Raw genomic sequence first — 144,179 nt, 5'->3', positions numbered from 1 at the left:
GGAGCATACCGGTTTGGACCTGCAACAGCCTCAGCATTGAATCCTGCCTCCTCTCATCACGCTGCCGCCACATTTGAGCTTCAGCCCTGTCTTCAGCCCGCCACTTACTCTCTTCAGCCCGCCACCTCTCCTCCCGGTCATTTTGTGCTTTCCTGCACTCTGACATTATTTGCCTCCACGCATTCGTCTGTTCTCTGTCAGTGTGGGAGGACAGCATGAGCTCGGAGAACATTTCATCGCGAGTGCATTTTTTTTTCTTTCCAAGCTTCACTAGCCTCTGGGAAGGAGAAGATCCTGTGATCATTGAAACACATGCAGCTGGTGGAGAAAAAAAAAAAGGGACAGCGGTATTTAAAAAGACACATTTTATAAAACAGTCGCTACACTCTTTCAGGGTAAACCTTGCTGTTAACATTACATACATAGCACATGTGCTTTCGTTACAAGGTCGCATTTTGCCTCCTCCCACCGCGTGACTACCCCCTCAACCTTCCCCCCTCCCTGTGGCTAACAGCGGGGAACATTTCTGGTTAGCCACAGGCAAACAGCCCAGCAGGAATGGGCTCCTCTGAGTGTCCCCTGAAGAAAAGCACTCTATTTCAACCAGGTGACCATGAATTATATCTCACTCTCCTGAGGATAACACAGAGAGATAAAGAATGGATGTTGTTTGAATGCCAGCAAACATACACTGCAATGCTTTGTTCTACAATGATTCCTGAGTACGTGTTATTGGCCTGGAGTGGTCAAGTGTCCTACCATGAAGGACGCAATAAGGCTGCCCTCCCCAGAAACCTTTTGCAAAGGCTTTAGGACTACATCTAGGAGAACCGCAAATGCCAGGGCAAAGTAATCCTTTCACATGCTTGCTTTTAAACCATGTATAATATTTTAAAAGGTACACTCACCAGAGGTCCCTTCTCCGCCTGATGGGTCCAGGAGGCAGCCTTGGGTGGGTTCGGGGGGTACTGGCTCCAGGTCTAGGGTGAGAAACAGTTCCTGGCTGTCGGGAAAACCGGTTTCTCCGCTTGCTTGCTGTGAGCTATCTACAACCTCCTCCTCATCATCATCTTCTTCGTCCCCAAAACCTGCTTCCATATTGCCTCCATCTCCATTGAAGGAGTCAAACTACACGGCTGGGGTAGTGGTGGCTGAACCCCCTAAAATGGCATGCAGCTCATCATAGAAGCGGCATGTTTGGGGCTCTGACCCAGAGCGGCTGTTCGCCTCTCTGGTTTTCTGGTAGGCTTGCCTCAGCTCCTTCAGTTTCACGCGGCACTGCTTCGGGTCCCTGTTATGGCCTCTGTCCTTCATGCCCTGGGAGATTTTCACAAAGGTTTTGGCATTTTGAAAACTGGAACGGAGCTCTGATAGCACGGATTCCTCCCCCCAAACAGCGATCAGATCCCGTACCTCCCGTTCGGTCCATGCTGGAGCTCTTTTGCGATTCTGGGACTCCATCATGGTCACCTGTGCTGATGAGCTCTGCATGGTCACCTGCAGCTTGCCACGCTGGCCAAACAGGAAATGAGATTCAAAAGTTCGCGGTTCTTTTCCTGTCTACCTGGCCAGTGCATCTGAGTTGAGAGTGCTGTCCAGAGCGGTCATAATGGAGCACTCTGGGATAGCTCCCGGAGGCCAATACCATCGAATTGTGTCTACAGTACCCCAAATTCGAGCCGGTAACGTCGATTTAAGCGCTAATCCACTTGTTGGGGTGGAGTAAGGAAATCGATTTTAAGAGCCCTTTAAGTCGAAATAAAGGGCTTCATTGTGTGGACGGGTGCAGGTTTACATCGATTTAACGCTGCTAAATTCGACCTAAAGTCCTAGTGTAGACCAGGGCAAACAGATCTGTGCTAGTGTAACCCATATGTTTTGATATAGTATTAACCTTGAATCTAAATCTTCAGTTCTTCATTAATATTAGCAAAGGTTCTGTTCTTTCAAAACTCTTTCTTTCATAACATAGATGATGAATGGATTACTTTACCTCACTTGTATAGATTAAATTGCTTTAACAATTACTAGAAATGAAACCAAAAACATACACTGACAGTTGTTCACGGTCAACATAAAAATGAGATACATGAAAGAATTTTTATTCAAATTGCCTCGAAGATGACATTGTATTAGGCAAACCCTGAGTAAAATGTCATATACAGGTTGAACAGTATGATAGTATGGAGAGGCAGAATCTTCCTTGCACGTGGGGGTGGTGTCTACAGCATCCCTACAAACTGTCTGTAGAAGCTGAAAGAGGCATACTGCTTCTAGAGAATAGCAACAAAAATGATTAAAGGCCTAGAAAACATGACCTATGAGGAAAGAATGAAAATATTGGGTTTGTTTAGTCTGGAGAAGAGAGGACTGAGAGGGGGCATAACAGTTTTCAAGTACATAAAAAGTTGTTACAAGGAGGGACACAAATTATTCTCCTTAATCTTTGAGGATAGGACAAGAAACAATGGGCAGTTTAGGTTGGACATTAGGAAAACAGTTTCTAACTGTCAGGGTAGTTAAGCACTGGAATAAATTGCCTAGAGAGGTTGTGGAATCTCCATCATTGGAGATTTTTTAAGAGCAGGTTAGACAAATATCTGTAAGGAATAGTCTAGATGATACTTAGTCCTGCCATGAGTGCAGGGGACTGGACTAGATGACCTCTTAAAGTTCCTTCCAGGCCTACAATTCTATGATTCACTCCCTTTTGGGGTTTGTATTTCAGTGGATCTATGCTGTTCATGGAGTTAGTGACCATGTTCCCGCTATGACCTCAAGTCATTCCCCTCTTCTATGTTCTAACACAGAAAGCCAATAGGGAGCTCAAGTTCATGGCACACTAGGGATTATAGGGTCTCCCTGCAAAGGGCACCAATTAGGTGTGTGTGTGGGGGACACTGCCACCTCCCGCCCCAAGTTTCATACAGGAGGTGTGCTCCCAGGCTGAGCTCTTAACTGCATGATGTGGAATGTGAGTTCTGCAGCGAGGTCCTTCTCCCAGCTTGTGTCTCTCAGGCAGGGAGTCAGTGTTTTGTTTACAAACAGAGGCAAGGTGATTAAGATAAGAAAAGCCTGGAAATTAAATTAAGGATCTGGAAGTCTTTAGATGAACCTGTAAAACAAGAAGCCCTCTGAAGGTGTGTGTGTGGGGGGAACGGGGGGGGGGGTTGAAGAGAGAACACAGGGATTCCAAAGAAATATAGCCAAGCCCTCTGAGCCAAGGTTACATTCAGAAAAGAGGAAGATGTGAGGGGCATAAGTGAAAAGAAAGGACCAAAGCCCAGGGAAGGGACAGCAGTGGTATAGAGAAGTTCCCACTCTACCTGTGGTACTTACGTGGCCCCATTACCTTAGTATCTGGCACCTCACATCATAGCCCCTCGGTGAAGTACAGCAGTGCTGTTATACCCACTGTAGAGATGGGGCACTGAGCACAGAGAGACTAACAGCCAATTTTGCAAAGGTATTTAGGCACCTAGTGGGACTTGCAAAAGTGCCTAGAAGATTTGGTGCTTTGTAAACCCCACTAGATGCCTAGCTGCACTTTTGGGTGCCTAAAAACCTTAGAAACTCTGTCCCTGTAATACTGATCTGAGGTCATACAGAAAGTCCATGGGGGAGGGGGTGGGAAGAGTAGAACTCAGGTCTCTCAGACCTAGCTCTGTCTGCTGGACCAGCCTTTCTCCCTGCTGCATGCTGCAAAAAAAAGAGGACTCTGATGGATAGGAGCAAAATCAAGAAGGCCAGTTCTCTGAGACTCCAGCAATTGGTCCCAGATGATTGGGAAGGACGTCATGGTTGACAGAATGAAAAGCAGCACAGAGGTCAGGCAGGATGAAGAAAGAAAGAGAATTAGAGTCAGATGAGAGAAAAGCACTTAAACACCAGTGGGTGGCAGGTTCCGCCCCAGTCTGAGTTGTACAGCAATACCTGCTGTGCAATTTTAGATTTTAACTGAAAACCATTTTGTTTTGTCATATTTTGTCCTGAGTATGAGAAAAGTAAGAAAGGAAAAAGTGTTGTATGAGTATCAGATGTGATTATACATCAAATTCTTAGGGTTTCAGTTGTATTCAGGCCAATTACAGAACAAAGAACAGAAATTGTATCCACAGAGTCAATAAAGTCGACAATTATAGTCATGATTGGTATTATTCACGGGGCATGATCTGTGTGCTCAGCACTGTTCAGAATATGCCAGAAAATGTAGTCCCTGAGCCAATGCATATAAGATGTGTAACTCTGAATAAGATGGCTCAGATATTTAAGTATGTAGTGCATAGTTATCGACCTCACATGTTCACTGTGAAGTTTATATCTACAAGTGGCGGCACTGATGGCAATAGAAGTTTTACTTGATTAAGGACTAGAAGGTTTGACCCTCCAACTTTCTTTCAAGTGGAAGACCTGCCCAGAGCTCCTGTGCCTGTTTATTTTCCCTTCCGGCCCTGAAATACCTCAGAAGTCTTAATTTTTTTCGCAACTTTAAAACATGGAATTTTCTTGTTGTTTGATTTAAAATATTCTCCTGTGAAAACTCCAACTCAATCACTGTAGTGTTGTGTTTAAGACCCTTCTGGAAAGTAACTAGCCTTTAAGCAGAAGTGAAAGCAGTTTTGCCAACTTTGTCATGAGTCTCATGATAATTATTGTTTTCCTTAAAGCCCCAGCTCCTGGAGTCAACTGATAAGTGATGATTTCAGCCTTCATTCTTAAAGAAAAATGAAGTTTCTAGCTCTTGTGGCTGTAGAGAAAGCTTCAAAATGTGACCCCAGTGCACCTTAAAGGCTAAAAAAGCAGAATGTAAATTTAAAAAACACCAAATCTATTATTTTTAAATAATCTCATTATTTTAAAGACAATCTTGTGATTTTTGAGGAGCGTGACTCGTGATTTTTGAACATTTGGGATTGGAAATACTATGAAAGTGACTTGAAAGGGTCAGTTTCACTCCTGTTTAAAGTAATTTTCTAGTCTATTATTTGTAGTGAGGGTAACATCCCTAGAGCCCCAGGCAGGTGCAGTGTAAACTTGCCCTAATACGATGTTTCCAAAAGTTAAATGGTCTATTCTAAGCTTAACGGACTGCAAAAACGTGATAGAGAGTAATCTAGATTTTTCTACAGTTGTTTCAATTGTTGTATTCAAGAATTAGTAACAAAGTAAAAATATACATTATTTTTTAAACCTAACCTGTGTCCCTTAAGTGAATTGACACAGGATGTCAGAACACGTTAGTATTAGACCTGAGTGGGTCTAATATTTATTTAATTTTCTTTCTTTATATAGGAATTAAAAATCATTATCCAACAGGAGCACTGTATCTAAGTTATTATCTGAAAAGAACAAAAGTTTTCAGGTGTCCAAGTTGCCTTTGGAATCATAATTAAAGTTGCCCTCCCCCAACTAAAATCTGACATGTTTTTTTGACATGTTTGCGGTCTTAGGTTTCTGAATAGTTGCCACAGAATTTGCCCCATTATGATTGTTTTGAAAGGTTTGTATGGTGCACAGAGTTCACAGAAAAGTAAAAAACAAACACACACAGAAGAAGGGACAGAAAGTCTATTGGCTTCTATCCGAGGCTCTGGGCTATCACCTGGGACTCATTCTTAACCTCTTTCACCTCTTGGCCTGGAGGAGTGGTAGGAGAACCCAGACCTATCCAGTCCTCTGGGAAACCAGACCTATCCAGTCCTCTGGGTTCCAGGCCAGAGTCCCTATATGAAATTTTGGCATCAATTTCTCTCAAATCCTTAGTGTTTCCCTGGCCTATTTCCTACCATGTCTTGCTTCCAGGCCATTCCTATGGTCATCTTCTACAGAGGATCTAGTTTTCCAGACAGCTTCTCGCCACTCTGATGCTTTAGAACCCAGCTCCTTGTAGCTCCTCGGTATCTCTGGCAGCTGCTGGGCTGTATTTCAAATCATTATTTCCCTACTTAAGATAGGCGCTCTCTCATACCCTCTCCCCTAGCTCTGTGCCTAGAGCTGGAATTGTGATTTGGGGGGGGTGGGTTGGGGGGAGAGGAAGGTTGACTGCTCTTTCAGACAGAGCTCTTCCATTCTTTCCCACCCCAGGTCTTCTCCATGGAGCTGGGGTTTAGATCAACTCCAGGTCCTCAGCCACCTTGGTCTTTAGCTGGATCCTTTCCTCCAATTAGTTGTCCATCTTGGAAGATTTGGTTCAATTCAGTTCAGTCCAGCCAACCTTCTACAGCTTATGTTTACCCTGCTAGAGGGAGCATATATGCTGGTCACCTTCCTAAAGCTCATCCTAATTGGCTGGGGAGAGAGGAGACATGCCTCACCTGCTCTGCAAGGTTTCTGGTTCAGAATCCTAAAAGAGACCAAAAGGTGATTCCACCCAAACACTACTTATTCCTGGGACTGTTTACTCTTTCCCAATATATCCCAGTCGTAGATCATACCTGCCAAAATCTTAAAAGGTTCATGCTCTATGATGGGGATAGGCTGACCCCTATACTGCACTACTCTTAAGGGGATGGATTACCACATCACAGAGGTCATTTCAGAAGATAGAGTTTTCACATTACAAATTTGCTCAGTAGTTAGGTGTGGCATGATGAGGAAAACAAAAACAATAAATTTTATCTACAGTTTCACTACTTTTTATCATAGTATGTGTAGCCCTTTCTTTGATCAGGATATGCAGGTAGATGTAACATTGCCATAGGGATGGCTTTTAAAGGAGCAGAAATCAACTTTAAGTTTAACTAATATAAATTGGGGTACTATCTACCCACCCCCAACACAAATACTAGGCATTTTAATAAGTTCAAAGCAAGGTTGAATGGCCTTACACCTTATTATGAAAAAAATCAGTGCTTATTATGAAAAAATCCCCTGTTATGTCCTGGCTCAGTCCCTCTCTCTGAATAGAGAACAGTCTGTTATAAACAGACTCCACACCTGAGCTCCAATTGCTTATAAATCCCCTGGGTCTGTGCCTAGCTCTGGGTCTCTCAGGCACACAGACCCCATGCCTGACATCCTTCATGGGTAGTGACACCATGCAGGCCAACCACTTAATTCACAACCCTCCTGATCCCGCAGCTGCTTAGACCCTTTCTCCACAGTAAACCTGGCTGTGGAAACTCTAGTTTTGGCTTAAACATTTCAGGGACAATATAGCAGGAAAGCAAGGACCATAGGCTTAGCAAGGAATTTTCTTAACCACAGATACTTTACTCTTAAATAGGATTAGAGTTACAGATCTTTGAAAAAAACATTCTGAGTGCAACCTTCAGGAGTCTGATTTTACCTTTCCATGTGTCCTGGGTTTGGGAAGCATCTTTAGGCCAGGCAGACCTTTCTGGCTTCTTGGTCTGGTCTCCTTTCATTTGGCATTGATCTGATCTCTGGCTTAGAGAAGCAGACACCTTTTACAATTGTCTCTCTCCCCTTCTTGCCTATGTACTCCAGATTGAGGAACTGCAGCCCCTTACCCAAGCCAACATTCTGTGTAGAGAGTTAATTGTTTTTTGTGGATGGGGTGGTAGTTGATAGACAATCAGAGTGGATGGCTCTCTCATTGTTAGCCCTCTCTAAGCATAAGCACTCTATGTCCAGAATAGACTGACCTTGTCAGGATTAGACTGGTTTGGAACAACACAATGGAGGTCACAATATAAAGTGAAGGTTTCAATGACGGTTACAATTCCAAAATGAGTCACAGAACATGGAGATCACAATTTGACACAAATGTAAACACCCCCCCCCCGGCATTCTGTCACAACCTATCCCTTTAGCCTAATCCCTAGGATTCAGTAATTCTCTGAATCTCTGCCTGTGAGGAGGAAGGAGGATGTGAAGATTTAAGATCTCCCCTTCTGCCTACAAGCTAATAAGGTCCACCAGACATGTCCCAGGTCTAATTTATGTTTACATTTGGGACCTGGCACTTTCAGTCTCTTATCGCCACTGGATACCAGCTGCAAGATGCAACAAAGTAGACATATATAATACTACTTAACATTGTATTCCAGTCTATTCCTTTTAATTTAAAAACTGGTATCTACAGGATGCCATGAGGAAGGCGAAGTTGAAAACCAGTCTAACCTGATAAAGCCAGTCCCACTCTCACTGCCGTGGTGTTGAAAATTAGTCTAATCTAGATAAGGCCAGTCCCAGTCATGCCAAGGTGGTGTTGAAAACCAGTTTAATCTGACAAAATCAGTGCTATCTGCCTCGTGTACACTTTGCCCATTTAATCCAGATAGTAAAAAGTCCTTTCCTGTTCCCAAAACAAGTGTTCTGGTCAGATCCACATAATCCTGAAAAGGCAGCATGGTGTCTGAACTATAGAAAGGGAAGATGGGACAGCAATAGAAGTATTATGGCTGCTGGACACCAAGGAGGGTTTTACATGCTGTGGGGTCATTGTGAGATCAAATCAGCTCCCTTGTCCCTTCTTCCAGTATGCCATGGGAGCAGAGAAAGCTGATGCACATTCCCCATCTATATTTCAGGCAGAAGTAGCAGCAAACTGAGCGGAAAGACTCTGGCACAGCTGAGTTCAACTGCTCACCGCTCCTCCACCCCTCCAGACTACAAAGTTTTGGCACTCCCCATTGTAATACAACCAAACTTTCTCCTCATCCCTACTCTGCTAAAATAGGGGGAAGAGAGCATTTAATTTGACTCAGTGCAGGGTCTCTAATTATGTGTGTTACTCTAATGCTTGTATACAAATAGAATATAGAATAGAAGGTGGAACATATTCACATTGACATTGGTATAATGAAACATTACGTAGGAAGTGATATAACTTCCATTCCACTTGTCTACATTCAAATTTGTGAACATTTAACAACACATCACTATTCAGCATTTGCCCTCAGTAAATTTTTGCTGTGATCTTAATTTCTCCTGTTGCACGAGGCAATCTTTTTTATGACTGTCTCTACAGAATAATTGATGTATTTTAAGTACTGTGGATTAAGAGTGCCCACTAGTGTCAGTTTCTATTTATTAGAGCTTTTTGATACATTTTCAATAATTGATCCCAAGAAAAATAACCCATTGGCAGAGAAAGCACTGGAAGGAACAAAAGCTGAAAGTTTGTCTTCATTAGAGCTTGTTCAAAATATAATTTTAAATGAAAGCCAGACTGGTCTTCTCTTATGCTGTGTATACGAACATATCCAAGAAGAGTGTGCATTTTGAATTAATGATTATGTTTGTAAGTCTGCACTGTCTAATAATTTCATGCCTGCCTTTTGGGACCTGAAGGTGAATTAAATTGTGAGTTATAGTTGATTCCTTGCCTCTATTGATATCCAAACCATCAAATTCAGTTTAGATGCACAAGAAAGAATCTCTGAACAACTGAAGTAGGGTACTTTTATACATACAATGGCCAGTGTAATGAGCTTCAGAAACAAGAGAAATCGATCAAACAATTCTCTTTATTCTCACGTTAGGTCCTTTTTTCCACTTTGTTAATAAGAAATAAAGCACATTCGTGGATGTAGTCTTGTACTATAATTTCAAAAGCATTATGTAGTCCTTGTGCTACAAATATGCAACACTTATATAATTTGTGAGCTATGAAAATATCTCCCAAATTAGTGAGGAATAAAATAAACTACAAAGGAATCAGCTTAATAATTATGTAATAATTAAAAAGCTATATCCCTTTTTAAAGAAAAAATCACTGTGATTTTCTACTGAACTTTGTTGTCAGAACTAGGTCACTGAACATTACAAATTCTGCTAATGTGATTGTAGACTGAGCAATCTGGGAGGTTCCGGCCCATCCTAAAGCTACATCCCATGCATATGCAGTTCCCAATTACTTCAACTGGAGCTACGCAAATGTATTTGAGAGTGGGATTTACCACTGTATTGCAATATTTACTTGATATGGTTTTGCAAGGTACAAAACAGAGGACCTAATCATGCAGTTCTTACACAAGGAAAATTCCCATTGAAGGACTGCAGGACTGGCCATGACTATATTCACTTTTCAGCAATGGGACATCATTTTACAGTGCTCTAGACAAGTGCTGTACTATTTTTTCAGGCAAAACACTAGTAGCTCACATTGCATTTTTGCACAATCCCAGTATTTCTGATGTTCACAATGACACAAAGATGATGCCTATGGATTTCAGATGCATACTGCCATTTTCTAAAAGCTATGTTTGGTAAGTAAACATACACCTTTTAGAGATTAATCATCTGTGGTTCATGCAGAATTCTTTGAGGCTAACTTGATTTTAAAATGTTCTGTGTCTAGATTCAAAAGCAGGAATGACTGAACTTGGAAGAAATTAGGCTATTACAAACTATTTTTCTCTTCCATATGCATGCATGTAATTAATTAAATTAAATTAAATCTTTTGTTTTAACCAAGCGCACTGTGTTCCTTTCCATCTCATCTTAGATTCTTACTGACCCTGACCCTTACGCACACTGATCCTTATATGCACTGCATGGGGATGGGTGCTCGCAGGAATGTCTCTGTGCACTCTCCACAATGAATACCTTCAAAAAGATGGGATGCCAGATGGGGTGGCATCTGAGTTACTACAGAGAATTCTTTCCTGGGTGACTGGCTGGTGAGTCTTGCCAACATGCTCAGAGTTTAGCTGATCACCATATTTGGGGTCGGGAAGGAATTTTCCTTCAGGGAAGATTTGCAGAGTCCTTGGGGTTTTTTGCCTTCTTCTGCAGTGTGGGGCATGGGTCACTTGCTGGAAGATTCTCTGCACCTTGAAGTCTTTAAACCATGATTTGAGGACTTCAATAGCTCAGACATAGGTTAGGGGTTTGTTACAGAAGTGGGTGGGTGAGATTCTGTGGCCTGGGTTGCACAGGAGATCAGACTAGAAGATCATAATGGTCCCTTCTGACCTTTCCCCATTCTGGCCAGTGATGAGGTTTGCTGAGTGAACAACTGGTTTGAGCCACTAGCAAAAGTGGCCAAACAGAGGGCTGCCCTGAATTTCTGAGGCGAGCAAATCTGCCAATAAGCACAGGACCCACCAAGGCAGAGGAGGAACTTTGTCACAACTTATTTTATCTGTTTGTGTTTGTGTTTTGCTCATAGGCAACTTTAACTGCTTTTATGGTGTTTTTGTTCAAATTTCAATAAAATCAGATAGGAGGTTGCTTAAGAGCAACCACCTCCCCACAAAAAAGCAAGATAAAATAATTTACCATACCCTAATACCCAAACATTATCTAAAACTCTTTCACTGTCAGACACTAGGTCGACACAGGAGAGTAAAGCCTGATAAAGAAGGAGTTGTACCATATTTGTTCCCTACAAAAACTGTATCTGTTTAATGGACACAGTTGCACTTCTGAATTAAGTTTAGATTAAAAAAATACTACATGGAGTAGTCAAGATCTTCTGTTAGAGGGCTTTCCCTTCACCCCTTCCCCTGGTTCTTGTCATGCAAGTAGAAAGCAGAAGACAGAAAGTCCGAAGTGCAGGCAATGCAATGTTTAGTGGGGTTAGTTTCAAGCAACCATATCCATAGCTCTACATGCTGGCAGAGTCTGTTTCCTGTGTTCCGTTCCCAGCTCTGACACTGCAGAGCATTTACCTGCAGTCCCCCTTCCCACCTCTAACACTGCAGAGCCTTGCCTGTTTCCCATTCCCACTTCCTTCTTCTTAGAAGGCCTAAATATACTTGCAATGCACACCCTTGGTCCCACCCCTTACAACTTATGGTCATGTTCTGTTTTTGGGGAGCCTAAGTCTGGGGTCTTTTTCCCACCTCTTTTGTATACCATGGGAGGGGTAGGGAGTGAGGTTGTGTTCTGGCCAAGGCCAGACCTCTTGTTAGCTTTCAGTGTTTCTTATGCCTCCCCACAAGCTGCCCTTTACCCCTCCTAACTGGTTGCTTGACCTTGGCTTGACAGAGGAGCCAGGCAGCCTTCCAGTGTATTCTCGTATATTACACTCCCACCATACCCCGTAACACTTTTAACTCCATCTCTTATCTCTTTTCACCCCATCTGTTTGTGGGCAGTGTCTTTGTTCTTCACACATATTAGTAAAGATTTAAGTGTCAAACCAAAATTCTACATCATGCTAACAAACAATCCTATATACTAACATCTTCCATTGATGCAAGGTTCCTCCAGGAGCCGGCAGTCCAAACTATGTTCCATATTATATGTTTCATCATAGTCACCTGTTTATGGGTCATTGAGGTAGTTCCGCTTCCACATAATGACTTTTGATCTGCCAACTCTTGTTGGCATAGACATATTCTTTATTTATATTACAGTGGTAGGTGTTCAGCAGGATTCAGAGATACAAATAATCTGACAGATGCCATAACATGACCACTGCTGCTATGGCCCTCTTTATATCTGGTACAATGTTTGGATTCAGAAGGCAAATGCAAACATGCATATGTAGTGCAAATGCTAGACGCCAGATTGTGGCATTCACTCTCAAGTCCATGACTTGAGAGTCCCCAGTACCCCAGTGTGAATACCATGGCTTGTGGGTATAAAAGAAACTGCCATGAATAAAATTAGTTTGGAAATTAGAAGAAGTTTTCTAGCCATCTGAGAACAACTTCCAACTAGGAGTAGTGGGGACAAACAATCTAAGTGGAATCACAGATTCTACTATGATAGAATAGACTATCAGGGTTGGAAGGGACCTCAGGAGGTCATCTAGTCCAACCCCCTGCTCAAAGCAGGACCAACCCCCAACTAAAAAATAATCCCAGCTAGGGCTTTGTCAAGCCTGATCTTAAAAACTTCAAAGGAAGGAGATCCCACCACCTCCCTAGGTAACGCATTCCAGTGCTTCACCACCCGCCTAGTGAAAAAGTTTTTCCTAATATCCAACCTAAACCTCCCCCACTGCAACTTGAGACCATTACTCCTCGTTCTGTCATCTGCCACCACTGAGAACAGTCTAGATCCATCCTCTATGGAACCCCCTTTCAGGTAGTTGAATGCAGCTATCAAATCCCCCCTCATTCTTCTCTTCCGCAGACTAAACAATCCCAGTTCCCTCAGCCTCTCCTCATAAGTCATGTGTTCCAGACCCCTAATCATTTTTGTTGCCCTCTGCTGGGCTCTTTCCAATTTTTCCACATCCTTCTTGTAGTGTGGGGCCCAAAACTGGACACAGTACTCCAGGTGAGGCCTCACCAATGTCGAATAGAGGGGAACGATCACGTCCCTCGATCTACTGGCAATGCCCCTACTTATACAGCCCAAAATGCCATTGGCATTCTTGGCAACAAGGGCACACTGTTGACTCATATCCAGCTTCTCGTCCATTGTAACCCCTAGGTCCTTTTCTGCAGAACTGCTGCCTAGCCATTCGGTCCCTAGTCTGTAGCGGTGCATGGAATTCTTACATCATAAGTGCAGAACTCTGCACTTGTCCTTGTTGAACCTCATCAGATTTCTTTTGGCCCAATCCTCTAATTTGTCTAGGTCCCTCTGTATCTTATCCGTACCCTCCAGCGTATCTACCTCTCCTCCCAGTGTAGTGTCATCTGCAAACTTGCTGAGGGTGCAGTCCACGCCATCCTCCAGATTACTAATGAAGATATTGAACAAAACCGGCCTCAGGGCCGACCCTTGGGGCACTCTGCTTGATACTGGCTGCCAACTAGATATGGAGCCATTGATCACTACCTGTTGAACCTGACAATCTAGCCAACTTTCTATCCATCTTATAATCCATTCATCCAGCCCATACTTCTTTAACTTGCTGGCAAGAATATTGTGGGAGACCGTGTCAAAAACTTTGCTAAAGTCAAGGAATAACACGTCCACTGTTTTCCCCTCATCCACAGAGCCAGTTATCTTATCATAGAAGGCAATTAGATTAGTCAGGCATGACTTACCCTTGGTGAATCCATGTTGACTGTTCCTGATCACTTTCCTCTCCTCTAAGAGCTTCAGGATTGATTCTTTGAGGACCTGCTCCATGATTTTTCCATGGACTGAGGTGAGGCTGACTGTCCTGTAGTTCCCCGGATCCTCCTTCTTCCCTTTTTTAAAGATGGGCACTACATTAGCTTTTTTTCCAGTCATCCGGGACCTCCCCCGATCACCATGAGTTTTCAAAGATAATGGCCAATGGCTCTGCAATCACATCTGCCAACTCCTTTAGCACTCTCGGATGCAGTGCATCCAGCCCCATGGACTTATGCTCGTCCAGCTTTTCTAAATAGTCCAAAACCACTTCTTTCTCCACAGAAGGCTGGTCACCTCCTCCCCATGCTGTGCTGCCCAGTGCAGTCGTCTGGGAGCTGACCTTGTTCGTGAAGACAGAGGCAAAAAAAGCATTGAGTACATTAGCTTTTTCCACATCTCTGTCACTAGGTTGCCTACCTCATTGAGTAAGGGGCCCACACTTTCCTTGACTTCCTTCTTGTTGCTAACATACCTGAAGAAACCCATTCTTGTTACTCTTAACATCTCTTGCTAGCTGCAACTGCAAGTGGGATTTGGCCTTCCTGATTTCACTCCTGCATGCCTGAGCAATATTTTTATACTCTTCCCTGGTCATTTGTCCAACCTTCCACTTCTTGTAAGCTTCTTTTTTGTGTTTAAGATCAGCAAGGTTTTCATTGTTAAGCCAAGCTGCTCACCTGCCATATTTACTATTCTTTATACACATCGGGAGGGTTTGTCCCTGTAACCTCAATAAGGATTCTTTAAAGTACAGCCAGCTTTCCTGGACTCCTTTCCCAGTCATGTTATTCTCACAGGGGATCCTGCCCATCAGTTCCCTGAGGGAGTCAAAGTCTGCTTTTCTGAAGTCCAGGGTCCTTATTCTGCTGCTCTCCTTTCTTCCTTGTGTCAGGATCCTGAACTTGACCATCTCATGGTAACTGCCTCCCAGGTTCCCATCCACTTTTGCTTCCCCTACCTATTCTTCCCCATCTGTGAGCAGCAGGTGAAGAAGAGCTCTGCCCCAAGTTGGTTCCTCCAACACTTGCACCAGGAAATTGTCCCCTACATTTTCAAAAAACTTCCTGGATTGTCTATGCACTGCTGTATTGCTCTCCCAGCAGATATCAGGGTGATTGAAGTTTCCCATGAGAACCAGGGCCTCCTGTAACTTCCGTTGGCAACTTCCGTTAGTTTCCGGAAGGAAGCCTTGTCCCACTCATCCTCCTGGTCCGGTGGTCTATAGCAGACTCCCACCATGACATCAGCCTTGTTGCTCACACTTCTAAACTTAATCCAGAGATTCTCAGGTTTTTCTGCAGTTTCATACTGGAGCTCTGAGCAATCATACTGCTTTCTTACATACAATGTAACTCCCCCACCTTTTCTGCCCTGCCTGTCCTTCCTGAACAGTTTATGTCCACCCATGACGGTAGGTTAAAGATGAAGCTTGATACATTTATGAACAGCTCTGCATGATAGGATTGTATCTGAAAGCTGGGAAATGGACTCAATGGCTCTGGAGGTCCCTTCCAGTCTTATATCCCTATGAGACCCTGCAGACTGTACTATCATTTAGAATGGCTCTTTTCCAGTCACCATGCCCAGCTTCACAAATGATTATCTCCCCACTTCCTTCCTGTCCCTCCTGAAACCATTGGGAGTAAAAGGGGAAAACAAGGAACCACTCCTTCATAATACTGATCGGGGATGCACTGAAGGAGAGATCCCTGTTCTCACTCAAGTGCAGGAGCTGCAATTGTGAATGCCATTTTCACAGCGTATAGAAGGAGGGAGTGGCTCCTTGTGTGTGTGCCCTTCCTGTGAACTAAATAAGGACTTGTAACAATCAGGATCCTAACTTCTAGACATGTATCTGAATAAGACTCCAGAGTTAAGACTTATAGTTCCCTGTTAGTTGCATCATATGAAACACAGTACTTTATCAAAAAGTAAATTAAAATATGTTATCACCACCCAAGACAAATTATAACCAGCTTTTACTGGGAAGTTGATTGTAATTTACTTTTTCTGTCCCTCAGCAAATTAGTTATCCCTAAAATGTTTATGCTCTAATTTTCAACATAATTAATCTATTAACCACCATTTGTATTAGTAGATTATTGCAGAAATATTTGATGCCATGCATACCAACAGCAATATATTTTAGGAACGTGGATGCTCATTACCACCACCCCACACCCTCAGGGGTAATGGACTAATGCTGCAAATTACATTGACTACAAATAGTTTTAATGATCATATCTCAAGTTCAGTGAATCTATTTCTTAATGAGACATTTTCATTAGTCATGATAATCTGCTACACAATGCTGTAACATCATATAAGAGCTGCTGATTTCTTTTCTTAAACTTTCCTCATTCTGAACTCTATAATGGAGACACTAATTATTTGTTTAAATACATACAAAGCATCAGCCATCCATAGCACTGCTGTGGCAAAGTAAGTAAAATAGGGAGGGTAATAACTTTATTGAAATAAAATATCTGATATGAGGTGTGAAGGGGCTTGTCTACTATAGCTTTGTCTAATCAAGCATGATTAACAGTTCTTGGGTAGGTTACTTGCATATTTATGGCTACGTTTGAAAAGCTATGTTCATAAAGTGGGACTTTATATATATGGAGGTTGGGTAGGAGTACTCTTTTTGAATAAAGAAATCCCATATTAGTAGATTTCAACTGAACATTGATTCTGATTAGGCAACTAGTAGAAGTATGATAGAGTGGTACCTTCAAAGTAAAGTGACTTCGGGCCACACTTGAAGGAGCGTATAGGCACCTAGGTGCTTTTGAAAATCCCATTTTGGTGTGTTTGGGGCTGAGCTGAGATACAGAATCGCAGACACCAGTAAAAGAGTATATTCATAGAACAATAGAAAAATAGGACTGGAAGGGACTTCAAGAGATCATCTAGTCCAGTCCACTCATGCAGGACTAAGTATTATTTAGACGATTCCTGACAGGTGTTTGTCTAACTTGGTCTTAAAAATCTCCAATGATGGAGATTCCACAACCTCCCTAGGCAATTTATTCCAGTGCTTAACTACACTGACAGTTAGGAAGTTTTTCCTAATGTCCAACCTAAACCTCCCTTGCTGCAATTTAAACCCATTGCTTCTTGTCCTATCCTCAATGGTTAAGAAGAACAATACTTCTCCCTCCTCCTTGTAACAACTTTTTAAGTACTTGAAAACTGTTATCATGTCCCCCTGAGTCTTCTCTTTTACAGACTAAACAAACCCAATTTTTTCAATCTTCCCTCATAGGTCGTGTTTTCTATACTTTAATAATTTTTTGTTGCTCTTCTCTGGACTTTCTCCAATTTGTCCACATCTTTCCTGAAATGTGACACCTAGAACTGGACACACTATTCCAGTTGAGGCCTGATCAGCGTGGAGTAGAGTGGAAGAATTACCTCTCATGTTTTCATTACAACTGCTAATACATCCCAGAATGATGTTTGCTTTTTTTGCAATAGTGGTACACCGTTGACTCATATTTAGCTTGTGGGCCACTATGAATCCAAGATCCCTTTCCACAGTACTCCTTCTTAGGCAGTCATTTCCCATTTTGTATGTGTGCAACTGATTGTTCCTTCCTAAATGGCGTACTTTGCATTTGTCCTTATTGAATTTCATCCTATTTACTTCAGACCATTTCTCCAGTTTGTCCAGATCATTTTGAATTTTAATCCTATCCTCCAAAGCACTTGCAACCCCTCCCAGCTTGATATCATACACAAACTCTATAAGTGTACTCTCTATGCCATTATCTAAATCATTGATGAAGATACTGAACAGAACCGGACCCAGAACTGATCCACTCATTTTGCCCTTCCAGCATGACTGTGAACAACTCATAAGTACTCTCTGGGAATGGTTTTGCACCCACCTTACAGTAGCCTCCATATAGGTTGTATTTCCCTGTATTGTACAAAGACAGTTTGTTTTGAGTATGTGTAGATTGATCTATGTGTTTTGGTAGAACCCTTTAAGAGAGCTATCTCTCTAGATCTCTGAGGTACTTATTTGGCCCCCATTACCACAGTGTCTGAGCACATCAAAATCTTTAATGTATTTATCCTCTTAACATCCCCATGACATAAGGAACTACTCTATTAATTAAAGAATAACATCTACTAGAAAATTGTGTACACACAACACTGCTTGCAAAACAAACAAACAAACATACAAACAAACACAACAGCCTTGTCCAGCTTCTAGATTTTTCAGGAAGTCTATTGATATTTTAGTGCAGCTTGGTAACAAGCCAGTATCTTCTCTAGAGCTAATTAACACTTAAGAGTGGGGGATTTTGAAAGACTATATCAGTTTTCAGTAGACAGGGAGTCCATGAAGGATGTGAATAGGAGAACCAAAACAATAGAAGTGAAAGTGAGGAGTGATGAATGTGGACTTAACAAGGAAAACTGGGGAGGAATAGATAGATTTCCTTCTCTTCCCCATGCTCTATTAATCCATAATACTATCTTTAATCTCTATCAGTAATTTTCCTTTCTAGCTTTTCCTTCTGTGAAATTTGGCCTTTTCTAGCCTGTCATTTTTACTTTAACCATTTACTTCCTTACTTCAGTCTCTCCCCTTTCTCTATCCCTTACGACTAATTGTCACTAACTGACACTTAGGATCCACTGTCGCTACATTCTGGATCTGTCTCATTGCAGGCTTCAGCTAGGAGCCTTCATCATCTATTCTGGTTTACAACCTCACTGCTGCTTCCAGCTTTCTCTCTTTTCAACATCTCTATTATTATCACACTGCTATCTCTTTCACAGAGGGAAGCAGCCATTTGTTGGCTGGTCAGCTGACAGGAAAATAAGGCAGCCCTGAGGCCTTCCTCAAGAAAGAAAGAAATTAAGACAAGACTTTCAAAAAAATAGTTGCCTACAGTTAGACATGAAGATTCATATTTAGGCACCTAAAAAGATGGATGATCTTCAGAAATTCCAAGTATTCAGCAGCTTCCGTGACTTCAGATGAAAAATGACAATTGTTATCTGTGTATCTCATGATTCCAATCCCCAAGTGTAAGCAGATACTACTGCAGAAATCCCATAGTAAAGAAGCTTGAAACAAAAGGGAAATTAAGGATAGAGTGAAGATTGCTGATTATATACCGGGTTCTTTAGCATCCTGAAGAGATAAAGAGCTTTCATGCTGCTGGGAGCTCAGCACCTTTGTATACTTACAGCATGTTACTGTATTTTACTAGCACAGCTCACAAAGGGCCTAAATATGAACTTAGAAGTCCAACTTGGCCTTAACATATATTTTCTCCTTCTTACAAATATAAAAGTTTTAAGTAAGAAAAGAATCAAAGCTCCCCCCCCCCACACACACACACACATACTTTCCGTGGGAACTCTGTGTGCTTATATCATTAAGTAAACTTTTCCAAAGAAAGAACCTGCCAAATTGTAGATGATATTCCATCTGCCTAAAGACTAATAGAATAGTTAGTAAAGCTCTATAATATGTCTTCCTTGTTAGTATGATTCCTACAATGTGTCCTTATGTTCTTTGTGGTTTCCATTTAGTTGTTTTGATTCTGTGCCAGACTGGTTTCAGTGAGATCAAAAGATTATAAATTGCTAACTCCAGACTTGATTGAAACATAGCAGGCCACAAATCCATGGCTTTTCTTACATCAAATATAGGTCAGTTTCATTATTTACTTTGTTGTTGTGTCTCTTTGTGTTAAGTGGTATTGAGAGAAAACAAGCTAGTTTACCTAGTCCAATACAATCTTTACTCACGTCATGAAACCCTGTGTTAGAAGTGTTCATGTTATGTATAGCAGAATATACTAGTTATGCATGACATGTCTTTTCCAAAAAGCTAGCATGTAGGCAAAAATATTAATACTAGTTCAAATTATATCACAGAGCTAATATGTGTCAAAATTAGAGCTGTGCAAACAATTGATTTTCAGTTCACTGGATGCTCAAAAAAAGTTGAAAAAATATTTTTGGTTAAACTGTAACCAACATTCTTCTGATTTTTCTTACCTTTCCTCATCACTGCTTCAGTTTCCACTCAGGAACTGTACCCCAGTTTCCTTTCTAAGCTTTATCTCCCTCTTTTTGGTAGGTAAATGATGCCTCAGTTTCCCTTATTGTAGAGTAGCTTGACTGTCCAGCAAAACTAAAAATTTTCCCCATCCAGGTCAACCAACGAATCCAGAATAAAGTCATACAAAACTGTTCTTCGCAATAGTCTCTATGCTTAGTAGTATTTCAGCCTTCCTCCATCTCTTCCCTAAGGCTCAATATCTTTTCCTGTTGATATAGGCCCAGACAATTTCATTCCCCCTGTTGGGTTCACAGTCCCTTACCCTGTTGATACAGGGCTTTTCAATCATTTTCCATCTTTGAACTAAACAGGTTCTATACATGCCAAATCAAGAGTCCATTCCTCACCAAGGTTTTCCCTGGTTTTTCCCCAATGATGCAGAAGTCCCCACACATTGTCACTGGAAGCTGCAACCTGGGGTCTCCATGCAAACCTCACACCCTAGATATTTGCTTACTTTATCTTTTTCAGACTTTCTTTCTTTTCCAGTGCCTGTTTATAGCCATCTGTCATGGGCTTCAGAGGGGTAATCCAAACCAGTGAGCGATTATATCACCACTTGCCCTGCAGCCCAGGGTGTCTTACATTGCTTTTGCTGCTGTAGCTCCCAGCCCAGGATACTAACAAACAGGCTTACAAGCAAGGAAGTGCACCATGAATGTCTGTGTGCTAGACACCCTGGTTCAACCGGCAGCTCCACAGCCCCATTCTGGCTTCCATCAGAATTGGTTACAACCAGAAAGGTAAACCTAACACACTCCCAGTCCTGAATTAGCTCCAAACTGTCTGCTCTGTTATGTCCAGCCCTCTCAGTTCAGAAAAATAATAAGATGTGTTTCTTTAAAGACACCAAAACACATCACAGCTTATTAACCTAATTTGGGTAAATTCACCCTTCCCTACAAACACAGCACTGAGTTGGTTTATAGTAAAAAAAAAGACAAACATATTAACACCAGAACATATGTTAAGTGATGCCAAGTAAAAGGAATCAAGACAGAAAGGGTTACAAGTAAAAGTGAAAACACAAATCTGAAAGTTTAAAACTTAATCTAGCAAGGTATAGGCTTTGTTCAAGTGGTTTCTCTCACCAATATTCCTTCTTCCTAGCCATGTCTGATTTTCCCTCAGTCAGGATCTTCCAAGGAAGTACAAGATGCTGTCTTCCCTGGTCTTCCTAGGTGAAGGTCTTTGCCTCAGCAAGTTTGTCACCTATTTTCAGTTTCCAGAGACATCCCTACCAGCCTCCTTGGTTGAAGGAACCATCTTTGTCAGATTGCAAGAGCTCTGTTCCCTTGTATCTGTTTAGTGATGGATGCCAAAGATGGCTACTGTCTTTGCCTATATCTTCCAAAGTTCAATGACTTTGTTTCAAGAGGCAGGATGACCTCATGTTGTTTTTTCCCCTTTCCTGTGGGATTCCCATCTCCCTGCTGATTTCTATGTAAAGAGGGCTTCCATTATTTTAATTCCACTATGTTTAAAAATTTTATGTAGGAGACACATTGATAGCTGCCTTCTCCACCTTATTCTCCCAGGTTGGCCACACTCTTTAAAGCATAATATCACAAATTATCCATATTGCCTCATGTAGTGTTAATGCATACATTTCACAACAATATTAATCACCAGTGAGTCATTAGTTTTCAGAAAAGACCTCACTCTAAACACTTTTATAATAAGTAATATTGTATACAATCAGTTGATTCAATTACTCATCACTTGAGGTTTAGTCCCCCTAACTTTACAGACCAGTGTACCTTTGCAATGTATTCTCTGAAAAGACAAACCCAGACCAAGCTTCTGTCTCTTCCTGGGGCATAGATGCCACTTGTTGGATTGATAGCTTTGTATACTGGATATGTAAATGGACCTTGTGATGTAGTGTCTATCCCACACACACCCTACAGGGTTGAATGCAGGCCAGATGGGCCAGTTAACCCATTAGGCAGCTGATTAAGGGTGCTCAGCTGAAAAGGAATAAGCGGACCATATAAAGCCCAGGAGTTGAAAGGAGAAGGGGTTGCTGGGAAAAGGCAGACACTCCCAGGGAAAAGGGAGGAATGAGTACAGACTTCAGTCACTCCCCGGAAAGAGGGAGAAGGCTTTTGGGAAGTGGTGGGCCTAGGACAAAAGGGGGAACCCGTAGCAGGAAGCAGCCAAGGGACAGAGCAGTAAGGCCCAAGAGAAAAGGCTGAGACTACTGAACTGAGGGTCCATGGGCTGGAACCTGGAGAAGAGGGAAGGCCTGGGTTCCCCTACCAGCCACTGGGTGAGTGGCACTGAGGCAATGAGAGGTCTGTGTAGGACTATTCAGGAGCTAAACTCCCATGGAAGGGGAGAACATGGACAGTGACGTGGCTGGAGGGCTGAGCTATGAAAAGGATACTGTGGTTCCTTAGGCTGCTGGAGGAGCTGGAGTCAGAAGGAGTGATGCTGTGAAAACTGTGGCTGGAGGGTGTCGGACTTGAGCTAATCCCCAGAGAGCTAGGAGAAGGTGCCACTCTGGCAGTGTGTGGTGTGCCCCGTGACAAACCTTTATTGTCTCTGCCTGATGACCAGGCCAATCAGAGAAGCAAACACATTCATTTGTTTGTGGCAGACCTGTTTACCAATTCCCCCGGACATGCCTGATTTAAACACACTTTAGTCATAATTTCAGTTTATATCTATGCTTTTAATACACATCACATACATACACCACACAAGAATATTAATGATCAGTGAATTATCATTTGAAAACTACCTCACAAGGCATAGTTTGTACAAAGATTATTACAATAGTGTGTAGGGTGTAAATACAGGGGTGTTAGGCCCTCCTTAGGTTGTGTCCACAGCTTTTGTTTGTACTAGAAACTCAGCTTTGCTTATTGTGCAATGCTGGAAGGATTAAATTTATTATTTTGCGATAGATTTGGCAGGTTGACCTATTTGTAGGGGAATATTTTTTACATTTTTTATTGCAGTCTAAGGTTTGTCTCTTCTCTAATGAGTTTGCTTCTTATACAAAACTATTTTTTTCTTCCCTCATTGGGTATTACATGTATATAAAGTTTAAATATTTAGCAGGTGAGAACTGAGCTATGTAGCCACAGAGTTCCTATTAATGTTACAGGAAAAATATGTTCCAAATTTTTTTATGTATCCTGGAGAAATTATACCTAATTTTGTTGGAAGCAGAATTGCTTAATAAGATTCTGGTCATGAAAATTTCTTCATATGGTTATGCTTACCAGGCAGATCTTTTAAAATGTAAACTTTTTGGAGTAAAATTATCACATTGAAACCCCTATACCTAAGAATAGTTTTTTTTTTATTTTTGTGTCTTTCATGCTCCCTTTAACTTTCTACCCCTCTCTGTCCAGCAATTTATCCTTCTTTTTCCTTTCATGAAGTTTCTAATGGCTTCTGTATATTGTTGTTTCTGTCAGGCTGCCTGTCACCTGCCATGTTGAAAATCATGCGAGAAATTCAGGCTTCATGCAAAGGAAAATAAGTTGCTCAACAATAAGTACAGGAGGCCTCCAAAATAAGAAATATTTGAGTAGTATAATAAATGTGCTTTAGGTAACTCATCATATACTGAAGCAGTGGGCTTCAGTTTGGGAATGATAACATCCATTGTTAATATGGTTTCATTTGTTTTTAAGAATATTTTCTTTAGTTTCACTTCACCAAGAGCTCTGTTTTCCAAAGGAGACATCCAGACATCTCTTTTTCATGTAGAGGGACATTAATTGCATTTATACTCTACAATGCCTCTGCATTTCTGAACATGCTCAGGATTTATGTGAGATGCTTATTTCTGTGATGCATTTGCAACTTAAAACAACAAGCAAGAGAGATGATGTTCAATGTGTGAAAGGCTTGCAAATTCTGTACATGCATAGGTTGAGTTAATAAGCACACTGTGATTCTTTTTTCTGTGTGATCTTCATTAAGAGTTCACTTTCTTACACTATAATGACAAAGCCTCAAGATCAGATTCTGCTCTCAGTTGTACCTATGCAACCCCATTAATATCTGTGGGGTTTTACAGGTGCAACTGAGGACAGTATTTGGCCTTTAGTTTTGACTTATGATATAAGATACAACATTAAGTATTTGCCTTACCAGAAGGGAGGAAATAGGGTTTCAGTATATGTTGTCTCCCTAGTGTTCAGCTTAGTCTCTGTGTGTGTTTTTTCCCACAAAGCATAACTGACCTTTTATAAATTGCCAGTGCTTCTAAATCTTGTTTTTTGAGATGGTATGTTCATAGTCCCACTCGTAGGAAGAATCTTCACCAGAGTTGAGCTTCAAGACCTTCCTAGAAGTGGGCACTTTAAATAAATAAATAAAAAACCAAACAAAAAACAAAAGACAGATTATTCCTAGCAGTGCCACCTGCCAGAGGCAACTTCACAGATCAATTCAGACTGTAGCAAGTGCTATTTATCAGTTAATCTGGTGGGTATTACTAGACACTGCTTTTTAATAAGGTTCCTGAAGCTTAGGGGTGGTGGGAATTAGGGGCAAGGGAAAGGGAAGGCATACAGCAACACATCTAAGAAGGGTGCATATGGAGAGGCAACACTCTTTAAGAACTACAGTTAAGGCAAGAAACCTCTCTTTTTTCTAATACAAGGAGAAAATGAGTTACTGAAAACTATATTGCTATTTCAGAGTTTAGCTCCATTGCATTTCTCTGTTTTGCAGAGCTCGCTGATTCTACATACTCTACCATAGATCTAAGTTTAAATGGACAGAAATACATGTAGTATTAGACAACTGTTTAATTTATTAATTATTATTATTTATTATTATTATTTATTTCTGTTAAGACAGCTGCTGTGATCTCTTGAAAAGGGGAGGAAATCACCATGTTTCTGGAGGAATGCTTCTTTTATATCCTTCACTCTTTCACACTTTCCCAGAATTTTACATGCAATAAATATGGGCACAATTTCTGCAAATTATGCAGCTTTAGTTCATTTTTTTTAAAAAGTCGTCTGCCAAAGTTAAATCCACCCATGGCGAAAAGAAAAAGGTGCAGCCATTCTTTGTCCTACAGCAAGATGGAAATTAGTCTAAATTCATACAGATCAGTATCACAACTCCTCCTGGAAGGGGCAGTTTCCTCTCAACTCTTGCTGCTGTGGTCAACGTTCTCTCAGCCCACTCCCAAACTTCTAGTAATGCAGGATATAAAGCAGGGCGTAAGTAATTAGTTCAAAGGCATAGGAAGTAAGCAAGTGTTAGTGTATGGAAAATCAGGTCCATAATAGCTATCAATACAGATATATCATAAAAGCTCAATGGACTTCACAAGTCTTGGAAAAGCAGTTTAGCATGGTTATAAATATCTGTGTCTAACCTCTGTCACCTGGATATTCTAGTGTTGCCGTATGCCAAGAATCTAAGCCTCAAGCAGACATCCTAACGAGAGTGCACACTGTGACAATCTGCTAGGTAAGCTACTATATGCACAGAGATTTCATAATTTTTATATGTGTGCCCTGCCTATGAATAGTAGAGGTCTCTTTTACTCCTATCTCATCATATTCAGGAACAGACCCATATAAAGCATCTAAGAAAAACTCTGAATGATAAAAACTTCTTCTTAGCTCCTCTTGTATAAGCCATTTTTGTTAGTGTAACTGAATTTGCTGATAAGCAAACATCCCTTTTTTTATTCTGAGATTATTAAAACTTCTCTTAATGTAATGCACAACAGAATTGTTTTGTCCATTCTCCATTCCTTAGGTAGCAATATCATTTGCTAGATAACTTATTTTTTCTGCATAATCTTTATTATAATAGTAGCACCTTAGCATGAACAGGGACATAGGAAATATTCAGCCTCATCTACTTGTTATAAATTAGTAACAGTAAAATACCACGGCCTTACTTTAATAGCAGATGCTGACACAGGAAGGTGTCCCAGTGATTAAGGAGCTAGTTTACAGTTTGGATGATACCATTTCAATTAATTGCTCTACCACAGACTTCCTGTTTTACCTTACGTAAATCACTTAGCATCTTTGTGTCTTAGTTCCCTGTCTGTAAAATGGGGATAATCACAATTCTCCACCTCACCCAGTTGCTCTACAGTAAAGATTATGAAGTGCTCATATATTGCGATGATGGGACTATACAAGTACTTAAAATATAAACTAGGGAACTGTTCTTATGCCCTCCTCTACAGACTGAGTAAATGTGGGAGAAGAATGTCAGGGGAAGATTCTTTACAATATACAGCTGATTGTATCATGTTATTGCAGTCATACAGTGTAGAGCTTTCAATTTCATGCTACCATCCAATAACTGCTCAAGACAAATACATTCTATTGTCAAAATATATATGGAGTAATCCTGCTCCCATCCAAGGCAATGGCATAGTTCCTAATGCTTTTGATGACAGGAGAATTGTTCCTATAATTAAAAGAGTTGGTTGAGGATAATAAATACTATAGAGTAAGGAGTTTGTTGAATATTTAAATTATTCACCTATATTAGGTTATTTGACATATGTTCTTCATCCATTTATACAGCTATACAAGTATCCACAAAGAGCCTTTGTCAAAAAGGGTAATATGTGATTGATCCTGCATTTGATTAATCCTATTATTAGCAATACATTGAGGTTTTTTTTAATACACATTACATTAATTGGTAATCAACATGTGAAGACCACAAAGAATTTTAAAACATTTTACTCGCACAAAACTACCTGTGAGGTAGAGGTAGACAAATATAACCCTGTGTATTCAGCTATTTAAAATTCCTGAAAACTAGTGGAATGTTATTTGAATTGTTTTCACTTATCTGTTCCTGTCATAATGCAGTAGCAAACATTAACATGGTAAATACTGTTGTAACTAAATAACGCATCAAAGAAATCTTGTGAAATGCTAATGAAGGACTTAAGGATTTTAACAGAAAATGCTAATTTGAAAGCAACTGTCCATTATGTATGTGGTTGGAGTTAACAGTCTAAATGCATTCCTCACTCACCATCATCAGAGGAAAAGCCCACATTGGTAGGAACATTGTCAGCTTGCTTCTGTGCTAAGATACTACAAATATGGATTCAAAGAAAAGTCCTGTCCTCTGGACAATTTGGATTCTAACAGGGCAGAATAACTGAAGGAGAAGACAGAGATCCCCAGAGTTATTCTGGGAAGCCCTGAACTACTTTTGGGAAACAGGCAGTTCATTACATCAATGCCACCATTTGAAGTTACAAACTGTGATTTACCTATTATATTTTTCCTGTTTTAACCTCTCAGTAACTCTCATTCTTTTTCTTAGCTAATAAATCTTTAGTAGGTTTACGTTAGAATTGGCTGCCAGATTTGTCTTTGGCGTAAAATCTGGAGTACCAATTGATCTGGGGTAAGTGGCTGGTGCCTTAGGACTGGGAGCAGCCTGATGTGGTGTGATTTTTGGTTTATGTGACCATTTTGTAATAAAGTTGAGTTTTTCTGGATGGCAAGATAGACTAGAGAGGCTAAGGGGGACTGTCTGTGACTCCAAGGTAAACTTGTATACTGATCCAGGAATTCACATTTGCTACTGGTTTGGTGAAAGCTAATTATAGAACATACCACCAGTTTGGGCTGTCTTCCCCTTCCCCTGTCTTCCCCCTTCCCTGACAGTCTGCCCTGAGATAGGCACTCATGGTTGTGAGCTGTGGCAGTGTGATAATGACTAACTAAGAAAAGGAGAATGCATTACACGCAAATAGTGCTTTGGATAAAATACCCAAATCATGCCCCCTTCCTCCGATTGCAAACACTGTATCTCTTTTTATGGAATTCCCAAGATTCACACATAGGATACAAATAAAGCACCACTGTTCTCACTGATCATGTTTAACTTCTTTTTCTCCCTCTCTCTGATTTTGTGGGAATTTATAGCATCAGCAAAATTCTGCACACAGCTCTGCCAGATTCAGCAACATTCCTATTAGTCCAGATATGGATATCTTGTGAACAGTTATTGCTGATTAGGTAGAATTGTGTGGTGGTTCTGTGATATGGATGAATACCCACTGTGAACCAGGATAAATAATAAATGAACTACTATGTTATGATACTGGCAGGAGTTGACATTTTGACTGCATTATACGCAGGGAAGAGAATAACATCTAGTGGTTAGAGCAGAGAACTGTGGGCAGGAACAACTGGATTTCATTGCCAATTCTTGTTCTCTTACCACTGGATAACTCACATAGGTCATTATTTTGAAAAATGGCTACTGATTTTAGTTGTCCCACTTGAGACTCCTGAGATGTCTCAAGTTGGGCACCCAAAAGCTGAAATTAAGTTCCCCATATGTCCTTTCTCCTTTCTAATTCCCTCCCTCACATACCCTGGTACATACACTCACACAAACCTTCTGTATAATCTGTCATAATATGGCCCTTTATTTTTGTAATTTATAAGCAAATGAAATCCATTGTATTTCAGAGGTATGTAAGGATTTCATTATGTATTTTCTGCAACTACAGCAGTCCCATCTCAAATCACCATTATTCTTCATTTACAAGGACAAATTCAGATTTGGTATGACTGAATGCAATTCCAGTAACTTCACTATAAGTCATATGAATTTCACCAACAATCATTTTGCCAGAAGGATTGTCCATAACAAATGAAATTTTTAGGCTTGTTAGATAGCTAGCAATTACAGTCAGCACTATTCTCAGATACAGCTCAGTTTGGTGTTAGTATTCCTCATTTCCCAGAATGACAGTAAAGGATATGGCATTGTTTTTTGGATGAGAATTGTCATAGGTAACAAGTAACTTGTGAGTCAGTGGGTATCAAACATGTTACAGAGGTCAGTTACCTCTCCAGAGATGCAAATTTTAACACACTGTGTCATAAATAACTGGTTAGGATGGGAGGAACATATTTGCCACTCCTGTTTTCCCCTGCATTGAATCTTTCTTGTATAGTTGCACCCTTGGTGTTGAATAAAAAACACTAATATCATAGATGTGTCCATGATCCAGTCATTGGTCACTGGATTCAATTTTAGCTCAAGGCTTCAGCTACCATGACAGGAATTGTATATTTGTGTGAAATCAAAGATTTGAGTGAGGATGAAGGTAAAATAAATAAAGCTTACTTAAAATGCTGCACAACCCGTCTCTTGTCTCAGACATTATTACAATTCCCTTTGCATAGAATCATAGAATATCAGGGTTGGAAGGGACCCCTGAAGGTCATCTAGTCCAACCCCCTGCTCGAAGCAGGACGAATTCCCAGTTAAATCATCCCAGCCAGGGCTTTGTCAAGCCTGACCTTAAAAACCTCTAAGGAAGGAGATTCTACCACCTCCCTAGGTAACGCATTCCAGTGTTTCACCACCCTCTTAGTGAAAAAGTTTTTCCTAATATCCAATCTAAACCTCCCCCACTGCAACTTGAGACCATTACTCCTCGTTCTGTCATCTGCTACCATTGAGAACAGTCTAGAGCCATCCTCTTTGGAACCCCCTTTCAGGTAGTTGAAAGCAGCTATCAAATCCCCCCTCATTCTTCTCTTCTGCAGGCTAAACAATCCCAGCTCCCTCAGCCTCTCCTCATAAGTCATGTGTTCTAGACCCCTAATCATTTTTGTTGCCCTTCGCTGGACTCTCTCCAATTTATCCACATCCTTCTTGTAGTGTGGGGCCCAAAACTGGACACAGTACTCCAGATGAGGCCTCACCAATGTCGAATAGAGGGGAACGATCACGTCCCTCGATCTGCTCGCTATGCCCCTACTTATACATCCCAAAATGCCATTGGCCTTCTTGCAACAAGGGCACACTGCTGACTCATATCCAGCTTCTCGTCCACTGTCACCCCTAGGTCCTTTTCCGCAGAACTGCTGCCTAGCCATTCGGTCCCTAGTCTGTAGCTGTGCATTGGATTCTTCCGTCCTAAGTGCAGGACCCTGCACTTATCCTTATTGAACCTCATCAGATTTCTTTTGGCCCAATCCTCCAATTTGTCTAGGTCCTTCTGTATCCTATCCCTCCCCTCCAGGGTATCTACCACTCCTCCCAGTTTAGTATCATCCGCAAATTTGCTGAGAGTGCAATCCACACCATCCTCCAGATCATTTATGAAGATATTGAACAAAACCGGCCCCAGGACCGACCCTTGGGGCACTCCACTTGATACCGGCTGCCAACTAGACATGGAGCCATTGATCACTACCCGTTGAGCCCGACACTCTAGCCAGCTTTCTACCCACCTTATAGTGCATTCATCCAGCCCATACTTCCTTAACTTGCTGACAAGAATACTGTGGGAGACCGTGTCAAAAGCTTTGCTAAAGTCAAGAAGCAATACATCCACTGCTTTCCCTTCATCCACAGAACCAGTAATCTCATCATAAAAGGCAATTAGATTAGTCAGGCATGACCTTCCCTTGGTGAATCCATGCTGGCTGTTCCTGATCACTTTCCTCTCATGCAAGTGCTTCAGGATTGATTCTTTGAGGACCTGCTCCATGATTTTTCCATGGACTGAGGTGAGGCTGACTGGCCTGTAGTTCCCTGGATCCTCCTTCTTCCCTTTTTTAAAGATTGGCACTACATTAGCCTTTTTCCAGTCATCCGGGACTTCCCCCATTCGCCATGAGTTTTCAAAGATAATGGCCAATGGCTCTGCAATCACAGCCGCCAACTCCTTTAGCACTCTCGGATGCAACTCGTCCGGCCCCATGGACTTGTGCACATCCAGCTTTTCTAAATAGTCCCTAACCACCTCTTTCTCCACAGAGGGCTGGCCACCTACTCGCCATGTTGTGATGCCCAGCGCAGCAGTCTGGGAGCTGACCTTGTTAGTGAAAACAGAGGCAAAAAAAGCATTGAGTACATTAGCTTTTTCCACATCCTCTGTCACTAGGTTGCCTCCCTCATTCAGTAAGGGGCTCACACTTTCTTTGGCTTTCTTCTTGTTGCCAACATACCTGAAGAAACCCTTCTTGTTACTCTTGACATCTCTTGCTAGCTGCAGCTCCAGGTGTGATTTGGCCCTCCTGATATCATTCCTACATGCCCGAGCAATATTTTTATACTCTTCCCTGGTCATATGTCCAACCTTCCACTTCTTGTAAGCTTCTTTTTTATGTTTAAGATCCGCTAGGATTTCACCATTAAGCCAAGCTGGTCGCCTGCCATATTTACTATTCTTTCGACTCATCGGGATGGTTTGTCCCTGTAACCTCAACAAGGATTCTTTGAAATACAGCCAGCTCTCCTGGACTCCTTTCCCCTTCAAGTTAGTCCCCCAGGGGATTCTGGCCATCCGTTCCCTGAGGGAGTCGAAGTCTGCTTTCTTGAAGTCCAGGGTCCATATCCTGCTGCTTATCTTTCTTCCCTGCGTCAGGATCCTGAACTCAACCAACTCATGGTCACTGCCTCCCAGATTCCCATCCACTTTTGCTTCCCCCACTAATTCTACCTGGTTTGTGAGCAGCAGGTCAAGAAAAGCGCCCCCCCTAGTTGGCTCCTCTAGCACTTGCGCCAGGAAATTGTCCCCTACGCTTTCCAAAAACTTCCTGGATTGTCTATGCACCGCTGTATTGCTCTCCCAGCAGATATCAGGAAAATTAAAGTCACCCATGAGAATCAGGGCATGCGATCTAGTAGCTTCCGTGAGCTGCCAGAAGAAAGCCTCATCTACCTCATCCCCCTGGTCCGGTGGTCTATAGCAGACTCCCACCACTCTTGTTTCACACACTTCTAAACTTAATCCAGAGACACTCAGGTTTTTCTGCAGTTTCGTACCGGAGCTCTGAGCAGTCATACTGCTCCCTTACATACAGTGCTACTCCCCCACCTTTTCTGCCCTGCCTGTCCTTCCTGAACAGTTTATAACCATCCATGACAGTACTCCAGTCATGTGAGTTATCCCACCAAGTCTCTGTTATTCCAATCACGTCATAGTTCTTTGACATCACCAGGACCTCCAGTTCTCCCTGCTTGTTACCAAGGCTTTGTGCATTTGTATATAAGCACTTGAGATAACCTGTTGATCGCCCCTCATTCCCAGTATGAGGCAGGAGCCCTCCCCTCACAGACATTCCTGCCTGTGCTTCCTCCCGGTATCCCGCTTTCCCACTTACCTCAGGGCTTTGGTCTCCTTCCTTGGTCTCCTTCTCCTTGCATTTTAAAGCTAGTTTACTGTTGAATGTGGTAAAATGGTTTCACCTCAGACAAAAATCTGCTGGTAGTTTCGTGAGGCTCCTGAGCACTGAGAACAGATAGAGAGTGCTCCAATGACAAAAACTTAAACTTAGTGTATTCTGGAAAATTTCTTTCACTAAACCAGATTTACACAACTTTGGGATGGCTCAAGTGAAAGTGTAGTTATAGAAAATGTGCAATAAAATCCATCTTAGTTCTTCTATCTCTTCTCTGCTTTTTCAGAGCACTGTCAGCATCCAGAAAGCAGCTGTTACTTAAGAGCTTTCAGTTGCTTGTGCTTTCTTTCAATCATATTACAAAAGTGTGCCCAAACTTTACTGAAGTATATTCTTGAAATGCATACATAGTTAGTTACACAGTGTACCTAACTTTCTCTGAGTCATAGTGTCTTAAATCAAATCAGGCATATCTGGAACTAGTATTCACAAAATGCATATATTGAAATGGATGGAGTCGTCATGACATAGTAAGTCTCAACAGATATTTTAATATTATTATTTGTATTATGGTAGTCTCCTTGTGATAGGTGTTATACAAACACATAGTGGGACACAGTCCCTGTTCAGAAGACCTCACAGCTGGAATAGAAAAGACAAACAAAGGGTGGGAGGGAATATAGAGGCATAGAAAGTCACACAGCAGAGCTAGGAAGTGAACACAGTTCTTTTGAGTTTCACTCTAGGGCTGTCATAAATATAAAGGGAAGGGTAACAACCTTCCTGTATACAGTACTATAAAATCCCTCATCGCCAGAGGCACAAAATCCTTTTACCTGTAAAGGGTTAAAAAGCTCAGGTAACTTGGCTGGCACCTGACCAAAAGGACCAATAAGGGGACAAGGTACTGGGGTGGGGTGGAGAAAGGTTTTGGTCTGTCGGTTCTGTGTGCTTGCAGGACACAGATCAAGGAAGTAAGCAATCCAACTCCATTAGCATTAGTAAGTACTAGCAAGGGAATGCATTAACTTATTTTTGTTTTGAATTGTGATTTTCTCTGTGCTGAGAGGAAGGAGTATTCCTCGTTTTCTTTTTGTAACTTTAAAGTTTGGCCCAGAGGGAAATCCTCTGTGTTTTTGAATCTTTTGTTGCCCTGTAAAGTTATTTTCCATTCTGATTTTACAGAGGTGATTTTTACCTTTTTTAAAAAAATGAAATCCTTCTTTTAAGAACCTGGCTGATTTCTCTATTGTCCTAAGACCCAGGGGTTTGGGTCTGTGATCACTTTGTAACCAATTGGTTAGGATATTATTCTCAAGCCTCCCCAGGAAAGGGGGTGTAAGGGCTTGGGGGGAGTATTTTGGGGGAATAGAACTCCAAGTGGTCCTTTCCCTGGCTCTTTGTCTAAATCACTTGGTGGTGGCAGCGTACTGTTTAAGAACAAGGCGGAATTTGTGCCTTGGGAAAGGTTTTAACCTAAACTGGTAAAAATAATCTTAGGGGGTCTTTCATGCAGGTCCCCACATCTGTAGCCCAGTGTTCAGAGTGGGGAAGGAACCCTGATAAGGGCTCTGGACATTGGACCATGCTGCCTGTCTGAATACAAGGATCTATTGAGCTCTTTAGAAATTGGGCAAGATGCCCTCTGCTCACATGGAATTTTGTTCATGTTACATTTGTCAAGTTAAACTATCAAATGCTAAACAGTAAGTGTCAATCACCATGTCTTCTCTTCTAAGCCATTCCCTAAACTCAAGGGCACTCAGACATTTATGAAATGCTATTTAGTTCATTTTGAGCTTGGAGGATATACTTTCAAAGGCCCTTTTTTATGTGTCCATGACTTGCTCACCCTGCAATTCCCAAAGTGCATGCATGTGCAAAATTCATATATATACAACATGACACTTTCACTAATTTCCCCCTATATTTGCAAAAAAACCCAAACTTGTGTATGAAAATAAAAATTCTTTATTTTCAAACACTTCTGAATCTTGATGCATTTCTTGTTCTAAGCAAAATGAGAATATAGTGCAGTAAACATGATTTACCTGATTTAAAGAGACAAAAAGCAGGTTTTGTTTTATTATAAAGCGCTCTATTTGTGCTGGCACAAACCTAATAGCCCCAATGTCAATAAGACTTTTTCTGTGCTCAGGGTGAAAATAGACGTTGTTACTGAATTAGCTCATTTTCCAATTAGCATAACTAAATGAAGCCCAATATCTTCAGGAATGGCTATCTCTAACCGCAGTACTCATATGGCCTCCGACCCCATTACTATAGTATTTGATCATCTTACCTCACCCTGTGAGGTAGGGAATAATTATTATTATACCTATTTTACAACGGATGAGCTGAAGCACAAAGACAGTAAGAGTGGGACTCACAAAGGTGATTTTGGCACCTAACTGCAACTTTAGATGTCTAAAACCAACATTTAGGCACCACTGGCATTCACAAAGCTACTTCTCAGCTGCTGACTAACCCCCTGGCTGCTAAAGTCCATGTCTGCTTAAGTTTCCACCATTAACATTTCCATTGTGCCTATATTTAGGAGGCCAAGAACATCCCCAGCCACTGAAATCCTGACACTGTACAGCTGCTTGGCACCTAACCCCACGGTGTTCATAAACGAGGTGTCCCCCTTGCTTATTTCTTCTTCAGGGCCAGGGTACAGTAGATGTACTCCGAGCAAACAAACCCCCCACAAAAGACACCAAGCAGAAAGTGTTTTCCCCTCCACTCCCACTCCCATAACCTTCATCCTAGTGGTTCATGCCCTCACCTGGAATCTGGGAGACCCTAGTTCAATTTTCCCCTTTGTATAATGTGGAACATAGATTTCAACTTGGCTATTTCTTTCCCCAGGACTCAGGAGAGGGTCCACATCCCTGGCAAAAAGGTGATAAGGGAACTGCCACTTCCCCTTCCTTAGTTTTTTTTCTTGAAAAAAGGCTGATCTGGCTTAGGAGAGGGTTCACATCTGAGAATCCTCAGTGGAGACAGATGCCTTCCTTCAGCCTGGACATAGGCAACTAAATGAGGGGCTAGTTTTGGCAGCTCCCCATTCGGCAGCTGAATTTTGTGAATCCCATTCTTAGATGCCTAACTCTCTCCATTCATATGTAGCCTAGACACCTAACTCTGTGCAGTGAATTCCAGTAGGCAGCAGGGTGCCTTAAAGTTCAGTATTACAAAACTGAGGTTATATCTGCACTACAAATGACTTTGGTATCACTTACATCGCTCAGGGATGTGAATAATCCACACCGCTAAGCGACATAAATTACGGCGACCTAAGCACCAGTATGGATAGCGCTGTGTCAACAGGAGAGCTTCTCCCGCCAACATAGCTACCGCCTCTTGTGGAGGCAGGCGTTATTAAGAGTTAATTTTCAGGTTTCCTTTGGGATATACACCTCCCATAATTTTCTTGGGCCTGAAGCTTTGAACAGGCTGTGGTGGACCTGTAACCTCCCTTAAAGGGCTAGCACACCTTTTTACAATGAATCTAACTATTTCTAATTTTTGAAAGAAGACAGTTCTGATGCATTGAGAGCAGAAGTGAACGAGTTAAACAGATAAAAGACAAATTTCTTTGAAACTGTAAGTAAATTTTCCCCCGATGTATGTCTCTTTAAAATCTTCAATAAAATAAGTAAAAGATAAAAATAAAATATTTCTCTGTTTTCAAAGCATTCAGCTTCACATTACTAGACATTTAAAGTTGTCATTAATCAGTGTAAACATAATTTGTCAGGTTTTTTTCTTAAACCATCTATGCTAAACTTCATTTCATTCAGCAGGAACATGAAAGTTTTATCAGGGACATTTGACAGTATACTAAACTTTGAAATGTCAGTTCATTGCTGCTGTGCTTTGTATTAACTTTGGTGACTTAACACTCACCAGATGAATGATAGTGGTTTCTTTATGTCTAAATCTTTGCTAATAAGTGTGAACATTTAGATGGATCAGAAGACTGCAGTAATTATTTGGTTTGCCTGTACCAAGATTTATATTAATTCCAAGCATGATCCTGTCACATAATACTAGAATTTAATTTCAAGAAGGATTATATATAGATTAGCTGTCCTATTAAGAAAACACAATCCCAAATTTATGTGTGATATATCACAGTGTGAAACCATCTTTCTTTATTAGGATTGCACATGATGTCCTATAAAATGTAGGAATTAGATACATTGTATTTAAATATAATTCAAATATGTCTACAATTTGTTAAAGGGATTTCTGCTTTCACAGATTACAATAAACTAATAATGTTGGATCTGGATGTAAATGGTGAGACTAATGTAAGAAGAAGTATAATTTATAATATGTTGATCAAGCATCTGTGATGCATGCCTTAGGTTCATAAATGTTGGATTACTGAAATATCATTTATTATGAACTGGTAAAATGTTGATCTATTGCAATCAGCTAGCACAGAATATGACAAGATGAATTCTGGAATGGATGAAAGTACAGCCTATCTGCCCCGTTGGTGTTCTTACCAACTAGCACCTCACACAAGGATTGAGTCAAAAGGATGGTTTTAACATCTCACACCCTTAACACTTCATCTCATCTTTAGGGACAGGGCTTTGTGCCCTGGTTTTGGAGAGGAAATCTTGGAGACCAATTGTACGAGAAACTGACTGCTCCTCAGGTGCACTGAGACCTCTCAACTCCTGTTGATTTCCTGGAAAGTGAAAGGGCTCATCAACACTGCTGAGGGACTCAGCACTTTGCAAGATTCAGCCCGCAGGGTAGGTTTTTCAGAAGTGACCAGAATGGCCCTAACTCTCATTCTGTCAGCTTCAGTGGGTGTTCTGTGTCATTTACTTCAAAGAGGGTGGCATAAGACTAGTGCTGAGCACTTTTGAAAAGCATGGTCAATGACCAGAAGTGGCATGGACTAGCCTTGCTGAATACTTACCCAGGGTGTTGACGCAGGTTTGTATTTGGCATGGCTAGCTCATGCCACCATGCACTGCTGCCCTTTCTACTGTGGCTGCACTACTACTGTTAGTGTGCTAGCTCAAGAAGACTTAGTGTGAGTAGGTCTAAAGAACTGGACTCACACCCCTACCTCTTAGTATGTATGTGTCTTTACTCTAGCAGTCCCCAGACTTCTATTATATTCTTCATCCTGAATTTAGAATGATTGCAGTGCTAGTCCCTTTTAACACCTGTTTGTCATTTCTGAAAGCCTTCAGCCGGGAAAATCAATCTCATTTTATGTCTTTTCTGTGATTTTTTCTTTTTTTATCTTTTTCATTTTGTTTTATGGCAAGTGCCTAGAAGACCATTGATGGATAGAAACCTAAATAATAAGATTAGTAGTAGGATAGTAGGAGTATTTATTAAAGTGTATGAAGAAAACAGCTGTGATGAACACCAAGATGAAAGACAGAAATTTAATGATTTAATACAAACCTATCTCTGCAGTTTTTACTTAAGCAAAATCCCCAGTAATTTCATAATCCATTGTTTATAAGGCCTCGTTGCAGTAAAAAAAAGTAGATTATGTGTCCTGCCAGAAAGTTTATAAGCTTGGTAGATAATACATAGATGAAGGGTGGTATGAAGGGAATGGGTTGCAACACAAAGAATATGATTAAGCTAATATACATCTTAATAATTCCACAATATTTGTCTAGAGGTTTTTAAATTAATTTGCTGTTGTCTTAGTCAAACTGTTGGATTGGGGCAGAGATGGGACTTCAGTCCTAATCCTGCATTTTGAAAGTCAATTGGAGCCTTGCCACTGTCTTCTATTGGTACAGGATGTGCATGGAGTAGGAATCGGAAAGTGGTATAGAAGAAGAAAGTTAGTTGTGAAGCTGGGATGCAGTGAAAGGAGATCACTACAATAATTTTAACTTTAAAAAGGACAGCAGAACTGGACTCTGTATTCATTATGTTGGCATGGGCACAATATAAGGAATGAAATGTCAGTACTTGCATAATTTATGGCATAAGTTACAAAGTAATATTTTTAGTTACTCATTCTTATAATTTTTCAGAATTATTTTTCCTTTCACTTTTATGGCGGGCAGACCTTAGAGATGTTTGTGATTTTTGGTATTTGTTTCCAGTCAGCTCTGTGATGATTATGTGCAGTATGAAAACTTTGTGTGGCTGTGGTCAAAAGAAAATGAATATATAATTTCAACACTGCAAAAGTACTGGGAAAAGTAATTGTTTATTAGCTTGATCCTCAAAATCTCGAACGGACCACAAACATTATTTTAAGCCCAAGTTCGGATACGTGCCTCTCCTATTTCTCTTCCTTGGGCACTAATAGGTTTCCTACTTTTAATGAAAGGAAAGAAAGATGAGTTAGTGGCTAAGGCACTTCTCTAGGACTGCAGAGCAACTGTTCTATTCCCAGCTAAGCTATAGACTTTCTGTGTGACCTTGGACAAGTCATTCAGCTGGTTGAATTACCTCACCTATAAAAGCGTGTAACCTCTACTTCCCTCTGTCACAGGCAGGGCCGGCTCCAGGGGAGGGCAAGCAAGGCCATCAGCCTGAGCACCATCTTCCAGGAAAAACTGAACTGCTGTGACACTCAGATTTCCCCCTCTTCCCCAATTGGCTGTTTGTTTGTTTTTTGGTTTTTGTTTGTCTCTCTCTTTGTTTTTTTCTCTTGGGTTCTAGGATGGAGTGTCAAAAAAATTTTATGCTCAGCTGACAAAAGGGCTCTGGCCGCTCGTGCTCACAGAAACATTGTCAGTATTAAATCCAGTAATGAGTGTGAGGTGCTCAGATACTCCAGAGATAAGTGCCATAAAGATTCAGAGATCAAGAATGAAGGACTGGCAAATCTTACGGCAATAGTTGCTGTCTTCAAATCTCAAAAATTGTAAGTCTTCTCGGACATTAGAGTGAGTAAATATAATGAATTCTATGATATTTCTCTCAACTAGATGTAAAGTGAGCTCCCATTCAGAGCACAGCAGAGAAAGTGTTAGACTTCTGCTAGGGTGAACTGTTTATAGAGATTGTTTGAATTTTTTTTCCCCCATGGAAAATTTCAGTGAAAATGATGTTTTATGTTTTGTCAAAATTTTCAACAGATTTTTGTAGAAAAAATTAACCCATCCCTCCCTCATCCAAACTCATTTTGGTTCTCAGCAAAGTCTAAAATATTCAACCCAAACATTTTCAATCAAAAACCACTAAAAACCAAAACCTGAAAATATTTCAGTTTTCTAAAGAAAATAAGCACACATTTTCAAGGACAATTTTGGAAGGGAAAAAACACAGTAGTTTGGTGGAACACCAAATGTTCTGACAAAGTGACAATGGGAAAAAAATTGACAATCAATCTCTTCAGCACCTCCTCTGAAGGAAGCAGAGGATACAGAAGAAGAGCCAGGCTTTAGAGGCCGAGCATGACCCCGTTACATGCACACCCTATTACTTTCAATTACAGACTAACGAGACAGGGAAGTCTGGATGAACTTCAACCCCAAAATATCTTGTACACCCACCTCCCTCTCCAGGCCCCAAAAAGCAGTAAAGTGAAGTCTGAGTGTGCATGCCCAGTCTCTACAGGTGGCTCCTAGCTAGAAGGGCATTGGAATAAGGGTCCTAACAAAAGGGGTGGCTCTGAAAAAGAGGCAGTTTGTGCAGAGGTGTTTAAGGGTTTTCCAAGGAGCATCTGATCAATTGGCTAGTTGGGGTTGTGTAGTAGTAGTATTGCATAGTATAGTATAGTATAGCAGTGGAAGGGGAAGTAGTAGCAGTAGTATAGCATGCAGTGGAAGGGGAAGCTGGCTAGTTTCCCCATCAGAGTGTGGAGCATTATAATTGGGGTTTGGTGGTCTATGTGAAATGAGTTGGTGATCCCAGTGAGTCTGAGAAAGAGGTTCATATTACCTGCATCCCACCCCAACTGACATTGTTATCTTTGCTTGAAGTATCAGCAGAGACACCAAGAAGTGACCGAAAATAAAAGGTAAACTATTCTTCTTTCTCTTCGTGGTGATCCCTGAAGTATAAAGCACACTGGCAGAGTCTTGTGGGGATCTTGTAGTGCCACTGATCAGGCTGTGCCGGTTCTGTGGAGTGAATGCCAGAGCCCTCCAGTAATGTGAAAAATGGCGCCTTTTACAAGCATTATAGTCACATTTAACCCCATTAAAACACTCATATTTGCTGACTGTCCCTGCAACTTAGGATTGTGACCTTAGGAAAAGTTGTCAAGTGGCTTCAAAGTAAGTTTCATTTTGTAAGTGCAAATCACATTTGAATGACATCCATTTAATGTTTTGAACTGAATGTAAATAAAGCAAGTACATGACAGAATATTCAGGATCACTGATACATGCATGATGCTATTTTACCAGAGATACTTAGTTTGTGACTCTACATAATATACGTCTGAATCATTCTGTCATTTTTCATTTCTGCCAGCTCAGCTATTCAACAGAAGTATAGAATTTTTTTTAAAAAAAGACAAAATAAATGAAAACTGTTTAACCTTAATTTCTAGTATTCAGGATTTTATTTTTAAATCCCCACTCAAAACAGCTCACATTGTGACTGCATACCAATCATGCTTGTGTTGCCTGCTGTTCCAGAGCAATGTCTGAATGTGACAGACACACAGAGTTTATTTATGTTTCTCCTCAGCATAATTGGTCTCAACAATGCATCTTCATCTTCAGACCTAGATTGTTGTGTATTGGTTCCGAAGGGAAAAAAAAATCTTCCTTAGAGATAGTGTTGTTATGCAGACTTGTATCAACAATAAATGAAAACTCATGGTTCTAATGTCAGTTGCTGAAAGTCCATTATATAGAAAATCTAGTTTCCCTTCTTTAGTTAGTATTATTTGATATTTGCATTTAAGAGTTTGGGAAATTTTTAAAATATTTATTATCTCTTCCTCTAAAAATGACTTAAAATGAATTGCATTTACGGCTTTGTTTGCTTTTCTGATGTTCACCACAAAACGCCAAAGGCTCTTAAGCAAAGTAAGCTGTCATGGGATAAGAGGGAAGGTCCTCTCATGGATCAGTAATTGGTTAAAAGATAGGAAACAAATGGTGGGAATAAGTGGTCAGTTCTCAGAAGGGAGAGAGGTAAATATTGGTGTCTCCGGGGAGCTGCACTGGGATCAGGACTATTTAACATATTCATAAATTATCTGGAAAAAGGGGTAAACAGTGAGGTGGGAAAATGTGCAGAATACAAAATACAGTATACAAAACTTATCAACATAGTTAAGTCCAAAGCAGACTGCAAAGGGATTTCATAAAACTGGGTGACTGGGCAACAAAATCGTAGATGAAATTCAATGTTGGTACATTTCAGAGTGGTAGGCATGTTAGTTTGTATCAGCAAAAACAATGGGCACCTTGTATAAGGCAACTCCCATCCTTTCATGTGCTGTGTATTTATACTTGCTACTGTATTTTCCACTCCATGCATCTGATGAAGTGGGTTCTAGCCCACAAAAGTTTATGCCCAAATAAATTTGTTAATCTTTAAGGTGCCACAAGGACTCCTTGTTTTTTAATGTTGATAAATGCACATTGGAAAATATAATCCCAACTATATATATATAGAGAGAGAGAGTTGTTGGAGTCATTGTGGATAGTTCTCTCAAAAACATCCACTCAAAGTGTAGCAGCAATCAGAAAAACAAACAGAATATTGGGAATCATTAAAAAAGGGATAGATAATAAGAAAGAAAATATCATATTGACTCCATGATCCACCCACATCTTGAATACTGCAGGCAGATGTGGTCACCCAATATAAAAAAAATATATAGTGAAATTGGAAAAGGTTCAGAAAAGAGCGACAAACATGATTAGGGATATGGAACAGCTTCCATCTGAGGAGAGATTAATAAGATTGGGACTTTTCAGCTTGGAAAAGAGACAACAAAGTGGGGATATGATAGAGGTCTATAAAATCATGACTGGAGTGGAGAAAGTAAATAAAGAAGTTTTATTTACTCCTTCTCATAACACGAGAACTTGGGGTCATCAAATGAAATTAATAGGCAGCAGGTTTAAAACAAATAAAAGGAAGTATTTCTTCATACAACACACAGTCAACCTGTGGAACTCTTTAACAGAGGATATTGTGAAGGCCAAGTCTATAACAGGGTTCTAAAAAGAACTAGATAAATTCATGGAGGCTAAGTCCATCGGTGACTGTTAGCAAGAATGACCAGGGATGGTGTCCCTAACCTCTGTTTGCCAGAAGCTGGGAATAGTCAACAGGGGCATGCCACTTGATGATTATCTTTTCTGTTCATTCCCTCTTGGGTACCTGGCATTGGCCATGGTAGGAAGAGAGGGTACCGGGCTAAATGGACCTTTGGTCTGACCCAGTATGGCCATTCTTATGTAACTGTTTCTGGTTAAATTATTCTCAGCAATCTCTGGAACAAAAGAGCATTCTCAGAGGTTTAGGATGTTCTATGTTTTTTTTCTTTTATGTGAAATTTACATTTCTGCCAAACTAGCAAATATCTGGGATGTTTGGTTTTTTTTGTTTTAGGCTTCTTCCTCCTATATTTGTGGAAAATGGAATGTAAGATATACTGACATTTTGATTAATAGTAACCTATGCTGATAACTTCCTACATATGGAGGCAAGAATACAAATTGTGGAAAAAAAGGAATAGATGCAATACAAGTTGTATCTAACCTCAAGTAGGAAGAATCATACAATCTTTAAGGTCAATAGGAAATTGCTGATTTTGCAAAAAAATATCTTTGAAAATTCTTTTTAAAAAATTGTCATTTATCTCTAAGAGGTCCCATTCAATCTTGCCTGTAAAATTTATGGTATTAAACATACTAATGACTGTAAGTGGCAATATTTTTACATGGCCACATAAAAGAGATTTATCATTAGGAATGTCCTCTGCATGTAACAGGAGTAAAGGAACTGATGCTCTATATCATTGTCTTCTGCTGGCTATTTTAGAGTACCATCTGATCTCACTGAAAACTAGTAATTTCCTGTCTAGTCTAGATAGGGAATATATCTGGTCAAAATACAAAGGAATTTAGGTTCTTTTGAAATGGAGGAATAAAAGTAGGACAAAATGAAGGGGCTTGATCAGAACACAGAAAGCCCTATTAAAAATAGTCCAATTTAATAACACAGCATGATTTTGGTAAGAGTCTAAACAGTAGAGGGAAGGGTTATACTATAACAAAAAGTGTTGAAAGTTTTCAGTAATTGGTTGTTCTTTATTTATCAAGGAATAGCTGCACAAAATATTTTTAAAAGAATACTTTTTGGGTTCTGTTATTTGACTTCTTGTTTTTGAAGCTTTAGAATACACTCAAGTCACATTTTCAATCTTATCTCTGCAACCAGGAGGGCTAAAATCTTACTTTTTCTTAAATGACAGCTCAGATCACACAATAACACAAATTCCAGGATCTGGGCTTTAGGAAAAACTCTAAGAGCTGGATTCACAAAATATTTAGGCACTGAACTTACAGTTTAGATACATTCAAGAATCAGACCCCCATGGTATTCACATAACCCCAGCTCAGCTATATCCACTGCAGCAACCTTGTCCACATGTTTGTTCACCCTATCAGAGAATTCTAATAGATTGGTGATGCATGATTTACATTTATAAAAGCAATGTTGTCTCTTCCCCAATAAATTGTGTTCATCTGTGTGTCTGATAATTCTGTTCTTTATTATAGTTTCAAGCAATGTGCCTGATATTCAGGTTAGGCTTATCAGCAAGTAAATGCCAAGATCACCTTTGGAGCCTTTGTAAAAAAAAAATGGCTTTTGTGATTCTCATTCTGAGGCACCTCTCTCTCCCTGTTCATTATATAGAAGCCTAGGCATCTAACTCAGGCATTGTGAATTGCAGTGAATTTCTGGGTGTGTTAAAATTAGGTGTGGCATTTCTTGGTCATGCTTAAGGGTTGGGGTTATTTGTTTTTGTTTGTTTTGTTTGTTTTGTTTTTTTGTTTTTTTTGTTTTTTTTGTGAATCTAGCTCTAAATGTCATGAGACCCATGATAAATCTGCAAAAGTTGGTGACACAGAATTTTTTTTTTTTACTGTCACTCGGTATCCATAACATAAAATGCTTTGTGTGACATTTACATCAGTAATAATACACTATGGCAATGTATATAACATATAATAATCACCATATAGGAGATAGTGAAATAATGTGATTCCGCATCCTGAATCTATAGAAAATCTAACTTTCTGATAGTGTCACAATTCAAAATGGGCAAAAATTTTCAGACAAATAGTTTATTTGATGAAAAATGCAGTTTTTGTTGAATCTATTTGCAGATTTGACACAGTTCTGGCCAGTCACAAAATGGCTGGGAGGAGAAGGAGGTGCTGAAGCCCACACCTTCCTCACCTCCCTGAACTGTATCCTTTAGTCCCATCGTTAGGGCACCCAGCTGTGCTGCAGCAGACCCACTGCTTAAATTCCTGCAGGCTTTTTAAATTAAACAAAAATCTGAAAAAAATCAAATTTGGTTTGGCCCAACTCATTTTTTTAACTGCCATCAAACCAAACCAAATATATATTTGGGTTATACTATCTATCTATCTATCTATCTATCTATCTATCTATCTATCTATCTATCTATCTATCTATCTATCTATCTATCTATCTATCAGTTATTTACCCAGCTTTTGCATCACTTGAGCAAGCATAGCATAGACAACCAGCTCCTCTCTTCAGGAACAAATTCCTATCACTCCACCTAATCTCATTGTGCCGTCTGCACTCTAACTATCCTCATTCAGACATCCACAGAAGAGTAAGAGGTACCTAATAAAAAAGAAGAAAAACACTTAGCCATGTTAAACAGTCTAACACTTGAAAGCAGGGAGCAACATTGTCGTATAACCAGTATTTTGTCAAAAATGAAGCAATAAAATACAAATATTTCCTAGATAACTGTCTAGGCAGATATTATAAACTTACTAATGTTTCCTTCATTAATTCACCATGCCATGATTAATTTGTTTAGTTTCCATGTCAGTAGCTGACATATTGCATTCCACAGACTGAATAGCATCTTTGGGGGTTGTAAAAATGCCTCCTCCAACAACAATCCTTAGTGTGCTGGGAACAATAAGACAGAATTAAAGTACAAAGACTTTTTTTAAAACTCTGATAAAAGCTCAGCACCTTTTCACTAAGAGTGCAGAATAATCAGGGAAAAACCTGCCGGATGTATCTTCCTACTTTATTTTTTCAGCTCATTTTACTGCTCTTAAAATCAGATTTCTGTCATATTTTAAAGTGCAGGTTCATATGGCTATAAATAGAGATTTCCAACTCCCAGTCAGAAGAGGGATAATGCCATTAAATTGAAGAAGGCATGGTAGAACCAGTGGATCTAAAACTTACAATAAGTATTTCCATACAAATTCATCCTACATGGTTCCCTCAGGGCATTGCAGAAGTCTTGCAATACAATTTTTACCTTTCATTTTATTGCCCAATGGATCAATCTAGGCTTTGAAGATTTTTATTTTCCTTTTATAACTTTGCTACTGTACGTGAGAGAAATGGTATACTATTTTTATTGTAAAGGGTTTCTATCCTGATAAGCTTTAAAGTATTTTTGTGCCAATATGAAACATTTCAAAGAAAAGTTATTTGCCCTATCTCAAAATTCCTAAACATAAAGCATACAGTAAAGCTTCCTTCTTTGTGGAAAAAAAAATGACTTGGTCATAGGTTCTCCAACTTATTTTTAATTTTGCTGATGGATGATGATTAGCTATTGGTTGTGAGGGTCTTTTAAATCATTTACTTTTATAGGACTTTGTGCCAAACTTTCTGTAAACTGCTGACATAATGTAATCACAAGACCTTTTCACTCAGAAGAAGCCATGTTAGTTTCCTCAAAGCTGATCCCTCTTCTGTATTTTTGATATTTTGGGGGATCATGGATGTACAGCCTCTGTGACAAGCAAACATGGAATATTTTCTATAAATTGCTGGCTTAAGCATGACATTGAAGTTTGCTATGGATGACCCTTTGATTTGTCTTCCTGCATGTGAAAAAGACTGCTAGCAAGCTCCTTAACTATTCCAGCTTCTGTGCCAGAAGAGTCCAGAAGAATGAGAGCTGAAGAGGTCATGAACCCCGTTATTATAAGTATCTGATTTTTCTTCCTTTTCCTTTTGTTTTTATTAGGAAACGTCTCAGCCTTTTTCTTTAATTTTAGGGTGTGAAAATGACATTGTATGCATGCAAGTGTGTCCATGTGGGGAAGGCACCAGGAAGAAAGTTTCCCAAATTTAAATAATCTTAAAATATAGTCTCATGCAGATACTCATTAAAGTGTGTTCTATTTTCTGTGAGTCCTAAGAAAATTAAAGGTATCAGTTGTAAACTGACAAACATCCAGTCATCAAATTGTTTTGTTAAAGGCTGTATAGCAAATCTCTGTTAGGAAGTCAGAAAGGGGAGGAAAGGTTAGGCATCACACAAGAATTGCAGTCTAAGTAGGAATCTTTGTAATTGAATCAGAGGTTTCAGTTCAGACAAAAAATAATAATTTGGTTTAATTATCAAAAGATTTAACCAGCTCCAAGTTCTGATTTGATTGACTTGGGTGAAATTCTTTAGTGGACTTTGTAACCAAATGGACAGCCATCTCTTCAGGTCCTTTTTTAGGATTTATAAGGATAGATTATTTGGAGTATTAATCTGGTGATTTAACTAATTTGATTATTTAATTCCAATCCTGTATTGAACTAATTTGTTGATTTGACCTTGATTTGGTATTTGCATTGTTTTATTCTTTGTTCAGTAGTGTTAATAGTAGTTTAGCTTTAGTTATATGTTATAATTATTTGTTTTCTTGATTTTACTTTTAATATAATTAATAAAATGTATAAAATAGATATTCAGTCACATATCTTTCAATAAGCAAAGCAGCTCCAGAATCACTGAGGGCATGGGTGAATATTAGCTAGTCAACCTAAAAGCCTGCCCCCTCCCAACCAATTAGTTCTCACATATAGGCCAATTGTCACTTACTGTGAACACCAAATCAGATATATTTTCCTGTGTAGATGTAAATTATGAACCCAGGAGTTGAAATTGTATTATCTATTTTAATTACTGTTTCTTACAAGTCAAACCTCATCAGCTTGTTGGTTTTCATTTTTCATCCTGAAAAGTTTTAAACTCAAATGAACTCGATTTTAGATCTGAGATGGTTGTAGTAGCTGCTGTAGCATCTTGGAAGGTGTATAAAATGGAAAGTTTGCTCTTTTTAGAAAGATTGCTTGTTCTATCCTTTGGGCATTATTTCCCAATCAGAAAGTGAAGGGGAAATATTTTTCTCTGCATCTAAAAATCACCTATGTAGGATCATCAAGAATTCCCCCATAGTCTGAGTCAGTCTTCAACCTGAGGAGAAAATAATGAATATCTGGTTGAGCTACGAACAAAACTTTCAATGCCATTTTTTCACTCATATAACATTAATAAAATCAAAATACCACTGGTAGATGTTACTTCAAAGGGGAAAAAAAGGAGAAATATCTCTAAATAGTATTTCATAGTCACTCACCCATATAACAAAATAAAAACAACTGAAGGCCTCAGGGAACTAGCTAAATGGAAAAAAAAAAAACAAAGCAACACATTTTCACAAATGGAAACAAAACAAGATATTAATTCTAAATGAAATGAGATTTTCACTTTCTACTGAAACATTATTTCAAAATGAAAATGTTTATTTTGTTAAGCAATTTCCAGTGGAAAATTGAAATTTGAATGTTCAGTGGGAAGAAAGCCCTGTTGAGTCAGTGTGTCTGTCAGCACATTTTTAGGGGAGGGAAATAATATGCTAAACAAAATAAACATTGACAAAATGACATTTCAAAAGAAAGTGAAAAATCTCATTTCATTTAGACTGAAAGTATTATTTTTCTGAAAATGTGAAACAGTTTTGATATTTTGTTTTTTTTTTTCTCCCCTTCTCTCTTTTTTATGTGTTTGTGCCCCCACTGTGCTCTTTTTCTCTAATTTAGACATCACTAAGGTGAGGACGAAATTGGGACAATTTGGGGGTGAAACATCATTGTCATGCTTGTTTTCTGATACTTTATGTTTGGATTTGTGGTGGAAACACAAGCATTTTCAGCAATGCCCCTTTGCCATGTACATTGGCCAAACTGGACAGTCTCTACGCAAAAGAATAAATTGAAACAAATCTGACATCAAGAATTATAACATTCAAAAAGCAGTAGGAGAACACTTCAATCTCCCTGGTCATAAAAAGTTTACAGTAATGAGAATTATTCTGAGAAGATTTTCTGTGGAATGATGATATACAAGATAATTTGTTCCTCTAATCAAAACGTTATTTATTTAGATTCAGTCAGGCACTTATGCTAGCTGAATATCAAATATCTTCCATTAGGAAGATAGGAATTGATGTAATAAATCGGAACACTGTGTCATCCAGTCAAGTATCCTATCTTTGTCAGTGACCAATACTGATATTTCGGAGGAAGATAAAAGAAAAAAACAACTGCAAATGTTACCAGACAAATTGTGCAGTAACTCACACTGCAGTAACAAGGAGTTCAGTGGCTCCTTGTTGTTTTTGTGGATACAGACTAACATGGCTACCCCCTGATATGTCACACTGGAGTGGAAGAGACTGACCTCCAGTAAGTGATGAAAACTAGGTTCTCAAACATGAAATGTAACAATACAATTTAGCTTGATTATAAATATAATTATCTGACATGCTTTGAGGTGCTGTGCATTGAACCTGCCAATCCCCTTACCTGAATTGTTAATGGATAACAGGTGCTGGAAGTGGTAGGATGGGAAGGGTTATGTTTTATTAGACACTATGCAGCACAATTCATGTTGTAGTGAATTCCCCAAGTGATTTTATTGGGAGACCACAACTAACTGGGTTTTGTAGCACATCCACCATTGTAGTATGGGAGCACAGAGATCCTTTAGACAGTCTGCAAATTGTGTGGTTGCAGGGTGCAGGATCTAGATTGTGTATGTGGGGGGTCCTAAATAGGGAGAGCCCTAGAGAGAGCCAAGTGTAAGGAATCATGCATGTTCCTTATTCATGAGACTGAACTTTGCAGAGCACAAGCAAAATGGAAGAGGAGCTACATGTGCTTTTCAAGCAGTAGAAAGACATGATTGATGAGACATAGCTTCTGAGGCAATTTAGGCTGGCCTCTTGACTCTCTAAGAAGGTCCCCTTTCCAAATACTTCTCCACTGCTGCAATGGAAGATAATCTTCCTTTACTGAAACCCTGGACCCTACCTCATTGATGTTTGCTGGTAGAGGTTTAGCAGGCCCTTGGCAGCCCAGGAAGAAAATTGTCTGTAAACTGAAGGAAGGGTTGTAATGATTTCCCTGTCTCTGATGGAATTGCACCTTCTCTATGTCCCTGCAAAATGATTTGTTCCAGGGACCCAAAATTAATTTGGTAAATGTAGGAGGTTGTATTTTTAAATGAATCTGTTTGCATCAAATGGCACCGCACACACAGGATGTCCCACGGACCTGCCTAGATGTCTCACACTTTGAACAATTTTATACTACCAATATTGTAGTGGTTGCTGAATTTGCTTGTTAAGTGGTGTTGCTTCCTGCATTGGTAATGAGAAAGGGTTTTGTTTAACAGGAAAACAAATGAATATATTCCCCCATCCATCATCCTTTCTGTCTGCAAACACATGCACCCGTAGTGCCAAGATTGAATCATGAGCAAAGGAGAACATTTTGTGGGACCGTAGCAGGTTGCAACCCTTGCTCAGATTATTTCTGCTGGCCCTTTAAATGACTTCCTCCCAACTCCACCCAGACTGGCTGTAAATCCTCTCAAATAAATAAAGTTTGAAGCAAAATATCTTCATGACAAATTGTTAATTTCTCCCTTGGCATCTGTGCTGGGTGCATGTGTTTCCCAGTGCTTCTCCACAGTTTGGAGGCCGAGTGAAAACAGTCTCCTTGGCCTCGGAGTGCTTAACAGGCAGTCCTCCTTTTATTGTTGTTTGTCCTGTTATGAGGGAAGAAGTAAATTATAAACTGTTCTCCTTCCCAGAACTTGTCCTAATTCATGTGACAAACATAGAGCTCATAGCAATATTTACAACATTATTGCCTATGTAATAATTTACTGAACCCTAAGTGACCTGATCAGTCAGGGGAAGTTATGTTATGTTGGGGTTATTAAAAGATCCTGTCCCATAATTTATATTGGACGTAGTGCAATGTTTATTATGCACCTATAATGGTCAGATCAGTGGGGTCTGTACAGGAAGGCAACACAATGGCTTCCCAGATAAGAACAACTTAGCACATGCTTGAATGATAATGACATCATTACATACTTCTAGGGCAAAGTAACACAGCTGTTTTACCAGGCAGGGAGGCTAGAGGTCAAAAGAGCTACACATAAATTAAAAAGTGTTTTGATCCCTGCAAAAGGGGATGACTTGTCCAGGTGCTGGCAGTGAGCTCTGCCAGGGAGACAAGCTGACAGAGAGAGAGAGAGACTCTATGGAGGGAGCTGAAAGAAACTGGGCCTTCCCAGATCCAGAGAATGATAAGTCTTAGGAATAAGCGAGATATGTGTACAGTGTGGTTTACTGATTTTAAGATACATTTTCTCTTAAATACCCCCCCCTCCACCCCCAAATAAATGATACTTTGTTTTAAGGAGTCTGTCTGGTCATTGCTTATCACTGTCACTGCCTTGTAGGGAAAAAAAAAAAAACTTCAGGGTCTCTGAGCCTAAGTCAGAGCTGGTGAGGTAAATCACAGGGAATACCAGGGAATGTTAGGATATAGATATTCAGGCCTGTCTGTAAAGGCCTATACTCTAAGAATTTAGGTGTATTCCTATCACTTGGCTAGTTAGAGGTATAAAAGAAAGAATCAAAATCACTGTCTGCCAGTGTAAGGGCCTTCTCTTACTGTGACAGTCTGAGGCCCTGTTCTTAGGCTAAGGCCTTTGGCTAAGAGACAGAGGCAGCCATAAGCTGGGAAGTGACCGGTCACATCCTCACATTCCAAACTAGTCACATTGAAATAAGGTGCTATTGGGCTGTTAGGAATTTAATCCTGTCCTTATAGTGCCTATCACCTCCAGAGAAAGGGAAGTGCCTAGAAGCTGTAAAAGGAAATTGAGGTTGATAGTTTTCTGTCTGGTAAGAACTCACTTATCAATAGACACAGCTGGGAAACTCTTATGTCTTTACAGATGTAGTTGTGAAATCCTCACTTCTGTATTGTTTTGTCATTATAGTTCCCACTTTGCTATTGTTTATTGGCATGGTCTCTGTCTGGTTCTGTGATTGCTTCTGTCTGCTGTATAATTAATTTTGCTGGGTGTAAACTAATTAAGGTGGTGGGATATAATTGGTTAGCTAATCCATGTTAGGATTGGTTAGTTAAATTTTAGTAGAATGATTGGTTAAGGTATAGCTAAGAATATTACTATATAAATTAGGGGCAAACAGGAAGTAAGTTGGGATTCGAAAATAAGGAAAAAAGGAACTTGTATTTAAGCTTGCTGGAAGTTCACCCCAATAAACATCGAATTGTTTGCACCTTCGGACTTCGGGTATTGTTGCTCTCTGTTCATGCGAGAAGGACCAGGGAAGTAAGTGGGTGAAGGAATAAGCCCCCTAACAGGGAACTGTAACCCAGGGCCTGGTTTGAGTGTGGGAGAATCATGTGATTCCACCCCACATAGGTGACAAATAAAGGACTGAGTTCTGGTAGAGAGGGTGCTCTTGGTAAGGTTAAAAGGAGTCAGAGGTGCAGTTCTCTTAGTAACTTGTGATAATTGACTCAAAGAGAGGGAAGCCCTCCCCTCCCCTATGGTAAAAGGAACAGTAGACTAAGGTGTCCTGACAGCGAGAATTATCCCAAACTGAGGTAATTTGCTTTCTCTCTGTGTCTGCCTCTGTCATTCTCAAGGTTTCTGTCTGCCCTGGAACTCCTGGATTGGGATAGCCTGGTCCCACAACAGCCTCCAGCTTTAAAGGACCAGTATATCCCATTACAGACCCCTTGTTAAAATGCTGGTAGCACATCACTGATCTAGCTGGCATTTCTCCAGGTAGATTTCTTTTGGACTTTAGCCACCATCTCAATTTCTGCTTCAGCTCCTTCCTGCCATCAAGTTTGCTTACAGTGTGTGGAAGTATAACACTGTATAAGTATAACGTTGTATAAGGGGACATGCTGGATACATTGTATATGAGAGGGCATGCCAAAACATGTTACAAAGTATCTGAGGGAGCACACGTAGGGACAGTTAGCTTTTGAATGGAGAAGCAATTAAGATAGAGCCAGCACGTCTAAGAAGCAGGCATCGGAATGGAAGGTGTGAAGGGCAATTAGTTAAGTTAACTGGAAGCTGTTAAAGGAGATTGTTAAGGGTGGCAGGTAATTGAAGATACATGACTGGTCTCAGGGATCTCAAAGGGTGGTGAGAAATCTTTTTCTTCTTTTGTCTGTAACTTCTCTGTAACTTGTTCTCCAAAAAATGTATAAATTAAGAGACACAAGCCCCACTCAGGGGGCTCACTTCTAAATATATTAGCAGAGCAGCTTTGCTAATAAAACAGAGTGGTCTGATAAATTGTGAGTCTGAGTCAAACTTTGACAATTGATCTTCTACTCTGCAGTGCTTTATCTGGCATGAAGTCGTCCAGAGTGCTTCCAAACACTGGTGAAACTCAGCAGGGCAGAGGATTGCCCCATTTGGGCTCAGCAAAGAATGACAGGAGCAGCACTGTAAACTGAAACTGCCTGATAAAACATAGGGATGATCTAAGTATACACAGCAGAATGGGAAGCTGGTTGTTTAGAGATGTTATGACATAGGCTAGGACTGGCAGAAGTCTGGGATGGGAAGGGTATCTGGTGGGGAGAAAGAGATCATGAGGAGTAAATGAACTGAGGTATCACATGCAAATGATGCCACCCAGCCAAGTGTTGTGTGTCTTTATTTACTTCTGATTTAATAACTGCTTTGGTAAATTATTATTAATGAGTATTATTTGTAATTGAATTCAGTGGAACTCGGAGTAGGCACAAAGTCCCGCCTTTGTGGAGCAACTGCACAGACAGCCTTTGCTGTCAATAGCTGTCAATAGTCAATAACTGTCAATAGCAGCCTAATGCAAGTCTAGAGCATTTAATTTCCCTTTGCTGTTGGGTTTTGGATTTCACTGATGAGTCAAAAAAAAATCATCATTTGACTGCATTGCTAATGAAACAGCTGATTGAATGGGAAGAAAGGGACTTGAACTGTGGAATGTTCTACATACCGAAAATACGGTGCCAATATGAGTAAAAAGGTGCAAGCAGAACTTTGCATCTAATCTCTAAAACTTTCAGCACTTTAGAGATTTTTCCCTCATTATTTTTTAGTGAACAGACACAAGTAACTTGACAATGGTTAGGTTGCTGGTGTGTTGAGAGCACTGCCTATCAGGCTGATGGATAATGTCTCATTGTTTCCTTGTGGTCCCCTGTCCATTTGTGTCCACCTGTTATGTCTTATATTACATTTAGATAGGTTGTAAATTCTTTGGGGGAGGAGGCCATCTTTTTTGTTCTGTCTTTGTACAGAGCCTAGCACAATGGAATGCTAGTCCATGACTGGAGCTTCTAGTGCTACTGCAGAATAAATAAATAAGTAGCCAACAATATTGTAAAAAGAAAAGGAGTACTTGTGGCACCTTAGAGACTAACCAATTTATCTGAGCATAAGCTTTCGTGAGCTACAGCTCACTTCATCAGATGCATACTGTGGAAAATACAGAAGATGCATCTGATGAAGTGAGCTGTAGCTCACGAAAGCTCATGCTCAAATAAATTGGTTAGTCTCTAAGGTGCCACAAGTACTCCTTTTCTTTTTGAGAATACAGACTAACACGGCTGTTACTCTGAAACCAACAATATTGTGTTATACTAATCCTCTGAAGCTAACACTGTATTCAGAAACACCATTCATTTGATAATGACATCCCCTTCTCTAAAGCTTCTAATTATTTCTCAAGTTCTTTTATGAAAAATGTTCTCTTTCAGTGTCCAAATAACTCAAAGTTAATTGCTACAAAGTGGTTTATGAAAGAATGAAAATATTAATATTGATATGATGGGTAAAAGGGTCTGAACCTAACTATTTTTAAAAGAAATTGTGATTATATTAATGGAAACCTTTGAGAAAATTAATTTGAAGCCATGCTTACAGAGTTCAAAGTAGTAATCAATTATTTAGACTTCATCACATCAAAGTGAATACTATAGTTTGAAACTGAGATGTCATGTATTCTTGCAAGCTTTCCTTAGTGGCATACCGAAAACCTACAGCTACCAAGAAAAAATCTTCATATGTGATATAGCAATGGGTGTTTAAAAGCCTTTGTGCAACAAACAATGCAAATCTCGAGCCTTGTTCATAAATTAAACTCAAAAATATTATATTTAATAATAGGGCTGGAAGAAAACCCAAGAGGTCATCAAGTCCAGCTTCTTCTGCAAAGGCAGGACCAAGTAAACAGAGACCTTCCCTGGCAGGTGTTTGCCCAACCTGCTATTAAAAACCTCCAATGATGGGGATTCCACAAACTCCCTTGAAAGCCTTATTCCATGCTTAACAGCCCTTATAGTTAGAAAGTTTTTTCCTAATATCTAACCTAAGTCTCCCTTGCTGCAGATTACTTGTTGTTTTAAGCCCTTACTTTTTGTTTTACCTTCAATGGACACAGGGAACAACTGATCACCATTCTCCTTATAATAGCCCTTAACTTATTTAAAGACTTCATCATCCCCCCACACCCCAGTCTTCTTTTCTCAGGACTAAATATGTCCAGTTTTTTACAATCTTTCCTTATAGGTCAGGCTTTCTAAACCTTTTTATCATTCTTTGTGACTCTCCTCTGGGGACTCTCCAATTTATTCACATCTTTCCTAAAGTGTGGTGCCCAGAATTGGACATAGTATTCCAGATGAGGCCTCACCAGAGCTGAATACAGCAGGACAATTATTGCCTATGTCATACAGTCCTTTTGATACTGCCAGAATGATATTAGCCTTTTTTTGAAACTGCATCTGTCAAGGTTCCTTCCCAACTCTGAACTCTAGGGTACAGATGTGGGGACCTGCATGAAGAACCCCCTAAGCTTATTTTTACCAGCTTAGGCTAAAACTTCCCCAAGGTACAGTTATTTTACCTTTCGTCCCTGGACCTTATTGCTGCCACCACCAAGTGTCTAACAAATATAACAGGGAAAGAGCCCACTTGGAAACATCTTTACCCCCAAAATCCCCCCAAGCCCTACACCACCTTTCCTGGGGAAAGCTTGATAAAAATCCTCACTAATTTGCATAGGTGAACACAGACCCAAACCTTTGGATCTTAAGAACAATGAAAAAGCAATCAGGTTCTTAAAAGAAGGATTTTAATTAAAGAAAAAGTAAAAGAATCACCTCTGTAAAATCAGGATGGTAAATACTTTACAGGGTAATCAGATTTAAAACATAGAGAATCTCTCTATGCTAAATCTTAAGTTACAAAAAGATACAAAAAAAGTAATATACATTCCATTCAGCACAACTTATTTTATCAGCCATTTAAACAAAACAGAATCTAACACATATCTAACTAGATTGCTTATTAACTCTTTATAGGAGTTCTGACCTGCATTCCTGCTCTGGTCCTGGCAAAAGACAACACAGACACAGAGAACCCTTTGTTTTCCCCCTCTCCAGCTTTGAAAGTATCTTTTCTCCTCATTGGTCATTTTGGTCAGGTGCCAGCGAGGTTGTCTTAGCTTCTTAATCCTTTACAGGTGAAAGGGTTTTGCCTCTGGCCAGGAAGGATTTAAAGGTGTTTACCCTTCCGATTATATTTATGACAGCATCACATTGTTGACTCAAAGAAATGAAAAGTTTAGATTAAGTGACTTGCCTAGCTTCATATAGAAACTCTGTGGCAGAGGAAGGGATAGAATTAATTTTTCCAGGGCAGCATTCAGCTGCCTAACCAGTGACACAATCCATTCTCATCATGAATGACCTGCCTCATTCAGTAGCTACACATGTTCCAACTTCTGGAAAAATGAGGCAGGAGTCCTACAGACAACACCTTCCTTTACTACATCACTCTGATTCATCTCCGGAGCAGGTTCCTCCCTTACACTGAAAGAGGCTGTGGTCCTGTGTTAAAAATAGCATATGATAGTATAATTAAAGATGGTGTCATAATGCATATGAATAAGCAGAATTATGTTGCACAGACCACTTTAATTCTGCCATTTCCTAACTTTTGAGTGCTTGACTTTACACACTTATTAGTTCTTTTAACCTAGGAAATTATGCACAAAAATTTTGTTTTTAATCAATCAAACTGAACCCCCCACCCCAGAAATACCATCATGTAGCATTATTTACATCCACATAGGTCATCTTCAGAGTGGCAATCTTTAGATCCACCATACAGACCTCTGCCACTTCAGTGAATGGAATAAATGATAACAGTAGGAAGTTGAAATCCTCAATAGAGATGACTGGGATGAGGAAATATGTCAGTGAGTTTTATAGATATTTGTTTACAGCTGAGAAATGATGAGACCCAGAGATTTTGGGTTGCATTCCAGGCTCTGGGGGACAGTGTGTTGTAAAGGGAATAGACTTTTCTGCCCTTTCTCCCCAAGGTTGGCTTGTTCTGCCCTATCCCCCCCAAACTGGTCCAGTCCCAGTCTTGTCTCTTCCCACCCCTGTCTCCTTGTCCGAATCTCTTTGCCATGCCAGTCCCAGTTCTCCAACCGCATCCAGCTCATTTCCAAATCTCTGGCCTCTCTTCATGCCCATGTTTCCGGTCCCAGTTTCCTCCCATGCTCCAGCATCTCATCCAGTCTGTGTTCTTACTAAGCAAACTGGCTCAAAATCCTCCCCCACTTTCACTATACCCTCTGATTCCTAGTTCTTAACTCCCTTTCACCCAGTCTTCCATCTCCTTGTCTAACCAGTCCTGGACTCCTCCCCAAATCAGTCTCTCATGGCTCTCAATTCCAGATTCCCCTCTTTCTGTTTCTAAGTCTCAGTCTTCTTTTCCCTCTGACATGTTCTTCTTGCACAGCTATTCATAGCTTGTCCCCAACCTCCAGCCCCAGCTTCATGAGACTTCTTTCCCAATCAACTCCTTTCCCTCCTCCAGATCCAGATGGCTTGAATCAGATGGCTTCCTCCTCCACATTGCCTGGGTGCCAACAAGGGGATCACTGGGAGTACAGGAGAGATAATGTCCCTGCTCTAAATTCTGGTGCCCGGCCCAGAGCACCTCAGAGAAGCCATTACAGGGCAAGTCTGGCGCCATGCTCAGTCACTCTGTGGGGATGGTGTATATACAGTCTAGTACTAGGAGCTGTGAGATGCCTGAGCCTTCTCTGTGAGGATGGACTCTCTGGAGATTTTATCTGCCAGAACTGATAAAGTCTCTACTGAGCATGTGTGAACAGCAATTTTTCAGAGGCTTATAAATTGGCCAAATTTGGGCACCAGATTTTTTAGCCTTGCTCTTCTGAAAAGTGACTTGAGATTTCTCTGCATCTCACCTGAAAGATCTCCAACAGCATAGTGCGCACTGGAAACATGAAGAAAAGGAGTACTTGTGGCACCTTAGAGACTAACCAATTTATTTGAGCATGAGCTTTCGTGAGCTACAGCTCACTTCATCGGATGCATACCATGGAAACTGCAGAAGACATTATATACACACAGAGACCATGAAACAATACCTCCTCCCGCCCCACTGTCCTGCTGGTAATACCTTATCTAAAGTGATCATCAAGTTGTGCCATTTCCAGCACAATGGCCCAACTTGATGATCACTTTAGATAAGGTATTACCAGCAGGACAGTGGGGCGGGAGGAGGTATTGTTTCATGGTCTCTGTGTGTATATAATGTCTTCTGCAGTTTCCACGGTATGCATCCGATGAAGTGAGCTGTAGCTCACGAAAGCTCATGCTCAAATAAATTGGTTAGTCTCTAGGGTGCCACAAGTACTCCTTTTCTTTTTGCGAATACAGACTAACACGTCTGTTACTCTGAAACTGGAAACATGGTGTGGTATTGGTTCTAGACAGAATCATAGGGAAGAGAGGTTACGCAACATTAAGAGACTGTAAAGTAATATAATAATAACAATTAATCAGCTCTTAACACTACTTCCAGCAGCATCTAAATATTCCTTTTTAGAATATCTCTTAACCATACAGGCCCAACTTTCCTTAGTGTAAGATCTGTTGATGCCATAGCCTGAGGTAGCATGGAAAGAATGATAAATGCATTAGTGAAGTGAATGCTTAATATATAAGGAAATAGATGATAATAGTAATATTTAAGAAAAAATATCCAACTCTAAAGAGAAGGAGACCTGGCTGCTCTTATGATTAAGTTTTATGCTTTGACACTGTTCAGTTTTCCAAAAGCTAATGATTATAAGGAAAATCACTTCTCATTACAGTTTAAATGAAACCCAGTAAAGGCTAAATATTCCAACTTGTGTGTGTTAGTGAGATTCTTTGAGCCAAAGTGGATAATGAAACATGTTACTTAAGGGCTTATCATCAAAAGTGGGAAGTTTGATGGTTTTGTGTTGCATGTCTAGGGTTCCAGTTTTACATCTGATTAAAGTTTTGGAGCCATGACTGATGATGAATCCTGTGGATTATGAATTAATTCCTTGTTAGAGAACAAAAATTGAGTTAAAAGATACTCTTTTCCCCTTTCTTTTCTATTAGAGATATAACTCTCCTCCCAGGCAGATTTGACAGCAACAAGGGCTGGGTTCAGTACCTAGGGGTTCCCTTTCAACAATACAATGCAAAACTGGCTCGAGCCCCCACCCAGTGACCTGGGAAAATTACATATATACCCCTGGGCACCTCAGAGAGTCAATACTTCCCCTCTTGCAAGCACAGTCTTGGTGTAGCAAAAAAAAATCTTTAACAACAGGAGGTAAATAACTCAGCATTAAATTGGGGAAACACCACAACTAGGGTTCATAAACACAAACCATGAACCAGAAGGCCCACCCCTAAGTAGATTGTCCTTGTCCTTTCCTTTTGGGTTCTTCAGTCGAGCAACCCAAAAGTCACCCGACTCACAGTTGCTGTCTTTGGTCAGTGAAGCCCCAGAATTCAGAAGTTTATCTGCAGAGTTCACCTCCCTGCATGGGTGGAAGGGGGGAAGTATGGAGGCACCTTACACACTCCACTGCTCAGTCCCTCATCGGTTGATTGCCATGCCTCTCTGAGGGGTTCTGCTCCAGTCTTCACCGCCAGCCATTTTGCTAGCCATGCCTCTCTTCCAGCCACACTATTCTGCTAGCCATTCTATTAGCCACTCAGCAATATGTCTTCAGCCCCCCACCCCCTCTACTTAACACAGCTCTCAGTGATTTCAGTTCTTAGTGATTTCAACTGTTAGTAGGGGAGCCTCATTGCTGGTGCACCTGGATAGTCTTCTTGCATCAGAACCACTAACCCAAAGTATGTCTAATGCTTAGCCCTTAGTATCAGTGATTTCAGTGCTCTGCAGCATGTAACAAGACTCTTACTTGAATCTAAATTAGCTCTGTTATTACACAGTGGAGAGAGGAAAGATCAAAGTGGTGTTTAGAACCCTCAGAAAGCACCCACACTACCAGGTATAAATGCCTGTTCCCACCCTCCCCCAATTCACTGGGCTTTGGAACCCATGTCCCTTGCCTAGCGAGTGCTGCTGAGTTGAGGGTGAGTCCCTCAGTCATCAAATGCCAAGTACAGTTCTATTGTCCTTGATTTACATAACCAGGATAACAACCCTTTATTACTCCTGCCCCAATAATAAAGAGCCTGGGGATCCCACAGCAGCCAAAGTGACCATTTGGGCAAGCAATCCCGTCATGTTAGGCTGGGTGGGTGTGCCCATGCAAACAAGATCAGTGCCTGAAGTCTTTTCCACAGCTCACAGCCAGATGTCAGGGGAGAGCTCATTCTGACTCTGCTTACAGAGATAAAACTGAATTTCTTTTTCTGCTCCTACAAGTTTGAATGAATATTAAGTAAACTTACTAAGAAGAGATATAGATAATCTGTCCATGATGTAGTTCAAGTCCATTTAGAAAGGCAAAAATGATGCCATTCATTCATGGAGGAAGAGCATGATAACGTCCTTATGGTTAGATATTGATAATTATGATGTTTATTCTTCAAGAGGTGTTAGTTTCAAGAGACATCTTTAAGCAAATTAATAGGAATACTCCACCAAAGGACTAGCATGTCTTTTGGAGTTGACTTGATGAGGAGGTATGGAAAGATTAGCTGACTGGTTTGAATAAAAGTTGGAAGCAAACTTTATATAGAAAGGCCAGGTTCCTGAAAAGGACAGCAGGAGTAGCAAGGCTATTGTAAGGAGAAAAAAATTAGACCATGTTGAACTTGCATCAAAATATAGATTTTAGAAAGCTCAACTGTGTGTTGTACATAAGAACAGGGCAGCATTTGTGGGACCCAGAGATGGGGTTAATTGGGCTGAAGAGAGCTTAGAAAATTTTACAAGAAAAGATTATGCTTTAGAGAAGACACATGCATATAGGCCTCTTGCCCTTTTTCCCCTTTGCTCTGCATGCTTTGTACCTTTGGGTACAAAGGGATAAATAATGCTTTGTTTTGAAGAAGTTGTTTGTGAGTCATTTTAATCACCCACGGTCACAGGCTCCTAGAGAGAAAGAGTTTCCGGGTGTCTCATGTTAACATGATTGGTGATTGGAGCGCTGCAGCCTCAAAATCCAAGCCCACAGTGGTAGGGCCATGTGGTTCCACCCACAGTAAGGTGTAGAAATCCATGCCTGTCACCTGAGGGGTGCACTCAAGAGAGACTGAAAAGGATGCAAAGCACAGCTTGCCCTTGTCAACGTTACTAGTACATAATGGTAATTGTGGAAAAAGAAACATAGTGTCTCCAATGAAAAGTGGAGGATGCAGGGAACAGAAGGGTTAGGGAAGAAAAATCTTCAAATAATCTGCCAGTTTGACAGTGCTAACTGTTGAAATCCAAGAGAAAATTTTATTTTAATGTATTTGTCAGGACTTTTCACCTCAGAGAAAAAAAGAAAGAAGGGGAACAAGAGAGAATAAAAATAGAAGTTACTAGTACTAAGAAAATGTTTATCTCTGAGGTTTTCTCTAATATTTACTTCAACAGAAAGCAGCCTATAGCCTGTTACTTGCTTTGAGTAATACAGGGATGGGGATGTGGAGACTGTCTAAGATCTCATGTTGAAATTGTCTTTTGTTTATGATGTACCGTTCTAAGCAATAATGAATAACAGGGTTCTGGGTGCTCTGGGACAAACTCTACCTAAATTCTTCTTCATCAACGCTCTCTGATTTCAGTGGTGCTAAACACATATTGCACTGAAATTTCTGTGGCAACTTGTACCACTTTAAAAATGTTAATGAATAGTGCAATTAGTACATTCTTTGTACATTTTAATAAGTACAATATAAACCTCAGTTCTGAAATGTATTTTTGATTTCTAATGTGCTCCAATAGTCTGTGAGACACAAAACTTTATATTGATAAATATAACAGTGTTGCAGAAAGTGTTGGGGAGGAGGGAAAGTGGAGGAGCTGCAAGATATGGAAGTCACACAGCATTTATTTTTCCTTCTTGTTTTATCCTGGCCACAGGTAACAAGATTTGAATCTTTTCTTTCTCATCCCATTGCAAGGGAGTGAGGGGAAAAGATGATCTGAGAGTTTATGGGGTTTGAAGCCCTCTTTCCCTGTTCCAGGAACACTTGAGAGCAGCCAGATGCCTATAACCATAAAACCTATTAAAACTTTTACAAAAGCCTAGATCAGCAACAGCATTCTGCAATAAGGCCAGATTTTGCAGCCTTCCAGAACTGTAAATATCACAGGGGCCTTAGTGAGCACTAGTGCCCCCATGAGAACATGTTAAACCATATGGGGTATGCAATCCACCATTAATGGGAAGAGATGGAGGCTTGTGGTAGCATTATTCAAAGTATATAAATCCCATTTTCAAATATAAACTAAGCATTAACGCACTTAAGTCATATGGACTTGGCATGCAACTTAGGCTCCTGAATGTTCAATTCATTTTAAAAATGGATTTAGGTTACTAAGTCACTTAGGCATTTTTGAAAATGTCATTTTCGGGCTTTTTAAATAAAGCATGTTTTCGAGAACCTGGAAGATGAAGCTTCACAGACAGTAAAAAAAAAGTCTAGGACCAGAATAAAATCTGTGTCTATCTTGTGCTCCCTCAGCATAAGGGGAGGGGACGACGGCACCTTGTTGCTTCATTTTGGAAAAGCAGAGAAATTTCTCTGAAGCATTATTAATTCATATTGGCCATAATAAATAAGCATAGGCAGGGAAAGTGGAAGGTGCAAAGGTACCTCTCATTGGATTGTCAATCACAGTTCAATTGACTGTGACAGTCAAGAAGTGGTGGTCAGCCAAGAGTTAATAAACCAGTACTTTGAGCCTATTGATAGACTGGGAAATTGTGGCAAACTGTTTTTGGTAAGATTTGTTTAAACAAATTGCATCCTAAGCAACAGTCTAAAAATAGATTGATACAATGTTGCTAAAGGGACTATTTGGACTTTTACAAATAGAAAAGCAATTGTCAGATTCACAGAATTTCAACACAAACCTGGCACAGCCTCTGTTTACTCCTGGCAGTGTTGAATGTGTTCTACTTCATGTTTTTTCATATGTGTACCAGGCTTGAAGCCAACACGTATACCCACATATGCGTAATGCTTGGCATAACCAGATGTTAAGAGATGCATTCTTCTAGCATTGACATCTGGACCTGGGTCTGCTCCCTTGGCACATTCCCTTTATGACTTTTTGATTGGCTCCGCAGCTGGCTGTTGTGACAGCTGTTCAGTGGTCTGTAGGCTTGGTAAAATGTTGCTGGGCTTCTTTATCTTTCTGGATGTCAGATTCTTTGCCTTACACAAGAGCATGTATAATTTAAATTTTATTCCATTGCTCTGGCTAATAAGGCAAAGTGTGGACTTGCTAAATGATCCATACCAAGATGCAGGACCCTCATATGAGGAAGGAAAGGATTTGCTCCCCATGTCTCTGTTTATTCACTATGACACTGGAAACTTGTTTATGCATCTATATTTTCTTACAAAAAATATATACAAAATTTAATAAATGATGAGCAAAAAAGCCGCTGCATCTACTTTAAAGGAAAATAATCATTACTTTAAAAGCAGCTGTAAAATACAACCCTTTTAAAGAGGAAGCCCTGTGATCATCAGTTCAGTACTTAAATCAGTTCTTTATAAAAAAAATCTGATTTGGGTGTAATGTTGTATTATTTGGTAGCATACCACATTCATTAAACTTGAAAAACAGAAACAAAAGGAGTTCTTATAGCAAAAAACGTTACAATTTCTAATATTCCACTGTTAAATTGTACTTAAATGGCAGCTGAGATTTACAACATGCAATCACTTTCTGTGACCATCAAACAATTTGCAACAGAAATTGCAGTTATCTGTAGGCTTGGGGAAATTTAGAATACGGTATTCTATACAAAAACATAACATTAAGGGTTGTGTCACAGTTCTAGGACAAGCTGTACCTTTGACCCCCTCCTTCCTTCAGTCTCTTTATGGGCAGTTCTTCCAAATGACAGACCCAGAGCCAGACTTCTCTCTCAGTGGAATCCTGTGATTCACTGAACTTTTATATGGTGTCCTGGTTACAGCAGCCTTGTTTACCAACATTTCCTAAGGAGATACAGGTGGGTTTGACCCCTACTATGGTCTTCCCTTCAGCACCTGTGATCAGTATAAACATGCAATGACTCAGAACAGCCTCTTCAAAGCAAAGTATTATTTATTTATGTATAGAGACAAAGAAATCGGAGCTAACATGGTTAACACAATAAACAGGCTCCATTCATATTGTCTTACCTGAAGTTTAGTATTTCCCTCAAGACTTTAATAGGCCCAATTTATCCCTGGTAGCCATGTTCTTCTACGAACTGGATACAGTGTGTTGCTCTGCAGACCATCCCTCTTCCTCTCAGATTCAGGACTGAGGCTCTTTTATTCTTGTTCAGGTATCTCCTTTGCTAGAGGATTCATTTAAAAAAACAGTTTCTAACACTTTATCCCTTTGTGGGCTTTCTGTGGATTTTTCCATTCCCCAACAGTTTGTGAGATGCAGCCTCCCACATTTTGTATGATGGTCATTCTATCATTAAAAGCAATGCCTTTGCCAGTGGTACATATTGCACCACCGGCGTAAGGGCTAATCAATTGTTGATGGTCTTCCCATTTGAGGATAGATAACTAGGTGACCATTCCCACAAACAGGACGATGCAGTGTAACATGGCAGCATACAGTGAAAGACATCTGTGACCAGCATCCGGGGCGGGGGGGGGGGGGGGGGGGAGGGCATTCTGCAAGGCATGGGACAGACAATCCCCAAAACTGGTGGTTATTCCAATACTTAGATTCACCAAGACAGCAACAAAACGGCTTCTACAATACCTTACTGGTTACCCAAAAGCCGGAAATATAGTTCCCTTAAAGGAACCAAGCTTTGGGCTTCAACCCAGACAGCCAAGTCAAATATGATGAGGATTACTGAAAATTTTGTTCATCATATAAAAAGTTCTACCAATCCCAAAGGATCGGACTCATTACCCCCAGGTCAAAGATTTCATGCTTACAATGATTTAAAATACATGCTTACAGCCAATTCTTATTAACTAAATTAAAACTTGTTTTAAAAGAAAAGAGAGAGTATTGGTTAAACGATCATTATACATACAGGTATGAATAAAGTTCTTAGGTCAGTTTCATAATAGAGATAGGTTTCAGAGTAGCAGCCGTGTTAGTCTGTATTCGCAAAAAGAAAAGGAGTACTTGTGGCACCTTAGAGACTAACCAGTTTATTTGAGCATAAGCTTTCGCGAGCTACAGCTCACTTCGTCGGATATAGCTGTAGCTCACGAAAGCTTATGCTCAAATAAACTGGTTAGTCTCTAAGGTGCCACAAGTACTCCTTTTCTTTTTGATAATAGAGATGTGAGCTTTAGTGTTGCAAAGAGTCTTTTTTTCAGAATCAGTTCATCAAGTTATAGTCCAGTGTCCAAATATTAAATATTATGGTGGGTCCAGAGTGTAACTGGAGACCTCAGTCTTACGACTCAAACTTCCCCTGATGAAGCTTAAGCAGTTCTGAGATGAGAAGGATCAGGGCCCAAGAGTTTTATATAGTTCCCGGGCAGCCTCTTGACAGAATGCAGGCCTTGAGAGAACAATAGGCAATCATTCCAGCTTTGAAGTAGACCTCCTATTTCCTATGTATACACAGGTAATGAGTTGCATTCATCAGCATAAGGTAATTATCCATTTAGCAGTTCATAGACAGTTTACTACAAACTTCAAAAAGAAATATAGACAATGCAATTATTACACCCGAGTTTCATGTTAATATTTCCTTTTGATCTTTCAATTAATAGATATAGTAACAGACAGTAAACATCTGTTTACATGGTTAACATCTAACAATATATGAGTAAGCACATACAATTAGTATTACCTCTAATTCTCTAACAATAGAGGTTTGCATTTCAATGTTCTAGTCCATTTAACATGAAATGGCCCTAATAACCATTTACACACTTTTCTAACATGTTTCTAAAGATTGAATTTGGGTCATATTGCCTGCTAGTTGCTTAACCCTTTTTGGCCTTGTGTCACAACATCATTAGGGTATAGTCATATGGATAGTCCATACAATCAAACTGGAATTTTAGAAAGAGTCCCAAACCTGTCACAGTTTGCAAGATGAATCACTCCAATGTCAGGAAATATCCAGGTCAAGGCTGCATGCGCAGCCTTAACTATGTCCCCTTGTATGTATGCATACTGATAACAGATTTCACCTCCTGCATGATCATGTAATATAATTTCCCCAGGAAGTTTTCAGGGTGAAGATATCCCTATGCAGAAGGCCAACACAAGGTCTGATGAACCACTTAAGTTCCACCTAAGACATAATTTGAGGAATAAACTGAGACTTAAATACTATAAGAATTTGTGTGAGTCTCTGGACAGGGTTGAATTTCACATGCACTGTGCAGGGAATTTTATTCTATTATTACTTTACATTACATTAACTGCATACTATCCACCCTGCACTCTTAATCAGGTATGAGTCCTCTGATCCCCTGCATCCTTAACTATCTACTGAAAAGTCATTACTATCTGATTACTGCTCAGCAGCCTTTGTGAATTAAGTCAGAGGTCTCAGGCAGATGTCCATAACATAAAAAGTTAGCACCATAGCTGGCAGTACATGACACAATTATAGGAAAATGTCGGAAACCAGGCATAGATTGGTACATCAAACACTGAATTATGTTCTGACTCTTAAGGAGTTCCCTACAGCTCAGGATTGAGATACACTGCTGAGGGAGTGTGGTTAGGCTTGTAGTACTATACCTTTTCTGTACATAAAGAAAGAAATTCAGTCTCCATTTAGTCACTTGCCATGAGCTATACCAGTGGTTCTCAACTCTGGTCCATTGCTTGTTCAGGGAAAGCCCGTGGTGCGCCAGGCCGGTTTGTTTACTTGCCATGTCCGCAAGTTTGGCTGATTGTGGCTCCCACTGGCCATGGTTTGCCGCTCCAGGCCAATGGGGGCTGCAGAAAGCGGCAAGGGCTGAGGGACATGCTGGCCACCCTTCCTGCAGCACCCATTGGCCTGGAGCAGTGAACAGCTGCCAGTGGGAGCCGCAATCAGCCAAACTTGCAGATGCGGCAGGCAAACAAACCGGCCCGGCGCGCCATGGGCTTTCCCTGAACAAGCAGTGGACCAGAGTTGAGAACCACCTAGCTATACAATCACACACAGACATGAATTAAAGAACAGCTAAACCAGGTGAAGAAGATGAGATGAGAGTGCTATATTTGAAAAGCTCCTACAGCATGTAGAGTGAAGACTGAATTCTAGAATGTGTAGAATAAAACTTTATTGACAAGGCTTCTGAAGAAAAATGTAAAGAAAAGGCCTGAAAGGTCACTAATGGGATGTGATGACACTTGCAGGTCCTGTGATCAGTAATAAAAATTAAAACCATAGTTCCCATGGTGAATGTTCTTCTACTTCACATTCAGGAGCACAGGAACAGTATATAGGAGAGAGCTTCTTATTAGTGTATGCGCAACATGCCTCATGTGGCAGGTGACCAAGATTCATCACCAAATTTGCTCCACTGGTTGGATCACTAGCTTCCCTTGCCTGGGCTGGGAACAGACGGGGAGTGTGACATGAATGGTGATCGGATGAGTTACTCACAGATAGTTTCTGTTGATCCCAATTACAGGTTATTTTGAAAATAACTTAATTGCCTATAAGCCAATTAAATTTTAAAAAATGGTTCTAGATTGAATTTCATGATTTATTGTCTGGAAGAAAAATCAGCAGGGTGGGGGAGAATATCCTGGCCTGCGGATAGTGTACATAGGATATATCTACACCCCAGACTACAGTATGTCTAAACACAGTAGCTGGGAAGGCATTTCCCAGTGTGGGTAGACATGTGCTAGTTATACTTGAGCTAGCATACTAAAGCATCAGTATGGGGAGCAGCTTGGGCTAACCACTCAAGTACAATGCTGCCTGATTCCCTGAGCATATACTTGTCCTTCCACAGCCACATTGCTATTTTTACCATGGTAGTTTGAGCAGAATAATCACGTCTGTCTACCTGCGTTGGGAAGCACACTCTCATCTGCTCTGTAGACTTACAAATAGTGAACAGCTTTTAATAGCATGGGCTCAGCATTTATAAAGTGTACTTTACAAATTGCAATCATGAAAATATTTCAGTGAATTTAGGACTTCATGCTTCAGGAAATGAAATGTACAGCTCTGTGCAAATTAAGTTTTTTTTAAATAAAGTCAGTCAGTGCTAAAATTGGGCTAAATTGGGTAAGCCTTGTTCATGTCAATGAACAGTTATTCTTCTGTGTCCCTGGAAAGTCAATGAGACTAATTGTGAAAATAAGTGCTCAACAATATGAATTAAGATTATACAACTGAGCCCCTATGGAGAGAAAATTAAGTTTTAAAAAAGCAGGGTTGAACTGAGGTCAATTTCATTTCTAGTAGGATTTATTTCTTCTTTTACTTTTAACATATTCTACTTTTTAATGGTCTTTAATTGTTATAAATAATGTATATGCCTATTAGAGATGGCTACCAATTAGGGATCCAAATTTGGACCCATTTCAATTAATACGAGTTTTGCCCTTGTCACGAACAGTGGAAGAATAAAGCCCTAAGAATACAAAAAGTTCCACGTTACCCACTTTTAACATGCTTTTAAGATATTTTTTTCATGCTTTTAGGTTATGAATGGTCTCTTTTGTTGCAAGAATTCCAAACTTCCATATTCAGTAGAAAGGCTAGTCCTTAAGGATTCATACAGTTAAGAGCTACATTAAACTAAAACATTGTAAATGGCTCATGGTTTTTGAAGTGTGATATGCAGAAATCCAACACAAAACAGAATAAAGAAAATTTACAAAAGAATCAGAGGATAGGCTAGATTCAAAAGAGATTTTTTTTTCTTAAAGAAATTCCTGCTAGTAAAAATGTGCATAATAATCTGATAAGGGACTAACAAAACTGGCAGCTGAGAATATAAAGGGTCAAAGCTGCCATGAACAGTTGGTACTTATCTAATGGTGATGCTAGTTAAGCAACACATAGGCATTCACATTACAGTATCATCAGAAGTAATGTTGTAACGTTATATATTGATGTCCTGTCGGTACATAATGGTATTTTCATTTGAGATTAAACTAGCAGCAGAGAAATAAACAACAATTTTAAAAAAACCCATTCCTAGTTCACTTCTGATAAGTTATATTATATGAAGGATTGCATTTCTTGTTAGTAAATGATTCACATTCTGTGATCTTAAGCAAAAATATTTTTAAGAGATCATTTTTTCCACCCAAAGTCAATTCCACATTCAGGTAAAATGGAGTGGGATTATGTGAGATGAACCAGTGCATTCAGGCTGTGCAACATGAGTGACATATTGTTTGGCTCTGTATTTTAGTGCATGTTTTGGAGTTATGCAATCTGTAATGTAATGTGGGAGATATTTCAAATTTGATACATATGTGCAAGTGTGAGCATTTGCCTATGAAGAAGCTATTCCAGGAGTATTTAGTAACATTTAAGTATTTCAGACAGTGCATAGTCCTGACATTTAAACACAGCATGAATATCCTTCAAGGTAAGGGATTATGAATGAGAGACAGGCAGTCTGTTGTTTGAGTGATGTAAATATTGAAAGCAAATGTCGATTGTGTTGTGGTCACATGTTTCTGAATACACATTTTTTACCACGACTTCCATAATTAAACCAATGATAACAATTGAAATTAATATGACTTAGAGGCCTTGCAAAAATATAGAGCTAATGCTCTGTGATGTATAAGAGACAACGGCTTTGAGATCAGTAAAATTTGGGTGGGCACAGAAGCCTGAAATGTCCTGCCTATGTAGGATCAGAGCCTGAAATATTAAATTACAAGATAAAAAGACAAGCACATTATGCTGTTTATACAGTTATGTACAATTTTCACTGTACATTTTACCTTGTGACTGAAGCTCCAACTTCCAGCTCATATTATTCTTATGCAGCTTCAAGACAGCAGCTTTTACAGAACTGGTAGGTGTGATATCATAGACTCGCTAGTTCCCTGAGGCAGCATAGGGAGTTGGGGGAGGGAAGAAGAGGGAACCAGCTAAGAATATTGGTGTATGAGGGATGTGCTAAAAATATTTCTGCAGGCACTTCATATACATATACTTCATGCACGCACCATTAAGGGATGCTCGCCCACTGCCCTGCCTCTTCCACCTGAGGCCCTGCCCCACCCTTTCTACCCAGGCCCTGCCCTCACTCCACCCTTCCACCCCCCTGCTCTTGCTGGCCAGCCCACCAGTGTGGCCCCAAGCCCCAACCAGTGCCCAGAATAGCCCTGAACAGCAGCCGGCCCACAGGCGCCCCAAACAGCCCCGAGCTCATGCTGGACCTCCAGCATCTGGAGGATCCCCAAGTCCCAGCGGGCCAGCAGGGGCCAACCCCTGAGCCCGCGCTGCCCACAGGAGCTCCGTGGCCTGGTCCCGGGGCTGCAGCGGGGAGCATTAGTAATGGTTTGGGGAGGCTTAGCCTCCCCCAGCCTCCATTACCCGACACCCACGTCTATTTGTCAACCACAAACACCTCCCCTCCAAAAAGACGAAAATACAAAGTACTGCAAAGAAGACATTAACTGCAACATCAGGGAATAATATTGTTTCTATGTGAAAAGAAGTTTATATGATAAATGTGGCAATTACTGTGAACAGGCAGGGCAACAAATGAAATGCTAAGAGAATGGGGTAGATAGACATTCATGACAGATGTTATGAAGATGCCAATGAAGAGAATGCCGGACAACTAAGTTAGAGACGACACTGACAAATGTACTGCAAGCTAGAAACATTCAAAGAAGGTCAGAAAAGAAGAAGAATGATGTTATTTAATGCAAATCTATAGCAATTCTATGCTCAGCATTTTAAAGAAATATGAAGCAGTACTTGACTACAGAGGGATAGGGGAATGTTGCATTATCAAATACCAATATTTTACTGTAAGGGCAGCTACTTTACCTGGATAGCTCCTATCTCTATTAAACTATATTGTAATTAGTTAGCAGATCTCAACACTTTAACCAGCAAAATTGAGGGAATAAGAGATAGTATGTACTTACCCTTCCAAAATCTACCAGAAAATGCCAAAGAGTGGGTAGACACAATTGGGAAATGACACATGCACTTAAATATGGAAGATATCCAATATACAGTTTAGGATTATGCAGAGTGTAAGAGTAGTCACATACACGTAAATGACTACAGTTAAATGAAATGTAAACCTGTAAATGAACTGGGCTGTTTACGTTAGAAAGGAGACAAATAAGAAGGGACATGACAGGAGTACACAAAATAAACACTATAGAAAAATTGCACAATATGGCCAAGCATGAGTGCAGGCAAGGTCTTCATCTATGAGGTTGAAGGGTTAGCAGTATAAAGTTTTAATGAGCTTTCACCCTCAGCAAAGAGGATTCAGGAACTGAAAAAGTGTTTTCAAGAACACAATTTTTCTATTGCATAAAATTCTGCTAAAATGTTTGTTGCTTATTCCAGTATTTGACTCTTCAGGCTCTTGAGTCCTGTTTTCTGTCACAAAATAAAGTACAAATGCACCCTTTCATCTGTAAAGTAATCTCTGACCAAAATTTGGACTTGTTCATGACTACTGCCTCTTCCTTTGTGACTGCACCATTACATGAGCCTAGGAACTGTAACAGGTGCCTGAAAGTGAAATATTGAATGAGAATAGAATATTCTTGAAGGGGTGGAAGAAGGTGTAAAACACACCAGTTTAGACCTCCTTAGGCTCATATTTGATTCTGTACCAATGCATATTGTATTCAATTCTGTTTGTTCATTTTCTTATACTGCGACTTTCACGCATCGATCGTGTGCACTGAATGAGGCAAAGTCCATGTGGATAACATAGTATGGGATAATGTCACTAAAGTCTACATCATAATGCATATATATGGGCAACCTTAATTCTGGCAACTTTGGAGCAAGTGACTTTGCAACTTAACTAATATGATTTTAACAAAGTATATTAAGGTTATAAAGTCAACCCCTCATATATTAGGAAATGCCAGAATTGTTGCCTCTGCAAACTTCTGTGGTCCCCTGGTGTGTATGAATTATGATCCAATCTTTAATTTTATGATCTCACAGTGCCATTTCCACAGGACCCCTACCTTATTCAGTGTACAGCATAAACCATCCTGTGGAGCTGAATTAGAATTGAGCAGTAAATGAGGTTGTTGTCTGTAAGATCCCTTCTTCATTTATTAACAGAAGTTAGGTGGTGTGAATGAGGCAGGAGAAAATAACACATTTAATTTCTCTATGCCTGTTTCAGGAGTGTTGTGGAAGTAAATTCATTAATGCCAGTGAAATATGCAGATATTATAGTGATGACTCAAGATTTAAAAGATCATAATGCATATGCACAATTAGAGTTGCACAGGGTTTTAACCAAAACCAGATCTTTTTTTCTAAATGATAGCATGAGAATCTCAGACAGTACTACTAACAAGGGAGAGCCAGAGGAGTGTTCCTTTTTAGGGTATTAAAACAAATATTTAGTTTGTAGATAAAATATCATTCTGAACAAAGAAGAATACCAGGAATTTACATGTCTCTACTAAAATAAGCACGAAGGAAACAATTAGAAAATGTCACTATTGTCCTGTGCTTCTGTGAGTCAAACATGGGAAGATTTTTAATAATAATCTCAATGAATCAGTGGAGATAGTTTAATTAAAAGGAAACCAAGCTTTTTAGTGTAATGTAAAAAGTGGTCTCTGATTCCTTTCAACTGAGAATCTCAAAGCAAATATCAAAATGTGTCAAATAATCAAGGAATAGTGCCTTTACTCTTAAAAAGGAATGTTTATGCCCCAGTCTTTCTTTGCCTGCCATTAATCCTATTGTGTGATCTACTGGTTGCATTTTTCCAATCTAGGAATGCAGTTTGACAATCTGCTCTCGAGATCCAGCATTTGCATTTCTCTGGTAGTAGCCAAACAAAAATCAGATAATGTTTTAAAATGCCTGACTCCCCTTACATCCAGGACACATCTCTCCAAAGTGTTTGGAAAATCTAGCCGTAATGGTAGTATATATCACTTAACCAAGGTCTATGTGGATATTATGATCAAATACACAATTCATTTGTCATAGAACAGAAATAATATCACATGACCCATATAACCAACAAACAGTGTGCAAACTTTTGATCGTTCACAATAAAATCTTAGTAAAGTAGTAGATCAAGAATTATTTGTTGATGAAATTCATGAACAATTTGAAATAGTAAATACCTGTGAGAATGTATTTTTATGAACATGGGAAAGAGGAAAAAGGAGAAAATATGACTATACATTATTTATTGTGAGTGATTCACCCATACACACACAAATACACACGCAGTCCCATTTTAGTAAATATTAAGGTAGCTATGTAAGTACTGTATCATGGTCAGTGGAACTGGAGTCAGGGGGTCAATGTTCCCTGAAGGTTATTGACGAGACAGCAGAGAAACAAGGAACATGGGGAATTAGGCTGGAATAACTTATCCAGGGCTGGCCCTAGCCCAAATGTCACCCAGTCAAGGAGGGTTTTTGGTCCTCCACCCATTTGTTAAACTTGTAAATACCTTATTTTGTATTGCATTTGTAGCTCATTTCACAACTTTGATGCACAATTTGCATGCATGATTTATTCCTGTCATATAAGACAATACATTTGCATGCTGGGATCTGTAAATCTATATTTATTCATGCCATATATAAGCAAATTAAAAAAAAGTTTCCTCTAAGCTTAGAAACTTTTTAATTTGAAGTATAACAGAAATGTACTAACATTAAGAAATTGAACTGTGCACCAACATTGGATGGACCAGTATTATATAGGGTAGGTGAGAGCCGTAGAATGTTAACCCTCGTCCTTTAGTTCTAAAGGTCACTTTTCTCACCTTTGCCCTCACGAACTGAAGTACAACATCAGAGAGATCCAAAGACTGACCAATGACATTTTCAAGTGATAAAATAGCAAGCAATGTCAGTCTCTCATTGACCATCATCGATCAATATGTTTTAATGATTCTGAGCTTCCAAAAACTGCGCTCACCACTTGCATCTGTGACTGGCAGCATGAGCAGAATCCTCAAAGCTATCCACACATTAGGAAAAGTGTCCTTCAGCTCTTCATCATGAATGAACTGGAGAACTTGGGGTGGAGAGTGCTTCCTGTGTTACAAGATGTGACAGTTGTTGTCCAATTTGACATACAGGTCTTTATTATTGATGTCCAAACATTTCCCATGTGTCAGCATCCAGTAAAAGTCCGTACAATTGTTCAAGTGTGTTTTCCTGTCCCCCACCAGCTTACTAAGGTCATACAAAGAAAACCCCAGGTCTTTTTGTGGTGCTTCATTTGTCCAAACCTTTCTTCAATAGGCTCAAGCGGTGTCAATGAGCTAGCAATAAAACTTCCTCTTGAATTTTTCTTCTGAGCTTCCCATCACCTCATCTGCCCTTGTAACCAAACTCTCTCTTCTTCCGATGAATATGAGTTTCCTTGAAGACAGACTTAACTCCTAAGTTTTCCACAATTTTTTTTTTGGCAGCAGTGATGGCATCTTCAAATCTCTTGTCTCTGTAGACCACAGTGAAATCAAGACATCTTCTCAAAGTAGTAGAGGTTGAGATGTTCATTGACTGAGTTTGCAATGCCTGCTTACAATGTTTACTTGATATAGGATATCGTGCCAAACCACACTTGAGACCAGAAATTTGAAATCAGTGATCTGATTTGCCAGGTTTTTCACCTCATGTCAGATGCTGGCTTCGGCTTTACTCAATTGCACCAGTTCCATCAGCATGTCATAAGCCTCAGTCGCTTAGTACCTCACTGGCCTTACACTGTAAATGCGTTTTTTCCAATGAGTGTCACATTGCGGCTTCATGGTCAGATTTGTAACATTGTCCATGAGGATCTTCCACCTGATAACTGATGCTGAAAACAGGATGTATCTCCTTTGCAGTACTTCAAAGAGAGATAACAGAATCTAAAGAAGATGATGATGCATCTGACAAAACCAGCCTGAGGGAATGGCAGCCACAAGGCATGAAGAAAGCTCTTGGATACAGCATAAGGATACTTGCCTGAATGTTGTTATTTTTCCGTTCTTGTTCACACCATTGTCATAGCCTTGGATATGGCAGTCTTGAAGCTTTATTTTATTGTCTTTTAAAACTTTCATAAACAGCCCCGTTAAGCCTTTTCCAGTAGTCATCCACAGACCAAAAACAGATAAAGTGTTCCTTTACTTGGATACAATCATCCTTCTCATCAGCAAATCTTACTGTAAATGACATCTTTTCCTTGTGACTAATGTTGGGAGTGCAGTCCATTATTGCAGTGTAGTATGTCTCTTAGCTCAGCTGCATCAATATTTTATCAAGTACCTTCCTTTCCATAAGGTCAATCAATTCATTTTGAATTGTTTTGCTGCAGTAATGGCCCATTGCTTCTTTATGAACTATTTGACATAGGTGCTCCACAGGCCATCATTATATTTCTCAAGGAGCTCTACCAAACCGAGGAAATTACCATTATGTTCAGTGAACAACTTATCCAATGAGCCCCGAAAAGCCAAATTATTCTTTGCAGGGAAGAGGACAATTGAGATCAGATGCTCAAGCACGTTCCTCCAATGCTGGGTTTCTACATTTTCTGTGTTTATGAATTTATTCAGCTTGAACCTTGACTCGACCTCCATCCATTTGGAGTAGGGTGTAAAATGGCCAAGTGGCTTTTCATGTTGTTTCAGCTAAATTATGCCAGTAATTATACCCAGAAAGTGCAATGATGGTCCCTTCTGGCCTTAAAGTCTACGAGTCTATGAGACTGGGTTTTTGGAGGAGTAACCTGTTACTTATTACAGCCAAGCCCTGTCACAGACTGAACAGGGGTACACCCAAACAGAAAATAAAAAAAAAAAGGTTTGCCTGTGGTATTTGGAGTGGAGCAATTCCATCAGTTCACCTATGGCCACACAGTAATAGTACAATCAGATCACAAGCCTCCAGAGACAATAATGGCAAAGTCCCTTCTTAGTTCTCAAAACAGATTACAGTGCATGTTGATGCACCTCCAGTGCTACCAGGTAGAGGATCAGATATTGTCCAGGATGGTTACTAATCGTAGCTGATACCCTGAGCAGGTCACATATACCCCAGCATCAACGAGTTGAGGGAAGAAAATCAGGACATTAACATGCTGCAATATCTCCTGGTTTCTACAGCAAAGCTGATGGAAATCAAAGACTCTGTGGAAAAGGACATCCAATTACAGTCAGCCAAGAGACCAATGCTAGCAGGGAGAACAGAAGATAAAAGCCAAATACTGGTAGATGCAGAACCATATTTTCAAATTAAAAGGAGCTGAATATCAGGGATGAAATTATATTTCAAATACAGAGAGCTGTTGACCCTGCCTCATTACTTAAGGATGTCATGCAAAAAAAGCATTCCTCACACCTGAGTATTGACAGTTGTTTCAGATGGGTTCAAGAATGTGTTTACTGGCTGTGAGTGAACATACAACTGCACTCTTTGACAGAAGATTGTGGCACTTGCCAGTTGTGTGGTAACCAGTCAGCTTCACCTCAGTCCCTGGAAAACTCATGGAGCAGGTCCTCAAGGAATCAATTCTGAAGCACTTAGAGGAGAGGAAAGTGATGAGGAACAGTCAGCATGGACTCACCAAGGGCAAGTCATGCCTGACTAATCTAATTGCCTTCTATGACGAGATAACTGGCTCTGGGATGAGGGGAAAGCAGTGGACATGTTGTTTCTTGACTTTAGCAAAGCTTTTGACATGATCTCCCACAGTATTCTTGCCAGCAAGTTAAAGAAGTATGTTGTTGGACGAATGGACTATAAGGTGGATAGAAAGTTGGCTAGATTGTCTGGCTCAACGGGTAGTGATCAATGGCACCATGTCTAGTTGGCAGCCGGTATCAAGTGGAGTGCCCCGAGGGTCAGTCCTGGGGCTGATTTTGTTCAATATCTTCATAAATGATCTGGAGGATGGTATGGATTGCACCCTCAGCAAGTTTGCAGATGACACTGAACTGGGAGGAGAGATAGATACGTTGGAGGGTAGGGATAGGATACAGCGGGACCTAGACAAAGTAGAGGACTGGGCCAAAAGAAATCTGATGATGTTCAACAAGGACAAGTGCAGAGTCCTGCACTTAGGACGGAAGAATCCCATGCACCACTACAGACTCAGGACCAAATGGCTAGGCAGCAGTACTGCAGAAAAGGACCTAAGGGTTACAATGGATGAGAAGCTGGATATGAGTCAACAGTGTGCCCTTGTTGCCAAGAATGCCAATGGCATTTTGGGCTGTATATGTAGGGGCATTGCCAGCAGATCGAGGGATGTGATTGTTCCCCTCTATTCGACATTGGTGAGGCCTCATCTGGAGTACTGTGTCCAGTTTTGGACCCCACACTACAAGAAGGATGTGGAAAAATTGGAAAAAGTCCAACGGAGGGCAACAAAAATGATTAGGGTATTGGAACACATGACTTATGAGGAGAGGCTGAGGGAACTGGGATTGTTTAGTTTGCGGAAGAGAAGAATGAGGGGGGATTTGATAGCTGCTTTCAACTACCTGAAAGGGGGTTCCAAAGAGGATGGATCTAGACTGTTCTCAGTGGTAGCTGATGACAGAACAAGGGGTAATGGTCTCAAGTTGCAGTGGGGGAGGTTTAGGTTGGATATTAGGAAAAACCTTTTCACTAGGAGGGTGGTGAAGCACTGGAATGCGTTGCCTAGGGAGGTGGTGGAATCTCCTTCCTTAGAAGTTTTTAAGGTCAGGCTTGACAAAGCCCTGGCTGGGATGATTTAGTTGGGGATTGATCCTGCTTTGAGCAGGGGGTTGGACTAGATGACCTTCAGGGGTCCCTTCCAACCCTGATATTCTATGATTTTATGATTCTATGAACTTTTAGATGAAAGAGACTCTGTTACCACATTAACTCCCCACCCAATTATGGGCAAGGTGGGAATTGACTTATTAAACTTCAGGAAAAACAGTACTATACTTCAGTGGACTGCTATGAAATTTTTGATACAATAAGCAAGTCAGCAAACTGAAGGCCTGCTTCCTACCAACAGAGTAATGGTAGGTAGAATCAGCTGAGAAAACAGCTAAAACTGTTAGACAATACTTTTTCTTTGGGTTCTGATGCCTTGTTAGCATTTTTGGCCCACAGGAATCACATGGTACAAAACATCACATGGTACAAAACAGTCCAGCACAGGCACTGACAGGGCAAAGGACCAAAAATCTGTTACTAATGAGGAAAGACATGTTGCGGCCAGAACAATGAAGTTATTGCTGAAAGGAGATGGACAACAGAGAAAGCAGTCACTAGAAGACAACAGGTCAATCAAGGACCTTCCAGCCCTGGAGGCAGGCAGTCCTGTGAATATCTGGCCATTAAAGAGACACTAAAAGGAGTGATGAAAGATGCAGAGATACCCAGGTCATACAAGGTGACTACACAAGAGGGACAAGTGAGTGAAGGGACAGGAGACACTTATGAGACAGCAGACACAACACCGAGAAAGAGCCTTCAAACATACAGAGATCATCACAGAACAGAGAGGCCAATTCCATAGGGATGAAGGAGACTCCACAGAGAAATAGTTTAGTAGAGTCACAGACAACTGACAGGAAAACAGAGATGGGTCACCAAGCATGTTAGAAGTCAAGAATTTTCAGTGATCTACAATCTTAGTATACATGCCATTTGTATATATTGAACTCTATATGCTTTTGGAGCATAAAAATCTGGTTATATTTAATAAACTGGTGACCTAAGAATTTAGTGAAAACTTAAGAGGTTATTATGTCATTAAATACTTTGTTGTATTATGAAGCTATCAGAGCACTGAGTTAGGATGGTCTAAAACTTACTTTTTTTCAAAAACTAAATGCATGTATTAAAAGCTTGGGCAGAAATCTTAATTAAATTGCAATAGTGCACAACATCGTTACTTAGAGCCAATAATTTTTGTTGGAGTCTTCAGCCATGAATATTCATTTGGGATTGGGTCCTGATTTGGCTCTCTGGACTGGCATCAGGGTCTGCCCATGTGGATCCAACTGCAGGACAGGGGCCTTATGTTGGAAGGCACCAATGAAGGAAAGCCTTCTTATTCAGGGCAGCACGTAAAAATGCATAATTTTTTGGCTATGCCTAAATCCAATTGTCATCAATGGGGGAGATTTTGACAGGCCCCTAATTCCAATTGAACGTCAATGGCAATTAGGAACATAACTGCCATCAGTGCCTTTGAAAATCTCCCTCATTATGATTTACGCATATATTTCAAGTTAATCACATATTTCAATGCTGCCTGATTAGGGATGGTTTCCTGAATCTGTATCTATTTTTTTTCCAAATAAAGAAGATTTGAAGCATGTGCTTAAATGCTTCTCTGAATTGGGGCTTTTCCATTATTTAGCCAACAATATTGAACTCAAATACAAAGGTCATAGTTTGGTAAAAGAACAGGCAGAAGAGGCTTAAATGTTCCTGATGAACTGTTAATTCCTTCTCTTCCAGCATTCAAAAGTGAATATCCAGATTTCTACCCCAAACATATGATTGCAAAGGAGAACGTGTCATGGTGTGTGGTAGGGTTGCCAACTTCCTAATTGCATAATACCGAACACCCTTGCCCCACCTTTGCCCCTCCCCTTCACCGAGGCCTCACCCCTGCTCTGCCCCTTCTCCAAGGCCCTGCCCCCCCACCACTCTATCCCACATCACTCGATCACTCTCTCTTCCTCATTCTCACTCACTTTCACTGGGCTGGGACAGGAGACTGGGGTGCAGGTGGGGCTGGGGACTCCAGCTAGGCATGCGGGCTCCAGGGTGAGACCAGAAATGAGAGGTGTATGAGGAGGCTCCAGGCAAGGGCAGAGAGTTGGCGTGCAGGATGGGGTGAGGGCTCTGGCTGGGGATGCACACTCTGTGGAGGGGCTAGGAATGAGGGGTTTCGGTGCAGGAGATGGCTCTGGGCTGAAACAAAGGAGTTCAGAGTGCGGGAGCAGGCTCAGGGCTGGGGTTGGGTGCTGGGGTGTATGCTCCGGCTTTGGGGTGTGGAAGGGGATGAGGGGTTTGGGATGCAGGAGGGGGCTCAGGGCTTCGGTTGGGGGTTGCAGTGCTGGAGGGAGTGGAGGGCCTGGGCTCTAGGAGGGAGTTTGGGTACAGGAGTTGGGAGCTCAGGGCTGGGGTTGGACTGTGGGTGGGGGTGTGGGCTCCAGGAGGGATTTTGGATGTGTAAAGGGCTGGGGCATGGGGTTGGGGTGCGGGACAGAATGTGGGGTGTAGGCTCCAGGAGGGAGGTCAGGGCTGGGGCAGGGGGTTGAGGTGTGGGAGAGAGTTAGGATGAGAGAGGGGATTCTGACAAGGGGCCAGTGGGTTGGGGTGCGGGGTGGGGTTTGGGGTCCATGTTACAGCCATGCGGCACTTACCTCAGGCAGCTCCCAGGCAGTAGCACAGAAGGGCTAAGGCAGGTGGCTTCATGACTGGACACCTGGCAAACCTAGTCTGGAAATGGTGGAAATGGTAGAAAGTTGCCGATTTAAAATCAGATGGAACAGCTAATTTTTTTTTTACACATTAAATAAGTAAAAATTTAATGGTATCTAAAGGCAAATATGAGATAGCATTAGCCTAAGGTATTCGTAAGGTTCAGTCTATTTTGTGTTTTACTTACATATCTACAAGTTTTCATTTTGGACAATATGTGTCTTTTTGTCTCAGAAATAAATGTTTATAAAGTGAATCACATCAGAATGTGTTTGATTCATTTCATGAAACCTTTATAGATTTTGTATTTGTTTGCTCTGGTGCCTTGCTTTCTTTACCCAGTCCCACATATTTCAGAAAAGTTAAAATTAGCCAAAAGACAACCCCTGGGCAGCCAGTTACGGAGTGCCCTCAAGTTCCATTGATGACAGTGGAATATAAGCGCTGTGACAGGGTCGGGCCAGATGGCTACAGGAGAGTAATTTTTTTTTAAGCAAAAAAAGTATTTTTTTATTTGCATAACACACTTAAAAAAACAAAACAACAGCATAAGCAATGTGTAACACAGCAACCAATCACAATTGTTTTCTCATTAGCTTCAGGGAAGGGATGTGTTCAAGCTTGCCTGGGCCCAGAGCCGGGGGCTTCCTTGACTCTCATGGTCTTCCACCCTTCCGAGTTACCTGGTGGTCCAGAGCGAGGGGGCTTCATCGACTCTCAAGGTCTGCCACCCCCTCGAGTTACCTGGCGCCACGCCCGAGTGTCACCAACAATTCCCTCCTCTGAAAGCAACCAACAAAAGGGGTAGGCTGTGGGGTGGACAACCCGGGGGGGGGGCATGTGCACCCACATGTGAAAGGACCCCTCTAAGGTGGTGGTGTCCGCAGCAGCAATGGCTGGGGCGAGGTCCCTTATTCTCTCCCCCAGTCAAATGGTCAAAACAAAGGGAGCCGGACGGGGACACCAAGCAGAGAGCCTCGGACAGCGCTCACTGCTCCTCAAAAACATTATGGGAGTCGGTGGATGCCACCCAGAGGAACTCCACCCGGACACATGAACAGACCGAGGATTGGAAAATGGCCCCACAGTCACAGGAAACTCCATCGGCCAACCTCCTCTCTCTGGTTTTATAGATGGCCATTTTAGCCAGGGCCAGGAGGAGGTTAACTAGGAGATCCCACGACTTTGTGAGGCCATGGATGGGGAGTGCATAAATAAAAAGGTGAGGGGAAAAATGTAACCAAAAACGTGATAAAAGATTTGTGAGGAGCTGGAACAGGGGCTGCAGCCTGGCGCACTCCAAATATACGTGTGCCAGGGTTTCCCTCACACCGCAAAAGGAACAAGTATCTGGGATGGGGTTGAACCACGCCAAGTACGTGCCGTGCTCACAGCTCTGTGAAGGAGCCGCCAACTGATGTCCCCGACAGGCCTCGGAACCAAGGTGGAATATAGGCTGGCCCACCGGGGCTGCTCACCCTCCAAAGGTGGCAGAAAGTCTTGCCACTTTGTGTTGGGGCGGGACACTAGGGTGAGGGCGTGAAGGATGTGGAGCATGAGCGTGTATAGATGTTTCCTTGGTGCGGTTTGGAAGCATACCGGCTGCAGTTCATGCAGCTGGCTCGCCATAAAGGGGTGAGGGGGTCGATTGGGTCTACGGGGTAGGAGTCCAATTAAAAGGACCAGCAGGCCTGGGGTAGAGGGTGGGCAGGGCGTGCCCTCGAGCAGGACCCAATCGAGATAAACTCTAGCAGTGGGCGGCAAAGCGGCCTTCACCTCCTTAAGTATGCGCCCGGGGGGTACGAAGTCTGGAGAGCCCCATGCGCCAAGCGAGTGTCAGGGGATCCAGCCAGTCTCCCCAGTCGTAATCCAGGAGGTCTCCGACTCTCGTGACTTCTGCCAGGATCAAGCTCTGGAGCACCGAGCGGGACTCCTCCACCTGCACATGGAGCTGGGCGTTGTGTAGCGAGGCTCCGCGAGATCTGCCCCCCGGTTGCTGCCACGGACCTGGTCATTAAAAACCGTTTCCAAGTCCAGAGGAGGTCCTGGTAGAAGACCGGCAGCCCGGAGAGGTCTCGTGAAAGACCTCCCGGACAGAGATAAGAGAGCTGCCAGTCATATCAGAGCCCTCGGTTGCGGCGCAGGATGGCGTGCACCAGTGTGCTCCATGCCAAACTGCCTGCACCATAAAGGAGCCTCTGTAGGGCCTGGAGGCGGAAGACGTGGACCTGAGTGTGCAGACACTTCAGGCCCTGTCCTCCTTCCTTCAGGGGTAGATGAAGAACCCCTACAGGGGCCCAGTGCATTCTTGACCAAAAGAACCCCAGAATCGATGTCCGGAGGTTCATCAAGAAACCTGGGGCCGGGACCAGGGTGTTGAGCCGGTACCAGAGCGTGGACAGGACAAGGGATGCATGCAAGAAAGGTAAACGCCGAGGTAGAGCAGTGGACCCGCGCTCCACCGGACGGTCTGAAGCGTGGGTGGGAGGGAGCTCGCCTGCTGCCAGTCTTCTACCACCAAGCTAGAGCTCTTGACCCAGTTGACCCGGGCGGAGGAGGCTGCCGAATAGATGGCCTGGCAAGCCTCCACCCGCGCCAAGTCGCCCGGGTTACCTGGACCACGAGGAGCACGTCATCAGTGTACACCGACAGGACCAACCGCAGCTCCGGCTCCTGCAGCACCAACCCTGTCAACCTCCTGCGGAGGAGAGAGAGGAAGGGCTCGATCTCCAGAGCGTACAGCTGGCCCGAGAGGGGGCAACCCTGCCGTACTCCTCGCCCGAAGTTGACCGGTTAGGTCAGGGTCCAGTTGAGCTTAACCAGACACTCTGCTGAAGCGTATAGCACCAGGAGAAAACCCACAAACTGGGGTCCGAAGCCAAACACCTGCAGAGTGTTCAGGAGATACCCGTGGTCCACCCTATCGAAAGCCTTCTCCTGATCTAGGGACAGGAGGGCGAACAACAGACCATCTCTACGCCCGAGTTCCAAAAGGACCAGAACCAGAAATAGGTTATCAAAGATATTGCAGTCCGGGACGGTGTAGGTCTGGTCTGGGTGGATCACATCCGCCATCACAGACTCTAGCCACAATGAGATTGCTTTTGCTACGATTTTGTAGTCCGTACTGAGGAGCAAGACGGGACGCCAATTTCGTAAATCGCGGAGGTCCCCCTTCTTCGGCAGTAAGGCGAGTACAGCTCACCTGCATGAAAGAGGGAGGACCCCGCTCTGCAGAGACTTGGCCCAGACGGTGACTAGGTCTGGGCTGAGGACATCCCAAAACACGCGGTAGAACTCCACGGTCAGCCCGTCCATGCCTGTAGACTTCTTAGGGGGCATACGATGGAGGGCTTCCGAGAACTCGGCCAGAGTGAGAGGCAACTCTAGCCGGTCTCGGTTGCTTGTGCTGACTGTAGGGAGCTCCTCCCAGAGCACTCTGTAAGTGCCAGGGTGGGTCGGATCCGGGGAAAAAAGTCTTGCATAGAAGGCTCGGGCCCTCCCGTACATCTCCGCTGGTTCCGTGAGGGGGGTGCCGTCTTCTGCCAGGAGGCAGGTGACATGTTTCTTGGCCTCCCTTGTTTTCTCCAGGGCATAGAAGAAGCGGGAGCCGTGATCCATCTCCCGAAGGAGGTGGATGCAGGATCGAACAAAGGCACCTCGGGCCCGATGGTCCTCGAGGGCCTGGAGCTCCTTCCGCTTCTTCCGGCATGCTCCACAGAGGAGCGGGTCCTCGGGGCTGGCGGCCAGACGCCTCTCCAGCTCTAAGACCTCCCGATCCAACTGCTCTATCGCCGCATTTCTTCGTCGGCTGGTGCCCCAGGTGTAGTCATGGCAGAAAAGCCTGGCACGCACCTTCCCCAGGTCCCACCATTGCCGCGCCAAGGGAAAGGCATGCCGCTGCCCTCGCCAGGCCAGCCAGAATTCCCGGAAGGACATCACAAAGCCCTCATCCTCCAACAGGCTGTTGTTAAAATGCCAGTAGGCTGGCCCCAGCCTCTCCGCACAGAGTGAGGCTGTCACTGTGGCTTGATGATGGTCAGAAAATGGGGCCAGCTGAATGCTGGAGGAGTGGGCTTGTGAGAGATGGAAGCGTGATAAATAAATACGGTTCAACCGGGAGTGACTCGACCGATGGGCTTCCACCTGGACAAAGGTGTACGTGGAATTGTCATCCAGATGGTGGTCGTGCCAGATGTCCACTAGGGAGTGATGTTTGACTATCTCCCGGAGGGTGTCCACGATGGCCGAGCTCTGCTCAGTCCCTGAGTGGTCCTGTTCCTCGAGGGTGGTATTAAAGTCCCCTCCCAGGACCAGGCACTCGTGAGAATCTAAAGTGCCGAGGAAAGCAGACACCCACTGGTAGAATTGCAGCCGCTCCGGGCCTTATGTTGGGGCATAGACGTTAACGAGGTTTACCATGAGCCCCTCCATACGGACCAGGAGATGCAGCAGGTGACCCGGCACAGCCTCGGCGACCCCGAGCACCTCGGGCCGTAGGTCGGGGGAGAACAGGGTCACCACTCCAGCCTGTCGAACCGTGGCATGGCTAAAGTAGACCCTGTCCCCCCACTCTAGCCGTCAACTGTCTTCGGCGGTCGGGTCCATATGGGTGTCTTGCAAGAAAACCACAGAGTACCCTCCCTCCCGAAGGAAGGAAAGCACCTGGGACCTGCGGAGAGCCATCCTACAACCCGGGTGTTCAACGTTGCAATGGTGAGAGGTGTCATGGGGAGGGTCGGGGAGATCCTCACTGGCAGGGACGCTCGCATCTCCCAGCGGGCCGCACAGCAGTCTGTGACTCATCCGTAGGTGAGTAATTGTTCACGGAAGATGCGGACCTGCCAGTAGGCCGCGGCATCCTGCTTCTCCATCCCTTTACCTTCCCCCATGAGGGCCCTTGTGGCCGGGAGGATTTGAAAAAAATCCCCCCATCACTGGAGAGCAAACTGTACCTTGTTGCGGGAGCCACAGACATCCTCTAAAAACTTCCTCAGCTCTCCTCACAGCTCATGGGGGGGTGGGGTTACGGTTTCCCGGTTGTTCCCCGGCGTGGCCCTTGGTGCAGCCCTGTGGTCCACTAAAACGGACAAGCAGGGTGCAGACCCCCGACGGGGTGCCTGATGGGCTGGTGCTTCTAGGCCCGCCTCAAGCTCTGGGGCAATAGGGAGCGGTGGAGGGAAAATAGCAGCTCCGAATGGGTCGAGGCAGGAGAACACAAAGGCCGCTCCCTGGGGGTCATCAGTTGGGAAAGGGAAGAAGACAGCCCCGGTGGCGGCAATGACATTGCAGGAGGTAAATTGGATAGGGGTAGGGGCAGGGGCAGAGGTGAGGTTCTGGGTTTTGGGAGGCAAGCAGTTGGATGGTGGCGCCTCCCAATCAGGCTCAAGCGTTAAGGGGGTGGGGAGGGAGCTCTCAGTGACACTGGGTGCGTGCTCTGTGGTGGATTTAGTGGTCACAGCATCAGGAGGTGGATTATCTTCTGTAGGGCCCCCGCCCGGCAATGAAGTCGATTGCTCCACACCAATGGGGGATGCCGCGGTGACTTGTGTCCTGGCCACGTGGCGCCGGATGTCACCTGAGCAGGCTCGGTGGTCGTCAGCGGGGTGCCATCAGCGGCTGGGTTGGTGGAGGAGTCCAGTGGCTCCTTGGAGGTGGGAGCAGAAGCAGCAGTTAAGGGGAGGGAGCATGGGGAAAAGAGGGGTGGATTGAGGTCACCCAGATCGAGATTTGCTGGCAAAAGGTCATCCTCCCCCTGGGCAACCGGGGTCAGATCTAAGGCCTCGATCTCCTCGAACATGGAGGAGAGGACACTTTCCGCCGCCCCGGTGTTCTCCCAGCCGGCACCCGCCACAACGGTTGCCTCGGGGTTCACAGGGGATTCAGATAGCGTCAGGACAGAAGGGGCTTCCTCGAGGGTCTCGGAGGGGAGAGTCTCCCATGGAGGGGAGACACTACCCTCTGGTGCTGCCACGTCTTTCCCAGCTGACACCGGTGGACGGGATGCACTGGTTGGCAAAGCGGAAAGTTCGGCATCAGTGCCCCCCGTCCTGGCCTTCCACTTGCCTCGCTTCCCCTGGACTAGGGCCTAGCCCTCCATGGCATCATCTGGGGGCTGGTTAGCAGGGGTCGTGTCAGGGGGTAAAGGCGATGGCTCAGGGACTTGGGTGGGGGAACGGTTGGGCAGCATAAGGGAGGGAGGATTCTCCCTTGGGGCAGGCTGTCTCCCATGTCTGGTGGTATCTCTGCCACACCCTCCTCCATAGGCCCCGCTAGATTGTCAGCAGCGAGGGCGGGGCTCTCCCTCTCGTCTGGGCATTGTAGGGGAGGTGCTCCTTGGGCCTGAGCAGGAATAGCAGTGGTCCGAAGAGGAGGTGAGGCGGGTTCGGGTACCGGGTGGCCAGGGGCATCGGCAATGACAGGGCCAATGTCCTGCTGGGTCTCGGGGATCCCAGGTGCCCCTCCTTGCTGGGCTAAGGGGCAGTCCCTCTGGACATGCCCTGATGCCCGGCAGAGGTAGCACTGGGCTTCCCCCGTGGAAAAGTACACCCAGTAACGGGCCCCATGGTGGGGGACTAGGAAGGACCCTTCGAGCGCCACTCCGTCACATGCCGCTGTTGACAGTAAAAGTTACACTTGCTGGCAGAAGGAAAAAATGTGACGGAGGGTGGGGTCCTTGCAGCCCAACGGGAGAGGGCTGATAACAGAAACAGGTTTCCCCAGGGTGGAAAGGGCAGGTAGCAGGGCAGCACTGGGGAGAAAAGGAGGGACAGAGGTCAGGACCAGGTGGACGCCCAGGTCCTCTAGCGGCTCTAGGGGGACAAACACCCCCACCCACCACCAGGCCCCTCTCCACCGCTTCCTGGGCGGCAGCCTCCAATGCTAAGAAGAAAACGACCTTCCCGTACATTTTTGAGGCCTCCACAATGGCCAAGGGCCCCACCAACCTCGCCAACGCCCGCACGTAAGTGTCCACGTGGGGCGAGGCGGGCACCAGGAGGCATCGGACACCGTGCTTCCTTGTCATGGTGAGAAAGGGACCCTGGCCACTATTGATGGTGGTGGAGGAGGTTGGTGGGAGAGATGACGAGGCGGCAGGTGGGGAGCTGCTGCCACCCGGGCATACGTCCTGGGGGCTGAGGGAGGGACATCCGCAGAGCTGGTGGAGGGGGCAGCGGGGGAGGACTCCGTGGTCGGTGGCAGGGCTGCAGCAGTGGGGGTGGCCCCTGCCATGGAGCACCCGGTGGTTTTATATGGGGCCCTTCCCCTTCTTCTGGCCCTGGCCTTTCCCGCCAGCTGGAGGGCCTTCCCTAGAGTCTGGGCAGGCGATGGGCATGGCAGCGGCGGAGATCACCCTGGTGCCCTCCATTGCTGATGCCCCAGTGGGGGCGGTGGCAGGTGATTAAGAGGAGTTGGGGTGAGGTAGAAAAGGACAAGCTGTGGGGTGGACAATTCAGCAGGGGGGCACAAGGACCACTGTACGCTTGTCCCAAGAGTCCTGTTTGGTTGGCTGGTGCTTCTGGTCCACACGGTGGAATCAGGGCGAGCAGCTGAGCCCAGAGGCAGATGTTAGACAGCCAGCAAAGATGGTGGAGTGGGGGGGGTGAAGATCGTAGTGTGGGGGTTGGGAGGACACAGATGGATCTGGAGGCAGCTCCGTGCCACACCCCCTGTGTTCCTACAAACACAGTTAAGACACAGTCAAAGCCTCCCCCCACACGAGAGCACAGTTTGAAAGTTACTCAGTCTTAGGCCCCATCCACGGCAATTTTTAGTTTCCTCAGGCGGTGTTCCTCTGGTGGACGGCTTTTTCTCTGTCTGTTCCTGGCTTTCTTTTTTGCATTCCAGAAATGCCAGAGCAAGTGATAAGAGTCCTCTCAACTGGAGACGGGTCCGCAGACAAACAGCAAGCGGCTGGGTCTGGGGGCTGGGTCCTTCCACTCCCCCTCCTCTGGGGAAGCAGGCCGGCAGGCCCCCCATCTCTTAGTGGGGCGGGGTTTCAGCTGGAGCGGCAGCAGCATCCAAGGGCGGCGGGTACGGCGGGGGGCTAACAGCCAGCCGGCAGCTGGCCAGCACTCTAGCAACAGCAGAAAAGAAAAAAAAACAATAAAAAGAAAAGAAAGGGGGGAGATCTCTGGCCCGGTCAGGGGGGAAGCCAAAAGCAGGGGCAAAAAGCCAGGAAAGCCCAGCCCAGAGGGCAGCAGCAGGATAGCAGGCTAAGTAGGTCCCTTTTCCCTGGGTGAGGTAACAGGGAAGGTTTTTTTTTTGTTGTTTTTGGTTTTGGTTTTTTTTTTGAAACAGAAAAGAATTTTATTTGTAACACTTACAAAGAATTACCAAGGAAAACAAAACAAACTATGCAACAAAACAACGCAAACGGAAGGTATAACACAGCAGTTTTCAGGAGGGAGAAGTGTTCAGGCTAGCCTGGGCCCAGAGCGGGGGGGCTTCCTCGACACTCGTGGTCTTCCACCCCCTCGAGTTACCTAGAGCCACGCTCAGTGTCACCGATTATCCCTCTCCTGAGAGTGCCCAGCAAGATGGGCACAGCTGCGGGGTAGGCGGTTTAAGGGTGGGGGGAGTAGACACCCATGTATTATAGGACCCCTCCTAGATGACGGTAATGATGGTATCCACAGCGGCAACGGCTGGGGCTGGCATCTCTCGCTCTTCCCCTCAATCAAAGGGTCAGATGGAGGGAACCGGACGGGGTCACCGAGCAGAGAACCCTGGACAGCACCCACCACTCCTCAAAGGCGTCAAGGGAGTCGGTGAATGCCGCCCAGAGGAACTCTGCCCGGATACGTGAATGTACTGAGGATCGGAAAAAGAGCCTACAATCACAGGACACTTCATGGGCCAACCTCCCCTCTCTGGTTTTATAAATGGCTGTTTTAGCCAAGGCTAAGAGGAGGTTAACAAGGAGATCTCGCGATTTTGTGGGGCCACGGATGGGGAGTGTATAGATAAAAAGGTGAGGGGAGAAATGAAGCCAAAAGCGCAATAGAATATTTGTGAAGAGCCGGAAAAGGGGTTGCAATCTGGCAAACTCTAAATATACGTGTGCCAGGGTTTCCCTCACATTACAAAAAGGGCAAGTATCCGGGATGCGGGTAAACCGTGTCAGAAACACGCCCGTGCTCACAGCTCCATGAAGGAGCCGCCAACTGATGTCTCCGACAGGCCTCGGGACCAAGGTGGAATACAGGCTGGCCCATCAAGTTTGCTCACCCTCCAAAGGTGGCAGTAGGTCCCGCCACTTTGTATCGGGGATGGACACCAGGGTGTGGGCGTGAAGGCTGTGAAGCGTGAGTGTTTTTTAAATATTTCCATGGTGCAATTTGAAAACTGACCAGCTGCAGTTCATGCAGCCGGCTTGCAGTGAAAGGGTGAGGGGTTTGTTGGGATCTACAGGGTAGGGGCCCAATGGAAAGGTCCAGCGGGCCTGGGGTAAAGGATGGGTGGGGTGCACCCTCGCGCAAGGCTCGGTTGTCATAAGCCCGAGCAACGTGGGTCAAGGCGGCCTTCACCTCCTGAAGTACGCGCCGGGGGGTACGGGGGCTGGAGAGCCCCATGCGCCGAGCGAGCGTCAGGGGATCCAGCCACTCTCTCCGGTCGTAGTCCAGGAGGTCTCCGACCCTCGTGACTTCCGCCAGGACCAACCTCTGGCGCACCGAGCGGGACTCCGCCACCTGAACACGTAGTTGGGGATTGTGTAGCAGGGGCTCTGTGAGGAGATCTGCTCCCACGGTGGCCGCCACGGACCTGGTCATTAGAAACAGTTTCCAGGTCCGGAGGAGGTCCTGGTAGAAGACCGGCAGCCCGGAGATGTCTCGTGGAAAACCCCTCGGAGAAAGATAAAAGAGCTGTCGGTCGTATCGGAGCCCTTGGAAGCGGCGCAGGAAGGCGTGCGCCAGTATGCTCCACGCCGAACTACTTGCACTATAGAAGAGCCTCTGCAGGGCCTGGAGGCAGAAAATGCGGACCTGAGTGTACAGACACTTCAGGCCCTGCCCTCCTTCCTTCAGGGGTAGATGAAGAACTCCAACAGGGGCCCAGTGCATTCCTGACCAGAAGAACTCTAGAATCAATCTCCGGAGGTGGGTCAGGAAACCCGGGGCCGGGGCCAGGGTGTTGAGCCGGTACCAGAGCGTGGACAGGACTAGTTGGTTAAGCACCAGTGCTCTCCCTCGGAGGGAGAGACATCGGGGTAGCCTCGTCCATTTCCGGATCCGCTCTATCACCCCGCCCTCTAAATTTTGCCAGTTCTCCGGTGGGGAAGGGTGCATGGCGGAAAGGTAAACGCCGAGATAGAGCAGTGGACCCGCACGCCACCGGATGGTCTGAAGCACGGGTGGGAGGGAGCTCACCTGCCGCCAGTCCCCCACCGCCAAGCCAGAGCTCTTGACCCAGTTGACTCGGGCGGAGGATGCTGCCGAAAAGATGGCCTGGCATGCCTCCACTCGCGCCAAGTCACCCGGGTCCTGGACCACGAGGAGTACGTCATCGGCGTATGCCGACAGGACCAGCTGCAGCTCTGGCTCCCTCAGCACCAACCCTGTCAACCTCCTGCGGAGGAGACAGAGGAAAGGCTCGATCGCCAGAGCGTACAGCTGGCCCGAGAGGGGGCACCCCTGCCGCACTCCTCGCCTGAAGCTGACCAGTTCGGTCAGGGTCCAGTTGAGCCTAACCAAACACTCCGCGGAGGTGTACAGCACCCGGAGAAAACTCACAAACTGAGGTCCGAATCCAAACTCCTGCAGAGTGCTCAGGAGGTACCCATGGTCTACTCTATCGAACGCCTTCTCCTGATCAAGAGACAGGAGGGCGAACGACAGACCATCTCTCTGCCCGAGTTCCAAAAGGTCTCGGACTAGAAATAGGTTGTCAAAAATGCTGTGACCCGGTACAGTATAGGTCTGGTCTGGGTGGATCATGTCCGCCATCATGGACCCTAGCTGCAGCGAGATTGCTTTTGCTACGATTTTGTAATCCATGCTAAGGAGTGAGACAGGACGCCAGTTTCGTAAATCGCGGAGGTCCCCCTTCTTCGGCAGCAAGGCGAGCACCGCTCGCCTGCACGACAGAGGGAGGACCCCGCTCTGCAAGGACTCAGCCCAGATGGTGACTAGGTCTGTGCCGAGGATGTCCCAGAACGCGCGGTAAAACTCCACGGTCAGCCCGTCCATGCCCGGAGATTTATTGGTGGGCATGCAACGGAGGGCTTCCGAGAACTTGGCCAGGGTGAGAGGCAGCTCTAGTCGGTCTCGGTCGCCCACGCTGACCGTGGGGAGTTCCTCCCAGAGCACCCCGCAAGTGCCAGGATTGGTCGGATCCGGGGAGAAAAGGCTTGTGTAGAAGTCACGGGCCCTCCCAGACATCTCCTCCGGATCCGTGAGGGGGGTGCCGTCTTCCGCAAGAAGGCAGGTGATGTGTTTCTTGGCCCCCCTTGTTTTCTCCAGGGCATAGAAGAAGCGGGAGCCGCGGTCCATCTCCCGAAGGAGGCGGATGTGGGACCGAAGGAAGGCACCTCAGGCCCGGTGGTCCTCGAGGGCCCGGAGCTCCTCCCGCTTCTCCCGGCACGCTCCGCAGAGGGACGGATCCTCGGGATTGGCGGTCAGGCGCCTCTCCATCTCTAAGACCTCCCGTTCCAACTGCTCTATCGCCGCATTTCGCCATCGGCTGGTGCCCTGAGTGTAGTCACGGCAGAAGAGCTTGGCGCGCACCTTCCCGAGATCCCACCATCGCCGCACCGAGGGAAAGGCACGCCACTGCTCTCGCCAGGCCAGCCAAAACTCCCGGAAGGACATCACAAAGCTCTCGTCCTCCAACAGGCTGTTATTAAAGTGCCAATAGGCCGGCCCCGGTCTCTCTGCACGGAGGGAGACCGTTACGGTGACTAAATGATGATCGGAGAATGGGGCCGGCCGAATGGCGGAGGAGTGGGCCTGTGAAAGATGGAAACAAGATAAGTAAATACAGTCCAACCGAGAGTGGTGTGGCCGATGGGCCTCCACACGGACAAAGGTGAATGTGGAGGTGTCATCTGGGTGATGGTCACGCCAGACGTCCACTAGGGAGTGATGTTCAACTATCCCTTGGAGAATATTCGCAGCAGCCGGGCTCGGTTCGGCCCCTGAGCGGTCCCGTTCCTCGAGGGTGGTGTTAGAGTCCCCTCCCAGACCAGACACTTGTGCGAATCCAGGGTGCCGAGAAAGTCGGACACCCACTGATAAAATTGTGGCCGCCTGGAGCTCATTTGCGGGGCATAGATGTTAACAAGATTAACCACGAGCCCCTCCATAGGGACTCGAAGGTGCAGCAGGTGGCCTGGCACAGCCTCATTGACCCCTAGCACCTCAGGCCGTAGGTTGGGGGAGAACAGGGTCGCCACTCCAGCTTGCCAGGTCGCAAAGTGGCTAAAGTATACCCCGTCCCCCCACTCCAGCCACCACCTGTCCTCGGCGGCCGGGTCCGTATGGGTTTCCTGCAGGAAAACTACAGAGTACCTCCCTTCCTGAAGGTAAGAGAGCACCTGGGACCTGCGGAGAGCCATCCTACAGCCCCTGGTATTCAGGGTCGCAATAATAAGAGGTGTCATGCGGAGGGCTGGGGGGGTGGGGGTTTCGTGTTGGCGGGGGTGTTCAGGGCCCCTGGCGGGTTGCGCAGCAACCCGTGACCCATCCCGTGGGTGAGTAGATCACGTCGGAAGGTGCGGGCTCGCTCGTAGGCCGCAGCACCGCGCCTTCCTTGCCCCCTGCCCTCCTTTATAAGGGCCCTTGTGGCCTGGAGGATGTGATCAAAGTCCCCCCATAGCTGAAGAGCCAGCTGTACCCTATTGCGGGCGCCACGGGTATGCTCTAGGAACTTCTGTAGTGCATGCCGCAGCTCATGTGGGGGTGGGGTTACAATTCCCGAGGTGTTCCCTGGTGGGACTCGTAATACAGCCTCGTGGTCCGCTAAGGCGGGTAGACAGGGTGCGGACCACCGACGGGGCATCTGACAGGCTGGGGTTATTAAATTCATTTCACGCCTTGGGGTGGAGGGGGATGGCAGGGAATAAATTGCCACTCCTAATGGGTCGCGGCTAGAAAGTGCAAAGACTGCTCCCTGGGGGGAATCTGCGAAAGGCGGAAAGGAAATAACCCCAAGGGCGGCATTAGCATTGCAGGAGGAGGGGACTTGGGCAGGGACAGGGGTGGGGGCAAGGGGCAGGGGTAAGGCTCTGGGGTTCAGGAGGCAAGCAGCTAAAGGAAAGTGCCTCCTGAGCAGAGTCAAGGGTTAAGGCGTAAGGGAGGGGGCTCCCAATAATGCTAGGCGCTGGCTCCATGGTGGTCTTAGCGGCCATGGCATCAGGTGGTGGACCACCTTCTGCAGGGTGCTCACCCAGGAAGGCAATTAGGGGAAGGGAGCATGGGGAAAGGGAGGCTGGGGTAAGGTTGCCCAGCTCGAGGCCAGCCGGCAGCAGATCATCCCTTCCCTGGGTGACCGGGGTCAAATCTAGGGCCTCAATCTCCGCATACACGGGGGAGAGGCCAGCTCCTGCCACCCCGGGGGCCTCTCCTCTAGGGCCCGCCTCATCGGTCGCCTCGGGGCCCGCCCGGGGTTCGGGTGGTATCCAGGCAGAAGGGGCGTCCTTAGAAGTCTCGGAGGGGAGCGTCTCCCATGGAGGAGGGGATTCTGCCCTCCAATGCCAGTCCGTCTTCCCCTCCCGACACCAGTGGATGGATCTCACTCGTGGCAGTGGCAAGAGGCTCGATATCAATGCCTCCTTTCCTGGTCTTCCGGGGGGCTTCCGCGTCGGATGGATGCAGTGTAGCTCGAGCCTTCCGCTTGCCTTGCTTCCCCTGGACTAGGGTCGAGCCCTCCATAGCGTCATCTGGGGGTTGGTTAGCAGGGGTCGTGTTGGGGGGCGGAGGCGATTGTTCAGGGGTTCGGGGGGGTAGCGGTGAGGCAGCATGAGGAGCGTGGGTTTCTCCTTGGGACGGGCCCTTTCCTATACCCGGTAATATCCTTGCCACACCCTCCTCCATGGGCTCTGTTGGATTGGTACTAGCAAGGGTGGAACTCCCTTGCTCGCCCGGGCATTGTAGGGAAGGTATTTCTTGGGCCCAGATGGGAGCAGCGATGGGTCGAGTAGGAGGAGGGTTGGTTTCAGGTGCCGGGCAGCCAGGGGCGTCGGCAGCGACGGGGCCGACGTCCTTCCAGGTCTCGGGGGTTTCGGGTGCCCCTCCCCCCCGGGCCAAAGGGCAGTCTCTGCGGACATGCCCCGCTGAGCGGCAGAGGTAGCACCGGGCCTCTCCGGTAGAGTAAAAGACCTGATAGCGGGCTCCCTGGTAGGGGACTAGAAAAGATCCCTCGAGTGCCTCTTCGTCACGCGCCCCTGCCGGCGGTAGAAGCTGCACTTGCTGGTGGAACGAAAAAATGTGACAGAGGGTGGGGTCCTTGCAGCCCAACGGGAGAGGGCTGATGACAGAGACAAGTTTCCCCAGAGTGGAGAGAACGGGTAACAGGGCAGCATTGGGTAAGAAGGGAGGAACGGAGGTGAGGACGAGGCGAACGCCCAGGTCTTCTAACGCTTCTAGGGGGACAAACAGCCCCCCCACCGTCAGGCCCCTCTCCACCGCCTCCTGGGTGGCATCCTCCGAAGCTAAGAAAAAAACGACCTTCCCATACATCTTGGAGGCTGCCACAATAGCCGTGGGTCCTACCACCTTCGCCAACGCCTGCACGTATGTCTCCACGTGGGGCGAGGCGGGCACTAGGAGGCAACGGACGCCGTGCCTCCTGGTCAAGGCGGGGAAAGAGCCCCGGCCGCTGGTGATGGTGGCGGAGGCGGGGGGGGGCGAGATGACGAGGCGGCAGGCAGGGGGGAGCCCGTTGCCGCCCGGGCATACGTCCTGGGGGCCGGGGGAGGAACAATCGCAGAGCTGGTGGAGGGAAATGCAGGGAGCGGCGCCACGGTTGATGATGAGGCCACAGCGGTGGGGGCAGCCCCTGCCATGGAGGGCTTAGTGGTTTTAGTGGGGCCTTTTCCTTTCCACCCGCCCTGGCCCTTCCGGCGAACCGGGGGGGGGTTTCCTAGAATCTGGGGGGGCGGTGGGTGCAGCAGCAGCAGCAATCACCCTGGTGCCTCCTGCTGCCCGTGCCCCAGCAGGGGGGGTGGCAAGTATCTTGACAATAGTGGTGGGGAGGGGCCTTGGGGGTCGGACAGGGGTGGTGGTGGGGGAGGGACAACTAATTTTGTTGAAGCGGCCTCACCCCTCTCATTCTCCACCATTGTGAGCAGGGAGAGACAGGGAGACACCGGAAGGAGGAGGGGGGAGGGGAGAAGTTGAGTAGCCGCTCCTCCCCGCTAGGCTGCTGGCGGGGAGGGGGGGGAATGCCGAGGGGGTTGGACTGGGATGGGGGGGAAACAAAATTGGGGTCCAGTAGTAGGGGCATGCTGTGGGATAAGCAATCCGGGGGGGGGTGCAGACCCCCACACGTTTGTCCAAAGAGTCTCGGGTGGTCGCTGTTATGTCTGGTCCGGAAGGCAAAGTTCAAAGCGAACAGCTGGATCCGAAGGGAGATGGCAGGTTGCCAGCAGGGGCAGGCGGTGGGGGGGCCGTGACAGTTGTAGTAACGATGGGGGGGTAGGGGCACTGATGGATCGGGGGTGGGGGTCTCCACGCCACACCCCCTGTGCCGCCACAAACGCAAGTAACCACAGTCAAACTCCCTCCCACGAGAGTATAATTCAGAAAATTATTCAGTCTTACAGCCCCCTTCACGATGATTAATAGCTCTCCTGGATTATTTCTCCTGTCTTCTGAAATCTTCTTCTCCAGCTGTGTTGGCTGTGTTCCAAGGCTTCCGGCATGCTGAGAATGTTGTAAAGTCCGAGCTGCCAGCAAAATGGCTGGGTCTGGGGGTTTCCACTCCCCGCTCCGGACAGCAAAATCGGCAATCTTCCCCCCCCATCCTCCGGGGGCTCAGCTGAGACAAATAGCTGCGCCCGAAAGCAGGCATGGGTGGGGGGGCGGGTGCTGGCGGCAAGCTGAGGGCAGACAGCACGTAGATGGAAAAAAAAACAAAAATCAAAAGAAAACAAAAAAAGCGTCTGGCCCAGTCGGGGGGGGGACTAAGGCAGGTTCAAAAAGTATGAAAAATCCAGGCCAGGAGGCTTTAGGAAAGAACAGAAAGCAGATAGCTGAGGAGCAAGCAAAGGACGTTCCGTTTCCCAACGGGGACGGTTCCAGAACAATTGGTTCCAGACAATTAAAACAGACAGGCTGATTAGAATACCTGCAGCCAATCAAGAAGCTGATAGAATCAATTAAGGCAGGCTACTCAGGGCACCTGGGTTTTAAAAAGGAGCTCACTTCAGTTTGTGGTGTGCATGTGAGAAGCTGGGAGCAAGAGGCATGACGAGCTGAGAGTGAGAACGTGGACTGTTGGAGGACTGAGGTGTACAAGCATTATCAGACACCAGGAGGAAGGTCCTATGGTGAGGAGAAAGAAGGTGTTGGGAGGAGGCCATGGGGAAGTAGCCCGGGGAGTTGTAGCTGTTGCACAGCTTTTCCAGGAGGCACTCAAGACAGCTGCATTCCACAGGGCCCTGGGCTGGAACCTGGAGTAGAGGGCGGACCCGGGTTCCCCCCAAACCTCCCAACTCCTGGTCAGACACAGGAGGAGTTGACCTGGCCTGTGGGTTCACGAAAACGGCCAAACTAAGGGCTGTCGTGAAGCTCCAAGGCAAGCAAATCTGCCAATAAGCGCAAGACCCACCAAGGTAGAGGAGGAACTTTGTCACAGCGCCTTCCTGGAGGCTTTCAACATCTCTGGATATATCTCTTAGAAGCAGAGAAAACTGTGTAATACTTGAGGGATAAGTGCAGTATTGTAGGAACACTTGGATGTGTTTAGATTCAGATACTTTCCTCACACACTATCTTGTACTGTATGACCTATAGTATGATTTCAGAAACTCTTCCAATTTATCACAGACTTGAAAACTAGTAACATCTTACCTGTGGTATTAGCTAAAAAAATAACAAAAAGGCTTCTACAAATTAATGTTGACTACCAATCTAAGACAAGCAGCCACAGCAACAAACCTAGTACTTTCTGCTCTTCCAGAGCTTCATTATAAAAATTGTTTGATTTTTGGTCACAGAACAACTGTGTTTTTAGTGGTTTTGTCAGAACACTCTTTGAAATGTTTTCTCCTCCATGTCATAGCTCTTGGAGAATGTAATGTGATAGTTGGAAATCATTCTATGGTCAATTGTTTCAATTACAAATCATTTTATTTTATTGTTGTTTTGTTTTAATTGGGGTGAGAGGAGGGAACTGAGGGGGAAACTCAAATATGGGTTGGTATTCTGGAAAGAATTTAGAGACATTATGTGGAATGGAACTTTCAAACAAATGCCCAACACTTCTGTTTGTATATCAATGAGACTAAAACTGGGATTCAATTAATACAAAGCATATTTCCTTCTCTTTAGTCTACTCCCCAGATTTATGAAACAATGTTTTAAATTAAATATTTCAATGAGAGAAATTGTGATCCCCTCTGTTTGTTTCAATTCAAGAGTCAGCAACAATCCAACAGTAATAAATAGGCATGCTCTCTTTTACTCTTCAAACAAGAAAAATGTGGTAAATCAATGGGGATCAGACTTTCAAAAGGTATGTCTGAAAATTGAACAGACTGAAAGGAACAGCACAACAAATAAGTCTGTAAAATATAAATTGACAAAATTAATTTACTACATTTTCAGGTGCCTGCCCGTTTACATGTACAGTCATTTAAGATAAGTCCTTGTATGTATTTATTTTATGATGGGGGTACTTTGAGGAATTGGGAGAATTAACACGAAAATGTTCTAAGGGACTAGGTTTTGCTAAATAATTCAGAAAAATAAAAGAGATTATTTTGCAGCTTAGAAAGGGAAACCATGCCGGGGGTATTCAGTTCAGCTGGTCTCAGCATAACGAGGCCTCTGAGGATGTAGCTTTTTGCGATCCCTATTTTATTAAATGTCAGAAAGTGTGATGTTGAAGACTCGTGTTGAAGGCTCATGTAATGTAGCTTACCTTACACACATAACCTTCACAAAAACATCTTCCAAAGCCGCTTGCTAAAAGATTTATGGCATCATGCAAGTTTTACGCCAGTGAGTGCACTAATGGCTTTCCCTGATGAATCCCTCAGGAGTCAGTCTGCCTGGAAAATGCCAAAGTATAGAGTAGCACTTAAGCCCCACAACAGTATGTTATAGTTTGTGTAAAAAGTTTTAGGGCACAGAAGATAAAATATTAATACATATGAAAATCTAAAAGTTTAGAAACCTTATACACTTTTGAGTACCTAAAAAGCTTTACATTTCACATATTAGGTCTTGGGGATGACATATATCTTATTTTCAGTGGCATACTGTGCCTTTCCACAGCTGAAATAAAGAAGATTCTATAGATTTGATGGTAACAACATAAATCAGACAGCTAAAAGAATACAATGTAAACAATTACCACAAATCAATATAGGAGAAATTTTTAAAGACACCTAGGGAATTAGATGCCCAAATGCAATGACTCTCAGTGGCAGTTGGATGCCCTCCGTTAAGCACTTTTGAAAATCCCATTCATAATTATCAGATTCATGGCTATAACCATCATGAAGCATTTGTAGCTTTTTTAATGGAAAGGGGTTTCACCATAGTAAATGAGACACTGAAGAAGACACAATAGTGACAAAATTATTTGAAGAGTAATAAGAGAACCCCTCAGTAAATCAAAGGAAGATTTTCCTGTCAGTGGTTCCAAGATATATTCTGGTCAAATTTTACCCTCAGGAAGATAAGGTAGCCTTCTGAAGAGAATGACCACCACCAACAACAACAAAACATTTGATTTGCTCCACACATTATATTAGCTTAGATAGAAACTATTGTCTAGAACACTTCCTGAGAAGAAAAATGTAACTCTAAGTTGTCAAAAGGAGCATTGGTGTCATACATTGAATACATTAAATTTGTGTTGGTCTGAGAACCACCTTTACTGAAGAGTTGAAAATAAAGGATTGTTTATAATAGAAAGAATCCCTGTTCATTTAACCTGCCCCCTGAAATTAATGTCATCTATAATAGTCTATGTAGCTCATTTTCATGACATATCAATATCACTCAAGGCAAGAGCTTAGTACAATTCCATAGATGATTAGGTGTGAAATCATGGCTCCATTGACGTCAATGGCAAAAATCTCATTCACTTTATCCAGGCCAGGATTTCATCATAACATTTCATATAGATAATGAAAGCATCTGATGTTACCATTTTATTTATTTATACATACAATATTTATAAGGGAGATAAAGCCTCATGCTTCAGGGCATAAGCCAACTACTAACTGGGGTTAGAAAGAAACTTCTGTTATGAGCAGGTTATCCTATTACTGAGTTTCTTGTACCTTCTGGATGTTCTGGTATAGGTCACTCTCATAGACAGGATACTAAAGTAGACTGACCATAGGTCTGATCTGTGAGGGTACTCATCATTCATTGAGTCTAGTTGCACTCTAATAGAGCTATACAAGTAAACACCTGTATCACATACTGAAGTAACCAGAAATACCGATCCTGGAGTGAATCATGCAGTCTTTACTCAAGCAAAACTCCCACTGTCGTTAATTCAAGTCAATGGGACTGAAATCTACATTAAGTAAAAATTGAAGAATTAGGCCCTTAATATGAATCTGCCAGAACCCCTGATTTCTTAAGCTAACACTTCCTGGTTTGTCTGACAATTAGCTAGTGTTCAACAGTAGCAACTACAACAATGTCTGGAACTTTAACTTAAGCCACAAAGAATTAGCTGAAATAAAACATAAGCCTGCCAGTGGGGTAAGGTGAGCTCATGTTTATATTAAATTTTGTTTTCTATGACACTATATATCATTTCACAGGTTTAGGTGAACCAACTGGTTTAGACAGAATATTAGAGATGTAGACCTAGGAAAGAAGCAGAGCAGATTTCCTAAAATTAATGGCCTTTTCAAGTTAAATTAAACTCTGGAACCTGAAAGGGAAAGGAGCAACAAGGCAGGTAAGAAAAAAGAATGACAGACACATGTCCAGAGTTGCTCTCTGATAATTAATTTAACAACAATGAAAAAAGAATTCTCTACAACTTGGTTTTCTTGCCAGTTTAAAGATGTTACTTTGAATTTTATTTCTTTACTTCATTTATTAATGAACAGCTTTTTCAGCAAAGAAAGAACTTGAAAGACATTGTTAAAATGACAAAGGCCCTAATAAGCAACAGTTCTGAAATAATATTTGATGATAATGAAAAATCATTTTAACTTGTCTTTTCCCTCATAGAAGGCACAATAGAAAGAGAGAGAAAGAAATGTGCTTCTAATGGCAGAGTCTTGGAGAGTACAAGATGTGAATAATCCTTTTTGAAATATTTTTTCACTTTGGTTTCCCTTGTGGAAGCATGAAAGAGATAAAGAAAAATGCCCTAAATGAGAGCACAGGGTCTTAAAATAACAATTTTGATGTATTTTTATTTTGCCATCTCTTTCTCTCCAGAGAAAGTAACAGTAAAGACTAAAGATGGGACAGAAGAGCACTGTTTTCAGTAAATTCCTTATCTGACCTTGAATTTAGAGGGCTTAAAACATGAGATGCCAAGTCAAGGAGTTGAATTTTCTGGAGGAACTATTTGCATCTCAAAATAGCCGCAATATTTTTCAGTCTGGAAACATTTTTTAAAAGGGATTGTCTACGCTGATAGACCAGAACTGTGACTTATTTATTTTAAGTCTATTAACTATATCATATGATGTTGTAAGGGCCAAGACTATAACTGGGTTCAAAAAAGAACTACATACATTCATGGAGGGTAGGTCCATCAATGGCTATTAGCCAGGATGGGCAGGGACGGTGTCCCTAACCTCTGTTTGCCAGAAGCTAGGAATGAGCAACAAGGGAGGGATCACTTGATAATTATCTGTACTGTTCATTCCCTCTGGGGCACCTGGCACTGGCTACTGTCGGAAGACAAAATACTGGGCTAGATGGACCTTTGGTCTGACCCAGTATGACTGCTCTTATGTGCTTATGAATAATTTAAATTAGCCTTGCAAAATCCCACTTTCCCACTGTCCCAGCATTAGTAGAAAACCTCTCCAGGTGAGTATGACAAATTACCTTAACTTCTGGAGAATCTAAGCTTTTATATTTAATAAAGGAAGTTCTAGCAGCATGGTTGTGAAGAAAACTTTAAAATCATGAACGAAGTATAGTAACTGATGCTGTAGAAGCTAAGCGGTGTGAGAATAACTTCTGCTGTTATACAGATGAGCATGCAGGGAGCATGCCATTCACTCTGCCTTTGCTCAGTAGCCGACCAAGTGGAGGAACAGCTCTAATGCCTTCTCTCCACCAACCCCAGTGACCCAACTGAAATCCTGGTTCTCCTAACTGGGATTCATGGGGTGGGAGAGTGAAGATCAACAGCTCCTCTCTCTCACCTTCCAGCTGGCTGAGGCAATGCCCAGAATGCTCCTCCTCTGATTACCTTACTTTTCATTTTCTTGTGCCTCTGTATTTCTGGGTTAAAGCAAATAGCAGAGGCAGAAGTGCCAAGACACTCCAAGATTATTTTTGTGATATCTCCAATCTCACTGGAAGCAAGAAGTAACAGAAATTTTGTAGAAAGCCTGTTGTCATGAGAATTCTAGTGCACTTTTCCATATGCAAGATCTTTGGACAATGTTCAGATAAGGATGCAAACTTTGGGGCACTAGTCTGAGCCCAATGGGAGGTTTGATATTTACTCATGATTAACCTCTGGGCGAGAGTTCTCTGGAAATTAGACATAAGATGCTGTTTTTAGTAATATCAGGTTGGAGTATTTTGTGTGTGTATCATTATAGAACACGAGCCCATCAATAATGTCCACTAGTTCAAAAAATATAAATACAAAAACTGTGACAGTTCTCTGCCTCCGAGTCAAACTTTACCTTGTCTTAGACAAACCAATCCTTGACAAAGTAAAAAATTCCTTTTCACACTATGAGACAGTTACATGTAAGAAAAATTTCGCAAATGGACAAAAGAAAACTATTTTTAGGTCAACTTGGAAATGTTTATCTGCAATTTTGTTTTAATGAGAAAAGATAAGTCCTAGAGCTTTGCTCATGCATGGAAATGGGACAATGAACTGACAATAAATACAAGAGAACATAATTGCAAAAGCATGATTGCCCTTAAACTTTAATTGTTCAATATTTTAAGGTTTGGGGTTTTTTTGGTCTTGCTTTAACAATATGGTTCTGATCTTGCAATTTTTAGTAGACTGCTGTGCCCATTTCAGCTCCTCACCTGAGTCAGCTAGCACTTCACAACATCAAGCCTCTCAAATAGAATGAATGGCAAATAATAAGTTGTGTCAACATTATATAACCCACACACCTCCTGGGTGTGGTGTTCTGTCCCATCTAATGGTACTGAGACCACTTAGAGAGAGAGAGAGAGAAGTTAATGAGTCTGCTGTACAGCCTCAGCTAACAGGCTTTTAGCTCATGCAGTAGAGCAGTGGTGGGCAACATGCAACCCATTAGTGTAATCGGATTGTGGGCTGTGAGACATTTTGCTGACATTGACCATCCATTAGCATGGCCCCCTGCAGCTCCGAGTGGCTGCAGTTTGCTGTTCCCAGCCAATGGAAGCTGCAGGAAGTGACGGGCCGCAGGGACAGTCAATGTCAGCAAAATGTCTTGTGGCCAGCTATCAGATTACCCTGATGGGCTGCATGTGACCACGTCCTGCAAGTTGCCCACCACTGCAGTAGAGCGTCATATACTAAGCTCCAAAGGTCCCAGGTTTGATCCTACCTGCCGACGACCGGGGTCTGTCAGTGTTACAAGTGGAGGCTCATCTAGGATTTCAACTGGGAAGTCTCTGAAGCTCAGGATGTGCTTCCTCAGCTAGGTGAAGTATGTGGCCCACACTTCCTGGGTGTGGTGTTCTGTCCTATCTAGTGGCAGAGAGAGAGATTAATGAGTCTACTTTTCTGGCTTTTAGCTCATGCAGTAGAGGCTAATGCACTAACCTCCAGAGGACCCAGGTTTGATCATGCTCGCTGACGACCAGGGTCTGCCGGTGTTAAAATTACAGAAGTTGTTTTTGGAGTTTCTAAATCAGTGGTGGGCAACCTGCGGCCTGCGGGCCACACGCGCCCCATCAGGGTAATCCACTTGTTGGCTGAGAGACAGTGGCGGCCAGCATGTCCCTGTGGCCCGTGCTGCTTCCCGCGGCTTCTATTAGCCCGGAACAGTGAACTGCAGCTACTGGGAGCTGGGTGCAGACATGCCTATGGACGGTCAATGTAAGCACTGTCTCGCGGCCCACCAGCAGATTATCCTGAGAGGCCGTGTGTGGCCCGTGGGCCGCAGGTTGCCCACAACTCTTCTAAATGCATTACATTGATAAGTTTTCTACATGATTTGGGACCAGATTTTTAAAGGTATTTAAATATTTGTTTTTAATTCTGGCCCTTTGTCTACAGCATTGACTAAGTAAAAAATTCTCATTTCTATCTTTTAATTTTTTTTTTTACCCAAGTTATTAGACTCTGGTGTCACATCAACCATCAGCTTTTGCATTTTGAAGATATTTTGGGAGATTAAAAGTTTACTTTGAACTCAGTGAAACATACATATAGTTATGAAGAATTCATGTTATAGCAGCTGCAAGGTATTCTACTGGAAACTTTCATCACAAATATAAGGTCCTTTTGCATGACCTCCTTCTAAAAGATTCTGGTTTTATATAGCACTATACTCAAGCCTGGTTCTACCTGAATGAAACTGTTGATTGCCACCTGAACAGATAAACATGGTTTGGTGCTGCAAACTAATTGGTATATCACATACTGGCAGCTCATTATTTATAAACCTGTGCTGAACACTGTATTTGGATTATTAGCCAGTAATGGTCTAAACTAGTCTGTAGGCAATAGGCACATAATTAACAAGCATTTAATATTACATATCGGTGTAATGTCTTTTTTTATTTAATTACTGTTCTGAGCAATTTGGTTTCAAGTACTGGGGCCAATCTTTGTCACTCTGCACCTTGTGCTCTCATTTACACCAGAGAGAAGAAGGTATGGAATATTACCATTATGATTTAGTAGCATTTTACATCTACTTTGCACACAGGGTATGTCTACACTGCACCTGTGGCTGGCCCATGCCAGCTGACGCAGGCTAACGGGGGTTGGGGTAAGAGGCTGTTTAATTGTAGATGTTTCTTTAATTGTGGGGCAGCCTGAGCACTGGGACCCTATCACCTCTCAGGATCCTAGAGCCTGGGCTCCAGGCCATGTGTGAGCATCTATACCTGAATGAAACAGCCCCTTAGCCCAGTCAGCTGGCATAGGCCAGCTGTGGGTTTTTAATTGCAGCACAGACATCTCCAAAGTGGGTTTAGCCTTCAGCTCCACAATCAGCACAGATGGGGAGGCAGCTTGAAGCACAATTCTTGTCTCCCAATACTGGGCCAGTGTAGTTTACATAACATCAGGATCTCAGAGCTGCTTTAGGTTACTCGGCCTACAGCCAGTCAGGCCAGCACTGTGCCACCTGAGGATTCCTTAGTGCTAGAGGGAATCCTCAGCTGCCCCTTTAGGGTAGAATTCTGTGTCTTTGATATTCTTCAGGGCAGCCAGAACTGAGATGAAGGATTGAGCCATCTGAATGAGTTGTGCCTGCAGCTATCTGTGTCGCTATAGTGGACATGAACTTCTGAGTCAACAAAGAAGGCTTATCATCTGTATAGAGTCATTGAGCATTGACAGACTACTCTCAGGTTTTTCCAGTGCCATTGCAACAAGGAACTTCATCAGCTCAAATGGGGAAATGTATGGTGCCATGAGGCTTCATGTAGACTAGAACCAGTCCCAATATAACTTTATCTTGGGTTTATGTACTAATAACAACATCAATGTCTTATTTACTAGTTCCCTTTTGTTCTTTCCTTTCCACCAAGTGCTCACCTTAGTGGGAATATAATAACTGGCACACCAGATCAGACTCGTGGTATATCTCGTCCAGTCTATTCTATGCCAATGTTGTTCTTTGTCATATTTGGTAGCTACCAATTATCTGAATGAAAATATAAAGATGAAAATGTAAAGATTTCCAGATCACAGTAGGTAATGGAACAATTGTTTTTTGTTTTTGTTTTTTGTAATGGGAATGGAGGGCAAATGCTTGACTGAAGAGAAAGAGAGGAAAGTCTAAAAGACCATCCATTGCCTTATCCACCATCTCTTTACTAAAGTTATTTTCTGCTTCAAACTTTTGCTCTTGCACAAAAGGCAATGTTTCTCTTCTAGTCCATGTAGAGCTGGGCTAAGTATGAAGTCATTTGGGGTAATTGTATCTCTCATGCATTGTCCATTTTCTCAACATTACTGTGAGTTGCCTACAGGCAATACAGAACCTGTCTCTGCAGTTTCCATTGGGTGTGTCACACATTATTTCTCATTATTATGCCTAAGTAAAGCAATCTGAATGTGCTGTACTAGTGATGCTTGACTACACAGGCAACATTCCTATTAGTAGGTTCTATGCATACAGTCTGCTGAATATGAACATCATTTTCCTAAATCTTGACCCAAGTCTAAGAATACCTGTCCTTGATGGTTTACAGTGCATTTCAGAATTAATATGTATAAACAAGGTACTGCTAAGGTTGCAAATTAAGGAATTTACATATGTAAACTAAACACCCTACACTCATTATTTACTTCTCTACGTGCATTTTAGTGCTTCTTAACAACCTTCCCACAGATACACTATGGGTAGTAAACAATCCTGGATGCAAGATATCTGTATACAGAGTGAAGCACTCCTAGGCTGAAGAAAAAGCACAAAGATTACAGTGGCAGCACTCTAGTTATGAGTCACTTTATAAATACTGGATTGATTATAATGAACTTTTATGGACGTTTTGATTATATCCATTTCCATACGGTAGATAATTATAAACTGTTAAATCGAGGGATATTGGAAATGTTACCATTTCAAACAGTGTTCTTGTTTTAAGTACATAATTTTAATATAATAAAATTAATGGGTAGTACTATAGCAACAACTTAAGAGATTGCTCCTATTTGCAATACATTGGGAGACAATCCAACATAGTCATTGCCATGTCATTGCCTGTCAGCTGTAGGCTGAGAGACAACATCCTTTTCCAAATTCCACCTAAAAGCTCTGTTGTCAGAACAGCACAAGGGCTTTTCCTGGCTCTGGAAATAGAATGCAGTCCTAGCCCTATTGAAGTCAATGGGAGTTTTACCATTGACTTAAATGCGTTCAGGCTCTTACCCATAGAATTTGATCCAAGCTGATCCAAAGCCCACTGATGTCAATACAAAGATGTCCATTGATCTCAGTGGGCTTTGGATTAGGCTTAAGCAGCAAGGAGGGCTGGCTCCAATCTGCATACCCTGTGTAGAAAGTACTTGTACCTCTTCAAAGCAATGCACATAGCAAAAAGAAAATATTAAGGAGCTTCAAATTGGGATCCAGGTTGTGGTTTATTCACCAGTAGTTCTGATGGCCATCGTTTTTGATGGTTTAGGTACCACACGGTTGGAGTTAGCATTTATTGGACTCAGCCATAGACCTTAAAGGAGGACTCCAGATGTCTATCCTCCAATAGCATCTTTCAATTTGCATGAGAAAGTAAAAAGAGAAACTCTTCACAAAAAGGAAGTGCTTAGACTGAGTGTAAGTCATAGCACCCTGGGGAGACAAACTGGTGCTCACTCCACAGTGAGACCATTAAAAATACATGAGGGTAAAATTAAAATCATTTTGTGGCATCATTTTTTAAAAGTAAGTTTTTAAGTTTTAGAAATAGATGCAAAGTAGCACAAACAAATATAAAAAATGCACACACACAGAAACTGCTCCTGCACATAACAGTGTAATGGAACAAATATACACAAGATAATATATATAAAAGAAACTGATTGAATTATACAGTGTAGCCACAATGATTTATAATTCATTTCAAGACACATATGTCCAGCCTTCTGCCATTGGCTCCAGTACCATCAATGTAAGAAACACACTTTCCACAATCACTGTAGTTCAATAAATACATCTAATTCAATGCATGGACAGACCTATGAATGACTGTTTGCTGAAGTTCAGTCATTGTAGCCATTTGCTGATATCATCAAATCCCATGCTATTATAATAGAAAATCAGAAGTGAAGTAAAATGATACCTGGATTAATTTGATTTGAGACCCAATATTTAGTCACTGAGTAAAACAGTTGCCTAAAATGCCACCATGGTTGTTGAGCTTTTCTCCTTACTAAAATTATTTTGTTGATAATATGGTCATGCTTTTTCTATAACTATATGTTAAAAAACTTTCTTATTAGTTACCATTATCTTTATCTTTTACCTTCATTTATTAGTCTATCCTTGACCTGTTTGTCCTTTAGTTGCCTTGAAGCTGACTTCTTATATACAGCTGAACAGGATTTAACTGTACTAATGTCTGTGATCTCAATAAATAAATAAGAAAACTTATTACTATTACTGAAAACAAAATAACAACTGAAGACTTAACAAAATCCAGTTGGGAACAAGTGTTCCAGTTAGACTTGCTGCATACTCATAGCATTAGCTTTACAAGCAAGAATGGGTCTGGTGCATTATCAGGAAATCTTCTGAGAAGCTAGCATTAACACCATGTTTGCATCTATTTCTTTGTAGCTGGTTACCATTTGTGTTTTGTTTATATGGGAATATGACTATAGATCTATTTAGCTCAGATGGGATAATACGGATAATTAACTATTCAAGGAGAGTTCCCTACATGTACCTCTTTCTCTTTTATACTGTAGTATAATGATCAGCTCTAAGAATGATGTACCCTATTGCACTGCTAATTTAATTCATATGGCATTACAGGGGGGATATTTTGTGTGTGCTTTCTGAACTTGGAGCTGTGTTAAGTGTATGTAAATTTGTGCAGTGTATTTATGGGGCACTTTCCATATGTGAAACTCCCGTTTACTTTGCCTGAAGTTCTCTGCAGAGGTGGGTCTTTTGAGCTGTATCTTATGGACTGGTGATACCTTCCCCAAGACACTGAGTGCATTCCACATGCATGTATAAGCCAGTGAGAGTTATGTGCATTCATTACATCAAAGGAGGTGATCAGCAGCCTATCATGACCCATAGGCCTTGAACCCAGTTCTGCAGGAGCAGCCATGCTTCAGCCTTCCGCTTGGCTGCCTGCTAACAACTGCTTACCCAGGACCATGAAGCCCAGCCCCATTTCAAGACATGGCCCTAATGTCCTATTGACAGAGTCCCAGAGCATCTGATTGTCCTGATGGCCTATTTAAGCTAGCAGCAGGAACAGGAAGCTGTCTGAATAGTTCAGATCATGCTTTGTGCTCTTGCTCCCCTGGCTTGATTTCCTGGCATCCCAACACAGCTTGACTCTTGGCATCTGACTCGTAGTTCTGATCTCAAGTTTGTTTCCTGCCTCTGACCTTCTGGTATGCCGATCCAGCCTGACTCTGGTTACTGACTCATGATTCTGATCTCAAGTTTGTCTCCTGCTTCTGGTCTCCCAATATCCTTCCCAGCAGACTCTTGCCTCCTGTCTCATGGCTGTGGACTCAGGCTCTGACCACTAAGTCTGTCTGCCTATGACCTGGCTATGGCACAGCCTTATCTGTAATTTTTCTTTCTAGCACTTCAGAGCTCCCACAGAAATCCATGTTATCCTTGTGACAGCTGTTCATTTCATGAGACATCATTGCTGTTACTCTCACCCTTTTCCACACACAAGTTGTTCTAGTTCAATCCCACTCAACAGTTCACATATGTGCCCACAATGTACTTTAGGAAATCTTTTAGACCCTCTACGAAATGCATAGTTCTTGCAATGATTTTTCTTTTTCTTTTATAAAAGAACATGATAGAAATAAGAAGCTTTTTGTCTGAAGAAAGTTTGTGAACCTGAATTGCAGAGTTTTGTGGGGAACATGAGAGAAAATTACTTGCCCTTTAAATCCAGTTAATGAATATAGAATATATAAGTTCTGAGTCAATCCTGCTCCCATTGATTTAAATAAGAATAGAATCAATCTCCCTATCTGTAATAGGGAATATGGAATCACTCTAATATCTAAATCAAGCTATATAACTGACATATACAGTGCTTGCCACCAAAATCCACCACTTGGCAAAGTATATAATAGTTATTTCCCATTATAAGTATAGGAGGAAACTACTGTACCTCTTCAACAACATTGTGTAGTAAGTACTAGGGAAATGCCGACTTTTAAGTGAAGACCAGATTAGTGTATAATATTTCTTTAAAACTTGAATGCTGATAGTGAATAAACGTAATCAAAGACTAACACTAAGAAGTGTGTCTTGATTTTCAAAGGTTTTGACACTATAGACTTGAAAACTAAGCCACATAGATACATAAGTATGGATTTAGATGCCTACATTTAGGCATCCACATTTGACCTTTAGGGCCGCTTTAGAAAAAGTGTCCCTTGAATCTGATGAAGACTGTAAAGTTGATCTTGTTGATATATGATCTGGAGAATTGCTTCTTCTTGGAACTGAACCTAAATGTTCTGCACCAACAGAGTGATATTGAAAGAAACTGAAATTAATTCACATCTCATTCATATCATGGATGAAGTATGAACCAAGTTCATGCATTGTTGACAATTTGGAGAAGTTCATTTTCTGGCAATGTGTCAGAATATCTGGTACAATACTTCATAAAACAAGCTTCCTTTTTCATCCTTTGCAGTTGAACAGTTGAAATAGGACGTCAAAAAACACACATGTTTCAATAAGGTATTAGTATGCAAAGCCTTTAAGACTGGCAAATTGTCTTTTTCTCCCCTCCCAGTGACACATTAACTTTATGAAGACATCCAAATAGGAGAAAGAGGGACTGAGAAAATAATGGAATGCCAATGGAGGACAGCACTGTAAAGTCTTACTAGTGTGAGAATCTTTTCATTTACTTCCATGGGCCTTGCATCAGGCCAGAGTTTGGAAAATCCTATCACCAAAGCATTACCTGTACATCTATGTATGTATCTAAATTATATGTTATTTCAAACTTCAAAAAACTATCATCTCCAGTAATCTCCAGATTCTCTCTTTCAATTTCTTCAGATGGGATAGTGTCCAGTCTACATTAGTAAATCGTACAATGGAGATTAAAGCACAGCCTCCAGATACAGTATTAAAAAATATTTTCAAAACTACATTTGATTTATGATATTAGAGAGAAAAAAACATGTAGATTCCATACCTTTAAACTAGCTGGCTTCGTTAGAAAAGATATATAGTGTTTTCTGCAGAAATTCAAATCTGATCCTGCCAGGAGTTTTTATGAAAACAGCATTATCAGGTTTTTTTCTCATTCTGAAGAATCGTATTCACTAGATAGGATCAGCTAATTCTTTTTGTTCCCGAGCTTAGACTTAAAACATAGGCTTGTCTGCTCTCAACAGATAGGAATTATTCAAGAAGTTATTTTACAGAACACAAAAAAGATAAATTAGAAATACACATCTACAAAACATGATAAAAACAATAAGGGAATACAAACGAGTTTAAAGACATGTTAGTAATGAATCTAATTTACTTGCAAAAGGAATGAACAAAAGATGTGTTTTCCTCTAGGAATTACTGATAAACATATTGTGTTATTCCGCTTTAAATCTGGCATGATTTTGTTTTACTTTCATCCAGTGTAAAAATGAATTCATTGGCAATATTTTATAACTGAACAATATAGAAAAGTGCTTTACAAGGGTAAGATTGAGTACAGGGAAAGGAAAGAATAAATATTGATATTAGAACTTTCTTCTATTAATAGAAAAATATGCAGTGGAGTACAACTGATTACATACATGAGCCTATTGTGCGATCACTTAAGTCAGCCCATAGACAGAGATCAATGCTCTTGTCAACATGCTAATGAAAAGGGTTGACCACTTACTACTAACTTGGGTCTTTGAGCAGGTTATGTCAGAGAAGATACATTTTAATATAATTTAGATGCATATTTACAGATAATTCTTTGATGACACAAGATTTTCCAAACTGGGGCCTGATCCAGTGCACACGGAAATAAATGAAAGTCCTTCTACGTGGGAGAGCACAGAAATTCTCCCTCCATTACAGGGATGGGCAGTAAAGACTTAAAAAAGAAAACACTCATGGAATGAAAATTATTTTAAAATGTATTTAAAATAATCCAAAGAGTTTTCAATAAAGGTGGCAATTATATGTCAATATGTGAATTCTGATTTGCAAACGATATTTTTATTCCGTTTTATTCTCCTCTATTATGCAAGACCCATAGGAAACAGTGACTGAATTTTATAAGTAATATTGAAATCCAGAGCCGAACAAGTTCTCAGCTTTTATTATCTCATCACCTACAGAGTGTGGAGGGTAGGAAAGAGTCATGGGGTATATTGTCCTTGTTTTGCGGTTGGGAAGACTAACAGTAAAACACTCTTGTGGTTAGAAGTTCTGATTTCCTAAGGATAATGAATACAATACTTTTAAATCTAGCTGACAGAAAAACACAGACTGAAAAACAAAACCAAAAAACCCCTCTTTTTTTCCAGAACATCTCAGTACATTATACATTACAATATGCTAATTAACCATGTGTTTGCTGGACAGAAAATCTATTTTTAATGTAAAAGCCCTTCAACATGATGACAAATTCATCAGCAAGAAAAACTGAACATTTAAGGTTAGTTGAATCAGTGAGTTATGGCCTCTGAAGACTTAGATTTAAATTTGGCCTTGGGCTAGGAAGAAAATGGGTTTGGTGGCTTTATTTTAGTCCTCAATAAATACTGGGCCTTAACACAAGACAAACTTTACTCAGCTTGGCAGAAATCAGCTAGGATTAACAAATGGGACAGAGGTGAGTTGGTTGAGTTGTCTAGAAATCTATACAGGGCTGCTCTAGCCAACTCCTGTCAGAAATTCACTTTTCCAAGCACCATGTACATTACAATTGGGTTACTTTTATTTGGGTATAGATTTTGTAGAGTTTAAGTCTAGGAAAGATCATGATGATCACCTACCCTGTCCTCCTGCATAACACAAGTTTTTTGTGGTTTGTTTCTTTATTAGACATTCACTTTTCAGAGGCAACGATTTAACAATATTTGTGTATCATTTCGTTATACCCAGAAAAGACCATGGAGTCCCATAATCCAAAAATGAAATAAATTTTCATAATCAAGAGATGCGAAGGACAATGCATTGATTCCTTTTTTCAAAAGCCATTACCTTATGATTTATACTAACTGAAGTATGGCCTATGATGGAAAAAGGACCACATCAATAAGAGTAAACGTAATATCATACCACTATATATCACTGAGATCACATGCGTTCAATTAATTCATATAGACATAGTCGAAAATGAGTATTAGAACAATGGTTCCATTTCTAACATATAGTTCTGTCTTAAGATTATTGGTTTCTGTATGAACTCTGTTGCTGATTAACTGATAAATCTACATGTGAAACATGGGTTTCCATGATTTTTTTTTTGTGACTGACTGATGCAATGGTTATTATAATGCAACACACAATGTGTAAAGCACATTGTGTTATTTATTACAAAACTACATTCTGAATGCTATGTTCTTAGCTTCAGCTAATCAGAAAACAAAAACAAACAAACAAACAAACAAAAAAAACCAGTAGTTATAGAGAATCAGTTAAAGTCCCAGGGAGTGAACACTAAACAGGTGTCAGTCAGCAGCTCTGTCCTTATCCCACATCCATGCTCTTGAGAGAGAGCGTCTGGGATATAAGCTATGAAGCTATGCTACAAGCCTAAAACAAAGAAGATGCACTGTGGCTGGAAGTGTAAACAGATATCCATTCATTTCCTTTATTGCCCATTGCAGTAAGATAACCTGGCATGCTTACATCCCTTCCCCCACTCCACATTATAGGCAATCACCTGCCCTAACTGCTGGGCTTCGATGCAGCTTTGGTGCTTGGCACATATGGACAATAGGTCTGTGGGTTGTAGATCCTCTGTGGAAGGGAGTGGGACCTGACTGTGTCTTTTTTTACTGGGTGCTGCAGGAGCAGCTACCAAGATCAGTGTATCACAAGATAAAGGACATATTTGTGGGAGATAAGGTAACATGGATTAGTCCATGTATATAATGACTGATAATTGATTCATCCTCTGTCTGGGCACAGGTGACCATGGTGGTCATCTCATGGACACAGATAGGGTGACCAGATGTCCTGATTTTATAGGGACAGTCCCAATTTTGGGGTCTTTTTCTTATATAGGCTTCTATTACCTCCCCACCCCCTGTCCTTTTCACACTTGCTGTCTGGTCACCCTAGACACAGATGACAACACAGAACAATTGGAGGGTAGTTGGCTTTTTCCACCTTGTGGCTCACTCGTATGTCCCTGCTACTGTAAACTAACTGGAGTGAAACTTCATACTTCTACAAGTGAGTTCATTTCCCTAGCTGGAAAAGTGCTGGTCCAGGTAATTATAGGATGCAGTGGCAGAAAATTCTATATTTGTTGCTATGAGTGTCTTTCAACATGTGGGGTGAAATTGGATGCAAGAATAAAAACTGGACTGACAGAGAAAGTTTGCCTTTGAAATTTAATCCCTACAGTCTGGTTCAGGATCTTTAACTCAAACTATGGAGCTAAATCTTCCCAGCACAATCTATCTTGTTTTGTCACTTGATCAATCGCAGCAAGTCACTGCTATGATACAATGCAATTCAGGCTGGTAGACAGGCACCAATTGAAGCAATGCAATTATTATAAATTAATTACCTTTAATGGAACATCTGCTTTAAAAACAAGAATGAATATGGAAATTATGTTTATAAGTTATCTGCATTAGGCATAATTGACTTAATTATGATTTTTTTTACATTTTTATTAATATAATTATAAAACATGACACACAACTGAATAATGTCCTGCCAATATTGAAGATGTTAAGCAATTTACTTAGTGTCTTTTTTTGTTCTCTCCTGAACTAAAATGAAACAAAATGACTTAACATGATCTATATGCATCCCAGATACCATGGCATAAATCTCCTGTGGTAGAATAAAGCATAACCACACCACACTAAATCTGATTCCATTGAAATTTTGCTCGCTCCTTAAGTCCAAAAATGGAATAACCATTTATTTATGTCACTTGTTGTTTGAAGAGGAGTAGTTTATGCTTTTCTTACTGGAGGATAGCAATTCTATCTTCTCTGTTTAATTAGATAATTTCACTATTTTTTTTTCAAATACAAAAAGCCATAAAAAACATTTTCAAAACCCCACAACAAATTAGGAGAAACAGTTATGCATCCTTTATCTTTATGGTTATCACTTAAAATAAATGCTACACTATTTAATATTACTGTAAAGGCAGTCTTATGAATTAGGGTGGGGTGAGGTATAAAAACCCACCTCCCAAATCTATCTTTTTCTCTGGTTAATGCTCTTTTCCTCCCACAGTATTTCTAGATATCTGTACGAAGTTAGAAAAGACATATCTACAGTGCAAAACTCTTTATCCAAAATGTTTTTGGATACCAGAATCATTTAAATTGATGAAGCTGCAGATGTACAGGGCTCAGTGAACCACCTGGAAAAGAATGTGAACCAGTCACTCCTTGATCTGCACAAGCTGGCAATTGACAAGAATGACCCTCATTTGTGTGACTTCATTGAAACCCACATGAATTACCAACTGGGGACATAAGCATGCTGCATTTGACTGTTTCATTTCTCTGAGCCATGAATATAGTAAGTAGTATCATAATCTGTGTGTGTGTGTGTGTGTGAAGTATTCAAAAGTTTGGAAATGTTAATGTTACCTTAATTCAGGCTTTTGGTGTATATTATGATACAGTTGTTAATTATATTACCACACCCTATTTTTTCCACAGGAAACCTACCTCTAATGCATGAGGGCACTAAAGCGTTTCAAAGAAAAGGTCACACAGAATTTTTAACATGGGACAAAACAACATATTTTCCCCTAATCTTTTTCTCCAAAGAGGCTGAACTTGTTTGGCCAAAATAAAAAAAAAAAAATCAATTAATAAAATAATGTTTAAAAATCTGCTTGAAGCACACACCTGACATGGAAAAGTTCTGCCCAAGCAGTTAAAAAAATTGGCAACATTATAAGCAGCTACAAGCAGGATCTTATCATGGGAAGTAGGGGGAAGCTGAACAAAGGATGGCACTATTAGCCCCACCTATAGAGTGTGCAGTGTGTGTGTGAGAGAGTGTAATCCTGGTCCTAATTAAGCCGGTCATAGAATCATAGAATATCAGGATTGGAAGGGACCTCAGGAGGTCATCTAGTCAATTCACCGTTAACTTAAGCAGATCCCAGATTTCATCCTAAATCTATAAATATTATCCACAAGACATCTTAATTGTTTAATAACATGTATTTTCCTGTTTAGGGTCTGGTGAATAGCCCACTGAAGTCAATGTAAACACTCCCTTTGAGATCAGGCCATTAGCAAATAAATAAGAGTTGGTGAGCCCATACTACCAACTGTATTAAACAAAATCTGTTCTATTTTACATATGGATCTTAATTGTTTAAGAGAATTACAATTTATTCTTTTCTCTGAGCTAATCTATAAAGTTAGAAGTTTCAAACTGCTTATCAGTGCTCAACTAATAAACCGTTTTTCGTACAATGTAGGAAAATCTTTTGCTTTCATGGCATTAGAATGAAATAAGTCAATTTACTTCTCTTTAAAGACCATATATTGCCAGCTGAGTCATTGTTGAAACTCCCACAGATGTCAATGACAGTTGTGTATATGGCTCATGGGCAATGTATGGCTCAACTAAAATAATACAACATGCCCTTCACAGTTCACAAATAACATGGATGGAATTTCACATATTCTATGAATGTTTGGATGGTGAAAATAAGAGATAGAAGTCCTCATACAACAGATAACTCTTAAGGGGAAGATCCTCAGCTGGTGTAAATTATCATTAACTTCAATGGAGACATGACAATTTATGCCTGCTGCAGATATGCCCTTAAATGTCTTAACTTGATATATTAATAGTACAGTAAAGCAATATCTGGGAATCTGTGGGACTGTACCAATGACAATGGAAGTCAATCAGACTCTTTCCATTGACTGAAATGAGTTTTCAGCCTGGAGCTATAGATTTTCAAGAAGTGTCTATGAAATTTAGCAGTGGGTAATTCACATTAGGTAAAAAACAAAACAAAACATAAATTGATTTAATTCAAAGTTGGTCTCGGAATACCAAATTTTCACTGAAGTTTCAGTACATGTTTACATGTTTTCCTGAAAAGTGATGGACATAAGTGTGTGTTTAAATGCTTTCCTAAGTCTTAGGATATAGGGAAAATGGATATTTGGAAGGCAGCACACGGTAGACAGAGCTAAGAACACTGAATGGAACAATTCCATTCATTTTTAGTTCTGTTTCATGTTCATAGTAGGCTATCAAGGCAGGATGTTTTTCGAAAAGATATGCTCTAGGAATTATTTTGGGGAAAGTTCTATGGCCTGTATTTAAAGGAGGTCAGACTAGATGATCACAATGGTACCTTCTGACTTTTGAATCCTTGACAGTAAACACTGTTTTGGGAAACAAGCTATTGTAGTGAACCTAGGGTGGAAGAATGTGTACAACAAATTCCATGAAGTGTGCTATTTTGGCCCGAAAATGACTGGAAAAAGTCCTATAGTAGCTCACTCACAGATTGTTTGCACCTCAAGGATGTTAAATGAACAAACTAAATGAAAGTGCTGTCTCTTATATGTTCTACAGTTTCAATGACCTCATTTTTCTTTCTTTAAGTGAAATATTTTTATGTATCTTAGCCTCTTGAGCAAACTCCCTGTCTTTATTTGCATATTCTTTTCTGTTCTTTTCTGTACTTTGTTCTATAATCATTCTAGTCCTCCATTGTCTCTGACATTTAATACATTGCATCTGCCTCTTTCTAACCCTTGATTACTTTTGGCACTTCCTTCCATATTCACATTTTTGTTGCTGTTTTTTGTTTGTTTGTTTGTTTTGCTTTTTACCTATGATGTATTCATTACATGAATGAATGACGCACATAACCCTTGGCACAATATTCATTTTCTTTTGAACACTTTACATTTCCCTGTGTCTTTCCTTTTTATCCCATTCAATTTCAATCAATACTGTGCTCCGTGTCCTGTTCTTCCAAAAATATACTTTCTGCAGATGTTTGCAAAGTTTTTGCTGAATTTTATTGACAAAGTTTTCAAAAACATGTAGCAAAATGTGCATGGAAAAGAATGTGAACATAAACAGGTAACAGAATGCACAAAATATGTATCTAATTCATAATAGACAATTGTATATAAAAATCACCTGTTTGTATATATGTACTTTATTTGTGTGAACAGCTGCATATTTTGCATTTGCAATTACTTTTTTCTGGCTCTGGGCATATATATTGTGAGGCCAGTCCAGGTGCAGAATTTTGAAAATGTGATCTTGTGTCTCTACTTTTATGCCCAGGCAGCTGACCAGATCATATTATAAAAAGGAACAAGCAAACAAACAAAAAAACGTAATTGATGTTATGATAGTCTCCAGCAAGATTTAAAATGATTATTTTCCTTAAAAATTGATATTCTTCCCTTAGTATATGGAATATCTAGAAATATGCAAATATTGTTTTAACTTTAGTTCATTATTTAAGGCAACTGGCAGGTTTTTAAGGATTGCCAGTGTATCATGAAATTTAAGGAGAAATACTGAGGGGTCCTAAAATGTGTTCTTTCCATTCTTGTTTGTTATAAAAGGCTGTGGTTGCTATATGGTGCTATGAGAGGCAACAGAATGATGATCTCTGATCTGACAGGGATATGAAAGACTCATCAGAAAATCATCCCTCAGTACTGGGTTAAAAATCTTCTATATCAACCTGCAAAAGGAGATGCAATGAGACTGGCGTGTCAATCATGGCTATACATGAATTCAGATTTGGTTTGGTCATCCCTGTCTAGAAATATGTCTTAAAAGGATAATCATATATTCTGTCTAAGTTAGTTTGATAAAAAATGACTTTAAAAAATTGGCCCAAGTGAGAAAAAAGGCAAAGTAATAAAAACTTCATTTCTGGCCTAATTATACTTATTTAAAATCAGATTTCTTATCAGCTGAAAGATGCAACTCTTTAGATCAACGAGGAAGCCCTAGATAACTTTGGTCTCAATTTTTATCAGCAACTTACAGCTCAGGCCCTATTTGATGTTGTTTCACTTTGCTACCTGGCCATATACACTGGGTGACATTCTCTCTAACCATATAGAGTTTTGTGATCCCCCTCCCCCCGGCCGCCCAAATCTCTGCACATATAGCCAGGATCACTGCAACTCTGTCATCCATGGTGTCAAAACTGAAGACTCACTTATGATTTTTTTTTCGAGGGGTGTGTGTGTATAATTTGCAGTGCAGACTGTAAAGTGAAATTAGTGTTTATCTTCAGTTGTTTCATGAGGTGCTCCATAAAAGATGAAGTTTTTAATAAAACCTGCCTTTTATTTCTGTGTCCTTATTTTCCACACTTACCGAACCTATATAATTGGAAGATTAGCACTGTGGATGTGTTTACTTAACCTGATTTCCACCGTTGTTTTACTGAGAAGTTTTGAGGTCAGCAAAATTACCATTTCTAAAATTAAAACTCAAATACTTCCACTGTAAGAAATTTCCGTCAGAACAGTAGAATAACAACTGAAAATGGATTTTGGAAGCCAAATCAATCATTCTAATTTGGCTGTAAAAGAAAAGTCTTTATAGCTTAAAGTTATCTCAGTTAGAACAAGACCCTTTCAGTTCATATGTTCACAGTGGGTTTGCCCAACGTCTTTCAGAAAGTTTAAGCTATTGAGTCTGATACTAGATATGAAAAGGCAATAACATAACAAATGTAAAAATAGATAATTGAGTCATTTCATCATAGTGCACTGTTGAAGATCATGATTTTTTAATACAAATCATTATTCATTCAATGGCACTATTCAGGTGGGTATGTGCTACTCAACCTAATAAGGGGTGTAGAATTGTTCAAGTCAAATATTGAAAAGGTTTTATTCAGTATTGGCCTGACAGTCAGCATTACTTGATGATCACACTTATCAATCTCTAACTCTTGAAATCCTACTTATCACTAAAAGACAAACTGGCCTTAGGTGCTGCAATGCTGAATATTTCAATACCTAACTCTGAGTCATCTAGAATCACAGGAAGAACACTGAGATCCACAAAGGCTGAGTCAGGTATCTAGGTTCCCTGTACAATGAGCAGGGAGAGACAGATGCCTTAGGATGTGATCCACAAAACACAGCACACTAATGTGGATCTGCCTAAGCTAGCCAATAGGAGATACTGCTGACAGGAGTGGCACATGCCAAGTATGCAGCTTTCATGCATAGGTGCCTCTATGTGGAGCAGAGAATGTCTCTCTCCACTTGCAATCCACGAACCAGGGAAGATAGGTTTCCTCCACCTAACTCGTTTGGGGTCCAATTGGCTAGGCATGCTCATACGCCACTTAATGCCATGTAAATTGGGGACAGGAGTGGAAGAAAGGAGGCCAACCATGCTCTCTAGTAACCTTTAGTTCAGTGCTTAGGATATTTAGCTGGGATGTAAGAGACACCTGGTTCAAATTCTCCCTCTGTATGGGGCAGAGGAGGAATCTGCTATCACTCAAATGAGTGCTCTAACTACTGGACTAAAGATCAATTCCCACTCTCTAACTCACTTAATATTTCATTATTCAATTATTTATCCACAGTGCAACAGCTTCAAAAGGAGACACTGACAAAACTGCACATTAGAATATTCCATAGTAAGTACATGCACGAAGGAAGTGGCAGGTCCTAAATCCCATCTTCTCATCAGGCAGGGGACTTGAACCAATGATCCCCCACATCCCCAGTGAGTGTTTTAATTGGCCTTGTGTGGAGTTAGGCAGCCTCTGAGCAGGCCTAGCACATGAGTTAGGTGGGGAGTGCCTATTTTTTTTGGATCATGGATCACTTGTGGGCTTAGATGGCTACAGTGAGGCAGCAGTGTGCATGTTGAGATGTAGAAATACTGGCACCTAGGAAAATTTTACTGCAAAATCCTAGGTGCCAAGTGAGTTTAGTGGCCTGCATGGTAAGGTAGCAGGTAAGTGGGGGTTTTGTGAATTGCAGTGGCCCCTAAAAACATGGCTTCAGAGTCTGGGGGTTAAGTGTGTAAGTACTTTTGTAGATTCAGTCACCTGGTCTTATCGGTGCAATGTAACAATGCTAGAGGTAATGTCCAATGCCTCTTCACTTCTCATAAAATAACCTAGATATCTCTGCATTCCTACCCCAGCAATTTAAGTCCAATGCCTTTACAGAACACATAGTAGTTATTTTTACATAGGGAATGATTTTTCAACAGAAGAGTCAATGCAATGCCTGAGAAGAAAATATCTTCTTCCGAAAACTTAGGGGATCAGGACATTATAATCCTAAATGAAACCACTGTCATGACAGAACTATAATACCAACAACCAAGCACCTTACAGTGAATATATACGGTCCTTGAACAACCTCCTAGCCTCACAAGTACGTGAATTGAGCTTAGCATCCAAAACAGATGACTGGAAAAAAGCTGTTCTACATTAAATATGTCAAACAGAACAATGGAAACTCAGGTCAAATTGTCAGCACCCATAGCAGCTTGGATATTCAAGATCTCAGGACACAATACTTTTCAGGGTAATAAAATAAGGTATTTGGTATGCTTATGCTCCAAAATATGTCAGTCTATTCAGATGCTACATAGGTCAACTCTCACTCATTGACAGATCTTTTACAGTATAGTGATAAATGTGTTAGGTGCAGTCTCACTGGAGCAACACTGATGGAATCATAGAATATAAGGGTTGGAAGGGACCTCAGGAGGTCATCTAGTCCAACCCCCTGCTCAAAGCAGGACCAATCCCCAATTAAATCATCCCAGCCAGGGCTTTGTCAAGCCTGACCTTAAAAACCTCTAAGAAAGGAGATTCCACCACCTCCCTAGGTAACCCAGTCTAACGCTTCACTACCCTCCTAGTGAAAAGGTTTTTCCTAATATCCAACTGAAACCTCCCACACTGCAACTTGAGACCATTACTCCTCGTTCTGTTGTCTGGTACTGCTGAGACCAGTCAAGAACTGCCTTTCAGGTAGCTGAAAGCTGCTATCAAATCTCCCCTCATTTTCCTCTTCTGGAGACTAAATAGTCCCAGTTCCCTCAGCCTCTCCTCATAAGTCATGTGCTCCAGCCCCCTAATCATTTTTTGTTGCCCTTTGCTGGACTCTTTCCAATTTTTCCACATCCTTCTTGTAGTGTGGGGCCCAAAACTGGACACAGAACACCAGATGAGGCCTCACCAATGCCAAATAGAGGGGAATGATCACATCCCTTGATCTGCTGGCAATGCTCCTACTTATACAGCCCAAAATGCCATTGGCCTTCTTGGCAACAAGGGCAAACTGTTGACTCATATCCAGCTTCTCATTCACTGTAACCCCTAGGTCCTGTTCTGCACAGCTCCTGCCTCGCAGCTCGGTCCCTAGTCTGTAGCAGTGCATGGGATTCTTCCGTCCTAAGTGCAGGACTCTGCACTTGTCCTTCTTGAACCTCATCAGATTTATTTTGGCCCAATCCTCCAATTTGTCTAGGTCCTTCTCTATCCTATCCCTGCCCTCCAGCATATCTACCACTCCTCCCAGTTTAGTGTCATCTGCAAACTTGCTGAGGGTGCAATACATACCATCCTCCAGATTGTTAATGAAGATATTGAACAAAACCAGCCCCAGGACCATTTTTGGTACCTTTTGGCACTTCCAAATACCTGGAAAACTCTACATACCTTTCTCGGCAAGGAGAAGGACAAAAGAATGAACTTGGGAAAGTCAGCAATTAATAGTATATTAGGAGAGACTGCACTGCCCGCACCAGGGTGTCTTAACAATGGTACCACCCTCCACCCTCCTCTGGCAGTTGTGAGTGGCTGATACATTCAGATACAGAGAGCAGTCCCAGCCTCTTTCCTTTTTTTATGGATGAGCCAGGCTTCCCTACCCAAAGAGCTGGAATATAGACTCAGCCAGGGTGACCCCTCACTGCAGACACTTTTGGTGCAGTTCTTTTGTCCTTTCATTTTCCAATAGGGAGAGTAAGATTTTATTGTCCCAAACTCAAAACTTAATTGTATTTTAACCAAATAGTTGCATACACGAAACATAAATAAGGCCTGGCCCAGTCAGTAATTTCCCCTAGCACAGCACCAGATACCAGCACAAAGTTTGCTCCACTATGGAGACCCTGCCCATCTGGAGTTCTCAAGAGGATCTGAGCTGCCCTTCTCTCTATTCACCAACAGGTGTCAACAGTGAGCTTCATATTTTCTAGGGCTCAGGCCAGAGGGTTTACAGTTATATATGACAACTGGCATTATTGGCCAGTATTTTGCACCTGCTTTGAACTCAGTTTTCACGGCATAAGTGACAAAAAAATGGTGAAAGGCAGTGGAGAATCAGGCCTAATCTTTGGGTCTGATGCTTATGAAACTAAGGCCACTTCACACTACTTTGCCAGTAGAAAGGGGTCTCAGGTTAAATAAGAATCAAACCCTTTATTCTTATTTTTAGAAGTAGTTGCAACTAGAATAGTGTTTAGTTTTCTTCACCTGTGATTCTTAGTGCTTACATTTCTTTATGTGTATAAGGTACAGTAACTCCTACAGGGTATTTGGTAACATAAGAAGCCATTTTCTTCTAGCAACACTGAACCCAGTCTACTGCCTTTTTTCGGGTAAAAATCCCTTGGAAATCAATTACAGTTTTGCCACAGTAATGATTTCATTATCACACCCAGTTATGTAATAGATCTTCGTGGAGCTCAAAGGCTAGATCCTCAGGCTTCAATGGGAAGACTTTGGTTTACGCTATCTGAGAATCTGTCCCATCACATGCCAAACAATCTCTCTTTTTTCCTCTAGAAATTAAATACCAAGAATAGCGTACCTTTATTTACCTTCATTTTAATCAGAAAAGTTAGTTTAATTAAAATTCTCATTGGCTTTCATCTGCTCTGACTTTAACAGGATCCTGGGGTAATGCAGTATGTTGAAAATATACGCCAAGTAATTGTGATTGTATAGCTTGTGTGTGTGTATGTGCTGTGTATTTGTAAAATGATCTCTCTCTAAATAAGATTATACTCTCTATGGACCTTTCCCTGTTTGCATATTAAATGAATAAATAAATGGGAAAATAGGTAACTTTTTAATTTGTTCGAAAGCTTTCACTACTTTGGTGGCCTTTATACATATGATTATTGATATTGTCTTTTCACCACCCTTTAATATACAGAACAATCTATTTTATTTTTATTTTAATTATTTATTATACTATTACTATCAAATGCATCAGGAAACTCTGACTACTTTGTACTGCTATGGTGATGCAAAGTAGCTATAAATCCCATTTAACTGGCTGATTCAATTGGATTTACAGTTGTCTTGCATCACCAGAGAATGCAGATGAATCTGTCCCTTTATTTTTGCTATTATAGGTATTCATTATATTTATTACAGTAGTATCCAGAAGCCCCTAACAGGATCCCATTGTGTTAGGCACTGTACAAACACAAAATAAAGATGGTTCTTTCCCATGAGAGCTCATTATATTAAATTTCATGAAGCTCCTAGAATTTTTTGAAAACATTAGCACTGTAATGCGGATAATACAAAGCACAGAACACTGTGGGAAGATAATGCCTTCTAAAATAACTACCAAGGATTACTCTGAGCTATTTATTTTAGCTTATCTATAACAAAACAGTAATAACAATTATGATTTATAAAATAAATGTCCTCCTGAAAAAGGTGATAATATAAGCAACCATGGATGGAAGTCACAGATTTAAAATAAAATCAAGGAACCATACAAATTACAGGTGTAAATGACCTTCTTGGTCATCAGTGTTCCTGGAAGTTCAGGATTGTTCTGTGCAGTGTATTTTCTAGTGTTTCTCAAGTCCTCTCTTAAATGTTACCGACATTGGGATTTCCACAACTTCTTTTTAGAGATTATTTCATTAAAGGATCTATCTGTTAGGAAGACTTTAAGTATCTTGGAGTAAATTCTCAGCTGGTGTAAATGGCATAACTCCATGGCATGCTCCAGCTGAGCATCTGTGTCGCTGTCCTACAGGAAATATGTAAATTTAAGGCTACAGGAACCTGCAGCCCATCAGGGTAATCCACTGGCTGGCCCCCAGACCATTTGTTTACATTTGCACGGCTGCCCACAGCTCCCAGTGGCCACGGTTTGCCATTCCCGGCCAGTGGGAGCTGCGGGAAGTGGTGTGGCCATGCAAATGTGTACAAACTGTCTGGCGGCCTGCCAGCGTTTTTCCCTGATGGGCCACATACTGCCAGTGGGCCGCAAGTTGTCCACCACTGCCCTATTTACTGATCCTGTTAAGAGAATCATGTAGGCGGACTCACAGTGAAGTCAATATGCCAAGGATCTCCCAAAGTGTTATCTTTGCACAGCTCAGACCCTAATATGAAGAAGCTTCCCTGTCTTCATAATAAATCTAAAACTCATGGAATTTTAAGCAGGGTCATAACATATGCTGGAGTTCTAGGTAATCAAACATTGATTCTCAAATTGTAATGCATATTTTTGTATGGGAAAACTAAATTATACTCATTTTTCTCATCAGGGATATGGCACGCAATTTGTGAAATTTAGTATCAGCAGATAATACTCAGGTAAAATTGGAGACAAATTAAAGAGTCAGAACATGTATTGTGTGCTGGTCAAGGAGGGTTTGTTTTCTTTGACAGAAGAGAAAATTAATTTCATATATGTGGTAAAATACATTTAAACTGCAAGTACAAAGGGTATATTTTAGACTTATACATACATTCATTAAAAATATACTTGTATTGCCTGATCTGGACACTCTTTGCCAATTCTTAAATACCCATTACATTACTGGTAAAATTTGCAGATGACCCAAAATTGGTGGAGGGGTAAATAATAATGGGGACAGGTTAGTTATAAAGACTAACCTAGATTGTTTGGTAAGGTGGGCTCAATTGACCAACATGTGTTTTAATACAGCCAAATGTAAGGTTATCTAGGAACAAAAAATGTATCTCACATTTACAAGGCAGGGACCATATCCTGGAACGTGGTGTGTCTGAAAAGGACTTGAGAACCATGGTAGATACTCAGTTGAATGTGAATTCTCCTTTTGGTGCTATAACTAAAAGAGCTAAAACAATTGTTGGATGTATAAGTAGGTGAATATCAATTATAAATAGGGATGATGTTCAGTATAAGGTATTAGTGAGACTATTACTGTAATAGTATGCCCACACTTCAAAAAATATGCTGAAAAACTGGAAAGAGTTCAGAAAACAGCTACAAGGACGATTTGAGAGCTGGGATACCTGTTTTATATTGAGTTTCTAAAGAAGCTCAGTCTATTTAGTTTACTCAAGAGAAAGTTGAGCGGTGTTTTGATCATGGTCTGTAAATGCTTACATGGGGGAGAGATTTCCGGCAGTAGACAGGGCTATAATCTAGCAGAAAAAGCCATGATAAGATCCAATGGTTTGAAAGATGAAGCTAGACAAATTCAGATTAGAAATAAGACGCACAATTTAAACAGTGAGGCTCATGAACTCCTGCATCCACTGTAGTGGATAGCTTTCTAAAAAATATACTATAACTTAAACAAAAGATATGGGCTTGATTCAGAGATTGCTGGGTGAGGATCTTTGACCTGTGTTACACAGACCAGACTAGATGATCATGGTCTTCAAATCTATGAAATACAAAATAGACTGTTCCTATAAATGCCTTTCAAACATTAACCGACATATGCACCCCAACTAGTAATAAACCAGAAGCATAACACATACTAATAGACCCTATGCAACTTTGACATTGGAAAAAGATGATGATAACACATGCTAAAGATCTCTAGGATCTCCCATCAGCTAAAAACCGTAATGATTTTGCATCTCGTTATACCATGTGCTATACATCTGGTAAATATGTTGTACTGAAGGAATTTTTATAGTAGGCATAGTACTATTGACTATATATATTTACCATTATAAAATATATCTGCAAAAGTGTGATTTAACAAATAATTCTGCCTGAAAAGGGACATTAATTTTAAAACATTATCATCTTCTTTAACAGAACAATAAATTTACTGCAGCAGTGTAATAAACATTATTCCATGTTAGTATCTGTATATATCAGTAGTGGTAATTCGAGTATTACTAGAAATCCAATTACTATAACTCTTTTTCTCAGATCTGTGATTGATTTGTGCAGGCCAGGTTAAAATAACTTCCTGGACTGTAATGAAGGGTCAGACTTTCTGACTTATTTGCTGTCAGTGTTAGAATGAAGAAGACTGAATAACCCAATGGATTTAATTAAACAATAATGATCTTTGCATAGGCTTTTAGAAGTCATGAGGTGATACTGGATGTAGGGACTTTGTTGCGCTCTGCTGCTGGTGAAAACTAAACAAGGCTACAAATGTTTCACATTTAAAAGAAAAGAAAAGGCTTTAAATTAAAGTAAAGGAGTACTTGTGGCACCTTAGAGACTAACCAATTTATTTGAGCATGAGCTTTCGTGAGCTACAGCTCACTTCATCCAATGTATTCATTCATTCAATGTATTCATTGCGAATACAGACTAACACGGCTGTTACTCTGAAACCTTAAATTAAAGTGTTACCTAAAACATTTTCATCATTTTTGTAAAATCCCAGTCACATCTGCTGATAATGCATTGTTCTTAAGGTACTCTTTTATTACTATGTCTTGATATCAAAGCCTCTTGCTAGAGTCACTGATGGGATGGGTGACTATTTTCAGTGAATGCCCATGGATTTTTTGAATAGGACAGAGCTGATCAAAAACTTTCCATTGCAATTTTTTTTTTCAACAGCAAAAGCCTTTTCTAACTAAACAAGTTTTGCAATCACAGTAATGATAAAATAAATAAAGACAAGTGTTCAAAACTTTTCGGTTTTGATGAAAAATTTAAAAACAAATGGAACAAATTGTATCTCAGTTTTAAATCAAATATTTTGTTTCCTTTTTTTTTTAATTGAGGTTTTCTGTTTGGAATATTGTTTCCCTTTCTCTTTCTTAAAAAAAAAAAAAAAGAAAAAAAAATTGCTGTCTCTCCCCCCATTGCAGAGAAAATGGGAGAACAATATTTTCCCTCCTTTTTCTATTTTTTCCCCATTTTTTTTCAAACTTAAACACACAAAAACCTTATATAGAAAAGTGGCATTTAAAAGTGACTAATTAATGATTTATCCACAGTGAAACAGTCATTGGACCAGAGACCAAGACAGCCAGTGGGATAATGACTCTCTAGTCCAGTGGTTATGGCCGCACCTGAGAGGTGAGAGACCCTGGGTCCAGTCCCTTGCTCCAATTGTTCTTTCATTATTTAGCCACAGCGGAGAGACTGAGGGCCCCACAGCAGAATAGCCCATAGCTCAGTGGTTAGAGATAGCCTCTGAAAGGCAGAAGACCCCTATTCAAATCTCTTTCCCCCCTCGACTAGAGGGGGGAATTGAAGCTTGGTCTCCACATCTCAGGTGAGGGTACTAACCATGGGGCTAAAAGTTATTAGTTGAGCACCCCTCATCCTCCAGGATTTTGAATAGGGCCTGATTTGGTAGGTGGCCTGTAAGCACAGGTAGTGATCAGGAGCCACCTGGGAGATAGACGTTCAGTCTCTTAACTTCCCTCATTCGGGATTTGCTCTGGGGTTTAGGCAGGAGATAGGCATCTAGCCATATAGAGTAAGGCAGCAGTACATTTGTTCAGAGGCAGAAAAGTAGGTGCCCAGGGAACTTCTACCCTTGAAAACTTAGGAACCCAGTGACTTCAGGAACCTACAGGGTTCTGTGGGAGTTTTGTGGATTACAGTAGAGCCAAAACTTGGACCTAGGCACCCAAGTCTCAGGTTATTACCTGCATGGATCTTACCCTAGGCAGGGAATGTACAATCCCACACCTTTGAAAATGGGGTCACTCAGGTGACTAGATACAGAGCATTGAGAAAGCTTGGCCACAATATCTGATTTTTGGAAACAGTAGATAAGCATTGTTTCATCTGGCTGCAGGGTCCTGCAGCAGAATTTTCCCCACTTTTCCCAGCCTTCTTTGGCAGGCCACTTCTCTCACATCATTCTAATCCTGCCTAAAAACTCACTTTTGATGTGACATCTGACAACAGTGTTAAAAAATTAAATTGACGAAACCATCAACGTGTTCATGTGACTTATGAATAACAGTGATCTTATTATTTAAACCCTCATCTTTCGTCTTTCCATCCCTTTCACCCTCTTATTTTTTGCCTGTTTGCCACCCTCATTTGTTTCACATCACAGTTAGACTATAAGATCGTTGAGAGGAGCTGTCTTTACTTGGTTCTGGAAGGTGTCTACTATACTTTTCAGTGCTTGAAAATAATATTACTCATTCCATTTTGCCTGACCATGTTTTCTTCCCCAGAGGTGGTCTCATGGGTGTACTCACATGAATTGTGTCAGTGGTGTGACAGTGGGGCAGCATGTGTGTTGTGAGTGGCTTGTCATACACACTCCAGGTCAACATATAAGCATGGCAGTAAATCAAGCACTGCATTTTTATTAAGCAAGAGGGCCACAGAGTGTGCGCCTCTCTGTGGAAAATCAGCAGTTATTTATCCCATAGTTTACAGAAAAGGAGCTGAGAGTAAGGGAAGGTAAGTGACTTGAGAAGGAAACATTGTGGTCTAGAGAGTGTGCATGGGGCTGAGAGTAAAAAAAAAATGGTTTCTAATCCTAGTTTGAACACTGAGTTGTTGTATGATCCTGGGCAAGTCTTAACACCTAGAAGCCCCAATCTGTTTACCTTTCTGCAATATGAAAGCTGTGCTATTTACTTGCCTCAGAGAGATATCAGAAGTATGACTAAATAATGTATGTAAAACACACGTTATAATTAAAGCCACTCATTGGCAGAGGTGGGACTGGAATGTTGAAACTCCTGATTTGTAGTGCTTTATTGAATCCAGATAGTTGGGTGGGGGGGCTAGGTGGAGGTGGGGCAGAAGACGGAATCATGGAAGTGTGCAAATTGAAAATCGGCAAAGTCCATTAAAATAATTAAAATACTTTGTATGCTTTGTATGATGTTTTGTTACTGTGACTGTCCCATTGCTGTTAGTATAATATAGTGCTTTCAAGTTAGATGATCTTTATTTACTGTCCTTTGGAAGCAGTCATTGCTAATTTTAGATTAGTATAAAGTCTCACCTTTTGAGACTTTATACCCACTATTCTAGCTAAAAAAAATAAGATTCTCAGTAGTACTCTGTTTAGGATAGATTCCATGCAATATAGACACTCATATTGGGCATACACACATGAAAGATCTTCCCTAATACATCTTGAGAGGTATTGAGTATAAGATGGAGTATGCAGGAAAGAGCAGTATACTTCCCAAGGGTGGAACGCCTTAGAACTACATATGTAAAAATAGCTTCTGACTCTTACAGAAAAGGATAAAATAGCCTCACTGCCCTCCATCCCATTAGTGTTCTTCCCTTCACTTGCAAGATACTTTATTGTTAAATGGCAAAAGTTTCAGTGGCTTTTGACAGAAATCATTTTTGATATGCGCCCCCCTCACACATTCACTGCAGCAGTAACAAAGAGGGAAGATATACCTAACTTGCTGAAAGAACAGTTTGTCTGTGTTCAGAGACATAACTAGGCATTTTCTTGCTTGGGGCACATTTGCATCCCACAGAGGCAATGTATGGGTGGGCACGTCCCCCCCAATTTCTACCATTCGTTTAGCACAGAGGTTTTCAAATTGTGTGCCACGCCCTTCTCACAGTTGGAAAACTGCCGTCTCCTGTCAGGAGCCGACAGATTGGAAGCTGGTGGGAGCCACCCAGCCCACTTGGGCCCCTGGCTCTCTGCACTATGGTAGCAGGTGTGCTAGCACCAACCTCCCTACCCTACTCCCCAAGCCAGGCCACCTCTGTATGGCTGGGCACTCCCCAGGTAGGGCGGATGACACAGCTCTGAGCTGCTCCCCTGCCACACCCTTGCCTCTCCCTTGAAGGAGCCCAAAGTCAGCCGGTGTTGCCTCCTGGAGCCGGACCCTTCCCATGGAGCCTGCTGCCAGCAGCAGAGCCAGGACAGCAGCAAGTGAGCGCTTTGGGAAGCATCTCATGACAGTTGGGCTCATAAAGCTATTTACTGATCCCAAGCTGAAGGCCAAGGCCAAGAATTAGTAGGATGGTGATGTTGTCCTTGCTGTGTTGTACAAGAGTTAGATACCCTTTGTCTGGACCGTCATATGCAGAGGTGGTGTTTGGGAGGATTTTGGCAATTGCCTGAGTCCCATAGTTTGAACTGGAGGGGAAAGAGGGAGTTAATCTTATCTGAAGAATAGTAGATTGTCACTAGTTGGGTATCATTCTAGATTCAGATTGTACAGGGTAAGTGGGCTGTGTGTTCTAACCCTTCACATACTTGTTGAAGAATGATTAAAGCAAATCAAGTGTGTGTTGACTATTCTCTGACTTTGCCCATCTCAGAGCATATTGCAAATATTCTCTTTCAAAATACCAAACAAATCAAAGACATAGCTTCTCTTATGTGACTATTTTTCCTTTGGTGCAATACAAGGGCTAAAAATCACCCAACTATTTCCATATGGGGGTGCTGCGTACCCTTACCATTTCAAAATTCGGGGGGAAACACATGGAGGTGCATTTAAAATTGACTTTATTGTAACCAGTGAACTATAAAACTATGAACAAATTAAAACTTTCCAAGATGCAAAAGTTCACTGCACATTACTGGTGATGTGCTCTTGCTGATCCCATGATTAAACACACTTTATAAAGCCTTTGTATGCTCAAAACATATGTCACCTATTTGCTCTATTTGTTCAAGGTAGTGGCCATTTACTGACACTTTTATGTTGTTGCTGCTGCTATCTATTTTCAGTGTCTAAATATGAGGTCAGCTAGACCCCAACACCTTTTTAGTGTATAGCTTTTTTACTTTGCCATATTTTTGATGTGTTTTTATGGCTCATTCTCTGCCACAGATTTAACAGCTTCCCTATTTCTTAGGCTCAGTGTTGGAATCAGGCACACTAGACTCTGCTTCCCTAGAAGCCTGAGGCAAGGCACCAATATTCCTTTCATGAACCAGTGGTTTCACCATTTCTGTACCTAGGTCCCCAAGAAATATCCATATCTTATTCAAGATTTATTATGCCATGAGTGAGTCAACAAAATCCAATCAATATATGCAATCAGACATGCATTGTCCAAAATTTTGCAGAAAACACAATTTGGGACATCATTTTTCCTTCCATTTTGTGGTGTTTGAAAATACCATCTAGTCACAAGTGTCCAGATCTTTTTTTGTTTTGTTATAAAAAATTAATGATGTCTGGTTTTCTTCAGCCCCAGATATGGAAACATATACAGACATTACAGCATTATTCCCACTTTCCCATTTTTGGATACATAATTAAAAAGGGTCATATTTTCTTTGAAACCAAACAAAGTGCAGTGGCCTGGTCTTTGCTGGTTGGGAAGGAACTGAGCAGAAATTTCAGGTTTGTTCCTTCTTATTGTGCCAACCAAAGTAACTTTTTGGGCAGCAAGTCACTTGCAAGTCCAATCGTGGTGAATAAATTGTCCGTTATGATATTTCTCCCTGTCTCTTCTAAAGCTTGTGTTAATTTAACCACATTTATTGCCAAACTTCCTGCTGCTGCTGCATTCCCCTCTTGGCCAGTGTATATGTCAGCATTTGGGTCTTGTCTACACTACTGGCCAGATGGATGGGCAGCAATCAATCCGGCAGGGGTCAATTTATTGTGTCTAATATAGACATGATAAATCAACCACCGATCACTCTAGCATCGACTCCGGTACTCCACCTCAATGAGAAGCGCAAGGGGAATCGACAGGAGAGCGTCTCCGATCAACACATTGCAGTGAAGACACTGCGGTAAGTAGATCTAAGTATGTCAACTGCAGCTACGTTATTCATGCAGCTGAAGTTGAGTAACTTAGACGATCCCTTCCCCCCTCCCCCCCCCCCGCTGTGTAGACCAGCCCTTAAAGCGTAAGAAGTTGTAGAGTCACAGCATAGCCAGAATTTAATGCCATACCTGGCTGGTTTTGAAGGCATATACTGCCTGAAAGGGCAGTGACCATGGAAAGCCACCAGCTGTTGATCAGTGATGATCCTCTCATAGGGAATCAAACACCTGGGCAGAGTACCAGCAAATAAACCCCATATCTCTGAAATAGGAGTAAGCTTGGTAGTCTCTTTTTGGCTTCTTCATGCCTTTCTGTTGCTAAAGTGCAGGACCTTTTGTTATGGCTTGAAATCAATAGACTCATAGACTTTAAGGTTGGAATGGACCATCATGATAATCTAGTCTGACTTCCTGCGCATTGCAGACCATGGAACCTAAACCACCCATTCCTATAATAGACCTATAACCTCAGGCTGAGTTTCTGAAGTACTCAAATCATGATTTAAAGACTTCATTGAAATCAGAGGAGTGACATGATGGCATTGAATGGTCATTGAGTCTTCATGGTCATTTGACCACAGCTCCTCTTACGTTTCTCTGCTAGATCTATAAACATCTGCTAATATATGCCATCCCAAGTGGGCACAAAGTTATGTCTCAAGTAGTGACTGCCAAGTACTCCCAAACAACTCAGCTCCCTACAGCTCAGTGGTCTGAGCATAGGCCTGCTAAACCCAGGGTTGCAAGTTCAATCCTTGAGGGGGCCATTTAGGGATCTGGAGCAAAAATTGGGGGTTGGTCCTGCTTTGAGCAGGGGGGTTGGACTAGATGACCTCCTGAGGCCCCTTCCAACCCTGATATTCTATGATACTTGTTAGAGCATTGGAGAATGAGATTTAGCATCTCTTGAGTCAAGAAAAACCGCAAGCATGATAGAGTGTCCCTGATACACTGTACAGAGTACTTCATCAACCCTGGAGCAGGGGTCAGGATGCTTCTGGCTGGAGGTTTTGCTGGCATCTGTGCTGTCTTTCCCCATTTTTCATCATTGTTCATGGTCTGGTAAAAGTCAGCAGGCACATCCTAACTTTCCTGCACAGCAGTACCACTGGAGTCACTTTCCTCAGATATTTCATCTTCCACACCACCACCATGCAGCAGGCCCCCTTTCAGAGTCAGCACCTCCAAACTGCATGGTGTCAGAATCATCCATTTCCTCTGTGAAAATTCTCAGGCACTGTTCATGAGATAGAGCTTTTCTTGCCATCTTGTCTCCTGCACAGTAGAAATACACAGTGAACGGAGCTTTCAAACACAGCCATGGCTATTCAGGGCAACAGGGCAAAAGAAGTTAAACTGAAACTGCTTCTCTCAACAGTGAGTCTTTTCCCCAGCAACAGCATCTGTCAAATTTGGGCTTTCCAGAAAATGTATCTGAAAACTGTGGCTTCCCCAAAAACTCTTCCTAGCAAGCGTAGGCTTCCCAAAAAATCAATTTGACAGTATTATCTTCAAAGAAACTCTGTTTGATAGACAATTGTGATGATACATGAGGCAAATGTTAGCTGGGCTTTTATGGACCCCCAAGAGCTTTTGGATATATTTTTTTGAAAAACAAAAACCAATGAAACTATGAAACAATGCTGAAAGATTCATATAACTAGTGCCTCAAAATAAAAAACAACAACAGTCTGATGCTGGAAAACCTGCATAATTAGTTTGGAGTCTACCTGACCCCAATACCTTTTAAGTGACTTTTTGCTACACTAAAACCACAACAGGCAAACCAGTGCTGACAGATTGCCCTCATTATAGGTTGAGAATACTTAAAGACAAAATACAGAGGTTTACCTGTCATGCTTTATTTAATTTTTTTGTACATGTTTGGGGTCAGAGTCCCACAAAAATCTTGGAAGTGTAGTACTTTCATTTTCGCCATTGACCCCTCTATGTTAGTCAAACTGACCCCATTATCTTTGAACAGACTTTATTTGATACACAAAACCCACAAGAGATGGGATGGTAAAATCAATGTGGAAAGATACACCTCATTCTAGTTTGAGAATACTTAATGTATATGAAAAGGCACAGGTTTGGCACTAAAAAACATATTTACCTTTTTAAGTGTGTTGGGGTCAGATAGACTCCAAAACATTAGGGAGGTTAAAATCAAAATTCTTTTTTTTTAACTTATTGTTAATATAGATGTGAATGTTAATGCCAGTGATCATTTTAATTTTAAAGAAATGACTAACATATCCTTCTAAATTTTATGAGGACCTGACATAAAATGTCAGCTTTTAAAAATAGATTCCAATATATATCCACCCTATTATTCACTGACTCTGAATTATATTTGCTTGAGGCATCTCAATGCATTCTCCATTTTTCTACTCCATTTTTCTAAGACATCTGATTTCACTTTCACTTTATCCATTTATTAATTTTTTTCTTACATTTTTCATTGTTTGGGGAATTTCTCTAATTGTTTCAATATTATTGCAGGTTTTCCTTAGCCAGCATTTAACCCATCTCCCTGATGAAATACCTATTAAACTTCCCCTAATAATAACTTTCACAAACTCCCATTGTGAGTGCTCATGGATGGTAAAGTCTGATCATTCATTCAAATCTATATAACTTTTAATTTCATCTTTAATTTCATCCAGCACCAAGGGAGACTTAAAAATAAAATTATTAACCTGGCAGTCAATTATCAGGAATGTTTGAATAATTTGCTCTGTACCCAAACTGGTAGGTACATGTTCTGATTAAATGATTGTTCTTCAAGCTTGACCAAAGCCATGCCGGAACATCTTGTTCATGTGTCAAAATCTTTTAAGACTGTGTCCACACAGAGAATTGTAAATAGAAAATACTGCTATTTGCACCCATGGAATTTACCACAGTTTGAAACCAGGATAGTTTAACTGTTGCAGATTGTGATTTAGAATCATAGAATCATAGAATCATAGAATATCAGGGTTGGAAGGGACCCCAGAAGGTCATCTAGTCCAACCCCCTGCTCAAAGCAGGACCAATTCCCAGTTAAATCATCCCAGCCAGGGCTTTGTCAAGCCTGACCTTAAAAACCTCTAAGGAAGGAGATTCTACCACCTCCCTAGGTAACGCATTCCAGTGTTTCACCACCCTCTTAGTGAAAAAGTTTTTCCTAATATCCAATCTAAACCTCCCCCACTGCAACTTGAGACCATTACTCCTCGTTCTGTCATCTGCTACCATTGAGAACAGTCTAGAGCCATCCTCTTTGGAACCCCCTTTCAGGTAGTTGAAAGCAGCTATCAAATCCCCCCTCATTCTTCTCTTCTGCAGGCTAAACAATCCCAGCTCCCTCAGCCTCTCCTCATAACTCATGTGTTCCAGTCCCCTAATCATTTTTGTTGCCCTTCGCTGGACTCTCTCCAATTTATCCACATCCTTCTTGAAGTGTGGGGCCCAAAACTGGACACAGTACTCCAGATGAGGCCTCACCAATGTCGAATAGAGGGGAACGATCACGTCCCTCGATCTGCTCGCTATGCACCTACTTATACATCCCAAAATGCCATTGGCCTTCTTGGCAACAAGGGCACACTGCTGACTCATATCCAGCTTCTCGTCCACTGTCACCCCTAGGTCCTTTTCTGCAGAACTGCTGCCTAGCCATTCGGTCCCTAGTCTGTAGCTGTGCATTGGGTTCTTCCGTCCTAAGTGCAGGACCCTGCACTTATCCTTATTGAACCTCATCAGATTCCTTTTGGCCCAATCTTCCAATTGGTCTAGGTCCTTCTGTATCCTATCCCTCCCCTCCAGCGTATCTACCACTCCTCCCAGTTTAGTATCATCCGCAAATTTGCTGAGAGTGCAATCCACACCATCCTCCAGATCATTTATGAAGATATTGAATAAAACCGGCCCCAGGACCGACCCTTGGGGCACTCCACTTGATACCGGCTGCCAACTAGACATGGAGCCATTGATCACTACCCGTTGAGCCCGACAATTTAGCCAGCTTTCTACCCACCTTATAGTGCATTCATCCAGCCCATACTTCCTTAACTTGCTGACAAGAATACTATGGGAGACCGTGTCAAAAGCTTTGCTAAAGTCAAGAAACATTTATAGATTTATAGTGATTTTGCCTGCCTACACTATGGATTTGCACTTATGCAGCTATAACAGTGATTGGTCAAAATTGGCTGAAATTAGGGCAACGTCCCAGTGTAGACAAGACCTCAAAGAAGCCAGTGTTAAAATATTCTCATTTTGCCTCTGTGGAAACAAAAACTGGATAAAAGGAGCGAGAACCCAGAACTTCATCAGCCCCAACTATCCAGAAGAATGAATGGAAAGGCTTCTTTTCTCTCATAGCCAGCTGAGGAGTATTTAATGGCAGAGAGCTGCTATCAGTTGTTATTTAATTCTTAAAAAGAGTATAGACCATAATATTTAGAAACAAAAAAACAGAATTTTCATCTAAACTTTGGAGGGGCTCATTAAAATCTCTAAACTTTAGGGAGTACACTAATTGCTATCTATTCACCAAAGCACAGAGTAGATACTCCCCATCCCCTTGGATAACTGATGTGCTAGACACTGTATTGCAATACCACTACAGCAATCATACAGAGAAACATTGTGCCTTTTCCACCCAACACTTCAGGGGTGGACTCTCAGAACACAGGCTCTTTTTTGTGTAGTCCCCTGTGATGGGACACAGCACCATCTCAATTAGGAAAAGGCTTATGAGCTCCTCTGGGCTTAGCTGGTACTGAATAGGCACACCTGAAAAGTCTGTGTCATCTGAAGGAAATGAACTTAAAAGGCACAGTTGATCACAGGAAGCAGTGGCAACCAGGAGAGAGGAAGCTGTACCTCAGAGTTAGCTGCCTGTTGCAACAGATCCACTGGGATGAAGTCCATTTGTGAACTTCTCTCTCCCCTCACAAGAACCCAACAGACCAGGTATAGGCTGATTGCAGCACGAAGGGGTTGAAGATAAGGCCCAGCCTGGGCTCTAGCTATACTTGTCTTTCATAGACAAGGTATACCTCTATAGATGCTTTTGAAACACTCAAAGACCGAGCAGCCCCATAATTGGAAAACTTCTAAAGGGAAAATGCCTCTGCAAATCCCCAAAATGCCCAAGACTATTGCACTTTCAGATGAGTTGATAAGATCAAGCTCCACTGTTTCAAACTTCACTCTGAGACATAGGCCTTGCCTAGACTAGGAAAAAAGGTGTTTAGCTCAGCTAAACTAAGTTGGCTTTATTGAACATCCTGCTTAACACCAATGTAGACACAGTTTAACACCTGTAATTTGATTTTTGCAGGTTAAATTATAATCTAGTGTCCTCCCTAGGCTTTAATGCAATCCGTTTAGCATGACCTACTTTACAATTGCTTTATATGACATGAAATGACAGAGTTCATGAGTCTAAGAAATGGTAGGAGGGGAAAACAGCACAATAAAGGTAATAGATTTCAGGAAAGCAGACTTTAGCAAACTCCTGGAGTTGGAAGTAAGTTCCCATGAGAAGCAATTCTATGTGGAAAAACAAATCAAGAGAGCTGGCATTTTTTCAAAGAGACATTATGAGGGGCACAAGAGCAAATAATCCCAATTCATAGGAAAGCTATGAAGTATGGGAAGAGACCACCTTGGCTTAACTAGGAGATATTCAATTATCTTAAACTCAAAAAAGAGTCCTACAAAAGGAAGAAATTAGCTCAAATTACAAAAGATAACAATAAACAAATAACACAAGTATGTAGGGACAAAATTAAAAAGGCTATGGCACAAAAGAAGATTAAACTAGTTATAGACATACAAGTGTAACAATAAAACATTCTACAAATACGTTAGAAGCAAGAGGTAGACCAATGACAGGGTAGGCCCATTACTCAATGGGCAGGCTGTGGGGAACAATAACAGACAATGTGGAAATGGCAGGATTGCTAAATAATTTCTTTTTTTTGTTTTTGTTTTTTTGTTTTCACCAAAAAGAATAGTAGTGGTTGGACAACTAAAATGGTGAATACCAGTGAAAATGAAGTAGGATTAGAGGCTAAAATAGGGAAAGAACAAGTTTGAAATTACTTAGAGAAGCTAGATGTCTTCAAGTCACCAGGGCCTGATGAAATACATCCTAGAATATTCAAGGAGCTGACTGAGTAGATATCTCAGCCATTAGAGATTATCTTCGGAAAGTCATAGAAGAGGGGAGAGATTCCAGAGGACTGGAAAAGGGCAAATATAGTGCACGTATATAGAAAGGGAAACAAGGACAACCTGGGGAATTACAGACCAGTCAGCTTAACTTCAGGACTTGGAAAGATAATGGAGCCAATAACTAAGCAATCAATTTACACACAACTAGAACATAATAAGGTGATAAGTAATGCTCAGCATGGATTTGTCAAGAATAAGTCTTATGAAGCCAGCCTAACAGCTTTATTTGACAGGCTAACAAGCCTTGTGGATGGGGGGAAAGAGGTAGTTGTGCTATATCTTGAATTTAGTAAGGTTTTTGATACTGTTTCACATGACCTTGTCATAAACAAACTAGGGAAATGCAACCTACATGGAGCTATTATAAGGTAGGTTCATAACTGATTGGGAAATCATTCCCAGAGAGTAGCTACCAGTGGTTCACAGTCAAGTTAGAAGGGCATATCAAGTAGGGATCCACAGGGATCAGTTCTATGTCCAGTTATGTTCAATATCTTCATGAATGATTTAGATAAGGCACAGAGAGTACATTTATAGTTTGCAGACAATACCAAGCTTGGAGGGGTTGCAAGTGCTTTGGAGGATAGGATTGAAATTCAAAATGATCTGAAGAAATTGTCTGAAGTATATAGAATGAAATTCAATAAGGACACATGCAAAGTACTCCACTTAGGAAGGAACCATCAGCTGCACACGCACAAAATGGGAAATAACTACCTTGGGAGGAGTGCTGTGGAAAGGGATCTAGGAGTCATAGTGGATCACAAGCTAAATATGACTAACAATGTAAAGCTGTTGCAAAAAAAAGCAAACATCATTCTGTCATGTATAAGCAGGAGTATTGTAAGCAAGGCATAAGAAGTAATTCTTCCACTCTACTCCATGCTGATTAGGCCTAAACTGGAGTACTGTGTCCAATTCTGGGTGCCACATTTCAGGAAAGATGTGGAGAAATTGGAGAAAGTCCAGAGAAGAACAATAGAAATGATTAAAGGTCTAGAAAACATGACCTATGAGGGAAGATTGAAAAAGAAAAGGGGGGGGGGTTGTTTAGTTGGGAGAAGAGAAGACTGGAGGGGACATAAGAGTTTTCAGGTACATAAAACGTTGTTACAAGAAAGAGGGAGAAAATGTGTTCTCCTTAACATCTGCGGAAAGGACAAGAAGTAACAGGTTTAAACTGCAGCAAGGGAGGTTTAGATTGGACATTAGGAAAAACTTTGTAAAGATCAGGGTGGTTAAGCACTGGAACAAATTGCTTAGGGAGTTTGTGGAATCTCCATTACTGGAGATTTTTTGAAGCAGGTTAAACAAACACCTGTCAGGGATGGTCTAGCTGGCTTGAGTGCAGGGGACTAGGCTAGGTGACCTCTTGAGAATCTCTTTGACTGCTATATGTGATGTTACATCCCATATTCTTTATTGAAATATGCTTATGATATGGATATGTCATAAATGAGATATATTTTACGCAAAATAGGTCTTGTAAGGTATCATCGCAAAGGTTACAATTTACTGAATGTGATTATCCAATTTGTATGCATGTATCATTTCTGTATCTAAAGTTAGGAATATTTACTATGTAACAGTTACAACTGTTTATTTATTTGGGAGACACCCACCAGACAACAGGCCATCAGCCTTGACGGGCTATTAGGAAGAGATAATAAGACTTTGAAGATACTAATCTCTCTCCTTACTGAGAGGCATTCTGGATATAGCTGTTATACTACTAGGTCAGGTGGTCCTGTCACCTGGTACTAAACACCATCTTGGACTTCTCATAATTTTGCACAAAAAGGAGAGGGAGGTAAGACTGGGAAACAAAAGTTTCCTGCCTTATGTAAATCTTATTTAAGGCTGGGGAGTAAGGCAAACAGGACTTTTCTCCATTGCCTTCCTGTCCAAGATGAAAGACTGCTGAAAGTACCTGAAGAAACAAAGGAACTGAGATGTGCGAAAGGCAAGGGCTGAGTCCAGCCTAAGGCAGGGGTCTAGTCTTTAAAGAGAAATAACTGAAACTCTAAGCTACAGAAACTCTGCAACTTTGCCAAAAACAATATTTAGGGTGAGAAATTATTTCTTGAAGCCAGTCTCTTTAAGATCTTAAACTTAGTATAAGTGTTTTGTTTTATTTGCTTAGTTAATCTGCTTTGTTCTGTTTGCTATCCCCTATAATCACTTAAAATCCGCCTTTTATAGATAATAAACTTGTTTTTTGTTTATTATTAAACCCAGTTTGTGCAATTTATAATTGTGGGGGGGCGGGGCAAGAAGTTGTGCATATCTTCCTCCACATTGGGGGAGGGGGCACATTTATGAACGTATGTTGTATCGATTTTTCTACTGGGCAAGACAATATTAATTTGGGTGTATTTTCCAGAAGGGAGTTGCCCTCGAGTGCTGGGCAGTTTCATAGCTGTGTCTTCTCATATACAGTTGTTTGCAGACTCTGTGTTATTCTACAGCTGGTGCATCCCTACCTGTGGGTGAGTGCTGCCATAGGCTGGAGAGTCTAATTCAGCAAAGCAGGGAGAGGGAGTCCAGGCTAGTGGAGCAGGCAGGCTAAGTGAAATCCCCATACATCAGGTGGCATCCAAGAAGGGGGTCCAACTCATCACACTATGATTCTATATTGACTAGAGTTTTAGATCCAGCTAGATAACTTGATCTAACATCACACCTTTAAAGATGCCCTAGCTTAGGTTGTATATTTATTCTGGCAGTCTAAAATAAGACTTTGGCTTGCACTTTTTTCATAAGCCATACACCTAATGCCACTTTGCCACTTTGTATTTTTGTAATCCATCTGCACAACACATCTAGATTATCTGATTGTAAACTCAGATGAGCATCTCGGAGTCCTTCAGCAACTCTCAATATAGAAGTATCAAAATTCAATCAAACCACTATCTTTAAACTCGCTGACACTCAAACTCCAATAGTAACACCTAGGAAAATGTGATATATATATATATCCATCTTGTAGTGGCTCTGTCACAGTGATAGACAAAGTGAAATGGCAGCTTGCATTGATATGTGTGCAAAAGTTTTAAAGAATTTGTTGACAAAAGTGATTTTTTTAAAAATAGTTGCTATCCATCCAGTCTTACAGAGAACATTTGAGAAGAAAATCTTCCCTTTGTTTACACGTTGATCTAGCTTTCATCTGACACCCCATTAAATCTTTTTAGTGAGCTTTCTAGCACAAAACATATACTCTTAGTTAGAGCTGAATTGTGGTTCCTCATACAAACAACCACTGTTTCACACGGACAAGGGGTTTTGTGCATGAACAAGGAGATTTATCATTCCTCCTATGCTTTGTTGTTCTCGTCTTTCAAAATTTTCAGATACTTGATCAAGGAACTAAAGCAATATATTGAGTGACTTAGGTGACCAATCACACACTGAATATTTGAACTGAAAAGATTGCAATCAGCCTTCGGGCTGAAAATTGTTCATCCAAGCTATTGAATGAATAGCTATGAATATTGGCTACATTCACAGAAACCAGAATCCTTCAAAAATGATTTGTTAATAGCAAAAAAAAAAGGCTAAATTGAAACAAATGTTGACAATATATAAATTGACTAGCTCTATTCCTTTTTATCCTGGTTTCTAAAATCCTAGGGAGAGAGCACTACTTCATACAATCCAGATATAAATAGCTTATCTGAATTATATTTCAAAAATCCATAATGGTGCTGTAGTTACCTGTCTTTGAAAACTCATAGCCTTCTTCTTTCTATGCACTCAGTACACACAGCATTTAAATATCAAATAAAGCTAGAATATTTTTCCCAGAATTAGGAAGGGCAAGGGCAAGTCATTGAATCTCTCTGTTTTAGATTTTCAATAAGTAAAATGGGGTTAATAATCCCTTGTAAATAGCTTTGAAATCAAGAGATAAAACCTAAGTAGTAGTATAATACTTAAAGAGATGCTGTAAGGCTACTTTGGGCCTGAAATTGTGGTGCAAGTTTTTTTATCATACCGTACACTCTGTCTTGGAGTGCTCATGACTGTTGTTTTCACTTTCCCATGATGTGAATGGCACTTTAAGGGGTATTTACTTCGTGTGTTGGTGTTTGTGACCAAAACATCATCATAAGGATATGTGCCATCCCATGTGATAACAGCAGGGGATGAGCTTGTGAACATGGAGGGATGTAGTATGACCAAATTAGTAGCCCTTTGCTGTTCGCAGGTGCCATCCTGGCTTGGTGAGAAGGTTGTAGATTGAAGCCCTCCAAGTCCCCCCAGGCTGGTGGAGAGGGCTTGGGAGGATCTCAGCAGTCCCCTTATTTCAACTTCTTCTGGCCCTTTTATATGCCAAGGCCCTTCTTCCTCAGGGCCCCCCAGGCCTCTGTGCTACAACCGTGTTCTTTCCATCATAGACAAAAAGTGAAAGCAGACTTATCTTAGGTGTCTCCTTTAAGAAGCAAGGGAGCAAATGTGATCTACCATGGATGCCCCTTCTCTTTGTACATTAAGAGAGGATGGGGATGAACCCATTCACTCACACCTCATATTTACCTCCCTAGGTCAAGGGAGAATATATAATATGAGGAAAAATACATTTGGTGTTTTGCTGAATTGAGCATGGGGGTTTATTGGCACAAAGTGGTGGGATCATTGCCAGGATGATCACAGAAGAAGGAAAAATGCAACTGAATGGGGGAGAGAGTCAGGGCTGGAAGATTGATTTGAAGAATTGTGAAAGGGAAACAAGAAAATCTGAGGGGAATAGAAGAGAAAGAAGCGGGTGGTGGTTGTGATGAAATGGTATGAGTATACGAGAAAAGGAGATTTTTGGGGAGACAGATAGGAAGATTGAGTGTTGGGGGATGATAACACAATGGTATAGTTGATAGTGTCCCTTTAAATGCAACACAAATATATAATGGTTTCCTATCTGTTTTTTGTTTTTGTTTTTTTCAAAATCTTGACATCTCTAATTTGCTCTGTAAAACTATCATGCCTCAATTCTCAGTCAAGAGTTTTTGCATCATGAAGTAGTCCAAGTAATCTCAGTA

The sequence above is a fragment of the Lepidochelys kempii genome, chromosome 1 (assembly GCF_965140285.1).
Source record: "Lepidochelys kempii isolate rLepKem1 chromosome 1, rLepKem1.hap1, whole genome shotgun sequence".
Classification (NCBI taxonomy): Eukaryota; Metazoa; Chordata; order Testudines; family Cheloniidae; genus Lepidochelys; species Lepidochelys kempii.
The sequence above is the reverse complement of the archived record's forward strand: the minus strand, read 5'-3'. Positions refer to the sequence as shown.